Source organism: Aristolochia californica, unplaced genomic scaffold, assembly GCF_029961685.1.
Source record: "Aristolochia californica isolate CCGP_79_NKW_82.1479 unplaced genomic scaffold, dmAriCali1.0.hap1 SCAF_1, whole genome shotgun sequence".
NCBI lineage: Eukaryota > Viridiplantae > Streptophyta > Magnoliopsida > Piperales > Aristolochiaceae > Aristolochia > Aristolochia californica.
This window is the reverse complement of record NW_027181770.1, coordinates 52,282,017-52,426,195: the sequence shown is the minus strand read 5'-3', so window position 1 is coordinate 52,426,195 and position 144,179 is coordinate 52,282,017. Positions and strand designations below refer to the sequence as shown.

General features: G+C 38.4%; 4 protein-coding genes across 10 annotated transcripts in view; 3 read left to right on the top strand and 1 right to left on the bottom strand.

Moving 5' to 3' along the window:
* The window catches only part of LOC137950591 (ethylene-insensitive protein 2.1-like), an 8,376-nt gene extending 7,006 nt beyond the window's left edge, over nucleotides 1-1,370 (top strand). For all 3 annotated transcript variants that reach the window (XM_068797155.1, XM_068797165.1, XM_068797151.1), the window contains 2 exons: nucleotides 1-428; nucleotides 504-1,370. The exon at nucleotides 1-428 is cut by the window's left edge. In XM_068797155.1, the coding sequence (XP_068653256.1) occupies nucleotides 1-428; nucleotides 504-887 (812 nt within the window). In that variant the 3' untranslated portion in view covers nucleotides 888-1,370. The remainder of the gene's footprint in view (nucleotides 429-503) is intronic.
* Nucleotides 1,371-25,641: 24,271 nt separating this feature from the next.
* LOC137950583 (phenylalanine ammonia-lyase-like) lies at nucleotides 25,642-29,101 on the top strand. The gene is made up of 3 exons (XM_068797140.1): nucleotides 25,642-25,725; nucleotides 25,963-26,357; nucleotides 27,113-29,101. Exons 2-3 carry the CDS (start codon nucleotides 25,972-25,974, stop codon nucleotides 28,860-28,862), a joined length of 2,136 nt encoding a protein of 711 aa, XP_068653241.1. The 5' UTR covers nucleotides 25,642-25,725; nucleotides 25,963-25,971; the 3' UTR covers nucleotides 28,863-29,101.
* A 12,165-nt stretch (nucleotides 29,102-41,266) lies between these two features.
* On the top strand, nucleotides 41,267-44,525 carry LOC137950575 (phenylalanine ammonia-lyase-like). Its single transcript, XM_068797129.1, has 2 exons — nucleotides 41,267-41,789; nucleotides 42,588-44,525. The coding sequence occupies exons 1-2, from the start codon at nucleotides 41,377-41,379 to the stop codon at nucleotides 44,335-44,337; spliced, it is 2,163 nt and encodes a 720-aa protein (XP_068653230.1). The 5' UTR covers nucleotides 41,267-41,376; the 3' UTR covers nucleotides 44,338-44,525.
* A 5,084-nt stretch (nucleotides 44,526-49,609) lies between these two features.
* Nucleotides 49,610-126,140, bottom strand: LOC137950547 (helicase protein MOM1-like). Of its 5 annotated transcripts, none has more exons than XM_068797093.1 (22): nucleotides 126,074-126,140; nucleotides 125,893-125,992; nucleotides 124,306-124,413; nucleotides 123,409-124,140; nucleotides 122,439-123,132; nucleotides 122,142-122,226; nucleotides 113,476-113,603; nucleotides 101,322-101,497; nucleotides 98,383-98,510; nucleotides 98,002-98,286; nucleotides 89,303-89,449; nucleotides 75,870-76,124; nucleotides 75,560-75,697; nucleotides 75,137-75,475; nucleotides 74,741-74,911; nucleotides 73,567-74,569; nucleotides 73,079-73,287; nucleotides 72,391-72,495; nucleotides 70,446-71,672; nucleotides 68,453-68,929; nucleotides 68,151-68,355; nucleotides 49,610-50,470 (listed from the first exon to the last, which is right to left on the bottom strand). In XM_068797093.1, exons 4-22 carry the CDS (start codon nucleotides 124,034-124,036, stop codon nucleotides 49,842-49,844), a joined length of 7,029 nt encoding a protein of 2,342 aa, XP_068653194.1. In that variant the 5' UTR covers nucleotides 124,037-124,140; nucleotides 124,306-124,413; nucleotides 125,893-125,992; nucleotides 126,074-126,140; the 3' UTR covers nucleotides 49,610-49,841. The 5 variants fall into 5 exon arrangements, with proteins under 5 accessions (XP_068653194.1, XP_068653202.1, XP_068653184.1 ...); XM_068797101.1 differs by having other exon boundaries at nucleotides 123,409-124,007; XM_068797083.1 differs by having other exon boundaries at nucleotides 123,409-124,413.
* Nucleotides 126,141-144,179: the final 18,039 nt, after the last annotated feature.

Below are 144,179 nucleotides of genomic sequence, written 5' to 3'. Positions count from 1 at the left end.
ATCGTGATTCAGAAGCTGCGTTACTCCAGTCTCTCAGATATTGTATAGGGAGACTCTTGAGATTAGAGGGGTCTGAGTGGTTATTCCAACAGAATGGTGGGTTTGATGAAGAGCTAATTGATCGTGTGGCTGCAAGGGAGAAGTACATTTTTGAAGCTGAACTGAGAGAGGATAACCGGTTAAAAATGGGTGAATTACCTTTTGTACCATCTGATCGTAAATTTGGTTCAGGCTCAAGAAACGATGAGAGATCACTTGCAAAGTTACTTGTATCTCCAGTGCCTTTTTGTGGAGAAGGCTGTATATGGAAAATTGATATCGTAGTCTGTTTTGGTGTGTGGTGCATCCATCGGATATTGGAGATGTCACTTATGGAGAGCCGCCCTGAACTCTGGGGCAAATATACTTACGTTCTGAACCGCCTGCAGGTACCTCTGTTTGCCTCTCTTTGACAAAAATTGTAGATATAATGGCAAGTTTGATACTAATCTTGACGTCTACAGGGGATTCTTGATTTGGCGTTTTCCAAGGTCCGACCTGTATTATCTCCCTGCTTCTGCCTCCAGATTCCATCAATGCAAGTGAAGAGAATGAGCCCTCAAGTTCCTAATGGGCTCCCGCCTACAGGAGGGAAAGCAAGTTCAGGGCAGAGCACTAGTGCAGCTGTGCTCCTTGAACTCATCAAGGATGTGGAGAATGCTGTCTCTTCCCGCAAGGGCCGAACAGGTACTGCAGCTGGGGATGTTGCCTTCCCAAAAGGAAAAGAAAACTTGGCATCAGTTCTCAAGAGGTACAAGCGACGGCTATCAAACAAATCTGTTGGGGTCCATGATGGTCGGCCTGGGACTCGCAAGGCTCCTATGCCACCTGTTGTCTCTTTTACTTGATTGATACTGGTCATCTGGCCATTGGTTCTAGTAGTTTGGGTTCCTAGCAACGTTGACTTAGGACACCTCTCCCTCCCTCTCTCTCTCTCTCTCTCTCTCTCTCTCTCTCTCTCTGTTGCCGTATATAGATCTGTGTTGCAGATTTAATTTTCATGTATATTGTTATATAATTTACAGTTACCGGGTTACTTGAAACGCAATTGCAGCAGAAAGAAGAAAAAAGGGGGGGACAAAATGTGAATGGAGGCCGGTGCTTTTGTTAGTGTTTTTGATAAAAAAAAAATGACTTCAATGTATTTATATAAAAAAACTTAGTTGGAATATAGTTGTGTCATCCCAAAAATAACTATTATAAATAAATAATTTTACCCATAAAAATATGTTAGATAAATTTTTTAGAAGATCAAAGTTTATTATAAGAAAGATTGGTGTGTAACTATTTCCTTCTACCCACTAGAACATGTAAACAAAGACAAAAAAACAGGAAGACATCTAGAGTGTGTCCCTCAATGTTACTTCGATATTGATTGCCCAAAGTGACAAGTGTAGAGACCAACTAAGTCATATAAGCACATTGCTTAATGTAAAAGATCTATCATAGTGATGAACAAAGACTACTTATCTCCCTAAAATCACATCTTCCAAAGAAAAACAGGGTGGGCAGAATCATTGATGAGGTTTAGCTGCTCATGGAAAAGCAACAATTAGAATCGTAAGGAACTCAAAACTTCACTACTAAATGAAAAGTGAACTTAAAATTTCAAAAGAGGACAACTCTTTCTCTCCAGACTCAACGATTCTTATAAGGAATTGATTGATGCCTGTAACTCACACAAAAGAGACCTATTTATTGTAGTTAAGGCATAGACTTGCTTGCTTAAGTGCTTACATCATTTAAATGCTTTTGGAGAAAAGTCTCATATTAAATTATGGAAGAGGATTAATTCGGGTTCCCTCTACTCACCTTTTTATAACATAAAACACTGATAAAAGACAGTAATACTCCTACTCCTTTTATGCCTTTAGATATACTTTTCTGTCAGAAAATATTTTCTTAAAAGTTCATGTAAATATAAATTACATCTTCTAACACTCTCCCTCAAATTAGAGTTTTTTTTTTTTTTTATTTCAACTTGTTACACAGCATATCAAAATAAGAAAAATCATTAAAATTTTTTGTACTTACGTCTTCAATGACTTCAATGTCTTTAATGAGGCAATGAACTTATTTTCAGCTCGATCTTCCAGTTCAGCTTGTTCTTGACCACTTCTCAAAATCTACTTCTACTCTCCCCCTCGGATGTCTTTGGGGTGGGGGGGTGTTAGTCAACTTGAAGGACGAGATGATCTTCAACCACATAATGCCCTTCAACACTTGAAGTCGTTAGTGGAGCGCATATGAAGCTTCATCTCGATGCAAGGGATGAAGGGGTCCTTCATCTCCACGGTTTAATTTCAATCATGTGGAAGAAGGCCCTTTTTTATCTTCTTCGAATTGAAGGACGGGCGACGCTCAAATTTTTCCCTCTCTCTCCTCGCACCCCCCATCGCGCGTCGTCATTTTTCTTTTTTCTTCCTCTCTCCTGCACTCCCTTCCCTCTCTCGTCTCCCTACGCCCCCGACGTTGATCTCGTCCTTCGTCTTCGACCACCATCTCAGTTCCCTTTCGTCTCCGGCCACCAAAAGCTGACGGACCAACGAGGCCGTACCCTAGCGGGTTTGTAAGCTCTCTTTTCTGCTCGAAAACTACTGGGAAGTGGAAACTATTGCTCTGTCTTAGGCTCTGCAGCTCGTGAATCGAATCCGATTTGGTCACGGGAAGGAAGAAAACCCGCAAATTCCAAAACATGACAGGTAATGTATTCTTTGTTTTGGTTCTGTGGGTGTAGAATTAAAAGCTAAGTTGATCAGAACATGCTGAATCACGAATGCCGTGGACTGATTGTGGTCAGCTCTTGTTGAAGAGAGTGAAGGCGTATTATACGAGATGAGAATGTTAAGGTGGATAATATTCAAGCAATGCTTCATTGTTTGGGGATTTATAAAGATCATTTCAACATGCCTTTATTTGTTGAAGGAGATTCTAAATTGGTTATAGGCTGGATGAAGGAGACACTAAATCCATTTTGGAGACCATAGGATACGTTTCTAGTTGCTTTGGAGTTGGATGCATTGACTTTGTTTTCCATTTGTTTGTTTCATCAACAAAATTCACCGTTAAAAACAACATATTTTAAGATGGATATCAGACAAAAACTGGGAAGGCAAAATCAGAAATAAATGTGGTAGAGAGTGTTTAAGAGAAATGATGATAAGGACACTTAAGAGAGTCATCTTAAGATGGTGGGAAGGACATGTTGACAGAGAGGGATATATTTATGATTTTTAAGACAATATATATTATAAACTTTACTTGTAAAAACGATTTTCTTTTTCTTGAAATCATTTTATAAACCACCAAAAAGTTGAGGAAAGCACACAATGACACTTATGGAAGTGGGGTGAGTAGGTCAGCTAATCTAATAAAGGAATGATATATCAAAATGGATGAGATGACTCAAATAGCTGAACTTGGCATAATTGGGACAATGCATTGATGATGATGGTTTTTGTATTTGCCATTAACAGTGCAACACTTGTTTGTTTCCAATTCTTACAATACTTTCCTTAACAAATCGTAAAGGCTTGATCATTTCTTTAAGAAAATTATTGAAGCATCATTCTTTAACAGATTGTGTTTGGCAAGATTCAACTTTTAATTTGACATGCACTTTTGACAAAAATGTCATTGCAGTTCAGCTCGCTCTGATTTTCTCAAACACAAAAAACTATCCAGATGAGGGACCACTTCTCCATGTGAAAAGGTCACTTTAACAGATGTTGCTGGTGGAACCTAACTCTGAGAATTCCATTTGTGTAACTATTGGTTTACATTCATTTATTAAAACTTAAAATTGATCTATGCAGTATACGAGGAATAAAACCAGAAGATCTACAAATTTTGAAAGAAAAGCTTGAGCAGGAGGTAGTTTGATATGCTTTATTTGTTCATAATTCTCTGGCTTGATTCTATTTTGGTCCTGTATGTATTTTCTGTTCTTACAAAGGAGATAATTAGACCTAGCCACCAAGCCAATTGCAATGGCACATAGATAAAAAGAATTCCTTAGGAAACCATTTCTGAAGGTCTTTTTTCCATTCAGTGACCAAAAGACTGGCCTTCATCTACGAAGTAATCAAGGTGTTAGGTGATCTCAAAAATCTCCCTGGTCGTCCTACATGAAAACCAGTTAGGAGTTAACTTCTTTCAAAAAGGTTATGAAATTCTTGAAAGAGAGGCATACCTAAAAGCTCAAAGACCTGTAAAAGCTGACTCTCTGAATATTGATCTTCCTACCTTCAATCTGAGATACAGTTAGGAGTAAACAAAGACCACGCATGTGTACTCGCTAGAGAGAACATCAGATAATTATCTTCTTGAATGGCCATAAGTAATGAGTTCTGTGCAAGAACTCATTCCATACCTCTCGAATAGATAAAGTCTTAGTACAGTACATGCTTTCAAAAGACTTTTGGAGTTAGATATAGACCACTGAAGGTAAAGACAACTCCCCACAGGTACCTAACAGAATCAAGTGAAGAATGCAACTATGAAGGTTCTTCACTGAACATAAGACATTCATCTTTACGGAATATTATTGAACGAACTTTTGTTGCTTTAAAAGCTCGATTTCAAATATTAAAAGGCACTTTTCCATTTTATTTTAAGATCCAGGTGAAAATTGTACATGCTTGTTGCATATTGCACAATTATATACGTGCAGAAGATTATGATGATATATTTGAAGATGAAGATGATGATTCGGGTGGCGAGCTTGGTGGAGGAGGTGATGCGGTCCAATTAGGTGCAATGGATGATACATACAGTGACGATTGCGGTGATCTTGAGGATGTGGGTAGCCAAGTAACAAACATTCGGAGGCAGAGTGCATTAGAATCCACAAGAGCCGCACAATTTCGAGATGCCATATCGACATCCATGTGGAATGATAAATGATGGTTTACTCTTATTACTTTTAAACATGCATAATTTATATGTACTAAACTTGTAACTCGTTGATTGTAATATTAAAGGCACGAACTTGTTATTTGAATAATTTTTTTAGGTTATTTTAAAAGTTGTATATGTATTTATTTATTATTTTATTTTATTTTATTACTATATTAAACTTCATATTTAAGTCTCTGGTAAATAAAATATAATTAAAGTATGCATTTGATTAATATATCTTCATTAATTATGTCAAAATATATTATTAATTAATACAATGCAAATCTATCTTATGTTATTAATATAATACTTTTTATTCATTAATCATAATTTTTTTTATTTACTCTATTGTATTAGTGATTTAATAGTGGTAATTAAAATATTGTTAACTCAAACACTTTGGTTTAATTAGTTCATTTTTATAATTATTAAAATCAATGATTTTAAATTTCTAAGATGAAGATGAAGATGAAGTTGTTCACACTAACACCCTATTTCAAAGATTTCGAAGATGAGGTTGTCCACACTAACACCCATTTCGAAGATGAAGATCATGTAGATACATAAGATGAAGATGAAGATGAAGATCAAATTTTCATTTTGTTGACTAACCCCCCCTAGGAAACTCGACTTTGGTCACCAACTTTGATAAAAAAAATCACCTTTTAGAATACTTCATTGTAGGTTTTTTCAAAGGCTTCTTTCCTCTGTACTTTTCCTTCTACTTCTCCCTCTCAAGTCCGGAGTCTATAATACCAAGTGACTAGCCAATAACATATATGTGACAAGATACATTACTCCTAGCTACTCGAGAAAATTATAAACACCAACACCTCTAAGTCAAAGCTGAGTTAAGAGACACTAGACTATCCATGTTTAAGGGTAGCACCACATGTTGGCCCACGTGACTTATCAAGATGGGGTGAATTGAGTTTTTCAAATGAAACGCTTAACTTAGGCGTGTAATAGAAATCATACAATATATCGAATTACATTCACACACCATAGGAGACAAAAAAAAAATTTGTTATCAATGTTCTCCTATTGGTATTCACTGCCCAAGAACCTTTGCTTGGGAAATTCCACCATTCAAAGCTCTAATAGATGGAATTTACACAAAGATTTTGACTCTCTTTAAGCCACGTATAGCTCAATACACGCCTTTTATAAATTCAATCTACCCAAGATTTTGGCTAGATTCTAGCTCTAGTTGCCCCTTTCTATCTAGATTAGATATGTTCTAGATGAACCTTCCAAAAATAAAATCAAAGAAAGGAAAAATCATTTACAGCCAATACTTGGAGAGTACCTTCTCCTTCAGAGATTTAAACATCCACTTCTTTTCAGAACAACGAGAACTATGTGAAATGCGAGGGATAGGTGAAGGAAATAGTAACTGATATGCAAGGTTGTGACTCACTTTCACTCAAAAGCACTTTAGAGAAGAATTTCAAAATTTTGAGTATAAAGGCTTTTGAATTTGCAAATAACTGCTCATTAACTTTTTTATGTGAGGTTTGGTAGGGTATTTATAACTTTCCCAAGCCAAAGTTGTCGTTATTTACCTAATTGAAAAAATTAGTACATTGATTGATCGATTACTTTAAAGTGATCGATTGATCAATCGTGCATAATAGCTCTTTTTTGTCAAGATATGACTTATTGATCGATGGACTAATCAATCAATATGTTATCATTAGTCCTGAAAAGTTAAGTTGATTGATCATTACCAGGGGATGATCAATCAATCAATTAAAATTCCCTTTGGTAGTGCAAAACAAGTATGATTGATCATGCTTTACGTACCTGACTGGAAAAATTATGTTTAATAGATCAATCATGTGGGATATTCTATGATTCCTTGTAATTTTTGCTTGCCTGAACATTATTGATCGATCAATCCAAATGGGATGATCGATCATGCTTTATAGCATGGAATGACCGTGTTCTGGATAATCGATCAATCGACTTAGGTTGATCGATCATACTTTATAAGTTTAGCCTATGCCCTCTTGGATGATCGATCATTGGAAGATGTTGATCAATCAATCTTGTGTCAGTTCAACTAAGTTGACTTTTAAAGCATGGGAATGATTTAATCTATGTACTCTAATATATTTGAAATTTTTTTCATAATGTTTCAAAACATGTGTAAATGCAATGTATGTTAAGAATTAGTCGCCCTAATTCCAAATTAATGAGAGAAATAATAATAAAGGCGAAAGAAGGGAAAAACAAGAACGAAAAAACACAACAAGATTTATACAGGTTTGCCTCAGGTGAGACTACATCCAGTCTTCTGCCGGTGCAGTAATCCACTATGAAGATGAAATAGTTTATAAGAGAAATCACACACTTACAAGTGTTTCTCTCTAACTTCTCGGGCTACAACTTGAGATGCTTCTCAAATCAAGATCATAAAACCCTAGTAGCGGCACATCCCAATTTAAAGAGAAAGCTAGGGCAACCACATTTCAAGAGTGAAATTCTAAAATTGCCCTTAATGAAACAACAATCAATATATCGTGGATTCACGACCAACTCAACGTAAGGCATTAATTAGGCTCCACAACTTAAAAATCTCCCACTTTGAGACTAATCCATCATCAATATCTCCTTTGTAGTGGCTATAACTTCTCAATCCTTAGAGAGAAGTCCAACTAAAGTTGCACACAACTTCAGTTTCTCTATCGTAACAGTCTTTGTCAACATATCAGCTGGATTCTGACTCCCTTGAATCTTCTCAAGTGTTAAGACTCCATCCTCTAGAGCCGATCTGATGAAGTGATAACACACCTGTATGTGCTTTGTTCTGGTATGATAAACAAGATTTTTTTCTAAATGAATAGCACTCTAACTGTCACAATACAACACATTCTTCCCATTGCTTGAGACTTAATTCTTCCCAGAAAGACTGCAGCCATACCATCTCTTTGTTGGATTTGGTCATGATGAAATATTCTGCCTCAGTGGTGGAAAAAGCAACTATCTTTTGCAACTTAGAGACCCAACTAACTGTTGTACCACCCAATGTGTATTCATATCCAGTGGTACTCTTCTTGCCATCAATGTCTCCAGCCATGTGAATATCTACATAACCTTGTAATCCCAAGTTTGACTTTCTGAAACATAAGGTTGAGTCTGTAGTGCTTCTCAAATACCTAAGAATCCACTTCACTGCTTTCCAATGTTGTTTACCCGGATTACTCATATATCTACTCACAACTCCTACTGCATAAGCTATGTTTGGTCTAGTGTACACCAAGGCATACATGAGACTGCCAATAGCAGAAGTATAAGACACACTGGCCATGCTGGCTCGCTCCTTCTCTGTAGAAGGTGAATGCTCCTTAGATAGCCTAAAGAGACTAGCTAAATGAGTACTTTTTGGTTTTGCACCATTCATGTTGAATCTGGTCAGCACCTTCTTCACATATTCTTCTTGTGATAATTTCAAGACATCAATGTCCCTAGTAATCCTCATCCCAAGGATTTGTTTTGCAGCACCCAAATCCTTCATTGCAAACTTCTTGGACAACTCCCTTTTCAACTTTTCTATTTTTCTGTTTGCATTCACCTGCTATCAACATGTCATTAACATACAATAGTAAAATGATATATGAATCATCAAACTTCTTCACATAACAACAATGATCTACCTAACACCTCAAGAAACCATTACTACTCGTATCAAATTTATTATACCAATGTCTTGGAGTTTGTTTAAGACCATACAAACTCTTTTGAAGTTTGCATACCATTTTCTCCTTTCCTTGTGCTTTGTAACCCTGTGGCTGCATCATGTAAATTTCTTCCTCCAAATCACCATTAAGAAAGGTTGTCTTTACATCCAAATGCTCTAAGTGCAAGTCTTCATTTTCCACTAGTCCAAACATTGTTCTAATAATAGTCAATTTCACTACTGGAGAAAAAATCTTAGTGTAGTCAATGTCTTCTTTTTGGTGAAAGCCCTTTACCATCAGTCTTGCCTCGTACTTCTTGAAATCATCATCTATGTATTCTCCCCTATTATCTGAATGCAAACACTTCACGTTCAAATCTGTCTCATTCTCGACCATTGCCCTCCATCTTTTGAAGGTATCAAAGACATCAGATTTCTTTTTCAAGAAATAAACCCATAACTTTTTGCTTGCATCATCAATAAATATCACATAGTAGTTCAAACCACCAAGGGAGGTAATAGTTGAAGCCCCCTACACATCTGTATGAAACAACTCCAATTTTGCTATCTTTTGCTCATTTCAAGCCGTAGAAAAACTAACCCTTGTCTGCTTGCTGAAAATACAGCTTTCACATAAACTGTTATTACAATTTTGAACCCTGGTAGCTTCCATTTGGACCGAAGCACTTTCATTCCCTTCTCACTCATGTGAGCGAGCCTATAATACCACAAGTCAAAATCAGTAACAACATCAGCAACTACTACCGTGTCTCTGCAACTGGAAGTGATGTAAAAAATTCCAGTTTTAACTTCTCATGCAGCAACCATGGCTCCCTTAGTGATTTTCCAGGAAATACCATTAAAAATTCCACTATGGTCTTCATCATCAAGTTGCCCTACTGAGATCAGATTACACATTGGTTTTGGTACATGTCTCACCTTGTAAATTTTCCACACTCAAACTGACATTACCAATACCAACAATATCCAAAGGTTCTCCATTAGCAAGATACACCTTCCCATGATCTACAACAACATAATTCTTCATGATTTCATGATGTGCGGGGTGTGAAAAGAAGCTCCTGATTCTAACACCCAAGAGTCAATAGGGCTATTAACCTACAAGAGTAAAGCATCTTGTACTTCTTCAGTTATCGCATTGGCAACATCACTTTTCTTTTCATCCTTCTTCGATGCTCTATCGTTCTTCTTTGTGTGACCTGCTGACTTGCCATAATTCTAGCATTCCACATTCCTTCTGAATTTGGACTTGCTTCTACCATTCATTGACTTCCTTCTATCATTGACCTTATTAGAATTCCTCTCAAGGTTCTTGCCCCTAGTATCGACACTTAGGGCAGATTAGGTGTCAACGATTCTTCAGAGTCCTTTTTACAAACTTTCTCCGCAAGAATGGTATCCCGAACATCATTAAAGATCGACTTCCCTTTGCCTACAGAGTTGTTGACCACATCCCTCATAGGTTCCCAACAATTTGGCAGAGACGCTAAAAGAATTAAAGCACGAACCTCATCATCAAATTTAATTTGAACGGATGTCAATTGATTGACAATCGTGCTGAACTCATTCAAATGCGATGCTACTGATGTATTTTCCATTATCTTTAAATTGAAGAGTTTTTTCATGAGATGTACCTTATTATTTACAGAAGGTTTCTCATACATGTCGGACAAAATCTTCATCATCCCTATTGTGGTTTTCTCTGATGCTACATTGTGAACAACGTTCTTTGACAGTGTTAATCAGACTACTCCCAACACCTGTCTATCGAGGAGATTCCACTCATCATCTTTCATACCTTCTGGTTTCATATCAAGAAGTGATGCGTGCAACTTTTTACTGTACAGATAGTTTTCAATCTACATCCTCCAGAATGCAAAATCCATACCATCAAACTTGTTGATCCCTAGTGCTGATCCTTCTCCGCTAGCTATTTCTATCAATCACGAACCAAAGCTCTAATACTACTTGTTAGGAATTAGACGCCCTGATTCCAAACGAACAAGAACAATAATAATAAACGCGGAAGAAGGAAAAAGCAAGACAAAAAAGCACAACAAGATTTATACAGGTTCGCATCAAGGTGAGACTATGTCCTGTCTTCCACTGCTGCAGTAATCCACTATGAAGATGAAATAATTTATAAGAGAAATCACATACTTACAGGTGTTTCTCTCTAACCTCTCAGGCTGCAACTCGAGATTCCCCTTGTATTAAGATCATAAAACTCTAATAGCAGTGCCCCCCAATTTAAAGAGAAAACTAGGGCAACCGCATTAGAAGAGTGAAATTTCCAAATTGTCCTTAATAAAACAACATTCAATATATCATAGAGTTTCAAATACTCCCCCCTAATAACGCCCTCCTCTCTCCACAACTTAATAATGTATGCCCTAAAGCTCCATTTTTAACATTGTACCTTAAGAAAAGGAGTTTGGAATGCTCTCTTACATAGTAATTGAGTTTTGATATACATCAATGACTCCTAAACTCTAGTCACATTGTCTTCTTTTTCAATGGTGCTTCTTCAAGAGTTGTCTTTCAATGATGTTTGAGGTCTTGAGTAAGCTTGTTCGTTTTGAGGCTTTAGACTTTGAGATGCATGTCTCTTGAAGGTAAAGTATATGAAATACTTAGTTTGCAAATTGTTAGCTCTATTAAGTTTTTTTTTTTTTTTTTTTTTTTATCATCAAAAGCAATAAGGGAGTCCACCTATAGTAAAAAATCTCTCTCTGGCTTTGTCGTAGTTCAATCTACCCAACCTTCAATTGTTCTTGCATAGCAAGAATCACTACCCGAGTAGCCCAGATATCGTCCATTGGGTCCTCAAGAGCAGATAGTCGGTTAGTGGAGGAAGCAAGGGAGTAAAACACAAGATGGTCCTAAGGATTAGAGAGAAGTAGCTAGGCAGGAGGCAATAAACGGCTTAGGATGCTCTCGGGTAGATTCTCAATCTTTTGTTGACTCTGTCGTAGCTCAATTTGTCCTACCTTCAACTATTCTATCATAACCAGAATCGCTACTGAGTAGCATGGATATTGTCCACTAAGTCCTCAAGAGCAGATAGTCGGTCAGTGGAGGAAGATGTGCCTTCTTTAGTTCTCCTCCTCTTTGCAAACTCATATTGCTTGGCCTGACGCTCTGGACTCATCTCGTTTTTGGATCTGACTCGTTGTGGGGCTGCTTTTCTCTAGATTGTGTCCTTTTGAACCTATTGTCCCTGCCATTTGGTAAAGCCAAAATTCCCAAATTTGGAGTCCCCAGTGGAGATCTTCTTGGTCATATCCACCGATTCCTCATTCGATAAATCTACTCCACAATGGTGTAGGATAGTAGTGATCTCTTGAGCAAATGGGAGGTTGTCAGCGCATGAGCTGGTAGCTATATCCATCATATGGTTCACCATGAATTAATCGTAATCCAAGTCTACCTTCTTGATGATCGCCCATACCCAAAAGATTTATGCAGTGGTGAGGCAGAAGAATTTTCCTTTCCTTGGATTGAGGATATGAGTAATAATCTCTATGAAGACTCGGTGATCCATACTGAGGTCTTTTATCTTTACTTCATAAGAGCTTTCAACATTCTGACCAAAGATTAATTGGATGGCGTCTAGGATATTTTGAGGGCAGTCGCTATGGAGGTCCATAGGCCAACTCTCCTTGACAAATCTGGCGAATCCAAAAGACGTCATCCCAAGTATCGTATTGAGATCACTAGTCCCAAGAGAGATAGTTTTCTTCTTTACATTACTCATGAGTCTCAAATTACATGGGGTGACTTCCACAATCTCAAGGTTAGTATAGAAGATCTTTACCAAGAGTGGGTAAACGCCTTCATCACTTGCCAAGAGGCCCATGAATGACCTAAATAATCTTTCAAAATCATGAATTTCTCTTTTGCAAAAAGTAAGATCAATAATACTAGGCTCTATGATGCTCTTGGAGACAAAGCTTGTAAAGTACTTACCTCATTGTTGTCTTGTCTGGAAATACTCCCTTCAATTGGGCATTTTCTCACAGATTTCTGGTTGCATAGAAGGCTCCCTTGCCATAACCTTGGTCCTCACCATTCTAGAAATTAGTTTTTGAGAGAGAGGAGGCTAAAAAGAGGTTTTAACCTCAGAATTGATTGAGAATAACATAAAGATCGTAACAGAAGAGAGGATTAGGGTGTTGGAGTTCTTAAGATACATTGGACTAGTGTTTTGGAATGATTTGAAGTGAAGAGATTTGGTTGAAAATTGTTTGAGACTCTTCAACTTCACACTTCGCATCGTGAATGATCGATCATTCTATTTTGATTGATCGATCAATCATTTAAGTTGATCGATCAACTAATAGGTATTGATTGATCAAGGAACTATGCAAAATGATAGAAATGTTACCTTTTGATTCTATTTCGTCACTACTAAGGTGGAAAGTGTTCATTAAGCTCATTTGTTTTAGCCAAAGTTGTTGAAGAGCATGTATGGAAGAGTCTTACATGAGTCTCAAAGTAAGAAGTCTCACAAAGCCAAAATTAATATGGTGGAGTCTAAGAAGAGTCTCTTGGAAGGAGGTCTCATAAAAGAATCTTAGTTAAAGGTGTTTTAGTTATGATAGTCTTCCATTTATGTTCAGTCGTTTAATTATTCTTGTTGAAAGATGTAACCCATGTATAGTGGCAATGATATAATTTTTTTTTATTTCTAGTCCCTTTTCCTCTCATCTTAGGGTAAAGGGCATTGATATAATTTATAAGATGTACAATGTTATAAATACATGTTGAGGGGGAGGATTAGGAATCACTTAACCTAATCCACCTTCCCTCCTCTCACACAATCTCTTGGCCGACCCTTCTCTTTTTCACTCTCTCCTTCTCCTTCCACTTGTGTACCTCTTCCTTCTCTCTCCCTCTTGCTCTCTCTTCTCTCTTAACCTAGTCCGTTTACTACAAACCTCATGGAATCCTAAATCTAACAGTTCTAAGACTTATCTTTAAGTATTTGATTTTGGGTGTGTTGGAAGATAGCCCATACGTCCAAATGTGTGGAAGATGGGCTCCAACCCACTGACCAACGAGAAGGCCCACAAGCCAACTAAGTGGTGACATAATGGTAAATAAAAAGTCATCTCATAAATATGACACTGATGTAATTAGTTTATGATTTATGTCTCTTATTCACTCTTACTAGGGTGAAGGGTATTCTGGTAATATTAGTACTTTTGATATCTATAAATACAACTTAAGGGGGAGGGTTTGGACAAGTCTATTACCCTAATCTTCCTTCTCTTTTCTCCAAATTCGTCATTCTTCCTCTTCTCTTCCTTAAACCCTCTCTCCACAACTCTTCTTATAACCCCTTAATCCTCTTCTACTGTAATTATACATCATGGAATCCTAAGTTTCTACATGGTATCTGTTAGAAGGTGGACACCTCCAAGAGGTGAAATATTGGTAAATAAGAAGACTTCTCATAAAGATGACATGAAGATGTAATTACTTTTCTATTTATGTTTCTTCTCTTGTAATGTTGTAGCCCTAAGGGCATTGTAAAAAATATAAATAGAGGCCCTTGGCTAAGAGGTAGAGCATTTAGTTCTCTCCTCTCATCTCAATTCGTCCAAACTCTCCTCTCCTTTCTCTTGGAAGTTGATCTCTAAACTCTCTCTTTTCTCTCTTCTTCTCTTCTTCTTCTCCTCCTTCTTCTCCTCTCCCTCTTTGGCTCAAGATCATTATGAAGGACTCCCACATTGAAGTGATGCTTAAGCACCTTTGAAGGTTTCATGCAAGGTGCTCTTGAAGGAAGAGATTCAACCATGGAAAGATAATTGATTTCTGGTTTTATTTTTCCTTATATTCATACTATGTACCAAGCCCTTAATCTCTATATTACATCAAGAAACAAATGGCTTTCATATGAGAAGTTGTGGATACTTGATGAAGACCACAATCAAGTATCCACGAGCTGCAATTAGTCCCTCCAGTAGATCCGAGGAAAGAATTACCTAGGTCCTCATCTATCTGAGGAGGATCACCATTCAAATACTCCAACTTGTCTCTACATGAGATACACATCTCGACAACTTGTTATAGGTTCGAGTTTGGTCCAACTTGAGTCCGGTCCGAATCTGGTCTAAGTCTGGCCTGAGTCGAGTATGATCTAAATCTGGTTGGGTCGAGTCTAGTCTGATCTGGTTTGGTCTGAGTCGAGTCTGGTCCGAATTTGGTCCAGGTCGAGTTGGTCTAGTCCTGTCCAGGCCATTGGGTTGATTAATTCAGCCTCAAGTCTAGTTAATCCGGTCTATCTTCGCTCAGTCTGGTCCTGTCCCAGTCGGTCCTCCCGATTAAATTTGCCAAGTTAGAAAGCGAATTTAATTGGAAGGTCGTCATTGTCCCCGGTGACGGCCTTTGAGCAGCGTCGGGCGAGAGTTCCCCTACGCAAGAGATCCTCTGAACTTCATGGGACAGAAAGGCTTCCCGTCTCTGGAAAGTCATTCCGCATGTCGAAGGTTCAGCCAGAGTCGGCGATCGTCGTGACCGTTACTATGTTTTCTGCCATTTTTGGAGAGGATGACTTCTCGCTTTTTTCGATTCAGGAGATGGGTTGGTAGCCGAGGAACATAGTCCTCCCTCCGTCAAGTGACTGGAGCCCATCGATGTCGTCGACAAAAGAGCTAACCCACTCTGATACCATGATATATGTCACCGAGAAAAAAAACTTCTTTCATATATTCAAAACTCAACTTCACACACTTCGATGTAATATATGTTAAACTTCAAGGATGCGAAGAATTGTTAAGCTCAAGAAGACAAAGAGATGAAGAGCCGTTGAGCTCAAGCAGTCGAAGAGGCAGAGCCGAGAAGCAAAAAAGGGTTTTGTTTCTTTCTTTCTGTTTCGATTTTACAAAAGCTGATATTAATATCACAAAAGTAAAAAAAAACATGTTACAGTTGTACATGACACGTGTACAAAATTAATAAACTTAATACATTTTTAACACTCTAATACTCCCCCTCAAGGTGGCTTGTAAATGTCCTTGACAACCATCTTGGACAACAAAGAAAAAAGCTGAATAGAAGGAAGAGGTTTAGTGAACATGTCTGCTAACTGGTATTGAGATCGAATGGGAAGCAACTTGAGGACTCCCGAAGTAACTCTTTCACGAAAAAAATGACAATCTATCTCAATATGTTTAGTACGTTCATGAAATGTGGGATTAGAAGCAATATGTATCGCAACTTCATTATCACAATATAGCAACGCATGAGATTCAACCTTGACTTGAAAATCTTGAAGAAGTTGTTGCAACCAAATAAGCTCACTGGCAGTAGAAGAAAGAGCTCTATACTCTGCCTCTGCTGAGGAGCGAGAGACGGTGGTCTGCTTTTTGGCCTTCCATGAGACTAAATAATCTCCAATAAAGATGCAAAAACTTGTAGTAGATCGGTGAAAATCAAGGCATGATCCCCAATCAGCATCAGAAAAAGCCTTCAAACGAACTGGAGCACATGCATCTGAGTAAACTCTTAGCTGCAAGGAAGAAGTAGAAGAAAACAACAACCCTTGACCAGGACTGTTCTTGAGATAACAAAGCAAGTGATGCATTGCCTTGAGATGAGGAAGTCGGGGTTGAGCCAAGAATTGAGTGAGCTTGTGAACTGCAAAAGTAATATATGGGCGAAATAAAGTGAGATAGAAGTTTCCCAACAAGCCGCCGATAATGTGTTATATCAGGAAGCAGGTCACCTTCAGTGGCAGTTAAACGAAATTTTGGATCCATTAGAACAGTAGTTGGTTTATAAGCTAAGTAACCTGTGTCTTCAAGTAATTGTAAGGTGTAATGGCGTTGAGAAAGCACAATACCTTGCTTGGACTGAGCAATCTCAAGACCAAGGAAGTGCTTGAGACAACCAAGATCCTTTAGCTAAACTGAGTATGTAGAAACTATTTGAGCTCAGCAATAGCATGAGATGAAAGACTAGTAAGGATGATATCATCCACATAAACCAGTAGTGCAACAAAAGAGGATCCATGAATTTTTGTGAAGAGAGAGTAATCAGATTTCGATTGAAGAAAGCCAAAATTGATCAAAACTTGAGAAAATTTTGAATACCATTGTTGCGAAGCTTGTTTGAGACCATAAATTGACTTGTGAAGCATGTATACTAGTTTGCTGTGAGATAAAGAGGACTCCCCCTGTCTAAGATAGCTAAGAGGGAGATCCATATAGATTTCCACAAAAAGATCACCGTTTAAAAAGAAGTTGTTGACATTAAGTTGAGCTAGATGTCAAGTATGTGAGGCAGCATGAGCAAAAAGTACCTTCACAATTACTAATTTTACCACTGGAGAAAAAGTGTCAACAAAGTCCAAACCTTCTTGTTGTGTATAGCTTTTAGCTACCAAACGAGCCTTATGTCGCTCAATAGAACCATCTAATTTAAGCTTGATTTTATAAATCCATTTGCAACCAATGATATGCTTATCAGGAGGCAGAGAAGTGACGGTCCAGGTGTTGTTTGCTCCATAGCTTTCAACTCTTATGCATAGCCAACCTCCATTCAGGACAATTTACTGCTAGGTGATAGTATTGAGGCTCAACCTGAGAGGATACACTAAGCACAAATTGTTTGTGTGAATCAGAAAGGGCATGATAAGATATGTAGTTAGAGATTGGATAAGATGTAGATGGTGAAACAAATGTAGAAGAACCAACAAGTATATAGCAGTGATAATCCTTCAAGTAATAAGGTTGATGAGTCTTTCTGGTAGATTTTTGAAGAATAACACCACCAGATGTGGAAGGAACAATAGCTGGAATATCATTAATTGGAATATCATCAACTAGAACATCAGAAGTAACAGGTGAATTGTGAATATGTGAAGAATCAATTTCTGGAATAAAATGAGCTTGTATTGAGGAATGGGGCAGAACCAAATTTGGAAATGGATCAGTAACTTGATCTGAACTTGTAATAGTATGAAAAGGAAAAACTTCTCCATGGAACATTGCATCTCTTGAAAGAAAAACCTGTTTTGTCTCCACATCATAGAACTTATAACCTTTCACACCAGTCGAATAACTAAGAAACACACAAACTCGAGCACGAGGGTGAAACTTGGTTCGATGAGCAACTAAGGTGGAAACAAAAGCTAAACAACCAAAAACTTGAAAAAGAGTATAATTAGGAGTTGTGTTGTATAGAAAATGAAAAGGAATGTTGTGTCGCAAAAGAGGAGAAGGAGTTCTGTTAATCAAGAAAGTCGCAAAAAGAACACAATCTGTCCAAAAAGAGACTGAAATTCTGGATTGAAAAAACAATGATCGAGCCACATTCAAGAGGTGTTGATGTTTTCTTTCCACAACTAAGTTTTTTTGAGGCCTTTCAACACATGAAAATTAATGCAAAACTCCTTTATCTTGAAAAAAACTCAACAAAAGATAACTCAGGGGCATTATCAGATCGAAAAACCTTGATTTTGGCATTAAACTGAGTAAAAACCATATTAAAAAACTTTGGTATCTCAGAAACAACATCAGATTTATTCTTCAACAGATTAATCCAAGTAACTCTAGTACAATCATCAACAAGAGTTAAGAAAAAATGATGACCATTATAAGAAACAGTTTGATATGGCCCCCAAATATCACAGTGCACAAGATCAAAAGGAAATTTTGACAAATGATTATTGGATTCAAAAGACAGCCTACGTTGTTTAGCAAGAGGACAAATATAACAAGGATCTGACTTAAGTAATCTAGTTACATCACATTTCAACTGATCTTTCAAGGAATCCAGTGTCTTAAAAGAAATGTGTCCTAGCCTATTATGCCAAACATGAGCAAAAACATTGTTAACAAAAGCATTGGAAACAGAATTCAAACATTGAACATTAAGAACATAGAGATCTTGGACTTTGTCACCCTTGCCAATCATCCTCTTGGTGGACAGATCTTGGATAACAAAACAATCAGGAAGGAAATTTACTGTAAGGCCAGATTCAGTAACTAAAACACTGACAAAGATCAAGTTGAATTTGAATTGTGGGACAACAGTACGTTTTTAAGTACAAGGTTTGAATGCAGTTTAACATCACCAGCAAAATAGACCAAAATTTGAGAATGATTGGGTAAAGTAACTGTAGTGTGAGGAACTGAATGCAAGGAAACAAAAACATGAGTTTGAGAACAAATATGTCGAGTAGCTCCTGAGTCTACAATCCAGAACTGATGTGAAGAAATTAGAGGATTTAAAGACACAAAAAAACAAATATCTGCAAGGCAATTGGTTGTAGAAGATTCAGGAGCAGTGGTGACCTTTGTTGAGCTTCTCAAATGTGCAGAAAGTATTGACATTAGCTATTGATATGGATTTGAGTTCAGATTCTGAACAAAACTCCCAATAGAATTAGAAACTTGACTATCATCAGCAGTAGAAATTTGATGAGCAGCAACATTAGAATTGTTGTTGTTTCTGAATTTATATCCAGGTGGATAGCCATGGTGCTTGTAGAAATGATCTATAATATGTCCAGGAATCTTGCAATGAGTACAATAAGGCCTGTCCCTTTTCTGATTTTTTGGAAGCACTAGAATTGGAATTAAATTTCTGTGAGTTTTGAGAACCAGATTTAGCAACTTCTGTTTTAATAGCAAATGTCATTATACAAGTAGGAGTGCTCGAATCAGAGGCATGAGTAGTCTTCTTTTGCTGTTCCTCTTGAACAATTAAAGAAAAAACACGATTAATAAGAGGCATCGGATCCATGAGAAGCAACTGACCACAAACTTGGGAGAAAGAATAATCAAGTCCCATTAAGAAGGACATTATATACTCTATATGATGATAATCAGTAAGATTTTTAACTCCACCACAAGAGCAATTAGGACGGTAATTATTCAGTTCTTCCCATATAGTTTTCGGCTTTGTGAAATAAATGCTAACAGAATTCTGGTCTTGACGCATGTTCATCAATTCTCATTTAAGCTGAAAAATACGAGGTCCATTCCTCTGTTGAAAACTATCCCAAAGGTCTAGCCAAATCTCTCGGGCAGAAGCAACAAAAATAATGCTTGCAGAAAATTCTTTGGAAACCGAATTCAAGATCCAAGAGATAACCATATTATTATTTCAAATCCAGGAGTTAAACAAATTAGAATCAGTACTTTGAGGTTCAGGAGTGGAACCATCGACAAATCCCACTTTGTTCTTCACAGATAAGGCGATTAACATCGCACGACTCCAATGGATGTAATTTTTACCGGTAAGCTGCTGCGAGACAAGAACTTGCCCTGGGCTATCGGAATGATGAATATAATAGGGATTCGAAGGTTCTTCAATGGCGGAACGAGTCGAACTAGTACAAACACCAGAATCGGAAGCACTTGTCAATGAATGAGTCGCCATTAATTGATGAAATAACAACGAATGGAGAGAAAGCGAGAAATGTCCGTTGCTAGCAAGGATGAACAATGGCGAGCATAATAGAGCACGTCGTCGTCGTCACAGACCTTGCGCATGTCTCGTAAGAAGAAATGCGCAAAGAAGGAGGAGAAGCGTCAGAGAAGCTTCTGATCTGATACCATGTTAAACTTCAGGGATGCGAAGAGTCGTTGAGCTCGAGAAGACGAAGAGGCGAAGAGCCGTTGAGCTCAAGCAGTCAAAGAGGCAGAGCCGAGAAGCAGAAAAGGGTTTTGTTTGTTTCTTTCTATTTCGATTTTACAAAAGCTGATATTAATATTAGAAAAGTAAAAAAAACATATTACAGCTATACATGACACGTGTACAAAATTAATAAACCTTAATACATTGTTTACACTCTAATAATATACAATCAACAAAGACAATCTATAGATTACAGGATTCTATCCTTTAATCTCTCGCAAGATAAATCAAAGAAATCTTTGTTTGATTTCTCTCAGATGATAAATCAAAAACTCTCACTAACAAAAACCTAGTATTTTCTTTGCATCTTTCAATGAAAGCTAGCAGAACTTGGAGAGGAGCTATCTTCAATTCTTTCTTGCAATCAGCTCAAACACTTGATGTGTGTGATACATGGTGGTGACAATATGCTTGAGCTCATTGTGGAGATTCTGGATTTTTGTTTTGAGCTCTTGTATATTATCTTAGAGAGTCATATATTAGTGTTTGAGCTTCTTGTTAAGGTCCTTTTGTTTGGTTGAGATCTTCATCAAGGTAGCGTTCTAATGTATAACATTTTTTTGCCTTGTAGTCAATAGGGAGACTGGTTTATCTTCTAGGTATGTTTTATTTTATGTTGAGGTAAGTCGAAATCTTTGGAGGAGGCAAGCCATTAGGGTAGGAAAGAGAGGAAGGGCAGAGTATGAAGATGTTTGTGGTTCAAATGGTTTAGCTTTTGGAGGAGGTTCGAAATTTTGGGAGGTTAAGACGGGTTTTAATTTGTGTGTTGTGCTCATGAAGACATGAATTTTAGGTTTCTAGAGCTTTCTTTTGAAGATTGTTGGGCTTTGGGTTGAGTCTGATTTTATCCCAAAATGACTAACCACTTAGGATGCCCAGCCTTACAACCCATTAACTTTTCTTCTAATTTTCTAATGTGGGACTTTTTTTTCACTCAAAACTCCCCCTCACATCCAATCTTTCACATAACGGTTATAAGACATGGCACAAACCCTCTAACAAGGCACACAAACTCCTACTTCATGGAGCCCACAACACTTGAATAATTTGGAAAGCATAAACTAGGCTTCGACCCACATACACAACCTGCTTTGTATTCTTGGTCTTCAACTTGAGACCGATTCTATCCAAAAAATGATTTGGCACTTAGGAAGCCTATTGCTCAACCTATAACTTATTTTTTTTCTCTCGACAAAGACAAAGGTTTCAGGTTTAATTGAAGGCTTTGGTAGTCAAGACATAGAGTTAGAGTTCACCTCAGGTTTAACCTTTGGATAAAGGACATAGTAGCCATATTTATCCAAAAGTTCACCGAGTAATCCGACCTTTGGGTCTCCAACTTCATATATTTCTTTAAGGACCTCATTTGGACACTTTTGTTAGCCTTTTTCCTCCTGTTGTATCTGAGTGTTTGTTCATACAAATCTTCGTTCGTGAACGTACCAACAAGAGTCATTGGCAAGAGAACATTCGGAGAATATCAATATCTTGTTCCGTTCCTAAACCCCTTATGATTTGTTTTTCTTGGTCGCCTATTTTTATAGAAATCGAAAACAACCTGACCTATTTGAAGCACTAATGTTATGTGACCATGTCAACATGAGGTATATCAATTTAAAAAACAAGAAGAAACACAAAGTGCTTATTTTTATAGAAATCAAAACAAATCGTGACCATCACAAAATTTGTATTTCTCAAATTGAATTATAATAAAAGGTATACAAATACTATATCTAATTTTTAATGATACAATATTAAAGTGTACTTGGGACCATAAGTGGATGAATCGGAGTTATGGGAGGAATGGGTGCAAAAGGGAAGAACATAGAACATAACCATTACAAAAAGGAACAATAGAGGTCAATTTAGAAAAAGAAAATTTCATTTTTTTTTAATATTTACTAGATATAGGGGTACCATATAATAATGAGCATCGGTATAGACCTTGAAATTTTGTACCCTTACGTCCATATGGTTCCCCCAAGGACATGGCCTACCCAATGGTTATAGATAGTTAATGTCTCTTACATGAACCCCACAAACTCCACAACAATCTTCTACTTTGGAGGCCTAGGACGGACCACGTCCTCTCTTAAGCGAGCCTGTGGACGGAGAAACATCTATATACACAAGTTAGTTAGCCTTCCTATTCTCTCAGCTTCCCCTCCCTCTTTCATCTAATGACTTTTCACTTCATGTGATTGGAAGGGCCCAGTCAAAAAAGCTTAGCATACATGTACAAAATAAATGTGACCCCTCTCGGTCGGTTAGCCTTCCTATTCTCATCTTCCTCACTATGTTCTTCCCACCACTTCCTATGTAATGGGAAGAGACCTGCCAAAAGCATGGCACATATGTAACAAAGCAAATCTGACCCCTTTGGTTAGCTTTTCTATTCTCGTCTTCCCCCACTTGTTTCCTCCCACAATTTTACATGTAATTGGAAGAGGCCAGCCAAAAGCTTAACACATATTTACAAAACAAATTTGATTCCTCGTTATCTCTCAGTTAGCCTTCTCTTTTCCTCTCGTTATTGTTCAGGTAATTGGAAGAAGCCAGCCAAAGCCAAAAGCTTAGCGCACATGTACAAAGCAGATTTGATCCCTTGTAACCACTCAATTAGCCTTCTTCCTTCCTCACTCTTTTTCCTCTCTCGACTTTTAAAAACCTGCCAGAGAGCTGACACGTTTGTACAAAGCGTATTTGACCCTTCACTGTCACTCGGTTAGCCTTCCTATTCTTGTCTCCGCACTCTGTTACCTCCCACAAATATTAAAAAGCAGTCATCTAGTTTTCAATGACTGTTCGTGGGTGGACAGGTCGTTTGGTCGACAACCAAGAGCGATTGGGAATCTTCGAGTTAGAAGCCAACAACCTCAGATAGACCAGTTGGATTGGTAGATGGAATGCGCAAAAGTACCGGTCAAGTTCATCCATTCTCAGTACTTAAAACTTTTAATTTGTGATTTGCAGCGAGTAATTAATCTATGAAACTTTTAAACGCTTATGCCATCTGACCTGGATGTTAACCATCTTCTTCTTCTTCTTCTTCTTCTTCTTCTTCTTCTCTTTGTTTTTTTTCTCTAATTCAACTGCTCTGAATAAATTTTAGCCAGAACTACTCGAACAAGTTGGTGTAACAGAGAGTAACAATCTAACGAGAAGTAGGTATCAGCTGAGAAAGAGCCCAATGCTCAGTTTGATCCTATCAACGGCCGTCTGCTGCAGAAACAGTGGATATGAAAGTGAGTCAGAGGAAGAATCCATGGGCGATTACATGGGTTCCTGAAAGGAAGCCAAGCCCTCCACTCATTCCCGGGTGGGTGGGTAGCACAGAAGCTGTTTGATAGAATGTGCAGTAGACGTTCCCGGGTCTATTCTCTGGTGGGTTAGGAGTTGGGACAGGATGATTGAGTAGCAGGGTAAGAACCAAGTTGACATGAATATACAGCAACCAAAAACGAAAGAACATAAAAGAATTCCATCTTTTCTTATTCTGAGTGGGGACCTCTGCGTCATTTCATTGTCGGAGTGAGTTGGTGCAGAGCTACTCGGTATTCTGATTCTCCCCATTGTTTCAGGAAATAAAATTTCCGGTCCCAAACTCCCAACCACCCTGCGTTTGAACGTGTCTTGAACCGCTGGATAGACAGAGTCGGTGTGCTTCTCTACTCTTCAAATTCAATTTCACTGTACCTCTACTCGTCTCTGTTGGGGAGATTTCAGGGGTTTTCAGTTTTCAAGCCGGAGGCATTCCTTTTATGGATTTATACCTTCCATGTCTCGGTCCCCCACCTTGCATTAACAAATTTTGCTATCCAATTGACAGCTTCGATTATTGAATTTCCTGCGAGTTCTCGGATTCAGCTATTTATCACCAACCTTTCGTGGGTGGGAGTTGGTGGAGACCGTGACTTGTGTTAGCTGAGCAGCATTTGGACTTTTTAATTTTATAAATTTCTTTCACATTTTCTTATTGATTGATGAGAGGGATCTCGTTTGGGTTATCGTCACCACCAACCTCATACTAACGTAGTAAAAACAGAACTAACAGCAGATACATTTTGTTTTAACACAATTCCGGCCGGCCTCTCCTCCACCGTATGGGGCCGCTTCCAAATAAGAAAACTGAACGATTCAACTAATGGCCCATTCGATCGACGGCGGTGATTCTGCATGTTGGGTGGAGTCTCTTCGTCGTCTCCGATCTACCCCCGCGGGTCTCACCTTCCAGTTGCAGGATGAGTCATGGAAGCACACAACTCCATTGTAAGGTAATAATAGGATTAAAGAAAAGAAAGGATAATCATGACGGTAGGAAAAAGTCATATTTTTGTGCACGCGAACGCTTAAATATTTTTCACCTATGCCATCGAAAATGATTCCATGCAACCATTCCCCCACCAAATAAAAAGAAATTTTAAAACTTCACGAGCAGATTAGTCTCTAAGAACAGAACAATTATACATGAACGTGCACCTTGTATCTCAAAACGTTCAGAGTACGACTCCATTAGAATCCAGCACACTCGGTCGGCAAACAGGAGATGGAGGAATAATTTGTCTCTCAGATTTTCTTTAATGGAGAAAACATGAAGGGAGAAGTTCTGGTAGCAGTTTAAGGCATCCCAATATGTCGCCTTTGGCTTCACCGCCGTCGTCACCGGAAAAAGAGAAGGAGCTGCCCACAGTGATTCGAAGTAAAACGTCATTTTATTCGCAGGTTTTTTTCATCCTTCTCTTAAATGATGCCCTGAAATGAAGATTTTGTTTTTGGTAAATCCCAGTAGAAGATGTCCTATATATGATCCCTGAATTCATATCGAGTTTCAGAAGCGTTACCTACCTTATTAATAAATAATTATTTTAATCTACATTATCTACAGGTTTAACAAATAAATAACATTAAATAAAACTAAATTATAAATAATTTTTTAAATATAATTACTGATAATTATTTTTAATAAATTATTAGCAATAGTAATAAATTAGAATTAATATAAGTAAATTAAATGTAAAATTAATAATATAAACTTAAATATAATAATTTTTAATATAAAATAGTGGTGCTGAAATAAAAAAATAAAAAAACTCTGTTAAATGTTCTACTTTAAATTGTTTAAGAGGTGAGGCAGGAGAATGAATACGACTACGTCAGAATGACGTGCCTCCCACAAATTGAATCAGTGTTAGGGGGCCGATCAAAGACACGTGTCAATAGAAAGACCGTTTGATGAAACGGAGATCAGACGGTCGTGGGAGCTTTTCAACTAACTCGTTGCTCAAAGTTTAAGCGACGCAACTATAAAACGAGCGAGGAGGAGTTAACCGGCTCAGGAATTCAATCATATAGTTGATTCGATATTCCCTCTCTCCAAATCCATTCTTCATCTGTACCTATTACTTGCACGAAGCGGTTCCTTCCCTCCTCAGGTGATTTCATCTTCTCTCTCTTCTCTCCATCACAACTGTTTGACCTTCTTCTTCTTGCTTCTTAGGACAATTCTTTTCGATACTCTGTTATAAGCTAGAAATAATTTGGTTCTGCTTTCTTTCATTCAGTCTTCACTAGATCGATCGAAATTGGGTTCATTTCATAATTAGGATCATCTGTTTCATATATAGTTCGTTCATTTCCTGAATCTCTTTGGCGGTGAATTAATTTTGCAGAAGATTAGAATGGAAGCCTGCGTCGACTACAGCAATGCCAACAACACCACCGGAGGTTTCTCCCCTAAAGACCCATTGAATTGGGGAGTGGCGGCAGAGGCTCTGAAGGGGTCCCATTTCGATGAAGTGAAGCACATGGTGGAGGAGTTCCGGAACCCATCAGTGAAACTCGGCGGCGCCACCTTGACGGTCTCCCAGGTGGCGGCCGTGGCACACAATCCGGCATCCAAGGTTCAGTTGTGGGATAGCACAAGGACCCGCATTAAGGCGAGCAGCGACTGGGTGTGCGAGAGCATTGGCAAAGGCATCGACAGCTATGGCATCACCACTGGTTTCGGAGGCACTTCCCACAGGAGAACCAAGCAAGGAGGAGCCCTCCAAAAGGAGCTCTTACGGTGATCATCTCTAAATCCCGTCTTTATCATGATTGGCGACCCCTGATCTTCCCCTAAAAGTTTTTCTTTTAAAATTTATTTATTTATTTTTTTGACGAGGAGAGCGATCGTTAGGTATTTCGTGACAAACCCACCAAACTCTAACTGGCAATTGAATGTTTAGTGCATTTTAAAACTTCTTTATAGTTTAAAAAGATAATATATCTTGTAAAAAATTTCTAGAAGATCCAAAAAGGTTTTTGCAAAGAAAAAAAAAAAAGAAGTTTCCAAAGGTGACGATTAGATTCTTTGATGTAATATCAGGCGAGCCATTAATCTAATTTAATCTGTCAAGAAAGTGTTTTGACTGGAGACCCACTTTTTTCTTGAAAAAAGCCACACTTGACGTAAAAAGAGAAGAAAAGCCAATATAATTTCAATTGTGATGTGAGACATCCCAGCTGCTTTCTAAGATAAATGTTTTTCTCTGAGTGTATTCTAGTCCTCCTCCAACGATTAAAACAAGAACTTCAGAAATCATTAATCAGATTAGAACTTTTAGCCCCTCTCAAATATTAGTCATCATGAAAAGTTTCCGTGAGGATGTAATATTTCTGACCGAAACACAGATCCACTTTCTACGAAAGCTGATCTCTTGCAGAACACAGAACTGTTGAAAATGGCGATTCTTGAGACTTATGCGTGTGCTGTGTCAGTCTACTGTCGATCATATGTCTGAATTCTGACTTGTTTGAAGATTTTATAACCGATGACAGGCACCTTAACGCTGGAATATTTGGGAAAGGGCCGGAGAGTGCTCACACTCTGCCGTCATATGCAACTCGAGCAGCCATGGTGGTAAGAATCAACTCCCTGCTGCAGGGCTTTTCGGGCATCCGAATTGACCTTATGGAAGCCATGGCCTCCCTTCTCAACCACAACATCACACCCTGCCTCCCGCTTAGGGGCTCCATTACGGCTTCAGGGGATCTCATGCCACTGTCATACATTGCGGGACTTCTGACCGGAAGGCCAAATGCCAAGGCCGTCACCGGCGACGGGAAGGTGGTTGACGCTCCTGAGGCATTCCGCCTTGCAGAGCTCAACAACGGGTTCTTCGAGTTGCAGCCCAAGGAGGGTCTGGCTATCGTTAACGGTACCGCCGTGGGTTCTGGTTTGGCATCCCTGGTGTTGTTTGAGGCCAACATTCTAGCGGTACTCTCCGAGGCCCTCTCCGCAATATTCTGCGAGGTGATGATCGGAAAGCCGGAATTCACCGACCATTTGACCCACAAACTGAAGCACCACCCGGGGCAAATCGAGGCTGCGGCCATCATGGAATACATTTTGGACGGAAGCTCTTACATGAAGATGGCTCAGAAAATCCACGAGATGGACCCGCTGCAGAAGCCCAAGCAAGATCGTTATGCACTCCGCACTTCTCCCCAGTGGTTGGGACCCCTGATCGAGGTGATCCGCTCCTCGACCAAGTCGATCGAACGTGAAATTAATTCAGTCAATGACAACCCCATCATCGACGTGTCCAGGAACAAGGCTCTTCATGGAGGCAACTTCCAGGGAACACCTATTGGCAATTCCATGGACAATGCTAGATTGGCCATCGCCTCCATTGGGAAGCTTTTGTTTGCTCAATTCACCGAGCTCGTCAATGACTTCTCCAACAACGGGCTAACTGCCAATCTCGCTGGAAGCAGGAACCCGAGCTTGGATTACGGATTCAAGGGAGCAGAGATCGCAATGGCTGCATACTGCTCAGAGCTCCAGTTTTTGGGTAATCCCGTCACCAACCATGTACAGAGCGCCGAACAGCACAACCAGGACGTCAACTCCTTGGGTCTGGTCTCGGCAAGGAAGACAGCCGAGGCCGTGGATATCTTGAAGCTCATGTCTACAACATACTTGGTTGCTCTCTGCCAAGCCATCGATTTGAGGCACTTGGAGGAGAACCTGAGAGCCACCGTGAAGAACACCGTGAGTCAGGTGGCTAAGAAGGTTCTCACCACCGGATTCAATGGAGAACTCCACCCCTCGAGGTTCTCCGAGAAGGACTTGCTGAAGATTGTTGACAGGGAGCACGTCTTCTCGTACATTGATGACCCTTGCAGCTCCACCTACCCTCTGATGCAGAAGCTGAGAAACTGCCTCGTTGAGCATGCTCTGACCAACGGCGAGAAAGAGAAGGACCCCAACACCTCCATCTTCCAAAAAATCAGCGCCTTCGAAGAGGAGATCAAGGCCCAGCTGCCCAAAGACGTGGAGAGTGCAAGAGTGGAATTCGAGACCGGGAAATCAGCAATTCCCAACAGGATCAAGGAGTGCAGGTCCTACCCATTGTACAAGTTTGTGAGGGAAGATGTCAAGGCAGTGTTCCTAACCGGAGAGAAGGTCCGATCACCGGGAGAGGAGTTCGACAAAGTGTTTGTGGCCATTGACGACATGAAGGTGATCGATCCTATCCTCGAATGCCTAAAGGGCTGGAACGGTACTCCCCTTCCCATCTGTTAATCTAAGACATACTACGGCTACTACAGAAGGCGTTTCTTCTTCCTCCCCGTCGATCGTTTATCTTTCGATCCCTTCCAAAATTCGTGTTTAATGTTCTTTCTTCCCCATCGAAATCCGGCAACGGTCAATGCCAGGCAAATTTGGATTTCAAGATTTATATATCTGTAATTTTCGTTTTTTTTTTTTTTTGGTTTGATTGTCTGAAGAAGTGAAGAATAATATCTATACCTAGCCCCCTATCTCCTTTTTGTCTCTCTGTGATTTTATGCTTCTCCTGCAACCAAAGTTGGTCGTTACACGATGGCTCCAACAATTTATCTCAGCCATCGATACAACATATAAAATGTGAAAGAAGAAACTAATAATTGGGTATAATAAGTATGAGCTAACTCAGAAAAAGAACCCATTCCACAGCAGAAAGCTCCTTAAATCTTCCCGCCTGCAATAGATAAGAAGCTTTCTCAATAAGCCCTCCTCAACAGATGCCACTTTCGTCTCCTCTATCGATCCACCTTTCCTCCGGTCACCCCCACCAACCAAATCCCAAATTCAGACACCATAATAGGCTCCGAATTCAGCCAGCCAGTCCAAAGGAAAAAAACTTCAAACGGGTAGGAATCTACTTTCAAAGTTTGCTCGATCAAGCGATTGTCGACAACCAGTTTATGTGAAATAGTGGCTGCTCATGTTAAAAAAAGAAAATTGTACTTGTGGTCTCATATATATATTGAAACAGTAGGAATATTTATTAACATCCGATAATTACGTTCATTAATTAATCAGTGACCACAACACGATATCGCAAAGATAGGCTTTGTTAGTTTAACAGTCTGGGATTTGTCTAAGAACACAAAATAAATAAAATTTGATTTTTTACTATTTTTCTTTCATTGTTACTTTTGGATTTTATTGTGCTGTCTTAGAAAACAAAAGGGCAAGGAGAAAACCGAAGAGACAGAAAGGGAATGCTGCCAAAATGGCCATGGTTGGCATCGATGAACTGCGGGTAAGGGGATCGATGAACTGGATTTCTTTCTCTTTCGACTCAGACAATCCCTTCTTCTGTACTTTTTGTTTTCTGTTCGTTTTTAAAGCTTTGAAAAAGATGAAAGATAGGACGCATTGCACCTTACAAGGACGACAAATCCAAGGACGACATTTAATAGTTGGCCACTTTCAAAGTTTGCTTTATCAAGCGATTGTCCACAATCAGTTTCTGTGAAATAGTGTCAAAAAAGAAATTTTGTTTTTTTACAAGATTTGCCTTTAATTGTTTCTTTTCCATGCCTTGATGATCAATTTGATCGGGATCATGCCTTGGATGATCAATTTGATCGGAATCTTGATTTTTCTTCTCTCTTGGTTAGAACAAAAGTTTTCCTAAGTTAGCTAGTCATTTTAGGATGGGCCTTGGGCCGAATTTCACATGGTATCAAAACAGGTACCCTTATGTGGGCCTCCACCCAAATTATCCACATGTAGAACTACAAAAAATGGCCTACACGTGAGAGGGAGTGCAAATGAATAGTTTCTACATGGTTTAGTGAGTACAAAGATCTTGAATTTATTAGTTAAGAAATAGACTTCCTAAATTGGCTCATGGTTTAGTGACCCAACTTTACAACGTGCATGCATGCCTCCCTCCTTTCCCCGTGTGCAAAAAAAAAAAAATGGGAGCAGCATCCCAGTCATCGACAGCATTGTACAGCATACTCCAACAACATCGTGTGGTTAGTTCCAATGGGTTCGTGTGGTGCTATCCTGTGGCATCATGCAACGTTTTTCACTGGTCTTGGGCGGGGTTGCCCAGTCGCGGTAGCATGGAGCAAAGAGGAGAAGAGGAAGAGAAGAAGAGAAGGGGGGATCACCTCGAACAAGCTACCATAGGCGAGGGTGGGGGAAAAATTGAAGCACGGACACCGAAGAGAGAAAAGGAATGAGAACAAGAAGAAGGGGGAAAAGAAATATAAGAAAAAAATAAAAAAGAGAACAAGAAGAAGGGGGAAAGGAAAAAAATAAAGAGAAAACTATTAATGGCAAAAACTAAAAAATAAAAAAATAAAAAATGGAAAAATAAAAAGTGAAAATTAGGAAATGAAAAAAGAAAAAGGAAATAATAAAAATGAAAAATAATTAAAAATAAAAAATTAAAATAAGGAACAAATGAAAAAAAAAGCAAAAGAAAAGATATGGAACAAATGGAGAATAAAAAAAGAATATATAAACTAAAAAACAGGAAAAAATAAAAAAAGTGGGAAGCAAAGAAAAATATTAAAAATATGAATAAAGAAAGGCAAGGAAAAAACAAAATGAAAAACAAAAAAGGATGGAAGAATAACAAAAGAAAGAATAAGAAAAGGGGGAAAAGGGAAAAAATAAGAAAAGACAAGAGAAAAGGATGAAAACTGGGAAGAAAGAAAAAGCAAAAATAAGGATCCATTGTTCAATTAGTTAATGGATTGATTGCTAATTAATTAACCAGTATTTGTTATGATCAAACATTATATCATCTTGGTTACTCGCATGGACTCCATTAATCCTACTAAACCAATTAATTGAATCAATTAATTAGTTGTATAATTAAAATATGTTCAATTAATTAGTTAATTAAGTAATTATTACTTGTTTTATTAAATAAATATTTATTTATTAAATTAAATAGGTTAATTGGCTGTCAATTAACACAATTAATTGGGTAATAAATTATTTTCTTACCTAATTATTAATTATTAAATTAGTTAATATATTAATTACTAATTAATTAACAGGTATTAGCTGCAATCAAGTAGTATATCATTCTGGTTGTTCGCACTAAGTCTATTAATCCTACTACGAAAATTAATTGAATAAATACATTAATTATATAATTAGATTGTGTTCAATTAACTAGTTAGTTAATTAATTATTATTTGTTTGATTAAATAATTGATTAGTAGTTAAATTAAATACGTTAATAGGCCGGTTAATTTGCACAAATGATTGGCTAATAAATTATTTTATTACCTAATTAATTAATATATTAATCACTTATTAATTAACTAGTAGTAGTTACAATCAAATAGTATGTCATTTTTGTTGTTCGCATCAATTCCATTAATCCTACTAAGTAAATTAATTAAATAAATTATTTAGTTAATTATATAATTAGAATGTGTACAAATAATTAGTTAATTAAGTAATTACTAATTTTCAATTAAATAACTGATCAGTTATTACATTAAATAGGCTAATTGGTCAGTTAATTATCACAAATGATTGGGTAAGTAATTATTTGTTACCTAATTAATTGTTATTCAATTAGGTAATGCATTGATGCTATTATTCAACTAGTATTAGTTGGGATCAAATTGTTTTTGTTTTTTTTGTTCATGTGGACTCCACTAATCCTAATAAGAAAATTAATAAATTTAAGTTAATTATATATTTAAAATAATATCAATTATTTAGTTAATTAATTAATTACTAATTGTTCTGTTACGATATGTTAAAATGTATATTAAATATAATTTATGTTCATAATTGTTGTATAATTTGGATTATGTACATAGGGTTATTTGATTAGGCTTAATGGGATGGGTGGTATTGTATTGGGCCCATGGGCCATTTTGTAACAGAAAAACCTAAAGCTTAAATACCTAATGAGAGGGGGAAAATCTCCAACGGAAACATTTTTATTCTTCGTTCATCTGCTTCGTCTTCACCGTGAAACCAAAGAGCTCAACGCTCTCTCATGTTGGTGTTTGGACTGTTCCATCAGTCCCGTGAGTTTCGTTGGATCGTTAGTTCCCGTCAGATCCTTGATTTGTCATGGTATCAGAGCTAGATTCGTCTGAAGATTAACCGTCTGAAGCATCTTTGTCCGAAGACCTACGCTGTCTGACGAGTTTATTTTAGGCATTGATTTCAGGGGTTGTCGAAAATTTTTGTCAGGCGGTTCCGTTGCCGAAAAAGCTACAGGGGTTCCATTGCTAGGAAGAGGGTTTTCGCCAACAAAGAGTCCTCACCGGAAGGGGAAACGAAAGGGGTGTTTTTCGGGGGTTGTCGGAAAATATTGTCCGAGCTTGGGAAAGCTGTCGGAAATGCTCCACCGACGGTTCCATTGTCGGGAAAGCTCCATCGGCGATTTCGCTGCCGGAGAAGACAAGAAGGGGGTTCTTGCCGAAAAACTCGCCAGAAGGGGTAACAAAGATACGAGTTTTTTTTAAGCCGCGCGTTCGATTAATTATTTGGCATAAGGTCGTTCTGTAATTTGAGAAACTTTGGGGGCCGATTTGCAATTTCTAAAGGTTTTGGGGGCCAATCTGGAATTTCTGTTCAGTGCTTCCACTGCAAGGCTTATGGTCACTTTGTTCGGGACTGCCCCAAGAGGTCGGTTATGTTCTGTAGCTACTGTAAGAAGTCGGGTCATCACATCGTTGTTTGCCCTACATGACCTGAAAGGAGGAAGCTTACAGCTTATCATGCATCCACCGGTACTTCTAGTTCTGTCGCATTGCCGCCTACCGTTTCAATCCCTATCATTCTTGTTCCACCAGCACCTGCCAGTTCAACCAACCTCACTCCTGAAATGGTCCAACAGATGATCATTTCTGCCTTTTCTACTTTTGGTATCTCAGGTAAACATAACCTTTCTACTCAACCATGGTATTTTGATTTTGGTGCCTCTAACCACATGACCAACAATATGGTATCTCTTTCGAATGTCAAAAAGTATGATGGCAACCTGCACATCAACACTACTGATGGCAACACTCTGTCTATCAGTGCTGTTGGTGATCTCTCTCCATCTTTAGCTAATGTTTTGTGTCTACTGACCTCTCGACAAACCTTTTGTCTGTTAGTCAATTGGTTAATAAAAACTATAATGTTCAATTTTCTCGCTTTGGCTGTGTTGTACAGGATCAAGCGTCAGGGAAGGTGATTGCAAAGGGGCCTAAAGTGGGCAGGCTATTTCTACTTAAAGTCTTTCTATCCACTGTTATTCCACGTTCTCCTGTAATTTCTTTTGCTTGTAATGTTGTTGGATTTGGCACTAAGTTGTGGCATAGACGTCTAGGCCACCCAAACTCAGTTGTACTTCATACATTATTTAAATCGTGTTTATTAGGCAATCAAGATTGTACTTCTCGTGATACGTATTTTGACTGTTCATAGTGTAAACTTGGCAAAAAGTAAAACTCTATCATTTCCGCATCATACCTCCCACTACTTTGACCTTATTCATAGTGATGTTTGGGGAATTGCACCTGTTGTCTCGCACACACAAAAAAGTACTTTGTCACCTTTATCGATGACTTTAGTTGATTTACTTGGGTCTACTTCTTACGGGATAAGTTTGAAGTTTTTGTCATTTTTAAGAGGTTTTTTGCACTCATTGAAACACAGTTTTTCGCTCACCTTAAAGTACTCCGTTCTGACTCAGGAGGCGCGTACATGTCGGCAGAATTCCAAGAATTTCTTCAAAGCAAAGACATTATCTCTCAACGTTTTTGTCCCTCGACACCCCAACAAAATGGTGTTGCTGAGCGTAAAAATCGTCACCTTCTTGATATGGTCCACACCCTTCTCATTGAATCATCAGTTCCTCCTAGGTTTTGATGTGAAGCTCTCTCTACCTCTGTCCATTTAATCAGCCGCCTGTCCTCGCCTGTCTTGCATCATGTCTCTCCCTTTGTTAAATTATTAGGCTATTCTCCGTCCTACATAGATCTTCGGACGTTCGGTTGTGTTTGTTTCGTGCATTTACCTAATCGTGAACGACATAAACTTATAGCTCAATCCGTTATGTGTGCATTTCTTGGGTATGCCGGTTCTCAAAAGGGCTATGTTTGTTATGATCCTCAGGCGTGTCGAGTCCATGTTTCTCGGAATGTGGTCTTCTTTGAAAACCAATATTTATTTCCATCTCAAATTACACTACCGTCTACCTCTTTGTCTAGTTTGTCGAGCTTTGATGAGCCTCAACCCACTGCCTCGCTGCCCTCCTCATCCCGACCTAGCACTTGCTATTGATCCTCCCTCTGCTCTTGCTCCCCTCAATCTTCGCAGATCCACACGTAGTTCTTACCCCCCTGACTGGTATGGTTTTCCCTCCCTTGTACCTCTGGTAGCTACTTTGTCTTCTGTACAAAGCCCGCCTTGTGGCCTTGGGGAATAGGCAGGAATATGGGATTGATTATGAGGAAACTTTTGCCCTAGTTGCCAAGATGACCATAGTCCGTACTATCTTAGCCATTGCAGCCTCTCAATCTTGGCCATTGCATCAGATGGATGTGAAGAATGCCTTTCTCAATGGTGATCTGCAGGAAGACGTTTATATGAAGCTTCCCTCGGGTATGTCTACATCCTCTCCTGATCATGTCTGCAAGTTACGACGTCCTTTGTATGGACTTAAACAAGCCCCTCGGGCTTGGTTTGAGAAATTTTGCAGCACACTTATCCTCCACTGGTTTACCTAGAGTCAGTATGATTCATCTCTCTTTTATCATAACTTTGTTGCGGGCATGGTCATTCTCTTGGTTTATGTGGATAACATCATTATTACCGACACTGACTCTAAACTGATTACCAAGCTTCAGAAGGTGTTGCATGTCACTTTTCATATGAAGGAACTTGGACACCTCACATACTTCTTAAGGTTGGAGGTACATCACACACCCAAAGGTATTTTCTTAAACCAACATAAGTATATTCAAGATTTTATCACACTCGCTAGGTTGGAGGACACATCTTCGGTGGCTACCCCTATGGAGGTCAATGTCAAATATCGGAAAGATGAAGGGACTCTCCTTGATGATCCGACTATCTATCAACGACTGGTCGGGAGTCTCATATACTTGACTACTACTCGCCCGGACATTTCCTATGTTGTTCATAAGGTCAGTCAGTTTATGACATCTCTTCAACACCTTCATCTTGCGACAGTTTAGCGCATCATCCGCTATCTGCGCGGCTCCCCTGCTCATGACTTATTCTTTCCTACCGGCTCCGCACTACATCTAGTTGCCTACAGTGATGCTGATTGGGTAGGGTGCCCCGATACCCGTTGTTCTACTATAGGTTGGTGTATGTTTTTAGGCGATGCACTGATTTCTTGGAAATGTAAGAAACAAGACCGGGTGTCCAAGTCATCTACCGAGGCCGAGTATCGTGCTATGTCTACTGCATGTTTTGAAGTTATTTGGCTCCGCGGTCTTCTTGCTGAGCCCCAGTTTCCTCAACCCTCATCGGGTAATATCTCTTCCGTACATTTCTTCGGATCTTCAAGTGGCCGATGTTTTCACCAAAGCATTGTCTCAATCCCGACATAATTTTTTGGTTGGCAAATTGTTGCTGGTTGACTCACCATTATCAATTTGAGGGGGGATGTTACGATATGTTAAAATGTATATTAAATGTAATTTATGTTTATAATTGTTGTATAATTTGGGTTATGTACATAGGGTTATTTTATTAGGCTTAATGTGATGGGTGGTATTGTATTGGGCCCATGGGCCATTTTGTAACAGGAAAACCTAAAGCTTAAATACCTAATGAAAGGGGGAAAATCCCCAACAGATACATTTTTATTCGTCGTTCGTCTGCTTCGTCTTCGCCGTGAACCCAGAGAGCTCAACGCTCTCTCTTGTTGGTGTTTGAACTGTTCTGTCAGTCCCGTGAGTTTCATTGGATCGTTAGTTCCCGTCAGATCCTTGATTTGTCATCGTTCAATTAAATCATTTATTAGTTATTATATTAAATAGGTTAACTGGCCAGTTAATTTGCACAAATGATCGAGAAAGTAATTATTTAATTATTTAATTCATTAATTACTAAATAGTTAACTAGTATTAGCTGCGAGCAAATACAATGTGTTGTTCGCATCAATCCTACAAAATAAATTAATCGAATAACTTAATTAGTTAATTATATAATTAGAATGTGTTCAATTATTAGTTTTAGGAAATTACTATTTATTCAATTAAATGATTGATTAGTTATTTCATTAAATAGGTTAAAATGCAGGTTAATTAGCACAAATGATCGGGTAGATAATTATTTATATACCTAATTAGTAATTGTTCAATTAGTTAATGCATTAATTACTAATTAATTAACTAGTATTAGTTGTTGTATATTACATTAAATGGTTTATTTGGTTTCTTAATACAAGAGTTTGTTAATTACTATTAAGTTACATAGTTAGTCTTTATTAAGTTTATTGAGTAATTATCCAATTAATATTTCCATTAAATTGTAGTTTTTTTATTTAAATAAAGGTTCATGCACATGTAATGAGATTTTCATTTGTTCTATATTCATCCTAATGAGATTATGACAATTATGATAATATAGTGGCAATTTTTAAAAGGAAGATTGGAAAGGAAGAAGAAAGAAAATGAATAGATGTTTAAAGGGAGACTTTAAAAAACTTTACCCACCAAAATTAAGAAATTTACTGGAAGAAGGAAACCTTTTCCAACAAATTTTTTAATTTTCCTGAGAGAAATATAAATTAATAATCTTTACCAAATTTGTTCTCCTCTAGAGGAATTCAAGCCAACAATTTAGTAGAATGAATTTAGTTTTTTTGACATGTAAGAAAAAGAAGGAGCAATTTGACTTGAAACAGACATTGATCAAGCATCTTGGCTTCACCAAAGCTGGCAATAGATAAATTTTACTTAATCTCACTCTCTCGTCTACATTAAGGAAAATAAATTTTAATTGAAAGAGGATGTTTTCCTAATTAAACTATAAGGGGGGTATTTTTATCCTAGTCGACCTGGCTCAGTCACGGGTCAACCGTTTGGGTTGGAAAACCATGCCCAAGACCCTTAGCTTTCTCTACAAGCTAGTGTAGGGTTTGTAAAACTTAATTCGGTCACCAACACGAAAAGGTGACTAGGTATGATTGAACTTGGGTCAACTAATTTTAACAGCTGGTTGATTTGATATTGATGTCATCAAATATCATTTAAAAATCAAGAGAGAGATTGAGATAAAGGAAAATCGCTGCTCCAGAAGTCATGGCGCACCATTACTGAAGCAGAAGGTGAGTTAATTATCTGCGTCTGAAAATTCGAAAAAAGGGTCATAAACTTATTTGTATTGGCGGAGAAATGCCCACATCAGTTGTCTGCCAGGAATTGAAATCCATGGCCAGTCCAGCAAGCACCAGCAGCGCAGGGTTGCAGAGAAATAAATGGGTGACATGAGTGAATGGTGGCAGCCCACTCACATGGGATCGGGTCCCGGCAATTCTTCTTCACTGGAGTGAAAACTGAATCTGTCACCGAAAAGGATATTAATTCTCTCTTTGCTTCTTCTGGAACTTCGAGTAGGTTCAGTTGGGACAAGGGGAAAAGCTACAAATACGCTTTAACAAATTAATTATTAACCTCCTCAAGTAGAAACAACAACACTTGCCTGCAGATGAAAGACAGGTTCGTTATTCCCACCCCATTGATGCATAAGATTTGTTCTTGCTTCCAGTCCTTCGTCAGTTTCCTTGTCGATCTTCTTCCTTCAATGATCATTTCAAAAGAACTTGGTTATAAATAGGAAAAAACCCAGTAGGAAATTGGGATTCGTAGATGGTGCCGGCGGCTTGCCCCGTTTTTTCACTTGCAGGTATGTCACCGAGCGAGCAAATGAAGAACGCCCTAGAAAACCCAATATAGATGAATCCCAATCAAGGACCCGCCATAACCATCTGAAAGAACCCTCTGAGACTTTCTCCAGAAGTATATTCCTCTCCAGAACTTGGACCAAGACAAGAAGCAGAAAAAGACACGTCTTCTTCCACCTAAACCCAGGTTGGTAGAAGAAGAGGACATGACATAAAATAAAATAATTTCAGGTGAGTAGGTCTACGTTCATGCGTTCTTGCAGATGGGTTGGTGCAGAGAAACTGTAACCTTCAACAAGTCTCATCTCCGCCGGGAGTAGCCGCCTACCAGCCTCCTCTCTTTTCCATTTGCCCTTATCATCTCATCTAAGAAACGGGGTTCATTCCAGGAAAAAACAAACCTCTCTGGAGCATTTTACCATACATCTATCAAGCTCTCCAATTTAAGACGTTCCTTTGAATGGTGGGGGTTGGTGAAGTCCTGCCAACGACCTTTTAAAGTGATTTTCTAATGATCTAATAAACTCGACCTCTTCGGATTTCCGTGTCCTCCACCAACCCCAACTTGCTCAGTCAAGAACAAACAGGGAAAGATTTTAATATCTAATCCTAGTTAGATTAATGCTATGGTGAGACATTACCTTGGAGGCTTCGCGAAAGTAGTAGGAGATCATTGGTTGGAGAATAATGCAGCATGCCTCAACTTGCATGTATCATGGGAATAGCAACCAAGAATTAAGATGCCTTACAATTATAACTGAGTTAACCCACTACAACGACAGGTTGAATCACATTGGACCTAGCTGGGGTCCAATTTTGTTGTTGGGAAGTCAATAAGTTTGAATTTTTAAAGTCAAAGGTTGATCTTCAAATCCATGGAGATTGATACAAGTCAATAAGACATCCAATTTTATACTATGAGGTTAGAGAAAATAAAATTTAATTAATTCAAAGATTTCAACAACATGAGAGACAAAGGATTTATTAATTATAATATTGTTCTTGTTATTATTTTTGTTCTTATTTAAATGCATGAAATGAATAAAAAAATTGGAAATGATTTTGGCGATATTTTTACATGCACAAAGGAAATTTAGAAGAAATAATTTTTCATGATCATTTTGTGTTTATATAAGTGATACGAAATGGTTGAATTTGAGTTTTATTTATGTTATGAAATATATTAAAATATTTAAAAAATAAATTCCCTCTCATTGAATTGTACGAACTAATTAGAAAGTTTATCAGGGTCCAAGATTTTTTAGTAGACGGTTACCCTTTTTCTCGATATATATCAATTACACTTTGGATAGACTAGACTTTTTTTTTTTTGACAATTCCTAGAATTTGTCTGCCGTGGCTAGAGGTAATGTATCTTGGCTTCCGTTTTCAGGTTTATTAGAGTTGGGTTTGAAAAATCATTCACGAGTTTGGACCCACTAACCTCTCACTTATTAAAATCTGTTTTCAAATACAAAAGAAATTATTCAATTATCCCCCTAATAATCCAAGCTTTTCATAAATGTAGTTGACCACATTTTGGCTGGAGTGGTTTAACCAAGCCATGAGCGCGATAAATTTAGGCTTTTGGTACTCAACTGAATGTAATTTAAGAACAGAATATGGCGAGTAGTAAGAAATAAAAGACACTGAACCAAATTGAATGCGTCAATGTCTTTTGAGACCGGAAGCAGAAACGGCTTAATATCTTGACAATTGAGATGATCCAGTGTCAGGACAGAAACTATTCCCCATAACGATAAAGGGCCAAAGGCCAAAGAAAGAAAATGAATGTGAATTCATTTGTCCGATCTTTCTGGACAAAAACAAGGGCAGTCAAAGCCAGAACTGTAATGTGAACTGGATCATCTTCTCCAGATAACTTATATGAACCCACACGGGGAACGTAGCCAAAAAAGTGGAAAGAGGGGGAGTTTCATTGTTTCAAATTCTGACCGGTTCGATAGAGGGAAATCGTGAAAAGTGAGAAGAATTTGGCTACAGAGACTGACGACCGATGCCGACTCCATTTTTCAACGCCTCCACCGATCGTGGGGTTGGTGAGGATTTCCAGTTTGGACTTTCGCCGTGTCTATACAGAGAAAACTCATAAAAGAGATTCATTTCGCCCCATGCAGAGTGCAGTGGGTGAGAAAAGTTAGATAACGAAAAACCAGCAAAACGAAATGAGGAGATAGGGAAGAAGCCACGTTTTGTCTGTATTAATTGTGGGAGGCATTATTAAGTAAAAAAAGGGAAAAAAGGTTTTAATGTCGTGAATCAGACCTGAACGCGCAAGGGGGGCAGCCGAGCAGGAAAAGGTCTTCCTAATTGTCTTGTATGAAAAGACACAAATGCCCTTTATTTATTGGTGGGTTCTACCTCCTAACATTAAATGAGAGGGCTTTAAATGTCTTTTCGTCCGGATTGGGTGATCCCAGTTATTTATGAATTCCGCTTTTAGCCCCTGACTCTGGCATTCAGTTTTTTTTTCCATGTAATTAGCTAGGAGAAAATTGTAAAACGCTATCCAACTTGTTGCTATGACGTGGCCGCCCACCTCCACCAACTCTTCCCCACCTTTGACGAGTAAAAACGCCGCGTCTAGACCTCATGCGTCTGTCGTGTACGCCGACGAAGACACGTGTCAAATGATCTGCCGTTCATGTACATGAAGATCGGACGGCGGGATGCTCCTTTCAACTAACCCGTCGCACTGTGGGAGTAGGTGAGGCTTCTATTTAAGGAGCGAAAGAACGGAAGATCAACTCCAGGAAGTTAAATCATAATTTGTTCTGACATTTCCTCTCTCGCCTCTCCATCTCCCGGCCGTTCGTAGTTCTCTCTTGTAGACACTACCTTCTTCGACCTCTAGCTAATTCTCAACAGAGTACGTCGTCTGAGATGGACACCGCGCAAGCTATCAACCATGTCTACGAGAACGGCAACGGCAACGGCAACGGCAGGGTCGAGAGCTTGTGCTTGAAAGAGGACCCACTGCACTGGGGAAAGGCCGCCGAGTCTCTAAAAGGAAGCCATCTCGACCAAGTTAAACAGATGGTGGAGGAGTTCCGGAACCCGTTGGTTAAGCTGGGAGGTTCCACCTTGACCATCTCCCAGGTGGCGGCGGTGGCCTACGACTCCGCCGTGAAGGTGGAGCTCTCCGAGTCGTCGAGGGATGGTGTAAAGGCCAGCAGCGACTGGGTTATGGACAGCATGAGCAAAGGCACAGACAGCTATGGAGTCACAACCGGATTCGGTGCAACTTCACACAGGAGAACCAAACAGGGGGGAGCGCTTCAGAAGGAGCTCATACGGTAATACCCCTTTCATCCAAATTTAGTCATCACCATTAGTAAAAACTTAAAACTTAATCAGTTGTTAGGTGATTTGTAGTTGGAGCTCACAAAACTCTTGGGAAGGAGAGTAGTGGTTTTTGGTGATTGTGGCACTTAATCACTCCAATTACAAGTATAAATTTTTAATGAATTAAATCTTCTTTACTTCCCTAGACAGCATTAATATTGGAAATTAGTTTAGTAGAACAACTTTCCACCAACTTGAGAATAGTACTGTTGAAATGCAGATCAGTCACACCTACCTTCTTCGTAGTTCTAGTTCTTAGTTCTTAGATCTTACGTACGTGCACTCCACGTAAGGTAAAAAATCCCGAGACTAAGATGAAGTAACTTTGCAGCAAAATCTTAATTACCGTATATTAATGACTATAAGGCCACGAAGAAAACGAGTTCTGACGGTGACTTGTGATTACGGCCATGCAAATATTAAGTTTTTCCTCTACTGGGTAGCTACTTTCGTGTCTTCTCCTTGAAGAAAGATTAAAAAAGTCCTGTCAGCTTGCAGGGGCATTCATGGGTGCCTTCTTGTAGATTGATTAATTAGATAAGTCAAAAAAGGTCAACTCGGGCGTCAAGCCGACAGCTGGAAAATTCTTCTTGGTCAAAATTGTAAACTGTTCTAAGTGGAAAATTTATTGAGTAATCAAACGCCCAATTAATGATGGAAGCAGCTGTTATCAGTACTGTACTGCATATAAAGATGGGGATTAATTATGATGAATGATCCGATTTGCAATGATGTTTTTTTTATTACAGATTCCTTAATGCCGGCGTATTCGGACCGGGGCCAGAATCCGGCTTCACATTGCCGCCTGCTGCAACTCGGGCGGCCATGCTTGTTAGAATCAACACACTACTCCAAGGCTACTCGGGCATCCGATTCGAGATCATGGAAGCTATTGCCAGCCTTCTCAATCATCAGATTACTCCTTGCCTGCCACTCAGGGGCACAATTACGGCTTCGGGCGATCTGGTCCCTTTGTCATATATCGCCGGAATTCTCACCGGCCGACCCAACTCCAAGGCAGTTACCGCCGATGGCAAGCACGTCGCTGCCGCTGAGGCTTTCCGGCTGGCTGGCCTTCATAATGGGTTCTTCGAGTTGCAACCAAAGGAAGGTCTTGCGCTCGTCAACGGAACCGCCGTGGGGTCCGGCCTGGCGTCCATGGTGTTGTTCGAGGCGAACCTTCTGGCAGTGCTCTCCGAAGTCTTCTCTGCGATTTTCTGTGAGGTGATGATTGGAAAGCCGGAGTTCACCGACCATTTGACCCACAAGTTGAAGCACCACCCCGGTCAGATTGAGGCGGCGGCGATCATGGAATACATTTTGGATGGAAGCTCCTACATGAAAATGGCTCAGAAGATCCACGAGATGGACCCTCTGCAGAAGCCGAAGCAAGATCGCTATGCACTCCGTACTTCTCCCCAGTGGTTGGGTCCCCTGATCGAGGTGATCCGAACCTCGACAAAATCGATCGAGCGGGAGATTAACTCTGTCAACGACAACCCCTTGATTGATGTGTCCAGGAACAAGGCCATTCATGGAGGCAATTTCCAAGGAACCCCAATAGGTGTATCCATGGACAACACGAGATTGGCTATTGGTTCCATTGGCAAGCTCATGTTCGCCCAATTCTCCGAGCTAGTCAATGACTTCTACAATAATGGGTTACCGTCCAACCTTTCAGGCGGACGGAATCCAAGCTTAGACTACGGATTCAAGGGGGCGGAGATTGCCATGGCTTCCTACTGCTCAGAGCTCCAATTTCTGGCTAATCCAGTCACTAACCACGTACAGAGCGCTGAGCAGCACAATCAAGACGTCAACTCCTTGGGTTTGATCTCGTCAAGGAAGACGGCCGAGGCGGTAGAGATACTGAAGATCATGTCCGCAACGTATTTGGTTGCTCTTTGCCAAGCAATCGATTTGAGGCACTTGGAGGAGAACATGAAGGTCACAGTGAAGAACACGGTGAGTCAGGTGGCTAAGAGGGTTCTCACGATTGGCACCAATGGAGAGCTCCATCCGTCGAGGTTCTCCGAGAAGGACCTGATGAAGGTGGTGGACCGCGAAGACGTTTTCACCTATATCGATGACCCTTGCAGCTCCACCTACCCTCTGATGGAAAAACTGCGGAGCGTTCTCGTCGAGCACGCTCTACAGAATGGTGAGAAAGAGAAGGAAGCAAACACTTCGATTTTCCAAAAGATCAGTGCGTTCGAAGCAGAGCTCACGACCCAGTTGCCCAAGGAAGTCGAGAATGCGAGGGCGGAATTCGAGAACGGAAGTTCGGCAAGCCCGAACAGGATCAAGGAGTGCAGATCCTACCCACTGTACAGGTTTGTAAGGGAAGAGCTGAAGACAGGGTTTTTAACCGGCGAGAAGATCCGATCACCCGGAGAGGAGTTTGATAAGGTGTTCACAGCTATAACTAAGTTGAAGATTATCGATCCTCTCCTCGACTGCCTAGAAGGCTGGAACGGAGCACCTCTGCCAATCTGTTAGTATCTTCCAATCTGTCTTTGTTCTTTGTTTCGTGTCTTCCAATTTCAGGGGTAGGAATTGCCAAAAAGAAACGGTTTGTATCGAGATTGAATAAGGGAATTCGTTTTTTTTTTTTTTTTTTTTTCCCACATCTGTTTTGATATGTAATTGCCAGGAGAAGTTCAACATGTATATATGAACTTTTTCAACTTCTGTGTCTTTATGAAATTTTCTTTCTTGAAGAGCTGATCCAGTTCCCAACAAAAACCCAACGACAGACGAAGACGGATAGTAACTTCGTGCAGTGAATTCATGTCAAAGGGTTTGAACGGATTAAACTCTTGAATCGTCACTCTTTGCAGTCTTTATTTGTATGAAGTCTGTAAAAGAAACAAAAACGGTGGTGGTCTATGGCATCCTTCTTTGGCCCTTAAACCTAATCCAATCCTCTCTGTTTTTTTTTATCTAAACATGGAATTCTTAATGAAAGCACTGTGTTGACGGGGATTGGGTCACATGAAAGGGATCCCAGTGAGAGAAGTTTTTCATCAATTTAAACATATCTTCCTCAATGTTCATGGTTGCCTCACTCTCTACTACCTCTGTATATTTGATTGGCTCCAAGTTTATTCCAACATATGTCCGATCACTATGACTCCCCTCCTCCATCAGAGCTCAGTTTCTGACTCTCTTTCCTCCACCTCATCATCTAAAGGCCTAACCGGAAGTAGTATTCACCTCATCAAGAGGATGATTTGCAGAAGTTCTATGGATCAGAGGGTTATGTACAGGTTTGAAAATAGGAACTTTATGACCAGATCTAAGGAGGAAGACCAACCATCAAGTCTAGAGTTAACTCTGAGTTCGCTGAGTTTTGATTCAAATTCCACCCGTGAGATTATGTTCTTGACCCACCCTGCCTGGAAAAGACTCTACATCTACCAGAGCAAAATGTAAATTGTGCAGCAGCATCAAGTCCAGTCGACCATGCCTAGAGTTGAATTGACACCTGAGAGCAAAATGGATTAAATTATGTAGCATTATTGAGTCAACTCAACCCATCTAGCAAACACAAGTTGTGCAAAAGCCTCGAGTTGACTCAAGTACCTTACCTAGAGTCAACTCGAACACCTTATTGGAATCGATCTAGTAGTCAAAACGATAAAAATGGTCTCGTCTTGAACTTTCAGAAATCTTAAAGTTGTAAGAGAGGCAATAATCAAGACATAGGCAATAGGACAAGAGGTAATGGTTGTGGTGTTTGAAACACTAGTCAAGGTGATAATTGTCGATCAAGGAACACAATGTTAATTTATATGCATATATTGTACAACAAGATCTCATTTTATTCATGTCTCCCATAAGGTTTTCTTCACACAACTAGAGATTCATACCTTTAAAACTCTAATTTTTTTTGTTTTATCTTATTACTTGCCCAAAATCAGTTTTTTTTTTTTTGGCTTGTAAAAATTTTAAAACTTCCCTAAATTTTTGTCTTGAAAATCTTAATGGCTTGCTAAAAAACCTACGAAAGTTCTCTTTATGATTAGAAGTTGAGTGCTTGATTGGTTCTTTGTTTTTTTTTTTTTGGCTCATGAACAGAACTTGTGATATTGAGGATGTTGAAATTTTTTAGAAAAATAAATTCATAGTCTAAACAAGTATAAAGAAAAATGCAATGCTAAAAAAAATGAGATTGCAAAGCTCAAGAGTGAGTTTGTTGTATTGAGGCAGCAAATTAAAGCCATGTGGCTAATGCTTCAATGCTAAGTGGTGTGATTGATAAACTCTCTTGTGATATGCTATCTTTTAAAAATGTTGAATTCTAGGAATTAATCCATGGATAACTTGGTTTGAGAAGAAGAAAGAAGGAAGAGGAGAAGAGAATGTGAGAAAGAGAAGGTCAGAGCACGAGTTGAGGAAAGAAACTTTAGGGGTTAAAAGAGAGCACGTGAATGAGCTCCTCCCCCCTCTTTCTTATTTATATAGGTTGGGCATGGATGCCTTAATACATAACAATAAAAAAAATACTTAAACTAATTATTAGTTACAACTTATGTCATTCACTCTCATAATTACATAGAATACCACTCAATCTACTTCAACACTCCCCCTCAAGTTAGGGAGAAAGCATCGAATATTTTCAGCTTGGAGTAGATATCTATGAGTGACTTTATAGCAATAGCCTTCGTGAAGATGTTTGCCAATTGATTCTTTGAAGGGATATATGTTAAATTGTGGAGCTTGATCAATGCCCTACGTTGAGTTGGTACACGAATCTCCTAACAAATATCAAAAATATTTTGTACATTGTCAAGAGTAGAATATAACTCAAAACATGTGTCTTAGATTGCTTGAGCTATCTCTAGGTGTACCATATTGTTTGCCACATGTTCCTCCATACTATTAATTAACCGGTTAATAACTAGTGTGTCTTCCCTCAACCACTTACGGTAAGAGGGATAATCCACATGCATAGGTGGCTTAGTTATATGCTCGATAAGGTCTTTAGTAATCAGAAAGTGTTTCACACATTGGGACCAAGACAAGTAATTACTCAAGCATTTAAGTGGAATTATAATAATCCTCAATGGATCACTTTTTTTTGAAATCAACATATGTAGAGGAAGAGGAAGTATTTGATAATTCAAACATTATGACTTACATATTAAACTTTTTTTTTTTAGAAAACAACATCTTTAGGTTAACTTGGGAGGAAAAAGGACAAGACTTTATTAAAACTAACAAATATTTAAACTATGGAAAGTAAAACTATGTAATGTCAAGTAATCAAATTTAGCAAGTAACAAGCAAAAAACCAACCTACACAAGCATGACCCCCTTTTTCAGTTTTTTGTTGTGTTGTTGTTTGAGATTTTAAGCCAGAATTCTAATCACTCAATAACCAATGGAGATTAAAAAAGAAAAAAAAATGAACTAGGTGTTGGTAAGAAAGCAATAAAAACATACTACAACTAGTGATTACTTTCCAAAATTATTTTTCAAGCCTTAACTCAAGGTTTTAACAACTTAATTGAGCAATCACACCTTCAACAAACCAAAACTTAAGAGAGCTTCAAGAGGAATTTTATAATTCCTCGGGAGGAATTTTTGGTATAAAAATTAAATTAAAAAACAAGGAATGAAGGAAACTCATGAGCATGACAAAAAAGGTGATTTCAGCCATTCAATATGAAGAAAAAAATGAATTTTGAGGGAGATAATTAGGTTTGAGTAAAAACAACCTTGTGACTATAAAAAATATGAATTGAATCGCTCATAATGTGAAACTTATTTGATTAAGGAGAGAACTTGTTGAATTGATTTAAGCCTTTTGCTCCTCATCAAAATTAGTCGAACCCTTTGTTGCTTGAAAGCTGAATTGAGTTTCTTTTCCCCTAAATTTTCATAAATTGATCATGTTGAAAAACAGGTGTGGAAGAGTCTTTCATGACTGTCACAGTAAGAAGCCTCACAAAGCTTGAATTAATATGATGGAGTTTAATAAGTCTCATGGAAGGAGGTCTCATAGAAGAGTCTCAACTAAAGGTTTTTTAGTTATGTTAGTCTTCTATTTATGTCCAGTTATTCAATTGTTCTAGGACTTATTTTTTAGTGTTTAACTTTGGGTGTAACTGGGATAATGGTACTTTAATTGTAGTTGGATTCTACTTATTTTCTCTATTAGAGGATCATTGTACTCAAATTACATCAAGTTAGTAAAAATTTTCTCTTTTCCATAAATTCAACAAACTTCACTTGAAACTCTAGAATTCCAACCCTGATACCATGTTGAATTCTACGGTATAATCCATGGATAACTTAGTTTTGAGAAGAAGAAGAAAGAAGGAAGAAGAGAATAGAAGAAGAGAAGGAGAAGGCAAGAGCATGAGTTTAGGAGATAAACTGTGAATGAGCTCTTCCCCCTCACTTTCTTATTTATATAGGTGGAGCATGGTTGCCCTAATATATAAGAATAAAAAGAATATTTAAAATAATCACTAATTATAGTTTATGTCATTCACTCTCATAATTGCATAGAATACCACTCAAACTACTTCAACACTCCCCCTCAAGTTGGAGAGAAAATATCAAATATTTCCAGCTTGGAGCAAGTATTCGTAAGTGACTTTGTAGCAATAGCCTTCGTGAAAATGTCCGCTAATTGATTTTTTGAAGGGATATATTGCATAGATATTATTCCAAGTTGAAGTTTTTCTTGTATGAAATAATAGTCTATCTCAATGTACTTGGTTCTCTCTTGAAAAGCTGGATTGGTCGCAATATGGATAGTTGCTTGATTGTCATAGTAAAACTGTATAGGGTTGGTTATCCAGAACCCAAGCTCAATCAAGAATGATTTTAACCATAACAATTTACTTATTGTAAGTGCTATAGGTTGATATTCCAATTCCACACTCAATCTAGCCGCTACATTTTATTTTTTTCTTCTCCAAGTGACTAAATTGCCGCCAATAATTGTGCACTAACCAGAGGTGGATTTTTTTGTCATCAAGGGATCTAGCCCAGTCAGCATCAACAAAACCTGTAATTTCTGTATGACCATGATATTTATATAATAACCTTTGACCTGGATGATTTTTTCCAACACTTCTCAATGTAATTGTTGTGGTTGATGTTCAGCCACTTGTATTCAAGATGGCCCAATCATCTTCTTCTGGTATGTCACATCTGGAGGATAAGTTGTATCAGACCTGGACAACTTTTGAGTAAGACTCAGGAAGAGCGGAGGGATGTACACCGTCAGACTCAGAAGTTTAAGCATGACTCTTTTGTGAGGATCAAAACGGTTTGCTCCAAGCAATTTGTAGATCCCTTTATAACACCAAAATGAAGGCGTAGGGGACATAATGGTGATATATTTAATGAACCATGACAACCCAATTTACCATGATGATTGAAGCTAGTATAAATAATTGAGAGGTAAAGTGGCAAATCAATTTATCAATGTAACTCGTTTTCCATCGTATTTCCGTGTTTTGTTTCATTTCCCATTTCCTATTCTAGTGACTATGCTTTAGTCATAACAACATACTATTGCGCATAGACAAGGATAATGTCCCTAACTGCTAACATTTATTCCAAGTACGGTGTGATTCAGGACATGTTTACAAGTTTCGAATGTTTAATATTTATTCGTGGCGCGAGCATTTTGACCATACATTATAACGGAAGTGATTTCAATCTGGAGAGCAAGACCACACAGCTTGCTGCTCACTTTTTTCTGCACTATTTTTCAGCTCAATTCCATTCCTTCGCAGCAAATCCTATCACTTTTCATTTTTAAATTTTGAATATCCCCATCACCATAAAAAGGGGATGTAATTCGCTGTACAACTGGCAAATGAGAGAAGTAAATTTAGAACAAAGCAGAGATTCCCCGCGAACCAATTTTTCATAGGTAAATAGCCCAGCCTGAAAATAAGAAACAGAAAGCAGAACAAAACAAACATATATGCATCATAATTTTTTACAGCCACAAGCTCAAGTGTTACCTGATCAGGTCAGTCGTCATCAGATAAGCAGACGAGATTGCCTGCTGCAGTAGCATCATTAGCATCAGCTACTGCAGGAGAGGACCTTCGATCTTGTGATAGCTCAGGTGCATCCAAAGTAGCACCAGCATTTGGTGCAAGCGGTGGTGGGAAGACGAGGTTCAATCTGATGCGGCTGTCAATATCCTTGAGAAGCTCAAGGGCAGAATTACAGTTAGGTTGAAACATCACTGGGTTGTCAGCTAAATGCATCACAGCAGGTCCTGATGACGGATAAGAGGTAGGTGATTGAGAAGAACAGGCCGACGTGGGAGGTACATTAGCAGAGGATTGTTGATTTGGTATCACACTTGACAAAGGCAAGTGACCCTGTATTGGAGAAGGAAAGGTGGCAGACCTATGTGGATGGAGGTGTGGAGGTGGGGCCCGTACTTCTGCACTACCTTGCGGAAATGCATGAGGGACTACAGAAGGGTATTGGGTTGACACTGGATTGCCTGAGAAAAGTGCAGATGTGGGCCGAACTTGGAATGGTGGGGCTGACCCTGGTACCCTTGGGGGCATTTGAGCAGTTTGAGACACAAGAGGCTGTGAAAATGGCCGGGGGTACTGCTGCACAGAAGCAGAAGACAATGTTCCTGTAACAGGAAGGCCAACAAACACATGAATAATAATCCACATTCACTTGCAATAAGAAATGCAGATCCGCAATTATTTAATAATCGAAATTCAATCCACCAGGAGAAAATAGAAACAGTCCGTGCTTTAGAATAAAGTTAATAGGTTGCATGAGGACAGCAACATTGACTTTGAAAAAATCACTTACGCACAAAGCATATTGCCTACCAAAACAGATCATAACATTAACCTACTTTTCAGAAAAAAATCAATAAGACATCTACAACCCAAAAAAAAAAAACACTTGCTTACTGAAAAAATAGGAGCATTAATGAGGAGAAATAATAAAGGTGAACCATTAGGGACTATACAAAATGGAGTCTGACATAAGCACAATCTAATTTAAATCTCATTCCTTTTCATTTTTTGAAGTATTAGATATTTCATGAAGAGCGGAGTCTTTTTTTTACTAAGCCAAACGGCAAACAAGCAATTGCAGTCTTTTAGAATATATATTATATTGAATAAGAGGGCAATCACATTGTTCGAGTCTAAATTTGTTTCTCAACCAGAATTTTATTCTCTTCAACCATCCTTTTTCTAGTCTTTTTCTCAGGTTCCTATTTCCACTGATTTTTCCATGTTATCAAGGTATCATAGTGTTGATCTTGAGAAGGAGAAAGAAAAGGAAAAGAGGAACAAAAAGAAAAAGAAGATGAGGAAAAGAAGATATGGAGGGTTTCCAAGTTCTCCTATTTTTCTGGTTGTTTCTTATTTCTACTCTGTTTCCATTTTTTTGTTTTGTTTTGAACAAGTGAATGATGAATTTTATTGCAAAAGAATGAGAAAAATACAAATAGAGAGAGAGAGAGAGAGAGAGAGAGAGAGGGAGGAAGATCCCAAGCCTCGAGGTGGAAGGGGATAACAATTCCTGACTATTACATGACTCCTAGAAACACCTTCTTTGGTCAGACTATCTGAAATACGGTCGGCAGATCTAAGAATGTGATGCCACTTGACATATAACGAAGAGCTAATGCAGAGGATATCATCATAAAAATGGTGGAGCTTCCATGGGGGAGCAAGCCATCCAATAAAAATGGAGTCTCCCTCAGTGATCATTGAAGAGGAAAAGCGCTGGTAGTAGAGTCTGATTCCAGTGAAGAGAGCTGATATTTTTTCATGGACAGCATTGCGAAAACCAGCTGTACCAGAGATAACCAAATAGAAATACTAATTCACGATCATCAACAAAGCATTACAGGGCCACTGGACCAGGGATCCCAATAGAAATGCCATTGAAGTTCAATTTCATCCAACTGCGATCAAGGGGAATTCAGAAGAAGGCGGAAGGTGTTCTATGCAATTTACACACTTTTGCCAGCTTTTTTGGATGACTGTACTAGGAATGTGAGGAACAGTGCTGAATGATGCACCCATGAAAGAAAACACTGAATCATAGTTTCAATGACTACCCCAATTTTTCTTCTTTCACTATTGAACTATTGACTACCGTTACCAAAGAAAACTTCCAGAGAAAGCTGCCCACTTTGGAGAAGGGGCTGCTAATGCACTGAGAGAAGAAGTTGGCTAAAGGGGCTGGAATACTTGTTTGCTCAACTCTTTTACGATAGGTGCCCAAACTTGAAAGGGGAGAGGGCAGTTAAGAAAAAGATGATTGGCAGTTTCCTTAGTGTTTGTTAAAAAGCTTGCATAGATAGTTGAAGTGCCCTCTTTCGGATAGCTAATTGCAAGTTAAAAACATTTTCATGGATTACTGTCCAAATGAAGTGCATGACCTGGCAGGATGCCTTAGCTTTCAGGCTAATGCCCAGAGCAAGAAAAAGAGCAGAAGAAGAAAAGAAAAGAAAAGGAAGAAGAAGAAAGAGAAGACAAGAAGAACAAGCAAAGGACAAGAAGTGTGTCTGGTTCTCCTTTGTTTCTTGGTTTTCCGCTAATCGTGAAAGCGCTGAAAATTTCCTCATTGATTCTCGTGCATGGGTGTTGAAATTGTGTCTAGATCCATTGAAGCCTTAATTTTCTGATAAAAGACCAGCTTTTTTTCTGCTTTGATTTGGTTGGATTGGTTTAGAATCTCTCTGAAAGTCGAATCTTGGTTTTCAATCAACCTTGATCTGCAATAATTAAAATTGTTCAATGGATACTCTTTATTTATTTTGTTGTTTACCCTTTCTGGTATTACATTATTGTAAGGAGGGTATAATTTCTTCTGACTTCTCATTAACATATATATGTGTGTGTGTGTGGATCACATTTGTAACAGGGATATATATTATAATAGATTCCAAAAAGAGAGATTGGGGGAAGACTCATTGTAAAAAGTAAGAAGAAGAGAGGTAGAAGAGAGAGAATGAGAAGGAGAGAGCTTGGAGAAGAGAAAATGAGAAAATAAAACTAAAAATTCATGGCTGGCTTCCTCCAGCTTCTATTTATAGATTTAGGGTTGAGTAGGTGAGGCCAATTTACAACATTGCTCCTACGTGAAATCCTAATTCTCTATATCTCCTATTCTACGTGTCCCGTTTACATAAAATATGCTCCGTAGACATAGTTTGACTTGTAGAATAAGATTACATCAAGAAATATAAATAACGATAAGGTAAAATGACCAAAATGCCCCTGTTCTTGTTTTTCAACACTCCCCTCAAGCTGAAGAGTATATGTCGACCAATCCCAACTTGCCTAAAAAATTCAGGAATTCACGCTTTCCCAGTGCTTTAGTTAGGATTTCGTCGAGTTGATCACCAAACTGAACATACGGAGTAATTACTTCTTTCCTCATTATTACATCTCGGATGAAGGACAATCTACCTCTATATGTTTTGTTCTTTCATGAAAAATTGGATTATTTGCAATGAAGATTACTGACTAGTTATCACAATACATAGTTATAGGATCCTGCTGATCGAGGCCAAACTCTTGAACAACAGATTTTAACCACATTAGCTCACTGACAGTTTGGGCCATTCCTCTATATTCTACTTCTACACTGGACCGAGCAACAACATTCTGTTTTTTTACTTTTCCAGCTGACTAAATTTCCTCCGAAAAATATAGTATCCAGTGGCTGATTTCTTGTCAATTTTGGAGCCTGCTTAATTAGCATCAGAGTAAGCTTCATATGAGTGCATGCATGCTACCGTACCTTCTCTCAGCTCTCTTCTCTTTTCTGTCTTCTTTCTCTCTCTCCCTACTTCTTAATCTCTCAATAGAACAAAGATAATACAGATCACCATATTCATGGCTTTGAGGAGAAGCAAAACATGAAAGAAGAAAATACATACCTGAAGCAGCAAGAGTGGTAGAAGGTGAAGGTGAGACTAACTTACTCTCTAAGTTCCCTAAGGGTCTCATAATCTTTACTAGTAAACATAGGCTTCCTTTGGGGTGTGTGCAGAATAGGACCTGCTTCTTATCTGTCTGCACCTATCACTGATTGATTTGCCTTTGTCTAGTTTTGCTTGCCATGTAACTTCCAACATTCATTGACTATGTGATTAGTTCCGCCCCAAAAGTCATATAATTTGTTCAGACCCTCAACTGATTTGGACCATCAACACAACCACTGCAGCCTCAAGAGCCATGTCAACCACTCTACCTTGAGAAAGCAGAGCCAGGTTCTCTACCTCTGGTACTTGTGAGTCAGACCCTCTAACTAAAATCCTTAGCGTTGTAGCACAAACATCATTAGACGCAAGCTTCACTCACATGCCACAAAGATAGCACCTGACCTGCTTGAAGAGAATTCCATTGTGCTGGAGAAGAATAAGAAATGGATAGACTGACCACATTCAGGTTTCTTAAATTCACTGCTTTGATAACATGATAATTCTAAGATTGTTAGTTCTATGTTAGTGAAGAATCTAATAGTGAGATGGATTAAAGAAGGTAGTCAGGTAGAAGGAAAGGAGTTGCCACGTGGTGAGAGAAAGGGAGAGGAAGAAAAACGCATGAGGAAGAATGGGGAAGAACTCAACATGAGTGTTGAAAAACAAGAACAGGGATATTTTGGTTATTTTACCTTTTCATTATTTATATTTTTTAATGTTATCTTATTCTACATGTCAAACTATGTCTACGGACCAAATTTCATGTAAAGGGGACACGTAAAATAGGAGATATAGAGAATAAGGGTTTTCACTTAAAGTAGGGGCAATGTTGTAAATTGACCTCAACTACTCAACCCTAAATCTATAAATAGAAGTTGGAGGAAGTCCAACCATGAATTTTCAGTTTTATTTTCTCAATTTCTCTTCTCCAAGCTCTCTCCTTCTCATTTTCTCTCTTCAACCTTTCTTCTTCTTACTTTTTACATGGTATCAAAGCAGTAGCTCGCATTTAGGAAGCATCTTTGTGAGTTTTTTCTTTTGTTTGAAGCAGAAATCTATATAAAAGGAAGATTGTTTTCCGGTTTTTTGGTTAGTGGTTAATAAAAATCCAAAATTTTCTCCTTTTTTCTCTGCCTTAACCCTAGAGTTACTAGTCCTACTATTCTAAGAAAATATTCTGATCTTATTAGGCCTATCTCCAGCTGGTTGTATACAAGAAAGGAATCTGCCTTTCTATCGGGTGTTTCCCTTCATGAAAATTGGAGCTTGATCGCTTATATGGCGGGCCCTCATAGAACTCCGGTTATGGCTACCTGGGATCCTCTCCCAAGCGACTGAATCAAACTCAATTTTGATGGCAGTGCTTTAGCCTATCCTGGGCCAGTAGGAGCAGGTGGTGTTTTCAGAGACAACTATGGAGTTTCTATTCTCTCCTACACTGGGCCGGTGGGCATTGCCGACTCAAACACTGCTGAAGTGAATGCTCTTCTTTTTGGCCTTCAAATCGTCAAGGACCATCATCATGGTAAGCTGCTTATTGAAGGAGAGACCAAAGTTGTCATCAGCCGGTGCTGTAAAGAAAGTTAACCCCCCCCCCCCCCTCCCCCCTTGGCGCCATTGGCCTATCACTGATTGTATTACTGACATTGTGTCTTCAATTCATTGTAATTGGAATCTCATTCCTAGATCAGCCAATTCCTTGGCTGATAAATTGGCTAAATTCGGAACCTCCCAACAATCTCTCATTGTTTGGGAAGGCTTGCTCCCTTGTAATCTTGCTCGTTTGAGCTTTTGATTTAAAACAATTCAGCATCATTTCAAAAAAAAACAAAAAAAAAAAGAACATATTTTGTTGTTCTAAAGTGCCAAAAGAGGCTCTTTTTTATGCTGATCTGGAGGTGTCCGCCAAAATTCCAGAACTGTAACTGCTGACATCACCTACGCACTTGCTGACATCAGCCCTAGTGCAGGTTCCAGTGCACTTTCTTCTGAATTTAATCCCCTTGTTGGATTTTCTGGACTGTTTGATCTGAGCACATCTTATAACTGTCCTGATTGTTTTTTTACGTGGTGGAGCCCACTTGAACAGGTAGATTTGGAATTTTTTGAAGGGATTATTTGATCTTCTATATGTGATATGGCTGACTCTTGTGATGTCTACACTTCAGAAAAGGGGTCATATAATCCTGATGGTAAAGATATTATCATATTACCTCTGATTGGTTGAATGACGATAACTACCTTACTTGGTCCAGATCTATTAGAATGTACTTGAAAGGCAGAAAAAGTTGAAATTTATTAGATATGACCCTCTTGTTCCTCAGGATGATGATTGGGAGGCTGAAGACAGTCAAGTGATGACTTGGCTTGTCAACAACATGGAATCTAATATCAGGAGCCAAGTTATGAATTTTGAAACTACCAAGGCTATGTGGCTGTCCTTTCCAGAGAGCAATCTTTATGGACTTTATGGACAAGAGAGTGATCTTTCCAAGGTTTATGAATTATATACAGAATGTTTTGGCTTGAAAATGGGTTACAGAACTGTGACAGACTACTATAGTTCTTTTTTGAATATCTGGAAGGAAATTAATGTCTTTCATCCTTTTACTACGGATGAAAGGGAACTTCAAAAACAGCAGGGTCAACTCCTTGTGGCTAAATTTCTAGATGGATTGGGTGCTGAATTTGATAGCATAAAGGCACAAATTTTGGCCTCAGACAAAATACCTAACCTTTTTACTACATTTAATAGGGTACAGAGAGCTGAAAAGATTGTTGTGCCTAGTGTTGGAAAAGATACTAAAACGGGTGAAGTTACTGCCCTTAATACATCGGCTACAACATCTAATTCTATTGACACGTCCAATGGACGTACAAGGGCTGGTAGAGGCAGATGTAGAAATAATTCTAGCAGAGGATGAGGCCGAGGAGATGGTAAATTTGAGCGCAAGTCTGTTCACTATGGACGCACCAATCATTACTCAGATAGATGTTGGGAAAATTTTGGGAAGCCTGTGTGGGCAAATGCAAGTACACATGAAGGTACAACACCAGGGTCTAAAACTACAATCCCACTTGGCACTCCAGATGAATTACAAAAGCTGATCCAACAACAACAACAGATCTCACAGCAGCAGCAACAAATTTCCCAGCGTATGGCACAACTTTCTATTCCCTCTGAATCCTTAGCACACACGACTCCTAGTACTGGTATGTTTGCACCCTCAGGTTTTTGACTCCGGTGCTATAAAATACATGTCAGGTATGTCCTCACTATTTTCTGATTTAAAAGAGTCTGTTTACATTAAGCATTTATTCTTAATGATGGGTCAGTTTCACCAGTACAAGCAATGGGAAATGTTACCCCTGCACTTTTCTTTCACATCAATCTGCACTATTAGTTCCAAATTTTCATTTAAATCTGTTGTTTGTCAGTCAAGTGGTTAAGTCTATGAATTGTTCTCTCACATTTTACCCTACTCATTGTGTGTTTCAGGATCTTGCGAGGAGGAAGATGATTGGTTTCGCTTGTGAGAGAGGGAGACTATACTATCTAGACAACCACAATTCAGACAATACTTTACATGCCTACACATAGCTGATTCACCTCTTCAGTGGCATCTCAGACTTGGTCATCCATCCCCAGCGAAACTGATTCAAGTAGTTCTAGATCTTCCTTCTAGTATTACTTTCCAATGCGAGTCATGTCAACTGGGCAAGCATCACCAAAGTTCATTTTTTGTTTCATCTCATAAAACTAGTAAACCTTTTGAGCTTGTCCACTCAGATGTCTGTGGTCCTTGTCCTGTGACTAGTTAGTTTAGTCTTCTGTATTTTATTTCCTTTATTGACAATTTCAATAGATGTACTTGGATTTTTCTCATGAGAAAAAATTCTGAAGTTTTTTATGTCTTTCAGCTATTTTTTAATGAAATAAAGAATCAATTTGCAACTTGTATCCATATATTTTGTACAGACAATGGTCTTGAGTTTATGAATTGTAAATTTGGCTCTTTCTGTCAGTCACAAGGAACCATTCATCAGACTTCTCTGTGTTTACTCCACAACAAAATGGAGTTGCAACACGCAAGAATCGTCATTAACTTGAGGTAGCTCATACTATGCTGATTCACATGAATGTACCTAAGACTTACTGGAGTGATGCTGTTCTTATTGTCTACTTTCTGATAAATAGAATGTCGTCTTCTTTTCTTGATGGCAAGATCCTTATTCAGATTGTTTTACCTACTCAGTGACACCTCGGGTCTTTGGGTGTGTATGTTTTGCACATGTTTTTTTATCAGTCAAAGGATAAGTTGTCTCCATGGACTATCAAGTGTCTTTCTGGGGTATTCTCGAACACAGAAAGGCTACAAATGTTATTGTCTATCTATGAGAAAAACATTTGTTTTTGCTGATGTTACTTTTGTGAGGATGTTTCCTTCTATTGAATCTTCTACATCTGAATCGGTTCCACCTGAACCATCTATACCTACTCCGGTTATTCCTCTTCCAGTTGATGAATGTGCTCTAGCTTCATTAGATGCTCCTACTGAAAAACCATTGCAGGTATACCAGTGCCGACAACAACCTTCTCATTCTGATCTAGACTCCCTCCTCACATCCAACCATGACTCTTCATTGTCTCCTGATCCTGAGGTAAGTGATCTGCATCTTCCTATTGCCGTTCAGAAAGGTGTTCGTAAAGGTACCTGCCATCCTTTAGCTCATTTTGTCTCCTTCAATTCCGTGTCTGATAACTATAGTAAGTTTGCTTTGTCCATCTCCACTAGCACTATTCCTTCTTCAATGCGGGAAGCCTTATTGTAACCTCATTGAAAGAATGCCATGGATGTTGAGATGGAAGCATTAACAGATAGAAGGACTTGACTTATGTGACTTACCTCCAGGTGTTGCTGTAGTTGGATGTCGATGGGTCTATACTATTAAATATAACTCAGATGGATCGGTTGAACGGTATAAGGCTCGTCTTGTTGCAAAAGGGTATACACAAACATTTGGGGTGGATTTTTTGGGACTTTTTCTCCAGTTGTTTGCATGTCCTCCGTTCGTATACTTACTTCTGTTGCAGTCCATCATAGTTGGTCTCTATTCTAGCTAGATATTAAAAATGCCTTCTTATATGGTGACCTTGAGGAAGAAGTCTATATGGAGCAACCTCCAGGGTATGTTGCTCAGGGGGAGACACATAAGGTATGTCGACTAAAGAAGACTCTTTATGGCTTAAAACAGAGTCCACGAGGTTGGTTTGAAAATTTTAGCCAAGTGGTTATATCCATGGGATTTCGTAGAAGCCATTGTGATCACTCATTATTTATTCTGAAATGATCATTTGGAATTATTATATTATAGGTATATGAAGATGATATCATTCTGCCTGGGATTGACAAAGCAGGTATTGAAACAGTTAAATCCCAGTCGGTGAATCAATTTCAGACTAAGGATCTGATCAAATATTGCTGTGATTGATCTATTTTAAGATTTCCTATATTGGATTATTCGCTGGAATTTTGTTCTTAAATCATTTAGGGAAAAAAGCAAGTCAAAGATTGTGGTATTATCTTGCTAGTTGGCATAGGTGACATAGAAGGAAAATTTCCTTCTTTAATAAGATCTTCTAAGTTGTCCAACATCTCTTGAGTTTTGACTTGCTGGTATAATTCTTTATTAATTGAGAAAGATTGGAATCAATTTTACATGATGAAGATTAGCATGATCTCAGATATTACGTGCATAATCAAGGCTTGGTTTGGTTTGATTAGGGGATTGACTCGATTTAGATTGCTTCCTCTTTCTCTTTTTGGTTGGGTCAATTGTTTGAGTGGTTGCTTTGGTTCAAGTTGATAAAACAAGTGTCTTGAATATTTACTAGTGATGGGTGAAGATTATGTGAATATGAATGGTAAAAAGTGATTTGCTAAAGATTACCACAATACCCTTCAGAGGGTTATCAAATTACTTAAGTTGGGCTCAATCAGTTAAGAGATTCTTTATCACTAGAGATCTCTTAGGACATTTGTCTAAACCATCTCCACCCAATGATGAAGACGATCATTCCTATGTCAAATGGCTTAAGAATGACACACTTGTCATTAGTTGTTTCATTAACAGCATGGAGGAACATGTGGCAAACAATGTTGTCCACCTTGAGAGTGCAAGGTAGATATGGAATACTTGCTTCAAGTTGTATTCTCACACTGAAAGTTTACAGAAACTATATGATGTGTTTCAGAATAAGTTCACTACTAAACAAGGAGAGAACCTGCATGAGTTCTTGGCAAGATTTAGAGGGCTGATTCAGGAGTGGAAACTTGCTCCACCCCTATCAACCAATATATTTGTTCAAGAAAAACAAAGGGAGGCCTTAGCAGCTGCTATCTTATTGTCCAATATTAAGCCATATCTTGAAGTGGCCAAAATCCAACTACTTAGCTCCTCCGCACTTCCATCGTTCGATGAAATCAATGCAATTTTGCTTCGAATACCAGATTCTTCCTCCACCTCTCATATTGAAGTATCATCCGCTATGTATTCAGGAAAAAGGGGTGCATTTTCTACCACCCGAGGGCGTGGTAGAAATTACAGAGGTCGAGCAAGAGGTGGGAGGAACGGCTCTGGTCCTTCAAGATTAGACAATCGGGTATGCACTCACTGTGGTGGACTAAACCATCTCGTGGATACCTATTGAAAGCTTCATGGCAAACCAGACTAGGTCACTACCAACCAAGCCTTGGTTTAGAATGAGAAGAATGTTGCCTAATCCAAGTCACAACGAGGGAAGCAGACTCTCAGAGATGATGATTATGATCTCTTCTAAAAGATGAAAACTCTGATGGTAAACCAGACTAGGTCACTACCAACCAAGCCTTGGTTTAGAATGAGAAGAATGTTGCCTAATCCAAGTCACAACGAGGAAAGCAGACTCTCAGAGATGATGATTATGATCTCTTCTAAAAGATGAAAACTCTGATGGTATCTCATCCATCTTTTCCAACACCTTCAACTACTGTTGCTGCCACCACTACTTCAGGTATGCTTTCAACCACTTTCTCCTCTTCATCCTAGATTATCGACTCAGGGGCCTCCAAGCATCTTATAGGTAATAAAAATTTGTCACATTCTCTATCTCCATGTCTACCAAGTAAATTTGTTACCATTGCCGACAGATCCCAAATCAAAGTTCTTGGGAAGGGATCCTCGTTACACCATCTCTTCCACTTACTGACGTTTTATTTGTCCCTTAATTTCCTTTAAATATGTTATTTGTTAGCCAGTTAACCAAACATTTTAATTGCTCCATCACCTTCTCACCTTCATCTTGTGTCTTCTAGAATCAAACAACGAAGCAAGTGATTGGTGGTGGCCATGAACAAGGGGGTCTATATTACTTGAACCTACCTCTAGTCATTGCGATTGCCACTTCTCAAACAGAGGCAATGTTATGGCACGACCAACTTGGTCATCCATCCACCGCATCACTTAAGCACTTATTTTCATCCTTAAAAGCTTTAAAAAATTTCAATTGTGGAGCCTGTCAGTTAAGCAAACACAAGAGGACATCATATTCTCCTCGAACTGAACTTAAATGTGTTGCCTATTTTTCATTAATTCTTTCCGATGTATGGGAACCCTTAAGTGTCTCGAACATATCTCTAGTATTTTGTCACCTTTCTTTCTAAAGAGCAATATGAAATTTTCTCCATATTAAATCTTTTCATGCTATGGTGCCTACTCAGTTTGGAAAAAAAATACGTGTTTCGATCAGATAATGCTAAAGCGTATCTAACTAGTGATTTTCAATCCTTTGATGGCAATAATTGCATTATTTATCAAACATCATGTGCCTACACCCCTCAATAAAATGGTGTAGCTAAAAGCAAAAACCGATACCTCCTTGAAGTAGCTCGTGGCCTCCTCTACTCTATGAAGGTACCCTACTTTTATTGGCCACATGCCATTCTTACAGCTTGCTATCTTATTAATAGGCTACCTTCGTCATTTCTTAGCCATAAATCCCCAAAGTCATTATTATTTCTAAATGAAGACTTCTTTTCCCTTCCTTTAAAATTTTTGGTTGCACATCCTTTGTTCATATCACATCTCCTCAAAAGAGTAAACTTGAGCCGAAATCACTTGTGTATTTATTTTATTTTTTTGGTTACTCTCGTACCAAAAAATACTATGTTTGTTATAATCCCTCTCTTCGGAGGATAATTGTCTCGAGGGATGTCACCTTTTTTTAGGATACACCCTTTTATTCCTCAAAAGATGCACCCCCAGGTCTTTCATCAATGCCACCATCTCTGAAGTCAGTTGTGCCCCTTGATGTAGATCTATTTCAGCCCCCTGAAAACTCGGCCAACACCACACTAGTGGACTTTATGGATCCATCTAAGGTAAGTCCATATTCCCCTGTTGTATTTGGCCCACAATTTGATACTCGGCCCATAGACCTCCGAAAGGAGCCTCAGACTTACACTAGGCCTTCAACTTCTCATCCTATTTCAAACTTTGTTTCTCACCATCAATTGTCTTCTTCATGCTATCAGTTTCTTGCATCTATTTCTTCCATCTTTGTCCCACAGTTCTATCAAGAGGCTTTGAGACATCCAATATAGAAGGCTGCCATGGAAGAAGAAATGCATGCCTTATATAAGAATCAAACTCGGGCCCTTGTTCCTCTTCCTCCCAGCAAGAAACCCATGGGCTGCAAATGAGTTTTTACTATTAAACATAATCCAGATGGTTATGTTGCTCACCTCAAAGCCTGACTCGTTGCCAAGGGATACACTCGGTGTAATGGAGTGGATTATGAGGCAACTTCTTTCCTAGTGGCTAAATTAAACTCGGTATGCATCCTATTATCTCTAGTTGCTAATTCCTCTTGGCCGGTATTTCATTTGGATGTCAAAAATGCCGGACATAAAAGAGTAGATATATATGCATCACCCACCTGGTTTTGTGGTTGAGGGGGAGTTTGTATGCAAATTGAAAAAGTCTCTATATGGACTTAAACAATCTCCTCGGGCTTGGTTTGACAAATTTAGCAAAGCAATGTTATGATTTGGATTCAGTCGGTGCTCAGTAGATCATTTTGTCTTCATCAAGAATACCTTAAAAGGGAAAGTATTACAAGCAGTTTATGTGGATGATATCTTAACTAGTAGTGAAGCAGACAACATAAAAGAAGTCAAAGAAAAGATACACGAAGAATTTATAACAAAAAATTTGGACTTCTAAAATATTTTATGAGAACTGAGGTATTTCATTCCAAGCATGGAATTGTATTATCTCAGAGAAAGTATGTTTTAGATCTACTAGAAGACACATGGATGATGGGGAGTCGACCTGCAGATACTCCTATGGATGCTAATGTAGAGCTATGTGCAAATTGTAGAGAAGATGTGGTAGATATCAGAGGCTTGTGGGAAAGTTTATCTACCTCACGTTGACCAGACCAGATATGCACAAACCACAACTTACCCATTGGCAAGCCTTGGAGAGGATATTAAGATATTTAAAAGGAGCTCTGGGAAAAGGGTTTCTCTATGAGTATCATGGTCACTACAACATAAAAGGTTTCTCAGATGTACATTGGGCTAGATCACTCGATGATAGGAAGTCTACTTCAAGGTGTTGTACCTTAGTTGGAGGTAACCTAGTTACATGGAAAAGTAAAAAGAAGAATATGGTTGCAAGGTCCAGTACAGAGGTAGAGTACAGAGTTATGGCCAACACAGTCAGTGAACTCCTATGGATCAGATCCCTTCTTACTGAATTGGGATCCTATAAAGGAACTTCTATGGAATTATATGGTAACAACCAGGCAGCCATTCATATCACTTCAAATCCTGACTTCCATGAGAGGACAAAACACATTGAGGTAGACTGCCATTTTATACGGGAGAAATTTCAGGCTGGTATCTTATTTCTTAGTCATGCTTCATCACAAGGGCAAGTAGCAAAACCAGTCACATTCAAGATCTTAACTACTATATATGACAAGCTAGGTATCTATGATATTTTCTCCCCACCTGCTTGAGGGAGAGCGTTGGAAGACACCTCAAGTCGCATTAAGGTAATATGCATGCCCCCGTCAATGAGGTGGCATAAAGGGTAAATAAGTATTCTTCTCATAAGGACGGCACAAAGGTGTAATTATGTAAGATAATGTATGTCTACTTATGTTTTTTCTTTTCGAAAGCTTGTAGCCCTAAGGGCATTGTAGCCAATGTAACACTCTCTCATAAACTATAAATAGAGGCTCAAGGTGGGGTAGATCATTCAAGCCTTCCCCTCTTCTCTCAAATTCGTCCCTAGCCTTTCTCCCTTCTCCCAAACACTCACGAGCTCCATCTATCTCTACCCTTCTCTTCTTTCTTCCTCTCCTTTCTTCTCCTCTTTTTCTTCTTCCTCTCCTCTCTCACCACTTTGGTTGAGGACCTTATCATGGGATCCTAAATCAAACACACCTAAAAAAGGGTTGTTGTATAAGGCTGTTGTATAAGTCAATGGGCAATTAGAAATTCCAAGGTTTGCAGATGTTGATTGTGCGGATCAAAGTTGAATTGAACGTCTATGACTGGCTAATGTAAGTTTGTTGGAGGATTCCTCGTAACATGGAAAAGGACTATTGAAATATATCCAGAATCATTGTTTGTTGATAAAGTCCAGAGTCATTCTTTAATTGTCAAGATATGCCTAGATTCATTATATGTTGAAATATGTCAAGATTCATTATATGTTAAAATATGTCAAGATTCATTGTATGTTGAAATATGCCCAGATTCATTCTCTTATGTTATATATATTGTAGTTATTGTAGTTGTGATTAAATGAACGAAAATTGAAAAAGAAGCTTTTATTCTTCATTGTCTTCATGCTATCAGAACCTAGGCTCCAAATTCTTCTTTTTCACCAGCCTTCATTGCAATTAACCACCATTGTTTTTAGTCTTCATTTACCGGTCTTTATTTGCCGAAATCCTTTCCAAAGCCTTCATCACGGAACTTGTCTGTGTGAAAAGGTGCAACGACACTTTCTCTTGCCTATCAAGCTTTGCTACCACTGTGTCTGAAACTTTCAAGCCCTCAAGTGTTACAAACTACTATAACAAATTGAGAGGGTTACTTATAAAGATAGAATGTTTCAGCATGTGGAAATAGAATTTGCTGCAAACATGAAAAAAATAAAAGACATTGTTGAAGAGGGGCTCTTCTTGGGACTCAAATCCTAAATTCGACCAGGTATGTGACTGCGTTCTTGGTAAAGAACTTTCACTCATGTTCAAGGGCTTGAAAGTCAGAAAGATGAAAGGTGGCGAGACTATTGCAATAAGCCCAAAAATACTAGGGAATCATGCTAGAAGTTACATGGTAAACCTCCCAACTAGAACAACAAAGGTGGTAGAGGTATGCGCACTGTTACACAAGTTCAGAGGGCAATTCATCCTAGTAGTTCCAAGACATCTTTATCAATAACAAAAAACTAGAGCATCAATATGGACTATTGAATCAGTTTACATCTAATCCCAATACCTCTGTTACTAGTTCACTTGCTCAAATATGTAGTTTTCTTGTTGCCCTTAACTCCTTCTGATTACAGACGACCCTAATACACAGTTCTCAATAATCTCTCTCCCAAGGTGTTTGTTTGTGTTGTATTTGTTCATGTTCAAAATCATACCCTTAGTAAATTTGATCAAAGAGCTCGTAAAACGTATCTTTCTTAGATACTTACCAACTCAAAAGAGATATAAGTGTTTCGATCCTACAACCAACCAAGTCTAAGAAGAATATAAACTTATCGCTTATAGCTATTATGGACTGGCCATTGCAACAACTGGATGTGAAGAATGTTTTCCTTAATGATAAATTGAAAGAGGAAGTTTTTATCCATCTATGGTTCTACCTCCAAGATTTGAGGGCTAACTTGGCGCAAATAAATCTGTGAACTCAAAAGGTCACTCTATGGTTTTAAACAATCTCCTAGAGCATGGTTTGATCAGTTCATTAAGACTATAAAGAACTTTGGGGACCTTAGAAGCCAAGTAGATCACACTATGTTTTTTAAACACACTAATAGCGAGAATATTGTTAAACTTATTGTGTATGTGCATGATATTATCCTTCCAAGTGATGATCTTGTTGAATAGGAAAGCCTAAAGACCTTCTAGCCAAAGAATTTGAAATCAAAGATCTTGGATCGTTGAGGTATTTCTTAGGCATGGAAGTGGCAAGAAGTAAGGAATCTTGTCTCCAAGAAAATATATCTTAAATTTTCTCAATGTAGCTGGTATGCTAGGGTGCAAGCTAGTTGAAACACCTATGGATGCAAATTGCAAGCTATGTGCAAATGCCAATGCTGAGGTTGATAAGTGACAATATCAACCATTAGACATGAAATTGATTTATTTATCCTATACTTGACCTAGCATTGATTTTTGCAGTGAGTGTTGTGAGTCAATTCATGCACTTCCCTCATGAGGAGCACTTAAATGCAGTTTATAGGATTCTCAGATATCTTAAACAAACTCCAAGAAAAGGGATTATTCTTCAACAAGAGTGATAATGTAAGTGTTGAAGTATTCATTGATGTTGATTGGGTTGGAAGTATAAATGATAGGAGGTCTACATCTAGATATTGCACCTTTGTGAAAAAATCTAGTGACTTGGAGAAACAAAAAGCAGAATGTGGTGTATCGCACAAGTGATATGTCAACTTCTGTGAATAAAATGGCTTCTAAGTGAGTTGAAGATTGTGTTCAACCAGCCTATGAAGTTATACTCAGATAGAAAGGCAGCTATTAGTATTTCCCATAATCCAGTACAACAAGACAAAACAAAGCACATGAGATCAGTAGTCATTTTATCAAAGAACAGGTGGCAAATATCTTCCACCAAGAGTCTTCAATCATAGCAATTTGACTTCCTAATTGGCAAACTGGAAATGCTCAATATTTATAAACCAATTTGAGAAGTGCCAGATTCATTGTCTGTTGAAATATGCCCAAATTCATTATTTGTTGGAATATGTCCAAATTTATTCTTATTGTACAGATTCATAGTATGTTGAAATATGTCCAAAATCATTCTCCATTGTTGTATGTAATGAAGCCATTGTAGTTGTGGTTAAAATGAATGAAAATAGAAAAAGAAGTTTTTATTCTTCATTTTCTTCAAGTACAAAATAAATAGTTGCAACAAGATCAAGTACTAAAGCTAAGTGTAGAGCCATGGAGCAAACAACTTGTGAGTTGATGTACGTTAGTCTCTTGCGACCAAATTTGGATTTACTATGAAGAAGCCCATGGTGATGAGGTGTATTAACCAAGTTGTGATTTTCATTGCAAGCAATCCAATTTTCATGAATGTAAAGCATGTTAAAGTCGATTTTCACTTCATCAAAGATGTGGCTGTAAGTGGCAAGATCACAACTCTGTATGTCAAGTCTTTAGATCAACTCAATCATATCGTCACCAAAGCTCTTGGGAAGAAAGAACTTGTTTCATTTTGTAACAAGTTGGGAAAATTTAACGTCTACACACCAACTTGGGGAAGAGTGTTAAATCAGATACAGCAAGGTGTATTTAATTAACCAAAAGGATAGTTTAGATGTTTTAAACTACTTTATTACTCTGTCCTAAGAACACTTGTTAATATCTTTATTACCAGAATTTTTATGTTTCTAGAGCTGTCATATGTGTAGTTGAGGAGAGGGGCTTTTCAATAATTTCCATCTCAGCTAAGTTAATAACATATAAGACTGCTGGGGATCGAACTAGACCTCACCAAGAACCTCTCTATCGCTTGCAGAAACTCTCTTTCCTGTTCCTTTCTTCACAATTTCTCTCCTTTCTTGTCTCTCAAACACTAATAATCTACATCTCTACACTATTTTAAACTTTTAAAGATACTATATTTCACTCTATCCTGAGAATCATCTCATTGTGAAGAGAATAGACCACCACCACACCAACAAGCCACACAGGATTTTCAGTTATTTGAAGAAAGGATCAGGTAGCCATATCCTCGTAATTATGTTTCTTCCTCTTACCAGATTCAATCAAATAGATAGGATTACACCAGGATCTCCTTGTAGAAGGTCAGAAAATACAGAAATAAAAAGTCGAAAGCAAGGCATTTCATTAGCTTCATGGGAAGCATAGTGTAAAAGAAACAATTTTGTTGGAAGGACTAACATGTCCAAAACCTTGTCCCAACTGTTAAGAAAATAATTCAACTTAAGATTTGCAAGCTTCCACTAATATTTATACTTAAGTAAATAAAAGGAACCGGAATCCAACGACTATAATGTGTCCAGATACCTTGTTTTAAATGCACAGGCAGTCTGAGCTCATATTTGAACTTGCAAACCTCCGCCAATATTCTGTTCATATAAACCTTGTTGTAATGTGAATCAAGCACCAGCAGCCTCTGGTTGAGTCTCATCTCCACTTCCTGAATTAACCCATTATATTTCCTACGGATCTCTTCAATTTCCTTCTCACATTGTGACATGAGCTGGATTTTCTGTCAAATTGGAACAAACAAGGAACAAAAACTAAGACAGAAGCACATAAAAAACAAAAAAGGAACAGCAAACACCAAGAGAACTCAAAAGACACACCTCTTCCTCATGTGTCCTGGTAGCAACATCCTTTTCTCTACCTATTTTTGCCAATTCATTATGAAGTGGGTCTGGGTGGTGTAGCCGAGGCCGGCCAGCTGCTGAAGGGTGAATTGGGGGGGAACGAAAACTAGGTCCAGGAAGAACACTGGGATCAGGCAAAGTACCTGCTCTCCTAGAATTTGCAGACGCTAATAGTCTTTCTGAATGATTTAATTGCTTAGCAGGTAAAGTTGGACAAGTATTTGGTTCTCGTCTCTGAACTACAATTTGCTCAGAAGAACAGGATACCTCATTATTCTGCTGAAGTTCATTAATCATCATTAGGGAGTCATCCACTTCAGAAGATTCAATGGGCTGTGGGATTGAAACACTAGAGCCACACATTTGAAATGATGTTACATTAGGAATTTGAACCTCCACATTCTCCACTACTGCAACAGATGCAGGTGGTTGATTAGGTTCAACAGAAGGTACCTGATAAGAACAAAATTTATAAAACATTCCATTTAATGGATTATCCGGTCAGTAAATGTTCAAGCAAGTGTCACATATATGTTTGCGTAAGCATACAACCCTATTATGTAGAACACAATGTCTAAATGTTGAAGCATTAGGCAGTGTTATAGCTCTTCCACTGATTTGAAAAAGAACTTGTACGGAGAAACACCTCTATGGAAAAGGGACATTGCCTAAGTCTCGAGAAGTTACCAATAGGAAAGGTTGAATCACAAGTCTCGAGAAAGAAAGTAATACTGCTGCTTCCCCTTCCCAAGCTATGGTTACCAGTGGCATGGGGTAAAAAGAACCCCCTTTAAAACCAAGGAATGGGGAACACCCAAAAAGGGACAGGTATGGAATGGATTTTTCAAAACACGCTCCACAATAACAAGTTTCAAATAACTAATCAATATAAAAATGTGTTACTTTCTGGATATAAAACGTTTATTTCTTATGAACTGGTAAGAACATACTCTATATAGACCTTAAATACCAAAAAGTTATCCTAAAAAGCACAATAGTTTTTTTTAGAAAATGATGAAATCCATTCAGAGATAAGAAGAAAACTACAAATAAGGACAGCAACAAAATGAGCCTTACAGGACAGAAAATATAAACAGTTCAATCTGTATCTAGTGGAAAGAAATGAGACACAACAATATTCTGAAGCAAAACTCCATGCATAGCAAGAGAATCTGCTATGGAATTTGCATTTCCAACTACATGCTTCCATACAATCGAAGAACCTAGAAATAGAAAAGAAATCTTGTCAAAAAAAGAAAAATCACGAAGGAAGACTCCCCAAGGACATGAACCAGCGGATGACAACCAGCAAATCTCCTTGTACAATGATTAAAAAAAAGGACAAGTGATTGTATTAAATAGAGAAAACAGGATATTAGATTGAAATCAAGGCAGGTCTGTGTCCCACTGAGCATGGAGGCAAAAGGGTAAAATTTTAAAACATCATTGCAGGCAAGGGCAGGCACAGATTTTGCAAAGCTGATCCAATAACAACTCCCTCCCCCACAACTGATTTTCTCAAGCAACCAGAGCACCAAAAGTACTTAATAAGATTTTCAATATCTAAACAGACATTTGATGGTAAATAATTTTAAGAAAGACATTTGAAAAGCACCAAGCAGGCAAAGGGCAAGCACAGATTTGAAAAACTGATCCAATAACAATTCCTTCCCCTCAACTGATCCACCCGTGCAAACATAGCACCAAAGATACTTAAGATGGAATTTAAATACCTAACAACTCATTTAAAGGCTAAACAATGTAAGAAAGACAGTCGAAACACTGTAGTTCGGAACTTTGTGAACCCTAGTTCCATTAGGCATGGAGAAAAAAAGATAATTGACATTCAAAACACTGTAGGAGGGCAAAGCAGGTACAGGTTATGAAACCTGATACAGTTAAGACTTGCCCCTAACATACCTGAAAATTTATAGATTATCAACTGTTTAAAAGAGGACAGAGTTCATACCTCATGAGATAAAACAGGATCATCATGGCAAGAATCTGTTGATGACTTAGCCTTAGAGGAAGGAGGGACATTGTCTGCCCGAGAGGAATGAGGGATATTGTCCACCTGAGAGGAAGATCCCAAACTTGCACCCTCCAAGTTTTCTTGATTAAGAGGCCCTACTGCAGTGGCAGTAATGCTTTCTGAGTGCCCCATATTCATTCCATCATTCTCATCCTGAGGTGGTGCAGAAGTTGTGGTTGGTAATGCAGTAGGCACTAGAAGTTCTGCAGATCTAGAATCAACTTTAACAACAACCTGTGATTCTGGTACAGAGTCAAGGGTTGACAGCATACTTTCCAAATTACGGACTTCACTTTGTTCAGTAGTTTTCATGCACTCAATATCGAACCCAGTTTCTGACAGAGGAATGCTTTCTAATGACACTGGTAACCTTCCTGAATTCGCTTTCACCAAGTAAATAGCCTTCATGCTGTCCTCTTTTTGCCTTGCTTTGTACTGCATAAGCACAAGCTCTTTGTAGTAAGTATCAATGTGCTTGTCAAGTTCTTTCATCTTCTTAGAAAATTTCTCAATCAACAACTTCAGGTTATCTAATCGTTGCGAATAGTTTGCATAAGTAGCCCGAATAGAATCCACCTCCAACCTATGATCCCTTCTCATTTTCTCCTTTACCTCATCTTTATGTTTCTTGAATTCCAGAATTTCCTTCTTTTGCCTTTCAAGGATCTCTTTTTTTCTGCAGCTAAACGTTTTTTCAACTTGTCTACATAATTGTTCAATGGAGGTCTTATTTTCAGAACCTCCTCCAAAAGAAGATGTTACAGACCGCATATGATTACATCCTTGCCTTTCAAGGTCAGGTTTAACTAGTTCAAGTGGAGGGATATCATGCTCCAAAGGGACAGTATGGACAAAGTGGCTATAGCTTGATGGGCTTCCCCTGGCCTCCCCAGCAAGACACTGCGGATCAGATGCCACTGGTTCCAAATTCATTGCTTGTGAGGGATTTGATGGTGAAGTTGCTTGATTCTCCAGAGAATTCAACTTAGTAGAACTTCTCACCAAATTCATCTGGTGAGAGAACTTTTTCTTCAGCTGTCGCAACTTCTCATAAACTGATTCTGCTTCTTCCTCTTTGCACTCAAACTCCATGATTTGTTTCGCTCGCAGTAATGATTCTTTGTGATTCACTTTGTAATTCATTAAAGAAGCTGCTCTCCAACACTGAAAAGGTTGCATAACATTAAAGCCTGACTCAAATAGTAACAGCAACCAAACGCCACAAGCATGCAAGGCACTGTGGCTATAAATGCACAAAGGATAACGTTCATATCCGCATATTTCCCTATTAGGGAATGCACCACATATTTGTTGATCAAATAGCTCAGAATTTTTGCAGGAAGGATATAGAAATACTGCACAAAGAGAGAAAAGAAGGTACAACAAGAGCAGATTTCCATAGATTTTGGCATTATAATACAAATGAGCACAGCTCTTACCCCATACTTCCCTTCATTACTAGACAAGCCTTAGGCCATCTCTCATGACATTCTTGTCCTACAATATAAGGGTCTACAGCAGCGTCCATGTAGCAGGACTTCTCCTTGGTGAAATTATACTTCTTCCAAAAAACACAGTCAAAAAGAGCAAAATATGGATAAAACTAAAACCTGAGCAACAAAGATTTCTCTGCAGCACTATCCAGGCACAATCTATGGATAGTCTGCTTGTGAGATACCCATCTGGAATACAATCTTTAACTTTGGACAGGAAGCACAATTACGTCTGTTTCTTGTTAAAGTAAATCAAGAAGTTTGATGAAGGAATTGTTAATGAAACAGAACAGATTAATAGCATCCAATGTCGACAATGAAAAAACTATAAATACACAAAAGATGCATACAGATGCACTAGTTATGCATCATCAAAGATAGGTACTAACCAAAGAAATCATAAAAGCCTGTAGTATAGTCTTTGGTTCTTTATTGACATGATGGTTGTTCATAATGTATTCAAGAAACTTTGCCGCCATGTGCATGACCTCCTCCTGCAATTAGATTAAAAGATGCAACCAAGTCAAACATCTCTATGACAAACAGGAGTTTGGTGTAACATCATCCTCGTTAAAAACATTAATGACTGAAATGATCACTCAAAAACAATAAGAAGATCTTCTAGCACATAATGTCACAAAAACATTCAGGAGGGACACAAGAATTACATATAACAAGAAAATTAACAGACTCAGAATAACGAAGGACCCGTCAGACAAAAATTCTAGTACAGATCAAATCCAACTACCAGACAGGAATAGCTCAGTTGCTCAAGATGATCAGATTTTCAGAATTTTTTGAGATTGTGCACCTAGGGACAAAAGAAAAACTGAAGTAACCAACTTGGGAAACTGATACTCAAGATCCAGATAAACAGTCCAAAGTGTTTTTTTTCAAAAGAACAGTCCAATAAGAAGTATACCCAAAAAAAAAAAAACAGAAGAACAAGAAGAAAGACAGAGGGAGTACACTCATTTATGTTTTGAAAAGCGAGTACACTCATTTATTACAACCTGATTTGTTGTTAGTAAGGATAAAATCATCATCATGAAATGATAAGAAGTTAAGGATCCATACAGGGAGTTCCAGGGTTTCACAGAGTTTAGATATCTCTGGTTTCAACAAACTATGGAGGCTTTTTTGTGCATCACGCAATTTTCTGCAGCTCTCAGACTCAACCATGTGAAGTTCACCTACTTCCAAAGTGTCACGGCTTAAGTCATTTGATAAATTCAAAGGTTTTGGCAGAGGATGTTCTGCATTCTCAGCTCTAGCTCCCAGTATTCCTGTCAAGATAGAAGAAAATTTCAATTTGTTTCAAGGAGAGGATCATGTGTGAAAAAAAAAAACATTATGAATGAGTGAAATTTAAGGGGTATAAAAAAAACACTTGAAGAAAGCCCGATGCCAGATACCTAGCAACTTATTCTACTCAATTTTTGGAAAGGTAGCTACTTATTTGAAATTAGCACTTCATTATTTAGTAGGAAATTCTTTGAATAACAAATAAAGAAATATAAACAACTCATAGTAAATAGCAGACTCATTTGATCAGATACCATTACCTGGTTTCTCTTCAGCTGTGCATGAATCTGACTGGGGTTTTGTAAGCGAAGAAAAGGCAACATCAGAAATTTTAGCTTCCTTGCCTCCAGAAACTGCTTTCCGTTTTTGTTCTTCTATCCATGGCTGGAGAGTGATCGGATCCACAATGGTGCTGTTAACTACCTTATGGCATTTCCTTGTAAGTTCATCATTATCAGCTTCTACTTTCTCTGATAAACTATCTGCATATTTTGCTTTTTTCCGAGGCCTCTGAGATGCCTCAGGCAAATATTTCCACGAAGGAAACCTCTTCTTAAGTAATTTAGTCCAAAACACTGATGGTGGTCCATCATCGGCAACTAGCATTTCCCGTTCACCGAGTAAGAAACTGGTAGGAGACCACATTGCTCCACTGTGATGAACTTTTGACATGAGAGAGCAGATGTTAGATGGCTTGTCAGTTTTGCCTTCGTTTTGAAGTGCAGCAAGAATGTCCCGCACCATATCATCATAAGAAAACTTTTTTGTGTCTGTACTGGAGCTTTTATAAAAATGGAATTCATCAAGCTTATCAAACAGATACGATGCACCCCACATGAGCAACATGTGACTAGTGGTGTGGGTGATATTCTGTACATTGCTCTCAAGACTTGTGTCCTTGTTTGCAAGAATTAGAGCTTTTTCTTCCACTGTAAAAGGTGAATATAAACGGAAAACTTTTAGCTGATCGGTCCGTGAATCAATGTGGATCTTCTGTAATGCCCTCAAGTCATTCACTGGATTCCAGTCACTATCAAAAATGATAACAGCATCAACAGATGAGAGTTTGATACTGGAGCGGCATGCACGGTTCTCTAGTAGAAACACGAAACTCCCTCTCTCCAGGTTGTTGAAGATGTTCAAGGCATGTTGCCTCTTTGATGGAACCAACCCACTATCAACACGTTCATAAGAATCTTGACCAAATCTCTGCCGCACATAATCATCTAATATATCCCCAATCCCTCCAGATCCACTGATTGTCTGCATGAAATAAATTTTAGTAAGAATACCAATGAATTTTTTTCTAAAATAGTCTATAATTATTATTAAAGGAGGACAATTCAAAAGCCATCCACAAGATCAGAATTTTTGTTTATGAACTGCAAATTCACCAGAAAAAACAAGAGATCTAGGTATAGTGACCAAACTTGCCTGAAACAGGATCACTACTCTCAGCATTTTTTTTTTCACCTCAGAAAGAATCTTGTCAATAAGTTGAAGCTTGCCACTTGCATTAATCCCAACATCCAAAAGTATCTCCGGAACACCCTTCGCAAGTGTGGTTTGCAGTGATGGCTCAACAAGATAGGGATGGTCACAGCACTGCAATAATTACTTATTTAAGCTAACTAGAATTGCTATGGACTAGGCCAGACACACACTAAAGAATGAAATGCTTTTTTTGCAGAAGTGAAGAATGTGAAATATGAAAGCAGGAACAAGCATAAAATCAGGGATGTGTAAAAAAGAAAAACTTACAGGCCAGGGAATCTTGTATATCCAAGACACATATAAATGCAGTTTCTATAAAATAGATGGAAAACCAACCTTCCTAAGAGAAATTAGCATATCTCTAAGAGCTCCAACAGAATCATACTTTAAGCATGATTGAAGGGGCATGGAATTGTCAACAAGAGTACGACAGTATTGCTCCAACTGGATATCTGAAAGCAGGGAAGGCACCAAGTATTCAACAAAATTTGAGCTATCAGACTTCTTCTCAGACACAAGATACTGTGTAATGTTCTCAGACACAAGATACCGAGTGACTTTCTCTTTTAACATGAGAAGATTAGCAGCATCATTATTAATCAATTTGGCATTCAAATCACTCCCATGATCTGGCTCGAGGTGTGAGAGAAGGCTGAGGTATTCAGACATGTTATCCTTGACAAACAAAAACCGAAAAATAATGAGTCAGCTATAGATCACATCAGAATCAGGTATAGATAATATGAAGAAAGAAATAACCTTTATTTGAGAACTGGCAAGGAGAAGCTTAAAACCAGCTGTGAGCTTTCTTAGGTTTAAGTGTTTTAACAACCTTGGTCGTTGACATTCATCGACAATTATTGCTTCCCATCCAAAGCTCTCAAATGTATTTATGTCCTGCATACCACCACAATTAAAATTTATCCAGTGCTTACAATAATGAGTGTAAAAGTATTTATGGATTTAACATTTTTTAAATGGAAGTACTCTTGAGTACATGAGACAACTATAATCCATCGGATATTCCAAGGTTATGCCAAGTGCACAAGAAGTAGAACACACATGCTACCTCAATAATGACATCGGGGATAGTTAGAAGTATTTCAAACAGTACCCGACCACCCTCATCGTAAAACTCCAATGCTTGTATATTCTTCCTTATGCTTTCATCCCCATTATATACAACAACATTGAGAGATGGTGCCAAATGCATGAATTCAGATTCCCAATGAGGAAGAGCAGACAAGCTTGATATAACAAGAAATGGGTGTGATACATAAGACCGTAATGACAAGATGAACAAAATTGAAGTGGTAATTCTTCCCTGCAAACATGAGAACCATCAGTCGAGAAAGGTACTGAAGATGATATTTTATATTCAAGAACATTGAAACAACGAGACAATCAGTGACAGTCAGCAAAAAGGAAATATCAAACCTCTTCAAAATTAGACAAAAAAAGAAAAGAAAAAGGGGAAAGATATTAAGGGATAAAACTAAAAGAAAGACAGATCGCATCAGATCCATGAGTCAAGAACAAAGACAGGTCACATCAGATCTATGAGTTAAGTACTCAACACATTCAAGTTAAAAATTTAAAGAAACAAAGACAGAGGACATTCCCCTAACTTCAGTCCTCTTGAGGAGAAAAAGAGAGGAGAGAGAGAGAGAGAGAGAAAGGATAAAACCTACAAAACTGTCAAACAAGATGACAACATTTTGGATTTCACACAGTCAAACTTCAATTTGAACCTGTAGATGTACTAAACCTCTCAAGATATTTTGTTCATACCAATTTAATGTGCTTGTTTCTACACATTTGAACCCGTAGACATAATTATCTCTTAGGAACTTGGCCACATCATTTAAAGGTGTAGATTTTTAGTAGCTGAAAAGGGCCTCCCTAGTCTTTTAACTTTACATGAGGAAATAAAGGTAGTTGACCCTTTTATGGGCCTCACTAATTATCTTTCAAGGTTACCTATCAAAAGATTTCTAATTACAAGTCACCTATTTTTATTTTATTTTAAATGATGCTGATTTTTATTAAGACAAAAGCTCAAAAGAGTAATTTACAAAGGAGGGAAGCATTCCCAAACAATGAGAGATTGCTGGGAAGTTCCGAATTTTGCCAATTTATCAGCCAAATAGTTGGTTGATCTAGGAATGAGATTCCAATTACAATGAGTAGAAGATACAATGTCAACAATACTATCAGTGATGGGCCAGTGGCGCCAAGGGGGGAAGCTAAGCATCTTACTAATCCACTTCTAAAAAGTAAAAAAAAGGATGAATAATGAGAAAGGTGTCTCAAAGAAGACATATTGATTATCAATTGGATGATAAATAGTCAAGAAGGAACAATTAAAAAGAATGTGTTTCACTTAGAAACTGCTAATCCACATGAAAAACATGTCAGAAGCTTTTTCTAATTTATGAAAACTTGCAACATCTGTATAGTTCAAAAGATGTATATAAGTAAACAAGTGGATAATCTGCATGCCTATCGTGCTCATTTAGAAGCCTTTGCAAAAAATAAAAGCTTGTCCAGCCTGAGCTTAGTTCAGAGCAATCCAAATCCTTTTGATCCAAGCTGAGCTTTTCCTTCTTTTGTATTTTTTTTACGAGTTCTTTTGCAATTTTTTGAATTTTCTCCATTTCTTGCTTAGGAATTTTTTTGCTTTTTCCAGCTGCTCTCTTCAGCTAGTTTTTGAAATGTGTATCCCTTTCTCTATCGAATAAAATTTCTCACTGTCTTCAAAAAAACAAAAGACAATGAAAAACCTTGTGGTAACTTTATTTTTATCTTGTCCTAAACCTTTTCTTGAGACAGAAAAATCTCATACTTAAAGTCAATGATGCATTGTACAGTGCTTATTTCTATGAAAGTTTCAGAATCCACTCAGCCTACTTCCAAAAATTCAAAATGATATGCTTCTACACTATCCGACCTCCGTTTGCTACAAGATTGACGTCATCCATCGGCGTTTTCTCTAGAGAAGATCAGAGGACACCTTTAGGTATCATTTGGTGAGTTGGAAGAATATTTGCATGCCCCGCAATCGGGTTGGTTTAGGCATCCGGCCTACAAGGAGATGGACAATGCCCTTATGCTCAAATGGATTTGGAACTTCAACGTCAAGCATAACGGCTTATGGAGAGATATGGTCAGGTTCTACGTTCAATTTTCAGGTGCCTGGTGGAGGGAGGGTGGTGTTACTCGCCTCATATCGCCGATATGGAAATCAATTCAAAAGTTCCACCCAGTATTCACAGATGCAACTTCTTTTCACACAGGCAATGGAAGAACCCTCATCTTTTGGTCGGATGAATGGTGCGGCCTCCACCCCCTCTCTGAGGACTCTCGGGGCTCTCTAGGGTGGCGAGAGACCTCTCTTGCTCAGTGGCTGATTCTTGGAGAGATCGCTCATGGAGTCTCACGTTTCGTCAGGGATTAAATGATAAGGAAACTTCTGTTCTTTGCTCTCTCCTCTCTAGACTCGGCAGCATTACTATTTGTGAGCATGCAGTTGATAAACTGACATAGAAGCCCAGCATTAATGGCCGATTCACAGTTGCATCCACCTACTCTCATATTAGAAAGCAAGATTACAACATGCATGAGGATAAGGTAAACCTAGCATGGAAGCTCTCAGTGCTTAGTAAAATCAAAATTTTCGTGTGGATGGCCATTAGGGAATAGATCCTCACCTCTGACAACCTCCATAAAAGAGGCTACATAGCCCCCGATCGTACTTGTCCCCTTTGTGGTGTGAGCGACGAGACAGTCCAACACTCTTACATTGTGATTTTTCTTGGCAAGTCTGGATGAAGATCTTTCAGAAGATTGGACTCCAAATGGGGCTACATCAAGACCTCTTTGGCACCTATGAGATGGTTATGGGGATCCGCCTTCCTAGGTTGGGCAAGCTAATTCTCTTCGCATGCCTTGCGCATGTCCCATGGTGCCTATAGCTCGAGCGATAACCGGGGATTCAACTCCAAGGCTAGCACCTCGGATAATATGACTTTTCTTCTTTCTCTTTGCTCTTTCTCCTTCTATCTCTCCTTGTTTCTCAAATTTTACATGGTATTAGAGCAATCAATCTAATTGTTGTGGTATTTTAAGCAAGAATCTTCTCCTGCTCAAGTCAACAAACTCTCCACGAAGAGGGATTTCACGAAATTGCTGCTAATTGAAAATAAATGTTAAGAGTTTTTTTCTTTTATTTGCATCATATTATAATCCTAGATTGATGGCTTCTACAGTCAATTGAATAGCTTTATGAAGTTTTTGTACCCTAGAGGGTTGTTTGTGTTCCCCCATCCCAATTTTGTGCTTGTGCAAGTCTTCCAGACTTGCATCCTGCATGCATCATCATCCTTAGGGCTGATGTCAAACCCTAATTGACCTCTTTTGAAGTTGTTTCTCTAAAATTATGGCATAGTTGACGTATATTCATATCAATTGTGATTCGGTACCCTAGTTTTATGTGCTTTGTGGAGCCCACTTCATTTGAGCATGCTTCTATGGCGCTCCATTAGTGCTCTTTTTATGCTAGTTGACTTGGTAGTATATTCCAACATCTGTTTGTGAAAATTTTGATGGTTGTCGTTAGTGAATGATAGCTGATTCAGGAGAAGTTATTACACTAGCCAAAGTTCTGAGAATGTTAATTGTAAGGATACCATTGAGATCACCACAGAGAGATTAAATGGACAATTATTTGGTTGGTCCAAATCTGTCAAGATTTATTTGAAGACTAAGAGAAGTCAAGGTACTTGAGGTATGATCCACATAACCCAATAACTAATGACCGGGAGGCAGAGGATAGTCAAGTCATGACTTGGCTCCTAAATAGCATGGAGTCAAATTTCAAGAAACAGGTAAAGAATTATGAGACCTCCAAAGAAATTTGGAAGTCACTAGAGGCTATGTATAATTACGAGAGCAAATAATTTAAATTCTACTAAGTTGTATTGGAGATTTTTTGGATTAAAGAGGAAAGATCGTTCAATGAGCTGCAGAGTATTTTACAGGATATTGAGAGATTTTTTTATGGAATCTATTTATAATATTCACACATTCCATACAAAAAAAGGATATTGAGAAATATCATCCCTTTACTGTTAAGGAACCTAAGGTTTGAGCACAGCATGGACAACTTCATGTAGCCAAATTCCTTTATGATTTGGGGTCAAAATATGCAGTTTGAGCCCAAATAGTTGTGAATGATACGATTCTTTCACTAAAAAAACCCTATAATCGAATATTGCATACAAAAGCAGCTATAGTTCCACAGGGCAGCAACGATCACAAGAGAACAGAATCTCCTACCCTCCATATCCAACCAATTCAGGATCCCACAAAGACACCTTGTAGACGTGGTTGAGGTGGTTGAGGACAGGGCAAAGATACATTTGAGTAAGGTCAAGGTCATAGTGATGGAAATGATGTCCACTGTGGGTGTACTAACCATTTTCATACAAATGTTGGGGCAAGTTTGGCAAGCTAGCTGGTCCACTGTGTTTCGGGACTCCTGCAGCAATCGACCCATGTCCTACTTCGGTCCCATGGGCTTCTTCGTCTCCACCTATGCTGAGCTCCAAGCCCTTCTCAATGGCCTCACCATTTCCAGGATCATCTCTCTGGCCCTCTTCACATCGAGAGAGACTTCACAGTGATTATTGGATGGTTATCCTCCCCCTCAACCCCGCCATGGTGACATTGGGATGTTTTTTATTCTATCATAGACATTATCTCCACATTACCTATATTTGATTCCATGTTCGCGGATCTGCTAATTCTGTGGCTGATGCCTTTGCTAAGCAAGGCGCCTCCCTCCAAACCCTTGTTGTAAGAGGTGTGCCTCCCTTTCAAGGTATGTAATTTTTTTCTTCAGTAATACATTCACACCTCTTCTCAAAAAAAAAAAAAAAAAAAAAGATGTGCCTCCCTAGTTTATTAGTTCGATCTCTTTGTTCAATAAATTATCAATTCTTCAAAAAAAAAAAAAAAAAAATTCAGGAAGCTAGCTTAGGCTTACTCAATTTTTGCTGAGTGAGGTCCTTCAATAGTGTAGTTGGCACTGTTCTTGGTTCACCTAATGAACTTCAACATTTGGTCCAACACAAGGAACAGTTGGATGCATCCTCTTCTTCCATGGCCCAAAATGTTTTCTCCACCACAATTACCATGGCATAGTCAGGTATGTCTACATGTGTCTACAGTCGCTTCATGGTTTATTGACTCTAGTGCGTTTACACATATCAGGTATGTCCAGGTATAATATTTTCATCCCTCAACCAGTCTTCTTCATTCAAACATGTTACTCTTGCCAATGGTTTTATCTCACCAGTGAGCAGAGTTTGGACAGTTCAGCCCACTCCATTCTTGTCAAATTTTGTTTTTTTTTTGTACCTAAAGTTTCCTATTAACTTATTATCAATAAGTCAACTTACTAATGTTACGATATCTTGGGATGTATATTAGATAGAATTTATGTTAATACTTGTTGTATAATTTGTGTTATGTGCATAGGGTAATTAGATAGGGCTTAATGGGCTGGGTGGCATTGTATTGGGCCCATGGGCCGTTATGTAATAATCCTCCTAAGACCTAAGTTTAAATAGAAAATGAAGGAGGGAAGGAAGGCACGAGATTCATTCCCGAAACCTCTTCATCTCCCTCGTCAAGAAACCAAAGAGAGTGAAGCTCTCTGTCTGGACTACGCTGTCAGTCCCTGGAGGTCATGGTGGTTCTGTCCACCACCATAAGAGTTGAGAGCTCTCTATTGGGTTGTGTCGTCACCCTCCGTCCGATGTGTTCCATCCCCGGGAAAACCAGAGTGTGAACTCTGGTCTTGGCTGATCCGTCAACCTTGGTTCACCGTCGTAGACCTCTTTTGTCATGGTATCAGAGCTTAGTGGTTCAGCTTAGTGGTCAAGCTATCTCCGTCCGAAGAGTTTCCGTCCGACGAGCTGCTGTCCGACGACTCAGAGTTCGGTTAGAGCTCTCAGGAGTGATCAGAAACCTCTGTCCGAGCTCAGAGGAGTGAGGCGACGGATTCTTGCCGGGAATGTGAATGGCCAGGTGGGTGTTTCACTCCAAGCTCGGCTGACATTATTTGCATAAGGTGGATGGGATGATATTATTTGCATCGGATGGTTTCTGAAAATTTCCGAAAGTGTGGGGACAGATCTGGAATTTCCGAAAGTGTGGGGGCAGATCTAGAATTTCTGAAAGTGTGGGGGCAGATCTGGAATTTCTGACATCGTGGGGGCAGATCTGGCATTTCTGAAAGCGTGGGAGCAGAACTGGAATTTTTTAAATTGCGGGGGTAGATCTGGAATTTTTGGCAGCCGTAGGGGTAAATCTGGAATTTTCAGCCGGGTGGTATTTCTGAAAATCTCAGCAAACTTTCGCTCTTATCATGTCAACGGACAAGTTAGATTTCTCTCCTATTCAGTTCACGGGTAAGAACTACAGTGCCTGGGCATTTCAGTTCCGGTTATTTGTGATGGGAAAAGATTTATGGGGTCATATTGATGGATGTGATCCGGCACATCGCGAAGCTGAAGCGTTGTCAAAATGGACCACCATGGATGCAAGAGTCATGATCTGGATACTTGGATCCATTGAGCTTCATCTAGTCCTTAATCTGAGGCCCTACAAAACTGCAGCGGATATGTGGAATTACCTCCACAAGGTTTATCATCAAAACAGCACGGCCCGGCGGTTTCAAGTCGAATATGAAATGACAAATTTCACGCAAGGAAGCCGTTCCATTGAAGAATATTTCTCGAGCTTTCAAAATCTATGGTCTTACTACACTGATATTGTTTATGAGAACGTCCCAGTTGCTGCTCTCTCTGCAATGCAAGCCATACACGAAACCAGTAAAAGGGATCAATTCTTGATGAAGCTCCATCCAGAATTTGAGATTGCTTGTTCACATCTGATGAATCGTCATCCAGTGCCGTCTCTGGATGCCTGTTTGAGTGAACTTCTTAGGGAGGAGCAGCACATTGCTATTCAGGCTGGCATGGAACATCGAGTCCAGGCTGATACCTTGGCTCTTGTGGCCTATGCAGCACAAGGAAAAAATAAGGGTCGGGACATGAATCCTGTTCAATGTTTCCACTGCAAGGCATATGGTCACTTTGCTCGGGAATGCCCCAAGAAGTCCTATAACTACTGCAAGAAGTCGGGTCATCTCGCAGCTTGCCCTACTCACACTGAAAAGAAGAAGAATACAGCTTATCAGGCCTCCACTGGTACTTCTAGTTCTGCAGCATTAACGACTGCCATCCTAGTTACTACAATTCATGTTCTTCCAACACTTGCAAGTTCGAACACACTCACCCTTGAAATGGTACAATAGATAATCATATCTGCTTTTTCAACTTTTGGTCTCTCAGGTAAGCAAAAAATCTCTACTCAACCATGGCATTTTGATTCCGGTGCTTCTAACCATATGACCAACAATGTAGTGTCTCTTTCTAACGTAAGAAAGTATGATCGAAACCTGCACATCAACATTGCTGATGGTAGTGTTGTTGGTGATCTCTCCCCCTCCTTAGCTGATGTCTGTGTCTCCTGACCTATCGACAAACCTTCTGTCTGCTGGTCAACTGGTTGATAAATATTGTAATGTTCAGTTCTCTGGCACTGGTTGTGTTGTGCAGGATCAAGCGTCGAAGAAGGTGATCGCGAAGGGCCTAAAGTGGGAAGGCTATTTCTACTTAAAGTCTTTCTATCCACCATTATTCCGCGCACTCCTGTACTTTCTTTTACATGTAATGTTGTTGGCTCTGGCACTAAGATGTGGCATAGACGTCTAGGCCACCCAAACTCGGATGTTCTTCATACAATGTTTAAATCTGGTTTATTAAGTAGTCAAGAATACACCTCTCTTGATACTTCTTTTGACTGTTCATGCAAACTTGGCAAAAGTAAAGTTTAATCGTTTCCTCATCATGCCTCCCACAGCATTGACCTTTTTCATAGTGATGTCTGGGGAATTGCCCTTGTTGTCTCGCATGCACAATATAAGTACTTTGTCACCTTTATTGATGATTTTAGTCGATTTACCTGGGTCAACTTCTTACAGGCTACATCTGAAGTTGTTGTTATCTTTAAGAGGTTTCTTGCGCTTCTTGAAACACAATTCTCTGCAGACATTAAAGTACTGAGCTCTGACTCTAGAGGCAAGTACATGTCTGCTGAATTCTAGGATTTCCTTCAAAGCAAAGGCATTATCTCTCAGCGTTCTTGTCCCTCGACACCACAACAAAATGGGGTTGCTAAGCAGAAAAATCGCCACCTTCTTGATATGGTCCGCACCCTTCTCCTTCAATCATCCGTTCCTCCCCGGTTTTGGTGTGAAACACTCTCTACCTCAGTTCATTTAATCAACCGCCTGCCCTCACCTACCTTCCATCATGTCTCTCCATTCGTTAAGTTATTTGGTTATTCTCCGTCATACACTGATCTTCGGACGTTCGGTTGTGTTTGTTTTGTGCATCTACCTGATCATGAACGACATAAACTTACAGGCCAATCAGTTATGTGTGCATTTCTTGGGTATGCCCTTTCTAAAAAAAATTATGTTTGCTATGATCACCAGGCGTGTCGAGTCTGTGTTTTTCGAAATGTGATCTTCTTTGAAAATCAATATTTCTTTTCATCTCAAGTTACACTACCATCTGCATCTCTACCTAGTCTGTCGAGCTTTGATGAGACTTGCCCCACTACATCGTTGTCCCCCTCCCTAATCCCGACCTGGCGCTTGCTCCTGATCATCCCTCTACTCTTGCCCGCCATCACTCTTCGCAAATCTACTCATCCCTCTCGCCCTCCTGATAGGCATGGTTTCCTCTCACATGTATCACTTGTGGCTACTTTATCTTTTATTTCCATTCCCTCTTGCTACAAACAGGCTATGGCACCTGAGTGTTGGCAAAAGGCAATGCAAACAGAACTACAAGTGCTAGAGGAGAATCACACTTGGGACATTGTAACTTGCCCCCCCTGCTATTTGGGGTTTTGGGAGTAAGTGGGTATTCTCTGTCAAACTGCGTGCAAATGGATCGGTACAAAGCCCGCCTTGAGGCCCTAGGGAACAAGCAGGAATATGGGATATATTATGAGGAAACATTTGCTCCAGTTGCAAAGATGACCACAGTCCGTACTATATTAGCCATTGTAGCCTCTCAGTCTTGGCCACTGCATCAAATGGATGTGAAGAATGTCTTTCTACATGGTGACCTACAGGAAGATGACTACATGAAGCTCCCCTCAGGTATGACTACCTCCTCTCCTAATAATGTCTGCAAGCTACGTCGTCTTCTATATGGGCTTAAGCAAGCCCCCCGGGCTTGGTTTGAGAAGTTTCGCGGCACGCTTATTCTCCACAAGTTTACACAAAGTTAGTATGATTCATCTCTCTTGTATCATAAGTCTGTTGCAGGTATGGTCATTCTCTTGGTTTATGTGGATGACATCATCATTACTGGCACTAACTCTAGCCTGATTACCAAGCTTTAACATGTGTTACATGCCACCTTTCATATGAAGGACTTAGACAGCTCACGTACTTCTTAGGGCTGGAGGTACATCACCGACCCAACGGTATTTTCTTAATCCAGCATAAGTATATTCAAGATCTTATTACTCTAGCTGGGTTGGAGGACACATCTTCAGTTACTACCCCAATGGAGGTTAATGTCAAATATAGGAAAGATGAAGGGACTCTTCTTGATGATCTTACTATCTATCGACGACTAGTAGAGAGTCTCATATACTTGACCACTACTCACTCGGACATCTCCTATGCTGTTCATCAGGTCAATAAGTTTATGTCATCTCCTAGACACCTTCATCTTGCGGCAGTTTGGTGCATCATCCGCTATCTACACAGTTCTCCTACTCGTGGATTATTCTTTCCTACAGGCTCCGCGCTACGACTGGTTGCTTACAGTGATGCTGATTGGGTAGGGTGCCCCGATACTCGTCGCTCTACTTCAGGTTGGTGTATGTTTTTAGGGGATGCATTGATTTCTTGGAAATGTAAGAAATAGGACCGGGTGTCCAAGTCATCCATCAAGGACGAGTATCGAGTCATGTCTACTGCGTGTTCTGAAGTTATTTGGCTTCGCGGTCTTCCTGCTGAGCTCCAGTTTCCTCAGACCTCACCTACACTACTTCATGCGGATAATACGAGTGCTATTCAGATTGCGGCCAACCCTGTTTTCCATGAGCGCACCAAACACATTGAGGTTGACTGTCACTCTATCCGCCAACACTTTTGAGTGCCGGGTAATATCTCTTCCGTACATTTCTTCGGATCTTCAAGTGGTCGATGTCTTCACCAAAGCATTGTCTCAACAACAGCATAATTTTCTGGTTGGCAAATTGTTGTTGGTTGACTCACTAGCATCAATTTGAGGGGGAATGTTACGATATCTTGGGATGTATATTAGATAGAATTTATGTTAATACTTGTTGTATAATTTGTGTTATGTACATAGGGTAATTAGATAGGGCTTAATGGGCTAGGTGGCATTGTATTGGGCCCATGGGCCGTTATGTAATAATCCTCCCAAGACCTAGGTTTAAATAGAAAATGAAGGAGGGAAGGAAGGCACGAGATTCATTCCCAAAACCTCTTCGTCTCCCTCGCCGAGAAACCAGAGAGCGTGAAGCTCTCTGTCTGAACTGTGCCGTCAGTCCCTAGAGGTTGTGGTGGTTCCGTCCACCGCCATAAGAGTTGAGAGCTCTCTGTTGGGTTGTGCCGTCAACCTCCATCCTCGGGAAAACCAGAGCGTGAACTCTGGTCTTGGCTGATCCGTCAACCTTAGTTCACCGTCGTAGACCTCTTTTGTCAACTACATCATTACAATGTTCAATAATGTTTTATCTTTATTATGTCTTTCAAGACCTACAAACATGGAGGACAATCGGTGGGAGGCGTGAGAAAGAGGGCCTCTATCAATTTGAAGGTTCAATACAGCCATCTTCTTTAGTGTTCAATGCAATTGTTTCTCCTTTCCAATAGCACTTGTGGCTAGGATATCTCTCTCTAGCTAAATTATTTCAATTATTTCCAAATCTACCTTCTACTTTGCCCTTTTCAGTATGAATCTTGTCAACTCAGGAAACACCATAGAGCATCTTTTCCACCCAATACAAGTCATAGTAATAACTTATTTGAAATTGTTTATTCATATGTATGGGATTCATGTCAAGTACCCATTATATTTGACTTCCAGTTCTTTATTTTGTTTATTGATGACGATAGTTGGACTACTTAGGTGTACCTCCTATAGGAGAAACCCAAGGTTTTTAATATATTCTTGAATTTTTATAGTGAAATAAAGAATCAATTTGATGCTTCATTCTGTATCTATACTGATAATGGGTTTGAATTCATGAATCATAAATTTCATACATTTTTTAGTGTAAATGGCATTGTATATTAGTGGTAAGATCCCTTCACAAATCTGCAAGCCTACAATAGAATTGTTTCCTCTTTGTCCTCATGTGTTTGGATTTGTATATTATGTCCATATACATGGTCAATCTTCTGATAAACTATCTCCTCTATCAGTCAAATGTAGTACAATTGTACAAGTGGTACTAGCATATTTCTAGCATTGTACAAGTGGTATAAGAAAAACCTGTGTCCGTAAATGATACATTTTTTTAAGATGCCCCATATTTTTCACAATCTAGTGAGTCTGCTACTTCTCCTACCCGAAGTAGATGGTTGCGTACCTCAACCTACGGAGTATGTTTCTAGCATTGTGTCAGTTGTTGATCCGCCAACTCCAAAGGCATTGCAGGTCTATAGACAACGAAAACCTTCCAAAGCCATCACATAGAGACCCTCTCCTCTACCCGCACCTATGCCTTCCTCATCTGCTAATCCAAATGTAAATGATTTTTCGTAACAGTGTTCACACTTGTACTCAATGTGAAACACGATATACTATTTCCAAGTTTGTTTGATTTTGATTCATTGTCTAGTTCCTTAAAACACTTTGCATTATCCTTGTCTTTCAGTTCTATTCCTTCCACCCTACGGGAAGCCTTGTCTTCTCCTCCTTGGAAACAAGCCAAAGACATAGAGACAGAAGCTTTAATTAATAAGGAAACACACAAATTATTTTGACGGTTCTACAAAGAGATAAAAAGCCCAACTTGTTGCCAAGGGTACACGCAAACCTCTGGGGTCAATGTCTTGAGACTTTTTCACCAGTTACACGCCCATCATCACTTTGAATATTGATTTTTGTAGTTGCTAACAAGGATTAGTCATTGTTCAATTTGGATCTTAAAAAAAAAAATTGTATGGTGTGTCAAACGCCTAGCCAATACAACCTAAAAGACCGGTCTGTTAAGTGCGGAAAGCAAAGTACCTAACCTAGGTGGACCAGGAATGGACGGAACCTAACCCAGGTGGACCGGAACTACCTAACTCTAACACCCACCGTTCCCATTCTCTATCGCTTCCACCAGGATTCGAACGCGGAACGTGGTGCCCAGCTCTGAAACCATCTCAAACGCCTAGCCAATACAACCCAAAAGACCGGTCTGTTAAGTGCGGAAAGCCAAGTACCTAACCCAGGTGGACCGGAACCACCTAGCTCTGACATGGGGACCTAGCAGAGGAGGTTATATAGAGCTACCTCTTGGGTTACTAGTATATCCCAACGTCAACACATTGTAATTTGTGCATGACTGTGCCAGAATTACTTGATTATATATAATGAAAGAACATTTTAGCTCTATTTAGTAAAAGAAGATTGGGGTTATATTTAATGAAGAACATTGTGGATCATTTCCACTTTCACTTCCTTTTGTACAGCAGAATAAATCGGCATAACATGTACATTACAATCTTTCAATTAGAGTAATAGTTCTCTGCCTTGTTCTATTTCTTTTCTGCAGACCAGCATTTTTCATCAAACCTGTTGGTGCTGATACACCACAACAGAAATGGTGTGGCTGTGAAATACAAATAGCCTTTTTTAGTAACAGCAAGAATCAATGCAAAAAGAAATAGCAATACCAATGGGGGCCCTTCAAGGACACAGAGAAAGAGAGAGAGAGAGAGACTTAATTAACAGCCACTAAAACCTCAAATTTTTTTATCCTCTGCTGCCCAAAATACTTAAATCATTACCATACCTAAATTTTGTAATTAAAAAGCCATGTAATGAAAGAGGAAAACCCAATAACTAAATTGAAGTTAAAGGGGAATCACAAATTCATCAAGTAAATTAATTCAGAGAAGAAAGATCTTACATTTTCTATTCATCCAAGCTGTATCAAACCAGAAAACCCTACTCAAACCTAAACCTGCAATCAGGTCAAGGCCCACACTACTTACGAGGCTCAAGTTGAGGTTTAGTTCTACTGCAACCAACTTGGCTCAATGGCATAAGAGATAAAAAAAAGCTGTCAAATATCAAATAGCACTATCACAGAAACATCTACCTGTTCATCAATGACCACAGCATTTTGGCCTTTGTGCCAATTTTCACGAAGTATGTTTACAGAACTTAGATGATGATCGAGTCCGGATAGCCCAACAACAGGCAACTTTGACAGCTTAGTCAAAGAAGCATCTTTACCCCGCATTAACTGCAATATTTCATCACCAAATGTGAAATAAAGTCAAATTCACACTCTAGATTCCCTATTTGACTAGGTTGTATCTATACAGATGAAAACTAAAATCACATAACCATATTTTTCCATCCACTGTCGCTAAAAAAATACATATATGTGGACAACAATATGCCATCAGCAGCATCACAAAGGCTAGATCATGTATGGTCAAACACTTTACTGAAAAACATGGCATCTCCACACAAAAACAAGTTACTAGATAGAAGCAAAACATAGACCCAACAAAAGAAAATAAAAAACAACTGAATAAGGGCTGTCAACAAAATTATAGATAGAGACTTGAACAGTAAATCAATGGTTTCATGAGGGGGGGTTTCCAAGATACAGGTCTCTTGAATTTTATGAAAAAGGGTATTTTGGTCATTTCTCCCTTATCACATTGCCTCCAAAGTAGAGTATGCTCATAGTATACGGTTCAAGTTTTAGTCTAGTCTGAGCTATAATTAGGAAGTTGTGGAGAGTTTAGAGTAGACGGACATTTATGTGTTTTTGTCTTATCGTCACTTAAGTGACTATTCAATACAAGAGATCAATTTCAGACCTCCTAACAAGTGCCAAATTGCTGCACTCTTTCTTTCTTTCTTGTGCCTTCTTCATCTTCTTCTCTCTCTCTCTTTCTCCTCCCTCTCTTTTCTTAATTTTACACTTTTACATGGTATCAGTGTAATAACATCTTACTCCAGAGACGTTATTAGTTGGTGTTCCAAAGACTTCCCCCCTTGGTGCCACTTTTTTTATAAAGATGTATTGTATTAACAAAGCGGAAATTTACAAAGGAAGAGGGAGCATATCCCAAACAACAAGATGTTGAAGGGAAGCTCCCTGCTTGACAAGCACATCTGCTGCCGAATTTGCAGATCTCAGAATGCGAGACCAAATACAAGAAAATAATGAGGTAATCTCTAAAATCTCCTGAAAGATTTCCCAATGCCTCCATGGTGGAAGAGAGGTGCCCCGGCACCAACCAATGACTACTTTGGAGTCCCCTTCAATGTGGATTGGACTACTGCATTTATCTCTGAACACCCGGAGTCCATTGAGAAGGCGCTCTGCAAACGTTGAGTCGGAGATACCTAATGGACCCCCGCATAAGAAATACACTAATTTCCAGATGGATGCGAAATCACACCTCGAAAACCAGCATTCCAAGGATTGCCAAAAGAAGAGCCATCAAAATTCAATTTTAAGTACCCAACCTCCGGTGGAGCCCACTCTTTCATAACTTGAACCTTGGTCCCAAAATGCATTCTTGCATGGTTGCTCCAGCTATCACGAATAGAGGTGCCCTTGAAAGAGTAGAAAGGCTTCTTCATCAGAAGCCAGGTGGAAATTTGACACATCACTTTTTCCACTACTCTTGCCTCAATTTCAAATTTTGCATCAAACCGCCTTCTATTATGTTCGTTCCAAAGCCCCCACGGCACAAAACTAGCACAGACTGAGAGCATCATTTTACCGAGCCCAAGAAGGGGCTAGCCAATGATTGACTTGCTAAAACAGATCAGATCCGCAGATATACAAAATTGCAGCCCCAACTTACATAAGTCAGCGGTTCACACATTCCAAGAAAACTAGCACAATACCAGGGTCTGGCTGGTGGATTCGGCTTCAATGTTGCAAAAAGGACATAGTGGGTCTATAGAAGGGTGACCCCTTCTTCACAGCACATCCGCCTTGCTCTGGCAAGCGCTCCACATGAAGAATTTTATCTTTGGAGGGCACAGAGACGCCAAACAAAGTAGATATCATGCTCATTCTGCGTTGAGTCCCAACCATTAATGTGTCTATATGCAGATGAAACTAAGAATTTACCACTTTCGTCAGGCCACAAAATGATCTTATCTGCATTAGAAGGCCTCATCCTAACATGATTCAAAGAATCCAATAAATAGCTTGCTTCCATAGCCTCCATATCAGAAAGACCTTTTCGGGGGTGAAGGCTCAAACCACCCCCCTCAAATGCTTCGGCCACTAATATCTCCCTTTGTGTGGAAAGGAGAAAGAGATTTCTGATATCCCCCCTTGGCGCCACTAGCCCATCACTGATAGTATTGCTGACATTGTATCTTTTGCTCATTGTAATTGGAATCTCATTCCTAGATCAGCCAACTCTTTGGCTGATAAATTGGCAAAATTCGGAACTTCCCAACAATCTCTCATTGTTTGGGAAGGTTTCCCTTCTTTGTAAATTGCTCTTTTGAGCTTTTTTCGTTATAAAAATCAACATCATTTCAAAAAAAAAAAAAAAAAAGTTCTTTCTCCAGAGAAGTTTCAGCCACTCAGCCACACTACTGGTTTGCAATTTTTCAAGGGCCTTTTTCAATTTTCTCTGTTGATCGGAGTTAAAAGTCTGATTTTTCCTTTACTTATTGTGCTATAACCCTAGAGTTTTTTTTTTTTTTTTTTTTTTTTTTGAGAAGAAAGATTACAAACCTTGAAGCTATAAAGACATTTCCTCCACAACAAGATGTTGGAGGGAAACGCCCTTTTTCGGTTGAGCATCGGCTAAATGATTAGCCGATCTTGGAACATGTTTCCACGTACATTGTAAAGCAGAAATTAACTTACAGATTTCATCAAATAACTCCCAATGACGCCAAGGTGGTTTGGATGGCTTTGTGCACCAGCTGATAATGACTTGAGAATCTCCTTCAACTAAGAGAACACCTTCCTTTTTTTTCCTTGAAAAGTTTCAGACCGTTGTACAGCCCATATAACTCCGCACAAGTAGAGTCAGAAATACCAATTGGGCCCGCATATGTGAAGAAAAGATTAGCGTTTTCATCGTGAATTACACTGCCATATCCAGCAGGACCCGGACATCCAAGAGCACTTCCATCAAAATTTAACTTAAAATGCCCAGGAGGAGGTTTAGACCATTCAACCATTTCAGGGGCTTTTGCCGGATAAGACATACCTGCAATATTTCGCCAGTTTCCTCGTATGTTTGTCTCCTTTAAATTGCAGAATTCTTTTCGAAGGAGAACCCAAGAGGTTACTTGACCGATAATTTGATCACAAAGAATTTTCTGAGGGAGAGCTTTCTGATTGAATTTTCGATTATTCCTTTTTTTCCATAAATTTCACGCAATGTGCCCAACACAACAAGAGATTAAAATTTTTCCCAACTTCAGGAGACGAGCGCTGACCAAAGTGAAGATTGTGTTATGTAAATCTTGTGATGGGCAATATAAGATTCCGATTTTATCCATCAGTTCGGTCCAGGTCTTATGAGCATATTCACAATGCAGAAGGGTGTGGTCTGTTGTTTCAGGAAACGTATTGCAAAACGGGCATTCTGGATTAGGAACATTAGTGTCACATCTTTGTAACGCGACAGCGGTTAAGATTTTCATGCGGCATATCGTCCAGATAAAGAGCTTTATTCGAGGAGGGATAGGCAGCGACCATGCAAAGACAGCAGGATGTGCTGTATGGGGAGTCGGGTACGAGATTATATAGTGGTACGCAGAAGCTATAGAGAACATACCTTGTTTGTTCGGCATCCAGATGAGTGAATCGGGAGAGCTTTTTAGTGTCACATCAGAGAGGAGTTTGACCAGGTTAGTGGCTTCCAGAGCTTCAGAATCATTCAACGCTCTCCTGAGATGTAGATTCCAATCACCCGAAGACTGCCAATGGTCGGAAACCATCGTGTTTCGAGATCTTGATAGTTGATATAGCCGTTGATGACTATCCTTTAAACAGCTTGAGCCAATCCACCAGTCCGTTCAAAATAGAGTTTCGTTTCCGCACCCGATGTAGCATTTGACGGCAGACTTGAAGGTAGGTAAGAATTTGTCGATTTTCTTCCAAACAAGAGATAACTTATAAAGTCTTCCCCCATCCATCCACCAGCCATTGATTGTTCCGGATTTTATTTTCACCATTTGGCACCACAGCAGAGTGGGTTGCATGTTGAATTTCCAAATCCATTTCAAGAGCAAGGCCTTGTTTGTCGTAGCTATGTCCCGAATCCCTAGGCCCCCCCATTATAATTGGTTTACAAATATCTCCCCATTTTACAAGATTAAACTTTCTTTCCCCATTTGGCCCGTCCCATAAGAATCTTCTTTTTAAAAGCTCTATTCGATCCCGAATAGACGCAGGACAATGATACAGAGATAAAAAATAGGATGGAATACCATGTAGGCAGGATTTGATAAGAACCAACTTACCAGCTTTGGATAAAAATTTCCCTTTCCATGAGGCGACACGCTTCTCGAGACGCTCAACAACGGGGGACCAAGAGTTCTTTGAAGGCAATAGCGGAGTCATAGGCAGGCCCAGATATGTGCTTGGAAAAGATGCAACCTTACACCCCAGATAAGTTGCCATCGAATTGAGAATAGAGGATTCAATATTAAATCCACAAATTGAAGTTTTCTCACAGCTAATCTTTTGACCAGTGGTCAATTCAAAGATATTCAATATTGCTTTCATGTGTGTGACTTGTCTCATGGACCCTTCTCCAAAAAGGATAGTATCATCAGCATATTGTAAAATGGGAATGTCTTGGTTCGGGTCTACAAAAACAGGATTTAGCCATCCCGAGCGTTTTGCACAGCGGATCATGGAGGTAAGGTATTCTCCTACGAGAGTAGAAATGGATGGAGATAGAGGGTCTCCTTGTCTTATCCCCCTAGAAGCTTTGAAATAACCTCAAGGTTTACCATTTACTAGGACAGAATAAGAAGAAGAGGAAATACAACTCCTCATCCAAAATTTCCATCTTGTGCCAAAACTCATATGATCAAAAAGATAGTCAACGAGTTTCCAGTCAACCCGGTCAAAAGCTTTCTCAAAATCAATTTTCAAAACAAACCTTGGAAGGGATGATTTTTTGAAAGAATCAAGGAGTTCATGAGCAGTAAGAGAAGAGTCCAGGATGTTTCTGTCTAGAAGAAAAGCACTTTAACAAGGATTAATTACCTTGGAAAGGACTGCTTTCAACCGATTAGCCAAGAGACGCCCAATAATTTTATATGAACTGGAAGTGAGGCTTATGGGACGAAAATCTTTGGGTAACTCTGAATTTGTTTTTTTGGGAATAAGAGCAATAAAAGATGCGCTGATCCTAGAATGGGTTATTCCCACTTGGTGAAAATTGTGAATGAAGGCACATACATCGTTTTTTAACAAGTCCCAAAATAGTGGTAAAACTCACCATTAAACCATCTGGTCCGGGGGATTTATCTTTAGGTAGACCAAGGACAGCCCGTTCAATTTCTTCTGATGAGAATGGTTTTTCAAGATCTGCAGCTTCTTCAGATGAGATACGCTCGAAATCGAGCTGATGGAGTTTTGGTCTTCCGAAACAGACTTTTGAGTATAGTTTTGTGAAATACTTCACCAAAAGGTTAGAAATGGAGGCACTATCCGTAATCACTCGTTCTCCATTACAAAGAGCAGTGATACGGTTAGTCCTCCTCTGGCCGGGGCAATGGAATGAAAAAACTTTGTATTTCCATCTCCCTCGGCCATTCATCGAAATCTTGAACGTTGTTTTCAACGAACAAACTCAGAACAAAGAAACTTCAGATATTCGAAATTTAAATTATTTCTAACCAATAAATCAGAAGGAGAGATTAACCTTTGTTCCTCCAGTAGATCCAACTCAGAGATGCGGCTGCGAATCGATTCTTTCTGGGAAGTAGCAGAAATTCGGTGATTTTTTTCCCCCAGTCTGATCTTTGTCTTAAGGGCTTTGAGTTTCAGAGGGAGGGCCCAGCCCGGGTTCGGATGATTTTCCTGCTCGAGCCACCATCTTTTGAAGGAAGGAAAGAAGGCCTCGATTAATAGCCAGGCGTTCTCAAACCGAAAAGGAGATCTTTCCCATGTAACTGGACGAGTATTGAGTTGGATAGGCCAATGGTCAGATCCGATTTTATTCAGGACTTGGCCAAAGACGTTGGGGAAGAGGAGGTTTTATTCATTGTTGACAAAGAATCGGTCCAGTTTAGACAAAATAGGGGGGTTCTGGCAATTTGTCCAGGTGAATTTTTTTCCCGAGATGGGCCTTTCGGAGAGAGAAAGACTGTTAATAAAATCAAAAAAAACTCTCATGGTTGAAGAGGTTCGGGAGGCAGGAAGGCTTTTGTCTGAGCAAAGGAGGGTCGCATTGAAATCTCCTCCAAGAAGCCAAGGGAGGTCCCATAACTGGACAGGTTGGAAGATTTCCTCCCGAAAAGCCGCCCGGTCACGGTAACGAGTAGGTCCATAGATGCCGGCTAGCGCCCAAGATGTTCCAAGGTTGTGATCGAGAAGTTGGAGACCGATTGAGTATTGTCCCGGTACTACGGATATAGCATCAAAAGCAATTGGATCCCAGATGACAATTATGCCTCCGAAATGTCCAATTGCATCCACATTGACCCATGCAAGATTGGTGTCATACCATAAATCACATACAATTGAATAATAAAAAAACCGCAGCTTAGTTTCAAGAAGAATAGCAATTTTAGGTTTAACATCAAAAAGCGTTGCTTTGATGAGGGCTCGCTTAGACAGAGAGCCGAGTCTTCTGACATTCCAAAATAGAACAATCATGTAGATCGGGAGGTATTGATATTCTGCACCGCCAAGCCAGCTTCAAGGTAGCTCGAACAGAAGATGTTAGCAAGCTCCGTCATTTTCGAAAATTCCTCTCGTGGGAAGTCTTGTTCTTGCTCCAACAGAAACAAGAGAAGATCATCCCGCGGAGTGGGAGTTAACAGCTTGTGCTACCAATTGAACAATTTTATATGGTCTTAGTGCCCCTAGAGGTTGTTTTGGATCTTTTCCCTAATCCTGTGCATGGACAAGTTTTCAAACCTGCCTTTTGTGCCTGTGCCATTAGCCTATTTGCTGATGTTAGCAAATCTACGACAACAATAGCCTTTTCTAGGTTGCCTCAGCCTACAACGCCCTTAATGGTTGGACTAGAAATTCCGTACCACGTGGAGCTGCTACTGCCTAGAGTCTTTTTGGCCCTTTAAAGTTCCGTTTCTTACTTAGGTTTGCTCTTCTCAACAAAATTCTAATGGTGGATAATCTAAGGAAGAGGGGTAATCTCACCCCCTATCTACTTTGCCCTCTCTGCAATGGCATTGATGAAACCATCCCCCATCTCCTGCTCCACTTCCCCTATTCTTAGAGAATTTGGACCCACCTGCTCAACCAAATTGGCCTCCAGTTCTGCTTGCCAAATGATCTCCTTGGAAAATGCAGGATGATTCTTGGCACTCACATTCCAAAGCTAGGAAAAATCATTCTCTCGAGCTGCTTAGCTATACCCCATGGGGCATTTGGAAGGAGAGGAAAAATAGAAGATTCAACTATAAATTAAGAATTGTGGAAGAAGTCTCCAACTACATCATTTGTCATGTATCCTCATGGCTCCCTACGCTAACGGAGTTTGCCAGCATGAGAGATTTCCCCCCTTCAGATCAACTAGCATATTATGGCTTGCATGTCCGCCTTCCCGCGTCCTCATTCTGTTGAAGCATGGAAACCACCTATTGTTGGAACTCTTAAGCTCAATTTTGATGGCAGCACACACAACAACCCGGGTATTGCTGGCTTTGGGAGTCATCCAGGACTCTATTATCACTGCTCTCATCACCTATTCCACACAACAGGGATGTCCAACTCCACCTCAGCTGAGTTGTTCGCCCTTCTCCAAGGGCTCATTGTTCTTCTTGACCACCTCAATGGCCCTCTTGTAATTGAAGGAGACTCCAAAGTCGTATGGTGCTCCAACCTTGTTGACCCTCCTTGACGACATTGGCCCATCTTTCATGAAATTGTTGACATTCTATCTTTTCTTAATTTTGACTGGTCCCATACTCCAAGATTAGCAAATGATTTTGCTAACTCTCTAGCACAACAACGAGCCTCCCTCCAATCTCTTGTTGCTAGGGGAGCTCATTTAGCTTGACTTCTTGTTTTTTGTTGTTTGCTGAAATAAAATTTCACTTCATTCAAAATAAATAAATAAATAATAGTGTCACCTTTATGTCTTCTACAGACACAAAATGAAAGCTTTGGCCCAAGAATCAACCTAGTGGGGCAATAGTTCACACATGTGATGAAACATAATGTCCATAAGGTAATACCTATACAATCATCTTTTCCATGCAAAGATTCATTACTATCAAGGACCATATATAAAAGGAGGCCAACAACAAGAAAAAGAGTACCCAAAATAGCAAGTGGTGTACCAAAAGTCTAGTGATACAAATCCAAAAAGCACTTTTTGTCCTCACATCAACAAAGCAATGCAACAAAAAGACCACTCTATTAATATATAAAGCTGGACATAGCTAAACCACGTTGAAGATTTTTTTTTTTTTTGAAAATGTGTATATAGACTATAAAAAAGAAGAGAGAAGTACAATCAAACCTAGGATAGGAGGCCTTACTATATTAAACAGTGTTGAAGTTGCCAAGGATAGATTAAATGAGGGGATAGATGCTTGGAAACTGTAAAAAACTGACAAGTCTTATTGAAGATTAAGACGCACCTCATCTACTGTCGAAGGATCTGACTGTTTTCTTGCCTTTTCATGCCAGTTTTCATAATTTTTCATCAGCTTCAGAGCATCAGCTGTGCTTAAAAAGGACTCATTCTCCAACTCCCATGTAGCTTCCTCATAACCAAGACCTTTCCACTTCACAAGCCACTCCTGAAGGCAACTTGATGAGTCACTATGTTCTGTACCAAAGTCCACATTCCCATCCTTTTGAGAAATGACTAGTCTTCTCCTCAACAGCCGCTGAGGCTCAGTCCACTCTTTTTTCCATATGAACTGCTAAGACGAACTTGAAATCATTAGAAATAATAAAATAGAAAAAAATAAATACCATACATATAGGTTACACTAATATGTTCAGCAGTAAAAGACCTTCTCTTTAGAGAGCTTCTTCAAAAGCATCGGAGCTTCTTGTAGAAGTTGGCTTTCTGTTATCCAATGGTTATGAACATGGGAAAGACCCCAGTACTTTACGAAATATTCCTTTTCTTCCTGCATACCTAACATCACCAAAATAACAAAGCCATCACTAGCAAATGAAGTCCAAATATTAGGTAGATAATCAAACAGAATAAGAAGTAATGTTTTATTTTTAAACGGTGATGATTTTATTTCAAAAGAAAGCAAGAAAATACATCAAGGGAGGCCTCCCCTTACAACAAGAGATTGAAGGGAGGGACCCAATTTAGCACAAGAGTCCGCAGCCGTAATGGCTGGAATAAGAGGTAATGTTGATGTCCTTGTATGATTAGCAGACAAAGGAAAATGAAAAAACAAAAGACAAAAATGAGATGGAAAAGAGTTCAAGAAAGAAGATGAAAGATAAGAGTAAGAAAATTAGACAAAAACACATCAGGGTCAACCCCCGTGGACCCTTTTATTTATTTTAGTGGGAAATGATAAAAGGTCTACCTCTCACTTCAAGGGGATGCTTACAGAAAAGGGGGGGAAATACACAAACGCTTAAGAGATTCCTATTCAAACTGGAATATAAGTATCTGTTTTCTCAATGAATTGCTTAGAAACTGCAAGTGAACCCTAGAATAGCTCCAGTAAATATATAATCCACTTGTTCCTCGAACATACCTGAGTATTTGTCCTTTCAACACCGCATCTCAAACAATGAGGCCACCATCTATATGTTAAGTCTGATCATTAAGTACTGAATTACAGGTAACCTAAGTGGCTATCTGACGGTCAGAGTACATCCCACAGGGCTATGAATTTGAAAACAAAATCCGACATCAAACTCTTCAACTGCATCAACTCACATGCTGTACAAATCATGACTGTTTTCTCCACCTCTGCACTGGAATGAGTAAACTGCAGCTTGCATTTACTTTCCCATACAACCAAATCACATCCAATAAAGGTATAGCATCCCATCGTCCCCACCTATGTGATCCACATCATTCCCACGGCAGCATCAAAATATGAGAAATATCTAACCTTGCTCCTATACACCTGGAGATCCCTTCAAATACCTCAGAATCCTATGGTGTTGATAATTCTTTAACCACCCCTCTTGTAACATTTTTTACTATGTTCAACTCCTTATTGCTGCTGTTTTACATGATGACTGGTCTTCTTACTAGGTTGATGTAGAAAACACTCTTACGGTGATTTACTAAATAATAGAAAAACTTTCAAGATTTGCTAATCAAAACAATTTGTGGTATATAGGCCAGTTTTGGAAATAGTGGGTAAAGGCTATCTACAAATATGCATGAGGACAGGACTTGATGATAGCTTGGTACCCGCCTCCAAAGAACTAGTTAAAACTCAATTTTGATGACAGCTCTAGAGGAAATCTTGGGCCCGCAGATGGAGAGGGGTGGTCAAGGACACAATGGGGACAATACTATTACCTGCTCTACGCCTTTTGGGCAAAGTGAGTAGTCCACTGTGGCCGAGCCCAGAGCTCTTCTACTGGGGCTTAGACTATACTTTAAGAGGTTCTCAACCCCTTTGGTTGTTGAGGGTGATTCTTTAGTGGTGATATCATGGGCCGCGAGGGATTGCCCCCTGCAGGTCAATTCTTGAAGTACTTTGATGAGACTGAGGACATTAGATGTTCTCAACACATTTGCTGGTAGCATGTTTGTTACAGTGCAAAAAGAGTGGCAAATAGCTTGGTTATGGAAGGCATCAGCAGCCAGCCCCTCATTTTTAGCATTTCCTTCCCTTTATGATTTCCTTATGACTTGTGTTTTGTGTATTCTATTTGCTTTACTTTCATTGTTTCAGTGGTTTCATCCCTCTTAAAAGAATCCCCCTTTCTCATTGCTCTCAAAAAAGGGCAAATTTAACAGGAAGCAGGCCCAAGCTATGCCACTTAAAAAAAGGGACAGTGTAATGATTTCAACCAATGGGGCAGTTTTTGTTTACCAAGCCAAACTCGTACAAGAGGATGGCAGGACGGTTTTTGGTAGGCCCAGCCTATGGGGTTATAGGACCTTCTTGCCTAGATTATAGAGGTCATACTTAGTTCTTATATGTTAATGGGTAAAAATGTAAATAAAATAGTTATATTTTTTTTTGGAAATAGTGAGAAATTGATAAAAAAAAATAAGATAGGATATACAAAGACGTATACAAACTAGCTAAAAAAAATACATTCAGAGTGATCAACTACCGAATCCAACTAACTCAAACACAAGCAAGATCGTCTGCCATGGAGTTAGCAGTCCAGGGGACATTTTTTGTGTAAAACAGTTGTAATTGGTCCAATTATCTTTTCACCAGAAAAGGCAGTTATCTTCAATTTCCCTTCATGTACTTGCTGCAAATATCTTTTTCATTTCAATGTCATAATTATTTGTACCTGCTGCTGGCAAGTAATGCCAAACTTCTTTTAAAATTCACCCTCCTCATCCATAGCACCTATTCCACCTAACTAATTAACAATCCTCATCCATGGCACCTCTTCCAGCCATTCACGGCAATAGAAGGAAACAACCAGCTTCTCACATAGTGGGGACATTTCCACCTAATTCATTCACAGCAATGGAAGAAAACAAGCAGCTTCTCACTCTCATTGGCGGGGGAGGGGGGGCGGGGTCGACAGAAATAAAAATAGCTTGAGATAGACCAAGGAAGATAGTCTCTTCTTGAATACCATACTCAATATTCTTCCAAGAAAAAAAAATGAAAATGAAAGATGAAAGAAGAGATTGGAAGAATTCATTTGATTGATCTCTACACAACCTCTCTTTCACACCTTTGAGAGAAAAGGGCCATATGAGACTCATACATAAGACAAAAGATATAGAAAAACAATACCCTACCACTTAACACCAAGAATGTCTTACCTTCATCATTAATGATGCAAATGGTCTCCACTCCATCAGATATTGAATGTACCCCAAACTTCACCTTCTTTTTCACACAAGAGAGACAGTGCCAAGAACCAAAAGGGACATCTTTCAAAGGGGGGTCAAGACAAGAAAGGTGATAGTTCCTTCCACAGCTTTTTCCATCACAGCACCTACATTAATAGAAGATTACCAAATTAATCTCATACACACCTTCAGAAGTCCCTTGCATGCTTCACACAACAAGCAAAGCTTCTTGCATATTTGGTTAGAGAACATTGACCGGTAGTCAAGCAGCATAAGCCCTTCGCACTATCCAGTTATGACCTTAAGACCATTATCTTTCATACCCTATTATGAAGGATAGAAGATTCAATTACACTAAGATGAAAACATGCGAAGTAAATTTTTACTAGTTTTCACCAGGTAGAATTTATCAGAAAGGGTCAAAGGAAACCAGTAAATTCTAATAGACAATAAAAAAGGAGCACAATTTCCTATTAAGCAATCAACATATGCAACAGACATGACTTATATAGACCCATTTCAAGCAAACATTACCAGTATGGTATTCATGGGTTCATACAAATCATAGGCTATACACAAAATAACTCAATCTGATCTTCCACTGTTATAAATCAAAAAATAAAAAATAAATTCCAATAAGCACCAACCTCCCGAAAGGCATAGTCCAAACTATGCATAAGTCACAAAATAAATGAGTTTAAATACAGCTACATGCATCAAATCTACTTATGATCCTCAAACAAAATAAAACCAACTTAACCTCAAGTAATTAAGTGGAAGATTTTTTCCCATACTCTTTACGTCTAGAAGGGTAAGCCAGGTACAAACATATCTTTCTTTTTTTAATGAAAGTGAATTTCATTCAAGCGGAAGCAAGAAAGAAAGAAAGGAAAGCCTAAACAGAGGAGTCTCCCGTAACAACGAAGGACTGGAGAGAAACTCCTTGCTTAGCTAAAGAATTAGTTGATCTTGGAACAAGAGACCAAGCACAATTCAAGGTTTCCACAACATCGGTTATTTCAAAGAAGGTATACCAATGCCACCAGGGGGGTGAGAAAATGAGGATCTTTGGAGTTGCCTTCAATAATCAACTTGACATCCCAATTCGGCAAATGATTGTAGAAGAAGAGGACATCATGGATGGGGGCATGGAGCTTGGCTGAGGTTGAATCTATAATTCCAAGAGCACCCGAGTAAGACAACAAGATGGAGCCTTCCCAATCTCTAAAGACCACACCAAACCCAGCACTGCCAGGGTTTCCAAGGGCAAAGCCATCAAAATTTTATTTTGATAGAATCATGAACAGGAGGCGTCCACTCTTCCCATGGAGATTGGCCTAGAGAAGCCAAACATTTGAGCAATGAGACGCCAGTTTTCCCTATTCAGAATTCGACCAGCATCAGCGAATTCAGGTCTTGTATGAATCCAAGCAGTCATCATTCCGGTTACCCAAGATTGAACATCTTCTAGAGCAGAGAATTTTCCATTCAAATGCCTGTGGTTCCTTTCAATCTAAAGCCCCCATGAGAAGTGAATAATGCACACTGAGAGGAGGCCACCCCATGAAGTTGAGAGTTGATGTAGCCCATCAGACGAGACCACACTTCCTCCATAGGCTAATTTCCAACCCATTTATCTCTCTAGAACTCTAAATTCCCAATTCTGCAAGTAATTTGGTTTGCAGGCTTCAGGGCAAGCTGACAAGGTGGTATTCAAACCCATTCGCTGACCCTTTACACAGAAAATTTCTTTGCAGCCTCTCGATTCTGCTATAGACATAGCTGGGGCAAGGAAAGACAAGTAATATGCTGGTAAACCAGCAATGCAGTAATTAAGGACAGTTAATCTCCCTGCTTTAGAGAGCAACCGACCATAACAAGTAGAAAGCCTAGTTTCCATCTTCTCGTGGACTGGCTCCCATAAGTTTTTATATGGTCATATATCAAGGTCGAGAAGAGCATTTACTCTACTCACTTGTTCTAAGGTTCCTTGGCAAAAACGGATTGTGTTATCTGCAAGTTGTGAGGGGAATGTCAATATCATCCTCTTCAGCAATGGGCCAGATCCAACCCTTCTCTTTAACTGCATAGAACATTGAAGACAGGTATTCGCCAATCAACTTGAATAACAGGGGAGAGAGGGTGTCTCCTTGTCTTACTCCTCTCAACCCCTTAAAGAAACCACAGGCTGTTTCATTAACAAGTAGCGAATATGTTTCTAAGGTGATGCAACTATGAATGGAGAACACCCATCTCGAGACAAATCCCGTGAGCCTTAGGATATCATCCAAAAGATTCCAATTTGCTCAGTCAAAGGCTTTTTTTAGGTCTAACTTGAAGATAACTCGAAGAGTCCTACCTATCTTGAAATAATGAGTTATTTCATGCATTGTCATCGTCAAGTCTAATATGTGCCTTCCTTTGATGAATGCATTGCCAATTGTGAATTATAGAAGGGAGGATGACAATTAAGCCCATGGGCAAGAAGCCTAGCAATGATCTTGTAAGGGCTCGAAATAAGACTTATAGGTGAAAAGCCATTGGGATGCTCCACATTTCTTCTTCGGTACAAGAACAATAACGGACGGACCCATAGCACAACACACAAGACCTTTTATGATAGAAGCTTTGAACCATTCCAAGGACGTCGTCACAGATAACTGGTCAACAATGATTTTAGAACTCTCCATTAAAACAGTCTTGTCCCGAGCCTTTACCCTGCCATGCCCTCTACTACCTGCTCAATCTCCTTCTTAGAGAAAGGAAGCTCAATAAATTCAGCAACAATTGGGGTGATTTGCCATGAATCTTCGATCATATGGGTGTTTCCTCCATATAAAAATCTACAAAGAAGCTCAAAAAAGCACCAAAGATTTCCCAAGTCTCGATCAACAAGCTTTAGCCCAATAGAAAAGTACTATCCCAAAGGGCAAAGATGCCCCTGGAATGCCCAACAGCATTGACAGCCCTCTTTCCAAATTAGAACAGTTCAAGGTCTTGAACAATGTAGTCTTGCATGACTTGCATTTTGGTTTCTTGAAGTAGGACAATGGAGGATGAAGAAAATGAAGAAAAAAACCTACTTTTTTCATTTTCATTCATTTAATCACAACTACAATGGCTACAATATATACAACAAAGGAGAATGAATTTGGACATATTTCAACATATAAAGAATTTGAACATATTTCAACATACAATGAGTTTGGACAATAAGAGAATAAACCTGGACATATTTCAATAAACAATGAATCTGGACATATTTTAACACTCCCACTCAAGCTGGTTTATAAATGTTGAGCGTTCCCAACTTGCCTATTAGGAAGTCAAACTGTTGTGATTGAACACTCTCTGTGAAGATATTTGCCACCCATTGTTTGGTAGGAATAAACAGAATCCACAATACTCTTTCATCTACCTTCCCTTTTAATAAAATGTTGATCAATCTCAATGTGTTTTGTTCTATAGTGCTGTACTGAATTATGGGAAATACTAATACTTGTCTCGCTACCTAAGTATAACTTCATAGACTGGTTGAACACAATCTTCAACTCACTTAGAAGTTGTTTTATCCAGAAAAGCTCAAATATCCCTTGTCAATGGCCTAGAACTCAGCTTCAGCACTGCTTCTAGCCACCACATTGCTTTTTGCTTCTCCAAGTCACTAGATTCCCTCCTACAAATGTGCAATATCCAGATGTAGACCTCCTATCAATTATACTTCAAGCCCAGTTAACATCGGCGAATGCTTCACACATACATTATCACTCCTCTTGAACAATAATTCCTTTCGTGGAGTCCTTTTAAAATATTTGAGAATCCTATAAACTGCATTTTAAGTGCTCTTCACGAGGGGAGCGTATGAATTGACTGACAAACTCATTGTAAAAGCAATATAAGGTCGAGTGTGGGATAAGAAAATCAATTTCCCAACTAATCGATGATATTGTCCCTTAATCAACCTCAACACCAGCATTTGCACTCAGCTTGCACTTTGCATCCATGAGTGTTTCAACTGACTTGCACCCTAGCATATCAGTTTCATTGAAAAGATCTAAAATATATTTTCTTTGAGACACCCAGCCATTAGAGTGTTTAAAAAACATGTGTGATCTACTTGGCTTCGAAGGTACCCATAGTTCTTTAGAGCTTTAGTGAACTGATCAAACCATTCCCTAGGAGGTTGTTCAAGACCATGAGTTGAGTTTACAGACTTTTTTGCACCTAGTAAGCTTGCAAATCCTAGACGTATTTGCCAATACACTTCCTCAAATTTACAATTGAGGAAAGCATTCTTCACATCCAACCGTTGCAATGACTAGTCCATAATAGCTGCAAGAGACAACAAGATTCTAACATTTATTTTTGCAATAGGAGCAAAGGTCTCCTGATATCTAATCCCCATGTATGAATATATCCATTTTCTACCAGCCTTGCTTTATACTTATTGACCCATCAACCTTATATTTCACTGTCAATACCCACTTACAACCAACTAGACTTTTTCCTTCAGAAAAAACCAATTCCCAAATCTACTTTTTCTCTAACACCTTCATCTCCTCAACAAACAATGGGGAATTTCTGCTTTTGACAAGTTAGAAAAAAAGACCCTAAAGCTTGAGGACAAACTGTGATAGGACACAAAGTGAAATATACGTTCACGGCCTTATGCCTTTTCTATGAGCATGGGGACATTAAAGTCTTGAAAATTAAAAGATTTTGGACACAAGGAAGATTCTACATTACCTAATGTGCTTGGAATTGAATCTTGATGGTCTATTTGAGACTATTGCTCCACACCTAGTTAGTTATGCCTCCTCGTATAGAAACGCAGCTCTGTGTTTTTCTCAAGTAGTATTTCTCCCCCATGCATTAGATTTTTCAGTTTCTTCTGCAATAGACTCCTGTTTAGGAAGGGAATCTACGATAGGAAAAATCTATGGTTGAGGAGACAACGTGATTATTACTAGACAAGAGGTAAATGAAGAGATACGCAAGTGAAGAATTGTTTCCCAAAACGTTTCTTCATCCAAATGATTCTCCCCCTGAAGAGAAAATTGGGGGAAAAACTGAGATCTTTAAAGAAAGTGACATCCATACTCACATAGACCTTGTTGGTGGTAGGATAAAAACACTTATATCCCTTTTGAGTTGGTGAGTAACCAAGAAAGACACATTTACAAGCTATGTTTACTACAAGTATGACTATGAACATAAACAAACACAACACAACCAAACACCTTGGTAGATATATTATTGAAGAATTGTACATGACGGTAGGTCTCCAACTGAATATTGAGAGGTTTTTGAAACTGACATACCCAAAACGGCATTCAATAAATGAGGTAACATGTAGTAAGAACGGCTTCTCCCTTGAAGTGTTTAGGAACCCCAATGGTTAACATTTTTTTTTTGAAATAGTGATGATTTTATTTCAAGAAAAAAGAAGGTAAATCAAGGGAGACCTCCCCTTACAACAAGAGATTGGAGAGACCCAATTTAGTAAAAGAATCCATAGCCGAATTGGCTAATCTAAGAAAATGGGACCAAGTACAAGGAATAGAGGTTACAAGATCCATAAAGTCAAGATAGAGTTGCCAATGATGCCAGAGCGGAAATGTCGAGGAGAAGCACCATCCGATGACCACCCGAGAGTCCCCTTCAACAATGAGTGGACCAAAGAAATGATCATGGAAGATACGAAGTTCGTGAAGAAGACCAAAGAGCTCTACCGTAGGCAAATCAGCAATGCCGAGAGGACCCGAGTAAGAGATAATAGCATTCCCACAAAGGTCGAAAATCACCCTGCCATCGATGTTAAACTTGAAGAGACCAGCTTGGGGAGGGGGGAAGTCCAAGCAACCATCTGAGGAGGCAGAGAGGGAATGGACATCTGAGAAATCATCTTCCAGTTGGTGCGGAGAGGGGTACAAGAGAGACACTCGAACTCCCTTCTGGAGCACATCCAAGCGAAGATGAGACCCGTGGTAGTGCAAGAGACCTCTGCAACCGTGCGGGAGATATGATCAAACCTGAGAATTCCTCTCCTTCTAGAGGCACCAAGGGATGTGGGAGACGCAAGCCGATACAAGGAGCTTACCCAGTCTAGGGAGGCGAATCCAAGAGGGGTAGAGACACAGTGTGCTCAAGTCCTGAGGTAGAGACCCAAGTTGTTGAGGAGAGAGGACCAAACCTACCAGGCAAAGGAGAAGTGCAGGAGGACGTGACAAGTAGATTCCTCAACCCCATAAAAAGGGCAAAGAGAATCTAGCGATGAGTTATTGCGCCGAAGAAGATTGTCAGTTGTGTGAATTCCGTTGTGGCAAGCACCCCAAAGGAAGAATTTGACACAAGGGGAGGGGGGGCGCATGAGGTGCCAGGCAGTAGTGGCTAGGTGAGTGATAAGGGTCTGGTCCAACCCATGAGGAGCTAATAAGTTGAGGAAACTGAAAAACGACCACTGTCATCAGTGAACCAAATTATTCGGTCAGCCACATGAGCCCGAATAATAACATAACCAAGATCATCAATCAAACTCCAGATGGCAATAGCCTCCTCATCAGTGAGATCACATCTCAAATGGAAGTCCCAAGGGCCATTTAACCAAGAATCAACAACAAAGAGATCACAGCATGTGGTGAGTCGGAGAAGCGGGGGGAAGGAGGAAGCAAGTGGGCCAACACCTACCCACTAGCCAATCCAAAAATTGAGACTGGATCCCTTACCAACAAAAAATGGGACAACAGACAATAAGACCAAGAACAAATGGTGAAATGTTTTCCTAAGGGCAGAGAGGTTGTGTCTGCTGCTGTCAATGATCCATCTAGACCCAAGAAGACGGAGTTGGAGGCCACCATCGATTTCCAATAGACCGCCGAGCTAGAATTGAGTTTCCAGAACTTCTTGAGGAGAGCAGCTCCCATTTCCTTGTTGCATTTGACCCCCATACCACCCATCATTTTCGGCATACAAACATCATCCCAATTGACAAGATGATAATGAAACTCATTGTTGGTTCCGCCCCACAGGAATCGCCTTTTAATCGTGTCAGTGCACCGACAAATGAAGGCCGCATAAAGAACAAATGAGAGGAAGTAGTTAGGTATACCAACAAGACAAGAGTTGAGAAGCGTCAATTTACCAACTTTAGAGAGGAACCACCCTTTCCAAGTACACAATCGTCACTCAAGCCTTTCAATCACCAAGGCCCCAAGCTCCTTCCAGGGACTACTATCAATATAAGGGGGAGCCAAAGATAAGAGGAGGGGAGATCAAGCAACCCAAAGTGTCTACCATAAGCTGGAGAAAAGGGGGATCAATGTGAATTCCCATAATAGTCATCTTCCTCTAGTTGATCTTCTGGCCGGATGTGATCTCAAAAAGACCAAGGAGAGCCTTGATATTGCGAACTTGGTCAAGTGTGCCAATACCAAAATAAATAGTGTCGTTTGCAAACTGGAGGAGCGAAATATAAAAGATGCTCTAATCCGAGATAGCATCAAGCCAACCAAGGTTGCGGGCCAAGTAGAACATGGAGTACAGGTACTCAACATTAAGTTTGAAAAGGAGCGAGGAGAGGGGGGTCTCCTTGACAACTGCCACGGGAGCCGTGAAAGTAGCAACAGGCGGTATCGTTGAGAAGCAAAGAGTAAGAGGCCGACAAGATGCAACTCCAAATCCAAGATCTCCATCTATCCCCAAAGCCCATACACTACGTGACATCATCCAAGAGTGTCCAACTCACACGGACAAAGGCTTTCTCAAGGTCAAGCTTGAGGATGAAGTAGGAGAGGTGGTCGATAATCTCGTGTGCAGCCATGGCAGAGTCTAGGATGTCTCTACTAGAGAGAAAAAAGCTCTAGACCTCTATGGATGATAGTGAGGAGAATAACCTTGTGACAACGGACCAAGATGTGCTCAATTATCTTGTATGGCCTAGTGGAAAGATTAATTGGTCAGAAGTAACGCGGGTGCTCAACATTAGCTTTCTTGGGAACCAATGCGATTAGGGAAGCTTTGATACTTTTGAAGGTAATGCCCCAATCATAGAAGTTGTGAACCATAGAGAGAATGTCCGTCTTCAAAGTAGGCCAACAGAATCTATAGAACTCGCCATTATAGTCATCAGGACCCGAGGCCCTGTCACGGGGAAGGCCCATAACGACGTCTTCAATCTCAAGATCCAACAAGGGGAGCTCAATGAAGGCAGCCAATGTGAAAGAGATCGAAGAGAACTAGAGGTCCAAGAGCCGAGGATGGTGATTGCATTCTTCCCTATACAAATCTTATAAAAAATTAAGAAATGTGTCAGTAATGGAGGCCCTATCCGAGATAACTTCATCCAGCCATATCTGAAATAGACAGAGAATTAACCTGGTTAGTCCTTCGACTAGCTGAGGCGATGGCATGAAAGAATCTTGTGTTGGCATCACCCTCGGCCAGCAATCAGTCTTGGAGTCTTCTCTTCCGTCAGGGTTTGAATGATGAGGAAGCCAGTGCGTTTCGCTTGCTCTTACTCAGCCCTAGAAGTGTTATCCTTCGTGAGCAGGTTCATGATAAGTTGATTTGGAAGCCAAGTGTTAATGGTATCTTCTCAGTTGCCTCCGCTTACTCCCAGATCAGTGGAGAGGACCCCAACGCGCAAGAGCACAAGGCCTACATAGCTCTCGGCCCCAAGCAAGATAAAGTTCTTCTAATGGACTGCCATTCCGGAATAAATCCTCACTGCCGATAACCTTCACAAGTGCGGATTTACCACTCCCGCTAGTACCTGCCCCTCTACGGCTTTTGTGGGGAGTCAGTTCAACACGTTCTCCTCCACTGCAGCTACTCTTGGAGTGTTTGGATGGCTATTTTCCAAAATATTATCCAACTGGACCTTCGTCAGGACCTAGAATTGGCAAATTGCTTCTCTCCACTTTCCTCGCTCACATTCCTTGGTGTCTATGATTGGAGCGCAACAACCATCGTTTCAACCTCGAGTTCAGCAATTTGGAAAGCATTGTCTCTTGCACTATGGGTCTAATCTCTAGTTGACTGCACACCAGGAAGAAATTTGCCCCCCAGGCAGGCATCTCCCTTCGTTGGAACTAGTGTCTTCTGACGGGACCCCAAAAGCCGCCTACTACGGTAGAATGGATTCCTCTTCCCAGTGACTGCATCAAGTTAAATTTTGTCGATAGCGCTTTGGCGTGCCCGGGACCAGTGGGTGCGGGGGGGGTGTTTTCAAAAACCACAAACGCTCCCTTTTCAAAAAAGAAAAAAAAACACATAGGCGAGATCATCCTATCCTATGCTGGGTCAATTGGTATTGCGGGCTCCAACACCGCTGAGGTGACTGCAATTCACCATGGAGTTAAAATCTTCAAAGACCGACTGCATGGAAAGTTGCTCATTGAAGAGGACTCCAGAGTTGTTATTAGTTGGTGTTTGAGCTCTGCCTCTCCCCTTTGGCGTCATTGGCCGACCATCTCTTCTATATCAGACATTGTATCTACCATCTCTTCTACATGGTATCAGGTCTCTAGGTCGGTCAACTCCTCGGCCAATAGATTAGCTAAACTTGGGACCTCCCTACAATCTCTCATTGTTTGGGATTGTCCCCCCACCATGTAATTCAGCTCTTTGTAGCTCTTTAATATAATTCAGCATTATTTTTTTAAAAAAAAAAAAAAAAAAGGTTACCAACTGGACCTACCAGCATACTCCAGAATCCACTCGGTCTTCCACGTGAGCCAGCTAAAAAAATCAGCAAGTGCCCCAGTTTCCTGCCAGCCATTGCCAGCATGTTTAACAGCATGCAAATCTTCAATACTCGACAACTCCCTGATGGGGACTTCAAGGTATTGGTCTAGTGGAAGGACCTTCCAGATTTTGATGTAACATGGAAAACTTACGACACTATCCAATCCCAATTTCCTTTCTTCCACCTTGAGGACAAGGTGGCACTGAAAGAGAGAGAGGGAAGGGGAGGGTTGTCAACAGGAGGGTAAAAGTGGAAAAGAAGTTGAACAAAGCATGAAAGGGGCTCAAGAGTACATTGAGGAAGCACCACCTGCTAACACCAGTACTGTCCTTTAAGAGACAGTTATGGACAGAGAATAGAGGGAATAAGAGACGAAAGGGATGGAGAGGAAGAGGGGGAGGACATCTGGGAGGCTCTAAACCCTCAATGTCTAGTGAGGCACTGAAGATTGGAAGATTGTGGGAAGAAAGAGGCCCTCTGGAGTTCTAGGTGCTATCAGCCAACAGAAATTTTCTTCAAGGTTCCAACAAGTTTCCACTCAAACCTAAGGATTAAAAAAAAATGTTTAGTTCATTGGTGTAGCAAACTTGTCGAACAACACATGGGTTACAAAAGACAGAACTCCAAAAGCTAAATCCAAACATTAATGAGAACTACAAGAGTTTTATTTCACTGAAGGTGAATTTCCCCAAGCTAAGGAGAACTATGGATGATCAAGAGTTCCAAGCAACTTCAAGGAAGAAATATGTTTTAATCTGGATGGTTAAATTTTAGGGTTATGGCTATTTAAAGCCACTAGAATCTTGCAATTGGCATTTAATAAATGAAATTCCAGAATTTTGTTGATTTGGGTGTGAAGTTCTTTATCTCTCTCACATGGAAGTGAATTCCAGATCAGGTGTGACAACTCCTTTCTCCCATTTTTACTTTTTTTTTACTTTTCCTTTCCAAAATCTCTTCTTTCTCTATTCTTTAATTGTCATATTTATTTCAGTAAGAAAAGAAGTAAACTTTTGGTTTTACCCCAACTTTAGTCATTTTTCTTCAATTTCAGGGCTATTTCTTCTATTTCAGCACTGTTTTCTGCAATCTCCACACTTCCCCTACCTTCCCTTCACCTATTCATTTTCATTTATAGTTCTTTCATCAAAATCTGTTTTTTTCATCATTTGAATTGAATAAATCAAAGCAGGACAGACCAGGGAAATTCACCTTTTTATTTCCTTAACCAGTTTTGAGCTCTCTTGAACCTTAGTTTTTCCAACTACCCAGATTTGTCAAAAGTTTCCATCCCAAAAGTATTTCTCCTCTCTCTAATACTTTCATTTTGAATCTTGTAAAAAGCTTCTCTATCCTATTTTGGGCCAGTGGGCATTGTTGATTCTAATACTGCTAAAGTGAGTACTGTTTTATTCAGATTCTGAATTTTCAAAGAGTGTCTCCATAGCAAGCTGCTTATTGAAGGAGACTCAAAGACTGTCATCAGCTGGTGTTCAAAAGATAGTTACCCCCCCCCCCCCCCCCCCCTTAGCGTCACTGGCCTATTACTGATTATCACTGATTGTATTGCTGACATTGTGTCATCCATTCATTATAATTGGAACCTAGTTCCTAGATCAGCCAATTCTTTAGCTGATAAATTGGCAAAATTCGGAACCTCCCAACAATCTCTCATTGTTTGGGAAGGTCCCCTCCCCCCCTTGTAATCTGCTCGTTTGAGCTTTCTCTTAATAAAATTCAGCATTATTTTTAAAAAAAAAAAAACTCTTGTAAAAGCTTCATTGCACAAAAGAAAAATTAATTACATATAAATAAAGATAAAACAAAAAATGATAAGATAAAACACAAATACAATCAATTAGCATGACTGAAATTTGCAACCAATTGTTGTAATGATACACTCCTCTATTTTTTCCTCTCTAATAATTTCATTTTGAATGTTGTAAAAGCTTCATTGCACAAAACAAAAACTAATTATATGAAAATAAAAATAAAACAAAAAAATGATAAGATAAAACACAAATACAATCAATTAGCATGACTGAAAATTACAACCGACTGTTGCAATGATACACCCTCCTTTGTGCTTTCTCTAATACTTGTTATGCAAGTCTGTGGTAATTTTAATATATTTTCAAGGTTTACATTAATTTATCTATGGTGTTAGTATGCACTTAATACTCTTAATCAGCTGATTGTTTGTCACTCCATTTGTAAATTAATTCAGCCTCTATTAGAATCCTAGTACTTGAAGTCCTTGCTGTCCTACATCATTTTCTCTGATGATTACAAAAGCAATAATCAGGTAACTGTTAACCATAGGAAGCCTTAAAAGTATCATTTCTAATCAGGTAAAACAAATGAAGCAAAAGCACCTACAAAAGCTTTCCACCAAGTTTACATTCAACGCAAACATTATTGCCACCATCTGATGGATCATGCTGAATGCTATTATCACTTTCTTTAACAATTCCTGCAGCATCGCCAACTCCATGGTTCCTTCTATCCTAATGCAGAACATTGAAGAATCTATTTCAGAATCAATTTTCAATTTGAAACATTCTTCAATGGGAAAACATATAAAAGATTCATATATGATCAATCATGAACATCAAATAGAACAAACTACCAAAAAGACAACCTTTTTGAGAGGATGTGACATGTCTACTATAACACACGGAGGTGATAGGGCTGGCTCAAAAAGACTGGATAAAGCTCATAACAAGTCCAGGGGTATTTTTGTCATTTTTCATATTTTCCAAATTACATTTTTCTCTTATAGTATGGCTATTAGATAGAGAATGAGTTATTTTATCTCTAGTTAAATTTTCATTCAATTTAGACATAAATTTTAGGAGATATGTAATATTGAGTATTGAGGAGCATTTTAGTCCTTTTGTAAATTTTCACTCAAACCCTGATTATAAAGAAGTTGGACAAGCCTTTCTGGTTCGGATTCCAAGGCAGCAAAGTTGCTCCTCTTCCAAAACTCTTTTTCCTCTTCTATTTTCTATCCAAATCACATATTTTTCATGGTATCAGAGTAGTAACGCAATTCTTGGGCAGGTTTCTCTTGATTTTATGGATCTTCTCTCTATTTTCAGCAATCTCCGTAAAGGTTTTTTCCAGATTTCTGAATTGGTAGGGTAAAAATTCCAATTTTTTCCCTTTTTCTGCCTATCTTAGCCTATTGGCTAATGATTACTGCTTCTATTTGATTGATTGTTGGGATTAAAAAGTGTTTAATGATTTCAATTTGAGGAAATTTTTCAAATTTGCCTGCATCATCATCCATATAGCTTGCATCATCCTGGTTTCTTGCAATTTGGTCATTCTTTCATTAATTGATGGCCTCAATTGCTGAAATTGATCACTATTGGTTCGGAATTGAGTGAATTGGGTATTGAATTGCCCCAATTGAATTCGGAGTGGGGCCCACTCGACTGCACAAGCATAGAAATTTGGGGAAAGTGTTTCCCTTAGGTTAATTGACACTCTAGTGTACTGAGTTGTGGTGTTTGGTGATATTTAATGTCTGATTCCAGCACACGTCCAAAGGACTGCTAAGAGCTCAGATGTGAAATTCTCTCAGTCTATTCAGATAACTACGATCCAGTTGAATGGATCAAATTATGTAAACTAGTCCAGATTAGTTTTGATGTATTTGAGGGCCAAAAGAATGGCAAAATATATAACCAATGATCCCTCGATACATGTTACTGAAGATAGGGTGACAAAAGATAACTTAGTAATGACCTAGTTGATAACTAGTATGGAATCCAGATTTAATTACCAGATTTTGAGTTGCAATACTACTAAGGCAATGTGGACTACCTTGGTTTCCATGTTGTCTCAATAAAGTAATTTATCAAGGACTTATGAGTTATATGTGAAGTTCTTTAATATTAAGCGTGGAGGTAGATCAGTGACAAATTATTTCACTGAGATGAGGGGAGTACTACAGGAGATTAGTATGTTTCATCCTTTTAATACGAATGTTGAAGACATTTGTAATAAAGAAGATCATATTCAAGTAGCTCAGTTTTTGGATGGTTTGGAGCCAGAGTATGATGCTATTAGAGCCCAATTGTTGGTCAATGAGGATGTGACCACCCTTGAGCAAGCCTTTAACAGAGTTCTTCGAGTTGAAGGTGCAGTTGTAAATAATAATTGAGTTAGGTGGAGCACTCTCAAAAATAGTTGCTCTTTTTTTTTAAATGATGCTGAATTTTATTAAGAGCTCAAACGAGCAGATTACAAGAGGGGAAGCCTTCCCAAACAATGAGAGATTGCTGGGAGGTTCCGAATTTTGCCAATTTATCTGCCAAAGAATTGGTTGATCTTAGAACGAGGTTCCAATTACAATGAATGGATGACACAATGTCAGCAATACAATCAATGATTGGCCAATGGCGCCAAGGGGGAAGCTACCTTTTGAACACCAGCTGATGACAGTCTTTAAGTCTTCTTCAATAAGCAGCTTGCCATGAAGCCGCTCTTTAAAGATTTGGAGGCCGAATAGAAGAGCACTCACTTCAGCAATATTTAAATCAGCAATACCCACCAACCCAACATAGGGTCGCCACTACTGTCTCTAAAAACACCACCAGCTTCAGCCGGCCCAGGACAACCTAAAGCACTACCATCAAAATTGAGTTTGATGCAATCGTAAGGGGGAGGATCCCAGGTGGCCATAACCGGATTCCTGCAGGGGTCCGCCATATGCACAATCAAACCCCAATTTTCTCGAAGAGAAACGCCCAATAGAGAGGCAAACTCCTTCCTAATATGTAACCAACTCGAGATAAGGTGCTTGAGAAGTTGTATTATCCGAGGTGCTAGCCTTGGAGTTGAATCTCCGATTATTTTACTCGAGCCATAGGCACCATGGGACATGTGCAAGGCATGCCAAGAAAATTATCTTGCCCAACCTGGGAAGGCGGATCCCCATAACCATCTCATAGGTACCGAAAAGGTCCTGATGTAGCCCCATTTGGAGTTCAATCTTCTAAAATATCTTCATCCAGACTTGCCAAGAAAAATCACAATGTAAGAGAACATGCTGGACTGTCTCGTCGCACACACCACAAAGGGGACAAGTACGATCGGGGCTGTATAACCTCTTTTATGGAGGTTCTCAAAGGTGAGAATCTACTCTTTGATGGTTGTCCACACGAAGAATTTGACTTTACTAGGCGCTGAGAGCTTCCATGCCAGGTTTGCCTTATGCTCATGCATGTTGTAATCTTGCTTTCTAATGTGAGAGTAGGCGGATGGAACTGTGAATCGGCCATTAACGCTGGACTTCCATGTCAGTTTATCAATTGCATGTTCACGAATAGTAATGCTACTGAGTCTGGAGAGGAGAGAGCAAAAAGCCGAAGTTTCCTCATCATTTAATCCTCGACGAAATGTGAGACTCCATGAGTGATTTCTCCAATAATCAGCCACTGAGCAAAAGAGGTCCCTCGCCAACCTAGAGAGCCCCGGGAAGTCCTCGGAGAGGGGGTGGGGGCCGCACCATTCATCCAACTAAAAGATGAGGGTCCTTCCATTACCTGTGTGAAAGGAAGTTGCATCTCTGAATATTGGGAGAAGCTTTTGAATTGATTTCCATATCAGGGATAGGAGGCAAATAGCGCCATCCTTCCTCCACTAGGCACCCGAAGGTTGAAGATAGAACCTGACCATATCTCCCCATAGGTCGTTATGCTTGATGTTGAAGTTCCAAATCCATTTGAGCATAAGGGCATTGTTCATCTCCTTCATAGGCCGGATGCCTAAACCACCCCGATTGCGGGGCATGCAAATATCCTTTCAACTCACCAAATAATATCTGAAGGTGTCCTCTGATCCTCTCCAGAGAAAACGCCAACAGATGGCATCAATCCTAGTGCAAACAGAGGCCAGACAATGCATGAAGGATAATAAATAGTTTAGCAATCCTGCCAAACAAGACTTGAGGAGAGTGAGTCGCCCTGCAGTAGATAAAAGTTTGCCCCTCCAAGTAACTAGTCTCTTCTCAAATTTCTCAATAAGGGAGGACCAAAGCATCGTTGAAGGCCGAGAGTCAAAGAGTGGGAGTCCAAGATATGTTCAAAAGCAGTTGTTCTTAACCTTCGGTCTTCTACTGGTAAGTCTAATGTCCGGTTTTATGGTGGTAATAATAGAGGTAGAGGTCGCTCTTACTCTACCCGTGGTCGTGGCCGAAATGATCGAGAGGATCGGGAATGTGTTCATTGTGGTAAGACTAATCATAATTCTGAGAAATGGTAGGAAAATTTTGGTAAGCCTACCTGGGCCAACTCTATAGTCACAGCTCCTCACACACTGGATCCTATGAGGAAATTCAGCAATTATTACAGTGACTGGGTCAAGTGACTGTTTCATCTATTGCTTCTCAGACTACCAAGACTCCTTCTTCCTCAACGAGTGCCACAATGACTAGTACAGGTATGAATGCACTGAAGGTGTCTCATTTCCCCTTTTGAATCATTAATTTAGGAGCCTCTACAAACATGTCAAGTATGCCCTCCCTATTTCAGTCCATTAGCCCATCTCATTCATATCGTCAAGTTACTTTAGGTGATGGATCCAGCTCTCCCATTCAGGGGGAAGGTATAGTTCACACTATTCTACAAATATCCTTAGATTATGTTTTATTTTTACCAAAGATTTTAGTTAATCTCTTGTCTGTGAATCATATAACTAAATCCTTAAATTGTTCAGTAACCTTTTTATCCTTCTTCTTGTGTTTTCCAAGACTTTCAGATGAAGAGGACGATAAGTTCAAGACATGAGAAGGGAAGGTTCTACATGTTGGACGATGTATCCGTTTCTCGAGTTGTAGCTCTCACTAGTACAGATTCTTCTTACTTGTGGCATCTACGCTTGGGACATCCCTCACCAGCTAAGTTGTGTCAGTCTTTTCCTTCTTTGTCATCGGATATTTATTTTGATTGTGAATCCTGTCAACTGGGAAAGCATCGTCACTTCACTTTCCGAGTTAGTTCTAGTCAAAGCAACAAGTTGCTTGAATTAGTCCACTCTGATGTATGGGGTCCATGTCGGGTTTCTAGCCCATTTGGTTTTAAGCATTTTGTGTCGTTCATTGATGATTTCAGTAGAGTCACTTAGGTGTATCACATACGAGAGAAGTCCGAAGTATTTGATGTATTCCTCAATTTTTTCAATGAAATAAAAAATCAATTTGGTACCTGTGTTGTGCTTCGTACTGACAATGGTTTGGAATATCTTAACCATAAATTTTCAGTATTTTGTGTTTCTCATGGCATTACCCATCAAACGTCATGCCCTTATACACCACAACAAAATGGGGTGGTTGAACGTAAAAATAGACATCTCCTTGAGGTTACAAGGACATTGTACTGCATATAAATGTTCCTAGATCTTTTTGGGGAGATGCATTTTTAGCTTCGTGCTACTTGGTTAATCGTGTGCCCTCATCTGTTTTGAGTGGTCAAGTTCTTCTTTAGGTTTTAAAGCCCAATTGTAAATTGTTTGACGTGGTTTATCGCATTTTTGGATGTACTTGTTTTATCCATATGTTTGGAACTTTGGTTGATAAGTTGTCACCTCAGTCTGTCAAATGTGTTTTTTTGGGATATTCTCGTCAACAAAAAATGGTACAAATGTTATAATCCTATTCGACGGAAGATATATGTATCAGTCGATGTGACCTTCTTTGAATATACACCATATTTTTCATCATCTACGGAGCTTCCTGTATCACCTAAATCTCTTTCAAACAGTCTTGTTCCTATTGCACTTTTGAATGTACCAATTTCATCGAGTTCTTCATTGCCTCTTCACGTTTATAGACGTTGCTCTCATGCTCCTGTAGTGCCTCCAACAGTTACCTCTACAAAGCTCTCTTCTCATGATCCACCAGTTTCCTCATCGCCTACAAATCCTATTGTCTTTAATTTGGACCTACCTATTAGTCTACAAAAACGTAAATAATCTTGTGCTTCTCATCCGATATCCAAATATGTGTCTCTTGAGTTTTTGTCATCATCCTTCAAGTCCTTTGCTATGTTATTGTGTACTTCCCATATACCTCGTTCAGTGCAGGAAGCCTTGTGCTCTCCAAAATGGAAACAAGCTATGGATGATGAGATGAGTGTTTTGGTGTCTCGGTGAACATGGCATCTATGTGATCCACCTGCAGGAGTAGCTATTGTGGGGTATCGTTGGGTTTATACTATCAAATATCATGTTGATGATTAAACGGTACAAAACTCGATTGGTAGCGAAGGGGTATAGGCAGAATTTTGGAGTTAATGTCTTTGAGACATTCTCTCCTGTGGCCAACTTACTTCGGTATGTATCTTAATATTTGTGGATATTAATAAGGGTTGGCCTCTCTTTCAGCTCGATGTGAAGAATACCTTTATATATGGTGATCTACATGAGGAAGTGTATATGGAGCAGCCTCCTGGGTATGTTACTCAGAGGGAAACAGGAAAGGTGTGTAAGTTGCAGAAAGCTATTTATGGACTTAAACAAGGTCCATAGGACTGAATAATACAAATTTAAGTAACATGGGGTAGGTTCGATATAGCCTACTCCATGAACAAAAAAAAAAAAAAAACTTACCCATCAACAAAAGAAACAACAGAAGACACACTCAAATCAATGAATAAGGATGGCATGCCTAACATATGGGATAAAGCTCCTGAGTCGATAATGCAGGAAGATAGGAAGCACGTGCAAAGCTATTGTATCTATACTACCAAGGTAGTTATAGGAAGTGTAGCTTGAGCTACAGATAGCGAGGAGGAAGTTGAAGTCAACTAAGTAATGCATTGGGCAAGCTGCTACAACTTGTCAGGAGCACCTGGTAGTATACCTACAATTGGACTGGTAAAGGACTCAGAGTTGTCGTGAATAGAAGAGTTAGCCCATGTTGGCTACCAAACTTGTTCCAACAATTACCAAAAAAATGATTTGTGCATCCATAGTGAACACACTTTAGTCGCCTTTACCATCACTTTGACCACTTCCTCGAACCATCCCGGCCTCTGCCTCTACCACTTCCACCACTGCCTCTAACAGATTCTGATCGACCCTAAGAGTTAAGTGCAACTGCATCAACACCTTTGATTTCTTTACTATCCTTGCATGTAACTATTGTCTCTACATGCATAAAGGCTTTCGAGAGTGATGGGATGTCATCCAAGGCAAGTAATTGAGCCCGGACTATCAATTTCTGGTCCCAAGCCATCTAAAAATTTAGCAACATGAATTTGCCCCTGTTGTTTCGGAAACCATTTTACATTTGAAGTCAAATGGTGAAAGATACTTATTTCCTGCAAAATGCTTTGCAACTCACTATAATAGTCAATAACTATTCTTTCACCTCGCTTAAGGCTGAATAATTTAGCATTTAACTCATAAACTTGAGGCAAATTGCTCTCCTATGTATATAACGCTTCCAAAGACATCGACATTTCCTTAATTGTCTCACAATTCATGATCTGACTCCTCAATTTTGAATCCATGCTATTGAGTAATCAAGTCATGACCTAGCTATCCTCTGCCCCAATCATCTGTAACTTGGCCTAGTAGATCATCTCTAACGAATTTTGACTTCCTTTTGACCTTAAGATACAAATTTTGACTTCCTTTTGACCTTAAGATATATAAATACTAACTTTAGATCAACTGAGATAATTTTGTTCCATTCAACTTTTCTGTAGTAATCAAAATAGTATATTTCCCTTCAGAACCTCCAAATTATCTAGTCCAAGTGATAATCTCACTAGAATCAACCATGAATAACAAAAAAAGTCAACACAACCAAAACTATGTGGCCCCACTTCCAATATTAGGGTTTGTCAGAAATTTAAATATGAACTAGTAATATCCATAACACCATGATCAAGGGTAAGTTGAGCCATAAACCACCAAACATTGTAAGATATAGGCCGATGTCAGCCTCCTTGAAGGAGACACAAACACCAGGTATAGGGATAGTTCCCTACACACTGTAAATGGGATAATCCCAAGCCAAAAACCCTCTTAAGGCACTATTAGACATAGAGCTGCTCAACTGGCAGCAGAAGCCATCAACCTTAGGTTATGGCATAGAAAGAAACAAGAAAAATCAAACCTTGAATCTTAGTCAGTAGAAAACCACGAAATGTCTTTTTCTGACAAGATGTTGCTTCAAAGAAGGAAGAAGAAGTGCATCATGGGCTTTAAATCAAGACCTTATGGCTTTGATACCATGTGAGAAATTAATAAATAAAAGAATAACAAGAGAGAAGAAGAAGAAATGGAGAAAAGAGTGGCTGAAAGAGAGCATTGGAGTCAGCTCTTGTTGAAGGCTGTGCATGAACCCTCTTCCGTCTTATTAATTTAATTGGTTTTAAGGGACAATTATATATTTACCCCTCATACACATAACTCCTTATACAAAGTATACAATAAAATGACCAAAACTGCCCCTTACACTCAATTTAACATAAATGTTCACACATTACCCACGTTCAGTTTTGTTGAAGTTGGGTACATGTCCATGCCTAAATGACTAGCCAAAGTTTAAGGCCCAACAAGACATAGTCCTGTTCTAATACCATATTCAAGTTAGGTCTACATCCATTCCAAAATGAGTGGCCAAAATTAGTTGTTTTCTGACCTAATAACCGTACAACTTTTCCTGATATTAACCTATGTGAGATTGTTCCCACTAACAAGTTTACTAAAAAGAATGGATATGGTCTAAAATAATATTCCACATCCAATTATCTTCCCCACTAAGACAGGTTCAATGTGAAACTCTCTCAATGAGTATTTAGTAATTGGACAAAAAAAAAAAGGTTGACAGAATTAATCACACCTTCTATAACAAATAAAATTCCCCCACAAATTATAAATCTATCATTTAGCTCAGTAGCTATATGAGGTGGGGTTATTGGTTTCTAATGTGATCTTAGGTTCAAGTCTCACCAACATATGGGGTTCAACATTCAACAAAAATTATACAAAGATTAATAGAAGCAGACGCAGGTAGCACAAACCTTGAAGTCAGAAACCTCATATCCTTCACAATTTTTCTTCACATTGCATGAGCAAACCTCCTGAATTTGTGAATCATTGACAACCCTGCCAATATTAAGCCAAAATGAAACAGTTTCCAGAAACAAACTATCAAAAAAAAAAAAATGCAGATCATCACCACTCTAAAGATAAGGCTGTTCAACAAATTTCCTTTCATTAACAGACAAAATATTCATGACTAAATTGCAGCTCAAATGATAGTTATGGTCAACTAAAAGCAGAGCAAACTGAAAAACTCAGTAGCAAAGGAAATATACCCTTCAGGTTTTGTGCATGCCAAACACACATCTGACAATCTACCAGAATTTCTGCTAGAAGTTGACAAGGAAAAGCCATCACTGGAATTCTTGCTGCTCCAAGCTGCTAAAGTTGCTACTGTACCAGAAGTGTCTGAATCCAAATTTGGAGCACTCATCTTTTTTGAGTGTCCAACTGTGGGGCCTTCATCCACTACATATTCAGCAGTTAGGGGCTTTCCGTCAGAAGAAGTAATCATGATCACTTGAGGAGTTGCTGGGCATTCTTGCATGGGACAAACCATTTTAGCTCTCTCCACGCTGTCCACAGACTTTTCCAAGTTCTTCTTTTCCATCACCATATATTCAGCTGGAGACACTTGCAGTATCCTATCACTATCTTCAGATTGGCTCTCTTTGAAATCAGGCCCATGAACTTTGTTAGAACAAAATTTGCGTTTTCTGCTAAAACTGGTGACTTCCACTCTATCACCATCATTTCTTGAGGTCCCATCAACAAGTTTTCTTGGAGTACTACTAGATGCTTCTATTGTTTCTTCACCACCTTCCTCTGAATGCTTCTTTTTCAACAGCCCCTCCTTTCTACCACTCCATTCATCTACCCCTTCCTCCTCTTCTTCCAAAAGGCATGTGCCCAAATTTTCAGTATCTCTTTTTGACACACTACCATTTCCTCTTGAACTGTTATGAAGAGCTAAAAGACAATAAAGAAACAAAAGCGAATTAGATAGATTATTTTTTTAATGTTGAATATGCACGGAAACATACTACAGCCAACATCCTGGTGAGATGGAACCAATGACCTCACACTAACCACCCTCCCCAATTTGGAGATTGAGCCAAAGGCTTGAAAAATTCTAAGGTTTTATCCCATACCCAAACATCAAGCACAGATAGCATTCCGTTCAATAAATATATGAGAGAACAATAACAATAACCCGATGATCGAAGAATAAAAATGTTGACTCACCTGATTGCTTAAGCTTCTTTGGTTGAGGTCCCAAAGAAGCCCTGTAAGTACGTGCATCCAATCTCTTCTTTTTTAAAGGTGTACTAGCATTCCTGGTACCTACTTTCTCAATTTTGCTACAGTCATCAGCAGTAGTTGCTCTGTCTTCTCCATTTTCAACTCTCTCCTTTGACTTTTTTACAGCAGAAGTACTACAAGTCTTTTCAGATTTTTTTGTACCTGAGGAACTTGGGCTTTTGTCAGACTTTTTTGAAGAAGAAGAACAAGAACCCTTGTCAGAGTTTCGTAAACCAGACCCCTTTAGTACCTGACGCTTCTCCCATCTCTCATATCTTCTTGAAGTACTTTGCTTCTCAAGACACACCGATTTCCTTTTAGACAGAGGAGGTGATGGAGCTCGATTTTCCACTTTCTCTGGCTTTTTGCTATTCAATGATGGTCTCAACAACTGCTGTTTCTTAGAAGATGCTTCTCTTGCAGATCTTCTCGGAGTTGATGTGTCAGTTGCTGCAGAACCGGAGGCAGTTGAATTTTTCAAGTCTTTCAACCTTCCACCACTATTTGCAGTCTTTGGGCTTCTGTTGTCTCCATTCTTCACTCTTCGAGCAGATCGTGTGACACTTGTCATTGTACTTGGAAAATTAAATGAATAAGCAGCAGCTCTTTGCTAAATACATAGCTGATTTTTTCAAGCAAGGCAGGAATGTTCACAAACATCCATAGTTTTTAGAACTGTAGATACCGCAGATAAAAGAGTGATTTCAACTTTCTGAACAAATATTAGAGGCACAGTAACCACTTGGAAGCAACACAAAGTAAAAAGCTGAAAAATTAATAACAATAACCCAAGAAAAATATCTAAAGTTTGTGTTCACAGATTTAATTAGGTTGCTTAACTGCATACTATGATATCTCAGCCCCTTCATCCTTTGGTTAAAATCTTGAAAATAAACAAAATAAACAAAATTCTTTTCGCCACATCACAGTCCATTCAATCGGCGAACACTGCACATAACAAAGCAACAAATAATCAAAACCTCTCACCGTTAACGTGAAGCTCTGCAGGCAAAAAAGAAAGTACAGTTAAAAAGTTAAATGAACATGTTAAAAAGACAAAACCAGAGAAGAGCACAATCAATAAGTGACTAAGTTTTAATTGTATTGATGCATGGTAACTTTCTCACAAATACATATATATATATATATACCAATTAGAAGAATAGAATGACATTCAGCACATTATGTTGAAATAAACAGAATTTTTTTTTCCGACAAATACATCTAAATAATCCTCTCTTCCCTTTTTCTAGAGAAAGCACTCCAATGCAAAATTTACTTGCAACTTTCTTGGATTTTTATTAATTTTCTTTAATTCTTAAACAGCCTCATTCAATATAAGCTCTAAAAGTTATCAACTTTAAAATTTCATTTTGACTTATTGGACCCATGTAAGGATGAGTATTTAGATCAATTGAATTTTTATTTTTTTTACCTTTTATTTAATTCTACCTCATTTCCATGTAATTTCTCAAAATTCTTCTTATCATGTCAGGTGGACTCATGGAGGCCCCAGGTAAATGAAATTTTTATTATTTACTCCATTTGCAGTAATATGTGTATTAAATATAATTGTACTTAGACAAGTTTTTTTGTTTATTTTAAACCAAAATTTCATGTGAAATTGTATAAGTCCATTAGACGGGTCCAGTCGCTAGTGTAATAAAAAATATATATATACTTAAGTAAAATGCCGGTATCCATCATGGGAACGTAAATACATTCCATTTGCAACATCTTTGAGTGGAGAAGAGAAAATGAAGAAGAGAAAAAAAAATACAGGGAGGGCTATCTAAACAAGGTTTTTCCCACGAGTAAAAGCACAACTCGAAGCTTCAAAAAAAAAAAACAACTGACACACAAAAAAAGAGGAGTCTGGTATCTCAATCATCGAAATGCTGGATCCTGTGACAAAACCCCCGGTTGAAAAGAATTGCTTTCGATCAATACATCCTTCCTCACTGAGAAAACTAAAAAAAACCAGACAAAAAAAAAATGCAAAGCAATGGAAGAAATGGTTTCCCAAGCAAATTGCTTACTATTAAAGAATGATAATAACGATGACCATTCGAAATCTCAAGGGCAGTCATGCTCGACCAGCATGAAAAACCGCGCCGAAATAGTTGTCACCGCCACCTACTTTTACTACCCAGAAGAAAGAAAAAAAAAAAATCGCATAAGAAACGTAAAAGGAGAAATGTAGAATAAATTCGGATTAAAAACAATGAAGACGGTCACATAAATTCGAAATTTGAAGAGAAAACTGAAACCCTAGATCTCAGGAACAATGCAACAGGTTACGTTATTCAAAAACGGGAAACAATTAATTGAAAAAAAAATCAAAGGAACCAGATGATAAAGGAAGCCAATAAAAGTTTTTGAGTAATGACAGAACAGGAGAATTGTTGAGGAGTTGAGACACCTTACTTCAAGATCAACTTCAGGCTTCGCTTCCAGTGCGGCGAGGTTCCGTCAAGCGCCTGCTATTGCCGTCTCGAGCAGTTCCTCTCTAGAGTCTAATACCTGACTGGAAAAGGGTACGCAGTGGAAAAAACAATACATAATATATATTAAACATAAGTGCTTATATTACAAAGCCTGTAATTACTTCTTTTCTCTGTCCTACGAGTCTGAAAGCAGAAATCCGGGCAGTATTCGCTAGTCCCTACGGTTCGCCACTGCTTGCTACGATTCGCTTGGCTACGATTCGCTAACCTAATGTTGACGTCTATGTCGAGGGTTGAAACCGTTAATTCAATATGCTCCTTTATCTGACAAAAAGGCAAGTCAGATCACTGACGACAAATCAACCGACTTCCGACGGGTAACCCTGTGCGGAAATCCGGGTGGCATCAAGCCGAGTCGAGCCTAAATTTACTTATGTTCTAATCGAATTTGATTTAAATATTTTAAGTCAGAGCTTCAAGTTGAGCTAAGTTTTGAGCCTAAAATTGTTATAGAGCTTGAGTCCAACGAGTTCGAGCCGAGTTTGACCCTCAACATACATTTAAAAATTTTCAAAAAATATGTATTCAATAAAATGTATATAAAATTATGCATACATTTTACATAAATTTGGGTATAACCTCTACATAAAATTGGGCATAACCTATATATATAATACGTGTATAAGATTGGGCATAACCTCTACTTAAAATTGAGCATAATCTATATATATATAATACTTGTATAAAATTCGACATGACCTCTACTTAAAATTGAGTATAACCAATATACATAATACATGCATAAACATTCCATAAACACTCCATAAAATTGTCTACACATTCCATAAACACTCCATGAAAGTGTTTATACACTCCATAAAATTATCTATACATTCCATAAACACTCAATGAAATTATTTATACACTTCATACACTGCATAACATTATCAATAAACTCCATACAATAATCAAACACAACAAAATTAAATGAAATATCACTATCAATTTACAATCACCCAAATAAAAACTATAAATCATTTAAATAAAATCTTATTACTATTAGAGACTTACTAGAAAATTACAAGAAATATTTTAAATTTTTCTTAGGAAAGTTAAAAGGACCTCTTATTGCCTTTTCTAAGGAACTAAATAAAAATTAATAATTAATCTAATATATTATTATACTTATCGATAAATTTTTAATCACATAAAATGTCAAACACAAAATTGTTATGAAAATTGCCTCATGCTCAAAGTACTATATCATCAACTGTCAAATACTTATTCAAAAATTTTCTATATGGTTTTCTACAACATCTTGGCAAGAAAATCTTATTTAGAAAATTATATGATTTTTTAAAAATAATTTATAATTAGAAAAATATTTTGAAAAAACATGAGTCACTAATGGTCCCTATATTTCTACTAAAAATGTATTTTCAACATTAATTGAAAAAACCACTAATAATCTCTAGAAATGTATTTCTACTAAAATATCTTTTCAATTTCTTTAAGAGCCTTGAGGAAGGGACAAAGAATTTTTTTTTTCCTTGTTTATGATCTCGCACATAAGGGTGGCTTTGAATAAATTATATATAAAATTAAGCATACATTTTAAAAAAAATATAATGATAGGGGAGGTTTAGGATTGAATTTCAATAATGGATTAAAATGCAACAATATTAATCTTTTTTATTCCAATTGTTGTCTAACTTGTTTTGTAATTTTTGAATCTGACCATAATTTATTATGACCTCCTTAGTGTCCCTAGAGGAAAATTTATATTCCAGGAAAAACTACAAATATTTTTCCTATGATACATATTCCCAAAAAAACCTTTAAATAAAATCTTATTACTATTAGTGAATTATTAGAAAATTACAAGAAATATTTTAAAATTTTCTTAGGAAAGTTAAATGGACCTTTTATTGTCTCTTCTAGGGAAATAAATAAAAATTAATAATCAAACTAATATATTATTATACTTATCGCTAAATTTTTAATTAAATAAAATATCAAACACAAAATTGCAATGAAAATTGTTTCATGCTAAAATTATTACAGCATCAACTGTTAAATACTTATTCAAAAATTTTCTATACAGTTTTCTACCCCATCTTGGTAAATCTTACTTAGAAAATTATATGATTTTTAATAAAAAAATTCAATTAGAAAAATATTTTAAAAAAATGAGACACTAATAGTTTATAGAAACTTATTTCTATAAAATTTATTTTTAATTTTTTCAAGAGGAAAAAGTTTTTTTTTGTTTACTTTATGATCTCGCATATGCGAGATCAACTTCGCGCGGGGGAGGGGGGCTATTATTTCTCCCCTGAACTTAGGTTCAGGTTTTTCTCCGAGACGACGTGGAGGGAAGGGGGTTACGACTCGGGGAGGGCTCGGGGATGACGGCTGCGACGGAGGCGATGGCGACGGAAGCGACGGTGACTGAAGTGACGACGACGAAAACAGAAGTGACGGCGAGAAGAGGAAGAAATCGAACGAACGGCCACAGAGGTGGCCGGAGAGCAACTTCGACAGCAGTAGAGACGGACGATGAGCAGCTGCGACGGCAGTAGAGGCAGCGACAACAGCCGACGGGAGGGGCTTGGTGGTGACGAGGGGAGGAAAAATCCCCCCCCCCCCCCCCCCCCCCCCCCCGCTCTCGATCCCGCTCCCGATCCGACCCACTTTGAGCCGACGAACCGAACCTGGCTTCGGTCAAGTTCGGCTCGTTAAGGTAAACGAGTCGATTTCGGTGTCCGAGCTCGCTCGAGCTCGATAGATAACGAATCAAACCGAGCCGACTCGATTCGAAGCCACCCCTACTCTTCGGTACGTGGCTAACTGGCTTGCTTGAACTGTATCTATTGGAAATCTGTTCGATATACGATCTAATGTTTTAACTAAATCTATATCCCCTCAAATATATGCTATATATTCCAGTATTCAATCTTCTTCATGTTTAATGTAACAGTACATGTTCCACATCTTGGTACTCTAAATCATGTTAATAAATATTTAACCGTATGTCTAAAAAATATTTACATTTGTGTCCAGCTACTTTATGTTAACTTTCATTAATGAGGTTAAATAACCATTGAATTATACTCCTTAATAAAATATGAGCTTATTCGTTTTTGTACTTCTATGGGAAAGTTATAATATATGTATCGATATTATTATTTACACTTGACTTTCATAAAATAGGTTTCTTGTTATATTCATGAAGCAAGATTTTCAACCAAAATATAACTTTTGGCCCTATTTAATGTTAAGACGGTAGGCTGGTTAATTTCTTATTCCAAATCATCCTTATTTTTTTCTTGATCTTATTCAAACTTGACATCATCCCCAATAACTTTCTGTTGTTTCTCTCCTTCAATCCCTTTATTAGTGTGATTTGATGTACGAATAAAATTGTCAATAATGCAACATGTAAAGACAATTTTCAACTGTCTTGTATGGGTATGGAAATGTTGGATTCAAATTTGCAAAAAGTTTTACTTTTAGATACCAAAAGTCCTCTCAATTGTGTTTCTTAATGATGAATATGATGGTTAAATCTCTTTTGCAGTCTAATGGTGACGATTTTCATCATATTCACTTAAATGGTATCCAGTTAAAAAATAAGATGCCAAAACTTCAGCTAGTTATCATACCCAACATCTAACAAGTGGTACTTTTCTACAATATCAAATAACAACAATTATTAATATGACTAAAGCTAACATTATAAAAAAATAAAAAAATAATACAAATATATTACCTTTTGGGACGACAAGCCTGATGCATGCATCAAAATGCGAGCATCAGTTGTCGATCTTTTTCACCCAGCTACTACAAAAGTGGACTTTATTTTAAAATTACAAATCGTCATCATATTTTTTTATAAATATTATTTCAAATTCCAAAATCTAATAGTATCCTTGCCAATAATATGGGCCTTTTACGTCTCATCAATTTCTCCAATGCAATTATAAAATTTACACATTGAAAGTCAATATAAGTATTTTTACATAAAAAAACATAAATAATAATTATTATAGTTGTATACCTTGAAATAAGGATAACACTTATTATTACCTACAATTTTTGAATGAATATTTCTAGTTGAAGGAGGAAGTATGTAACTATTCCCCCTTGTAAAATGTTTTATCTATCTTTTTACAAATGTTATCAATAAATCCAAATTGCCACTTTTTTTTTTTTTAAAAAAAAAAGAGTACCTATGAATGTAAGGGAACATCAAAATAACGGTACAACAGAAATTAGTACCTATACCCATCCTGTCTAATGTCTTACCAATCATATTAACCTGCACAAAATAGACAAACGTCTAAATATTTCATTTGCTTCCACAAATAAAATATTTGCCCAAGAAATTGTTGTCATGATAGAAAATTGTTTTGAGATAAATGAAGAGAAAAATTCATTTAGAGGGCTCAAGGAAGACCAAGAAGTACAAAGAGGACAAAATACAAGGTTAAAACAAAAAAGAAAGCAAAGACACAAAAGAGGAAGGATAAGAATTGTACTAAATTAGACAATTATAATTAGAGTATGGAATGATTGTACTGTTGACACCACAATTGGGAAGATGCTAACAAGTTTAGCGTGTTGAGACCCAAATTCATTTGTTATTGTAAGTAGCTATTAGCATTTAACTATACCCACTTAATGGGTTTCAGTAAGTGTGCTTAAATAGTTAGCTTCACGTGATGAGTTAGTTTTGATACTCTGCTTTTTACAATTGTGACAAGTGAATTTTGAGATTAAGCTTCATCTATCTCACTGATCATTTGATGATCTCTTGATACCTTTTTATAGAGATTGTAGCGATGGCATTGTTTGATTATTTTCTTTTTTTTTCTAAAATTTTGGTTATTTAAAAGCTTGTCTTTATCTCTAAGATATGGTAAAATTTGATCATGTGCAATTATGGTTAAGATTAGTTAGCAATGACATAAAAGTTAAATCATAGTCAAAGTTGTGCACTAAGATAAGGGCAAATAAGTATTCTAAAATTTAATGTTGTTGCTCTTCAACTTAAATGAGTGGTCATTGAGTCAAATGCTCAATCCAAGCCCAAAAGTTTAATTTGATCTTCTGCATTTTTTAATTACTTTTTGGGTTTTAGATACACACATGACACCCCTAGCCCCAATAAGATTTCAGGTCAAGACCTCAAACTAAGAAAAACTCAATGTAGCTAATGAGCCAAAAGCCCAATTGACAAAAGTTAAGGACCTTTTATTTTATTGTTGTCATGTAAAAGTATGTAATTCAATAAATCATAGTTTCCTAATTCAAGCACAAAACATATACAATCATTCAATGAAGCATTGTTGATGGAATTCAATCAAAATAGTATTTCCAAGTTAAATAAAAAAAACACAATGTACTCTTTATTGATACGTGTAGAGGATTTAGAATAAGTATAAGTGCAAGATGAGTTTTGCCACTAATAATACAACTATCATTCTTTAGCTATCAAATGGGTTCTCACAAGAAGCCATGTTGTGAAACATAAAAGTCATAGGTTCGATAAATTTAAATTACGTATGTCTATTAACTAGTTGTTGTGTTGGAAATTGAAAAACCAAAATTAGGTGCTATTTATGTCAATTCGGTTATAGAAGACTGAGACACTTGCAGCCAAATCAAGGAGAAAACCAATAAGAGAAGATGGAAAAGAACTCATACTATGAAAGCAACATATAAAAATAACCATAAAAATTAAGAGTAACAAAAAAAAAACAATGACAAGGAAAACAAACAACACAATGGTTTGAAGGAAAGCAACTGACATAACAATTTCAATGAGCAAGATGTCTATATAAAGAAGAAATAAATAGTATAAAAATGAAAGAATAATATTGCAAGACAACATTAGTAGTAACACATTAATATGTCAATTATGATGATTTGCTAAGAGTTCTCATCGATCATCAAAAGGATACTCCAATTTGAAGCCTAAAATAGATTCCATTCTATGCAAGGGGAAAAAATCAGTACTAGTTTTTTTGCTGAGATCAGTATGTCATCTATTACCTTACTCCATCTCTTCGTGCTTAGGAACAACAAGGGTAAAACATAAGCAAGCCTAATCAAATTTAAAAGCAAAAATTGACATCTACTAATCACATTACTTCATAATACCATGTCTTCCTTAGCAATTTAATATCCCTCTTATTAATCACTTTGTACACACTAATCTATAATACACCTTGACATTGATCTAGTGCTCTTCGTTTTCAAGACTATCCAACAACCTCAAAAAATCAGTTCGTAACACCTGTTGGTTCTTAAAGAAATCTAACTAAGCTAAAAAAGTAATAGAAGAATACTCAAATCTTTTAAGTAAAACTCTCATCTTGTCTCCTAGAAGAGGTTTTTCCCTTGTGAGTTATGCAAAGAATATTTTATGAGTAGTGGTTCAAAACCATCCAAAAAGGGAAAATAAACACCAAGGAAAAAAAAAACTAATTGCAAACATTAGGATAAATTGACGGATTTTGATACTAAGATGTTGATGGAGACCCTTCAAGCTTGTGACTCATGGGGCTAAAAAGACAAAGGATGATACGTATAACATGATTATCTTGTCATAAATCTAAAGGTGTGCCATGAAGGAGTCCTCTCCCCATATGTCTAAGTAATGACAACTACCAAGTCTCCCATTAAGACCTTAACTTTTGGGATTAAAATTTCTCGCATTCAGCATGTGCAAGTTGGACATCAATTGAATTATTATTTAACCATTTTAGCGCGAGGAATCCAAACTAATGCCTACTATGATAGAATAACCAAAAAAAAAAACAATAGTTCCCAAAGCTCAATAATTGAAAAACATTCATATGGAAATGTCCTATTGTCACACTTATCCATCACACCTATGATAGAAAACTAAATTGATGGTAGAAAGTCTCTATGTAGAGCCATCTTAATATGTTATACGTGATAATACCACAATCACACAAGTATCTAAAAGGACATGTTTTAGTTCTTTATGTACTATGTTTTATGAGATAAAACAAGTGGTTATAGTAATTTTTTCCTTCAAACAATGCACCACTATCGCTCTCAAAATTGTTCCAACTATCCAGAATGGATTTGACATCAAGATTATTATGGATTTTCTTTCCAATATTATTGAAGTCTCAAAAATTTGGCCTATAGAGAGAGTCTGGAACACGCATTAAACCCAAAAATAGAATCTACAAATGAAATTTCTATTTAAAGATGAAGATTTTATCACCTCCAAGTAAAATGGACTTTTTGTTAGAGAGTGAAAAACTTCAGGTCCCATAGGAAGGTTCAAGAAGAGAGGTTGTAAGTCTAGTTGAACCACCAATACCAATAAACTATTTATTGGATTCTAGCAAGTCTAGATACATAAACCACTCACCTCGGTCTTATGTTACTCATTGGACAAGGTAGAACAACAAAATGACAAGTAAAATATGAAAATAACATGGTGACTTGTTCATCTTTACAATGTAGAGAATTTTAATGGGTTAACAAGAATTTGTCATAATTTAATTCTAATTCAAACATCTCCAAAACCAAGCACTGGGGGTGCATCCACAGCAAATACACACTTGTCCCAAAATCCAATAGAGCATTGAAATGAAGAAGAAACTTCATTCCAAGAATTATTTCAATTAAGTAACAAAAAAGAAAACAACTACATGGGCAATCTTAAAGATAACTCCAACTAAACTTGATAGAGGTATAAGACAGGGAATATGTGAAGGCTATGTAACTTCACTAGAAGTTGAGTTCATTTGAAGAAGATGAGGCTCCTCCTAGAAAGGACATTTCTGGAATCAAGTAAAAGCCATGCTCGATAAAGTTTGTGAAGCTGATTGGAAGGAGACTCAATGGAAGCAAAATAAAAAGCTTTGTCTATAAGGATAAAGTTGTTCATATTGCAATTTTCTAGCTGAATGATTGTTGAAGGGAACCCAAACACTTATACAAAGGAAATTAATGATCTATGCGCTTCTTTAGAAATTGTATAGTAGCTCAACCCTTGTGGTTCTACTCCTACGATAGACAGGCTAGACAAGGATGGGGTCTCTTGACCCTCATTAATGTTTGGGGGATATCCTCCGCACATTTCGAAAGGTCGAGGCTCTCTCTCCTTCTTCTTATCTCATTCAAATTTTCTTTAATAAAAATCCATAAGCACCTCCCCATGCATCATATTCTAGACATTGGATACTACAATCCAATGCTTGCAATTCAAAGAGGTGAACATGAACCAAAAATGGAAAAGGAAAATGAGTTTCCCAACAAGGTATGACAGGAAAAGGCAACTCTGAAATGCTGCCACCTGATAATCCCTTCAACAAATAACTGAAAAATGTTGATTGACAAAGCAAAATTCTATAAACACGTTGAAACCCAAAGATCCAAGATTGAATGACTTGTAGTAGCAAAAAATTTGGGCAAAGTTGTCAAGAAGTGCTTCTTTGCAGACGACATAGATCCTATAATAGAGAGTGAGAGGAGAGAGATGAGGGAAGAAACCGGGAAGGAGAGATAGTTGTTAGCAGCAGTATGGAGCGAAGGCAACATAGGGAGAAACAATGTTGAGCAGATTAAGGGAAGAAGGAGGAGGAATAGGGTGACAAGAGGAGTGACAAGATGTTAAGGGAAGGCTTTTGATTAGGTCAAAGCCTGACATTTTTCCAGCATATGGTTTTTGAACTTGTATTGGCTATAAAATCATATATTTTTTCTAGTAAGAAATTTCAAGTAGATATGTGTTTCTAGGAAATATTAGGAGATTAATGGTCGCTAAAATCATATCTCTACCTAAAAATGTTTTTCCTGTGTTTCCTAGAAAATCCACTAACATGGCTTTCCAAACTGAGATCTTTCTCAAGTTATTGGCTCAAGTGCTTTCTCGGGGGGTGTTGAGGTGAATTGCTAATACGAAATAAAAATTAAGTACTTAAAGTGCAAAATAAATATATGAGATATAACACACAAACTTTTTGTTCTGGATGTCCCCCTAGTGGTAATAACCACCCAAGAACCCTTGTTCGGGACAATTTCACTAATAGGCTATATTAGCTTAAATTACATGCAAAAGAGATTTTGGCTCTCTTTAAGCCGAGTATAATGCCCAATTACACAAGACTAATTTCTCCCAAGAGACTTTGTACAACTAGATTATGGATATAGTAAGCTATTCCCTTCTAGATTGAAGTTTTAGAATACTTTTAAGATGAGAAAGTAAAAATACATGAAGTAAAAGAAAAACTTACACTTTTCTTAAGGAGAGACAACCTTCTCCTAGATAGATCAAAGTTTCCAATCCTTGAGTAAAGGAGAGAATGTAGAGGAGCTTGATTTAGTTAGGATTGCCAAGATATTTCAGAGAAGATAATTTTTTTTGGTGGAAATCAACCCTTTTCTCTCAAAGAGGGTATTTTTGAAATTTCAAGTGTAAAATCCTTTCTAAATATTTTGGATTTCCAAAAAATGCTCAATTATTTCTCCCCAACGAGTCTTCAAGCTTCCACTTCATGTAAGTTCTTCTTCAAAAAAACAATCTTCATTGAGTTTTTGTTTTAAGCCTTAACTTGTCACTTGATTGATCATTCTTTTGGCTTGAGGTTTTGCCATTGCCCTTATAAATTTATGCTAAATGCGATGTATCTAACATAGATCAATAACACCATTAGTAGCACACTTTCAAGCTACACTTTTTTTCTCATAAAAATCATAAAGACCAACATGATTTTACCATTGGTCTAACACAAATAAGTTAAGTTTTAGACATGGTCTTCATAGCTATAATAGAATACAACCAGTTGCATGTTTTACATATAAAAATGGCCCACAAATTTTTGTAGGATCTATTTGAAGGAGAAGTATAATAGTATGTGTTTAAAGTTTTATCTTAACTTTGTTGCATAAGACTATGCTCACTTAGTACATTAATTATCATGAGTCTTTTCCATGTTTGGTGATACTTGTAGGATTGTTGCTTGTTTCAAAAACAAGCTCAAAGTTATGTCTCCGTATACCTTCTATAATTGATGTATCTCCCCTCACAAACCTAATCATTTTTAATAATACTTTTTGGAAATATATGAGTGAAAATTGTGCTAACAAATGGATGGGTGAATAGCAATGGACATGGAAGTTATGCTAATAGTAGAGTAATAAATACCCCCTTTGATGGACGTGGCCTTCTAAATGCTCTTTGAGGGGAGCTCCTCCACTTAGATGTGGGACTTGGTTTTGGTTTGTGTTTGTAGGAAGACCGACCATATAAGGGTGTTTTGTAATTTTAATATATTAGAGAAATTTTGATAATTATGATTAAATAAAAATAGTAGAATTAGGTTACAAAAGGTGTTTATTCAATTAACATTAGCATGAAGTAAACAAACAAAATAATTTATTTCAGTTTTAGTGTATAGAAATATTATGATATTTGAAATAAAACCGAAAAAGGACCATATCAAGCATTATGTTGTAAAACTTGGATTAAACAGGCTAGTTGAACGAAACTCAATCAAACATTATCTCATTTGGGTCAATGAAGGAAGGAATTTAGGAAGAAAGAAAACCCTATAAATCCAACCAACCCTATTAAGGTGATGGTAGATGACTTTTCTAGGTTCACATGGGTTGATTTCTTAGCACACAAGGATGACGTTTTTTGGGCCTTGGCAAAGCTATGTGAAACAGTCCAAAAGTAGCAATGGCGTAGCATTATCAAAACTAAGAGTGACCATGGAGGAGAATTTGAAAATTCACAATTTGAGGAATATTGAGCAAAGTATAACTTAAACCATACTTTTTCAACTCCTCAAACTCCTCAACAAAAGAGTGTTATTGAGATAAGAAATCCTTAATAGAGATGGCAAGAACTATGCTACATGCATACAATTTGCCATATAAACTTTGGGCCTAAGCAGTAAGTACCACTTGCTATATCATAAACCAAACAAGCATAAGGCCCATTCTCAACAAAACTTCTATCTGTATACAAGCATCCTTCCTAACATAACTTATTTTTTAACCTTTGGATGTAAAAGTATTTGTATTAAAAAACGAAAAGAAAGTTTAGGGAAGTTTGACTCCAAGGTTGATATAGGATTTTTTTTGGGTTATTCATCTCATAGCAAGGCATATAGAATTTATAATAAGACATCTATGAGAGTTGAGGAGTCGGTGCATGTTGAGTTTGATGAATGTGATTCGCAAAATCCAAACCCAACTCTAATTTATGATGAGAAAGAGGGAAACCCCTTTGGCTCATCCCTGGAATCTCAACCTCAAGACCAAAATCTTGAAGATAACTCAAATGACCCGAATAACTAAGAAGAACCACTTATGGAGCTAAATAACTTTAGGTTCATGACTGAATACCCCTTAGAACAAATAACTTTAGGTTCATGACTGAATACCCCTTAGAACAAATAACTAGTGACATTTCAAGGCAAAATTGTAACTAGAAGAATAAATCATGTAGCTATGGCAAATAGCACCTTGAAGCTCACATCAGGTACCTTGAAGCTTTCATCATACGTGAAGAAAACTACCATCTCGATTCACTCTAGTGATGTGAAAAAAATACTTGGGACAATCACCATGGGGATCAAAAGATATGTGAAGGAGAATTGGTTGATGAACCTGCATGATGACTACCTCCAAAATCTTCAAGAAGCTATCCAACTTATTTTTGGCCAAACAACAAGCAGCTCGTGTGAAGTGAAGATCAAAGACCTATGGAACAACGGATCATCACGGAGATAGTCACCCACGTCCTCGACCTAAGGAAAGATATTTTTTCACAAATGACATCTTTTTTATGTGGGCCATCACTCAAGGGATTCGTTTGAATTTTAGATACTTCATGGCCCACCGAACGATGGATATTGCCTCAAGTTCAAGAGCTGATGACTACCGTTTGCTCAATAGATCACTACCATCCTCCACCACTTCAGTGTTGACCTCACAGATGATAAAGAAAATGTCAATTCATTATACCAATGTAAGCAAATTTGGCTTCACCAAATGGAGAGGTCAATGGGTTCAGAACAAAACAATTGCCAAGGAGGCTCCTTAGCAAGTTGGTTCAGGAGATGAATTGAGCTCGAAACCATCTTAGCCGAAACAATATGAATTTTTAAAGAGAAAGCGGGCTGAAGGCACATCCTCATCATTAGAGAGGTTCCAACAACTTGAGGAGGCAATTGATGAATTGAAAGAGACCCAAGCCACCATAGTGGCTACACAAGAAGAGCACAATATGGGTAGGAATGAACTCAAAGAGGGACAACTGAGGATCTAGTCTATGCTTGAGATCCTACTTGGCTACTCTGCTCTATCGCCACCGTCTCAATCCTAGGATGCCACACCTTTATTTTGACTGAGACTATACTCCCTTATACATGTTTTGTATTTACATTTGAAAACATGTAAATTTGTTATGTAAATGTTTTAATCGTATATACAAGGCCACTGAGCCATCTTGTGTCTATCATTTTTCACTTGCAATTAAGGAACTATAACACTAAAATTTGAAAATTTTAATGTGCATAGATTAAGGGGGAGCTATTTCCCTAATTTGACAAATTTACTAAGCTCCTACTCATAGGGATGATTAACTTTTGGTTTTTTTAAATTAGGTTTTGTCATCACCAAAAAAAAAAAGATATTCTTGACCGAGCATTGACTCCCTTCTTGATTTTGATGATAAAAAAATTTAATTGTTCTGAAAATGGTAATTCTAGCATTTCATATGCATTTCCTTCTGGAGACACAAAAGTCGAAGGTTTATGCAATGAACTGTCAAAAGCTTCTCAAAGACCTTGAGCTACACAACCGTGTCAAAGTGTTCTTAAAGAAACTTCATCTGAAAGAATAAGCAATGAATTGAAGACAAGAGTTTACGAAATCATGAAAATCTCAAAACTCGGTCTATGTAAGAGAGCAGGCTCAAACTTTCCAAACTTGGGGTGCAATGGAATTGTTTTTAGCATTGGGACAAAATTGTATTTCTACATATTTGACGAATGCATACACTTATGTCAAACATGTTAGAGTCACTTAGGATCACTTTTATTCATTCTTTGAAAATCCCCTTAGTGAATTGACACTAGATTGATCAATCAACATCTGCTAATGATCGATCAACTAGAAGTGCACAAGAAAAAAAAATAAAGCATGATTGATCAATTAGAGTCGATTGATTGATCGAACATGGTCAAATTGTGCTATAAAGCATGATTGATCATTCCCAGTTGTGCTATAAAGCATGATTGATCATTCCCAGTGGATTGATCAATCAATGTTGTCTAGACAAGGTAAGATTATGTTGATTGATCGATCATACAAAATTTTGCCAACTAGGACATAAAACATGATTGATCACAGTAAACTCATTGATTGATCATACTTGTTATGCATTATTAGGAGGATTTCTAACTGATCGATCAACTTAAATTATCATACCCAATGGAAGGATATTGATCGATCATATCACCAATCAATAAGTCATTTTCTGAAGAAAAAAACATAGTCATTACATATGATTGATCGATACTTTGCACTGGTCAATCAATATAAAATCATCTTTTTGCAAATGGGCAAAAAATGGTTTGTTTGGCTTTAGGAATTTGTCAATACCCCACCAAAAGTTGTTTTAAGAAGTTAATGAGCTTTTATTGGTATACCACTGTATTCACTTCTCAAATACTTGAAATTTCTTCCTACATCCATTTGTCAGAAAGAAAAATCCTTTATTGCAAAAACAACTCAACCTTTCTCATTCTTACTCTTTGCATTCATATTGTCAAGCTTCCTAATCATCAGCATTGTGCATCAAAGACAAGAGACTGAGACATTTGAAGGAGAAAGTTGTCTTTCCTCAATTGTAAAGGGTGTGAGTTTTTCTTTGTTTAGTAATTTTTCAATTTCCTTATAGGTTTATCTAAAATTTTTTCAAATCTAGATACAAAGACTTGTTAAAGCTAGAATATAGGTAATCTCAGGAGAGATTGAATTGTAATCGTGTATTTGAGCATACATGTGGCTTGAGAGAGAGCTATAATTTTTTTCTTGTAAATTCCAAGCTAATAGAGCTGATATTAGTGGAATTTATCAAACACGAATTCTTAAGCGGTGAATACCAATATGGAAACATTGATTTAAAAAATTTTTGTGTTATTGTGGTGTACAGAATTTTCTCTTTTCTCATGCATTTTGCATTTTATTAAATTCTTGTATACCCAATTCTCCCCCCTCTTGAGAAGCTGCCTGGGCCAACTCAAGTTTTGAAGTTGATGTCAAGGTTGGGTTCGGGTTTTCAAAAATGGAAACCTGTCCTTGGGTAAAAACCCCAACTTGATACAACTTGTGCCGAACCTACTAGTGGCCCCCTCACTTCCAAAAGGAAGGGGAAGGATAGGTTTTTGCCTCTGCCCTGAGGAAGGAATTTTCCCCCCAAATAAACTTCTTTAAATTTTTTTAATTTAATATAATATTTTAAGACTCATTATGATGTCATTATCAAGTCAAATTGATTGTAAACCTAGGCCAGCCTATCTGCCTAGATCTGTGACAATATCGGTTCTACCTCCAAAATCTTAATTCACATGTCAATGAGAAGTAAAAGCCCAATTGGAAGGTAATCGATGCATAGTAAAATAAGGCCCACAACTCCAAGTAATGGTAGGTTCAATTATTGGAGATTACGTAGAGAATCCATTTCACACCATTGCATCACATGTTAACCAACATGGCCAAAATCGGAGACAACCAAGGGAAGCAACACTCTATTATGGTATTCCTCAAAAATAAAGACTAGAGGAGTTCTTGTGGGCTTCTGGCAAGGGAAGGATGAGAGAGAGAGACTAAGAACGAGGAGAGAATTCAGCTAAGAATCTTGGAGCCAGATCTTGGGTTGCAATGATGTCCTAAGAAGGTTCGTAGCACTCCTCCATGCCTCTTAACCCTAAGTATCTTGTAACTCATCACCACTTACAAGAGAAATAGATATAAAAGACACTTGTCTAAGTAAAAAAAAATTACAAGATGTCAAATATTGAGTTTGAGTTGAACTTAGGTTTATTACTAAGGTTTGTGCATATAAGTGTTCAACTGTGATAAATTTATCAAATTTGATCAAACAAAAGTAGATTTTTTTGTTACTTTAGTAAAATAATATACATATTATTTTAAATAACTATAAATTAAAATAGGAAATAAACTTTTTAGGAGCTTACATGAAGAAACTTTAGGGAGGGCTCACAAGCTCCATGGAGGGCAAGAGACGAAGAAGAGAAAAAGAGGCCAACACTGCATAATATTATGAATAAAATAAATAAAATAATCAAACACAAAAAAATTAAATAAAATATCAATATCAATTTACAATCACCCAAATAAAAACTATAAATCCAGTATAAATTTATAAACTATAGCTTTTTCTCTTCATGCTAGAAAACAATATACTAAGTCCCTGTATAAGCAAAATCTCCACTTATGACAAAAACAAAAAAATAAAATTTTTTATTATCAGATAAAAAAATACTCTTCCACTACTAGTTATTTAATGTAGTTAAAAATATTAAAATTACTATGATGAGAAAAACATGAAAAATCATGTAACTGGTAGGATTATCTCCACAATCTTCTTCTCAAGCTGTAATCATAAAATAAAATTTTAATAAATAAAACTAAAAATATACTAAAAAATATCATAATAAATAATCTTTCAAAAAAAAATCACCTTTTGATTTTTCTTGACTCTGTGAAGAACCCGAACCCAATCACTGCCACAAATCAAAACTTGAATTGTATTTGGTGCCAAGGAAGAACGATACGAGTCTATTACTCTACCACCGACTCTAAAGGTAGACTTTGAAGCGACTATGGATATGAGAATTATAAGGATGTTTGCTGCCATCTTAGATAATACCCAAAATATCATTTGATTTACTTTCTATCATTATAAAACATCAAAATCATATTGTGAAGTTTCCTTCCAAATATACACCCCTTCAAGATAATTTCCCAATTCTAACCTTGGTGAATTAACTATTTCCACTTGTTTCACATAAGTCATTAACTTTGACCAACCTGAACTTGATGAAGAATATGACCTACGACTTGTGGAAACACCCATAGAGGTAGTACATGAAGCAATCATTTCATTTATAATATCCACATTATATAAGGATATATATTCATCGTAAATCTCATATAAGGTGCGTTGAACTAAGTTTATATTCCTAGTTTCCTTCTTATAATATATATATGGAAAACAAATTTCGATCAACCATAATTTGACCCTTGGATCCAAAATTGAAGCAACAACCATCATCAAATTGCATTCACCCCAGTATTTCTCAAAATTCTCTTTCATTCTACTAACCATTGTCCTAATAAAAATATTTTTATTTGTAGAATGAGAATTCATAACTTCTTTTACTCTATATACCTCACTAAGGTATAAATTGGAAGTAGGGTAGTCATTCCCAAAAATTATATTAGTAACTACATTAAAAAACTTCTAGAATCTCACACATCATTTTAACCTTTTCCCATTCATCAAGACTTGGCAAACAATCATAAGTTGGTTCTCTAACTTGAAATCCAGGGAATGCATATTTGAATTTTAATGCAGAAGACAACATGTCATAAGTGGAGTTTTAACGAGTTGGACAATCAATAACCAACCTCTTTTCACCTAGTTCTAGTTGTTGTACAATTTCAGAAAAAATGCAAAGTCTAGCCTCAAACAGATTTATGAATTTGACACTCTCACGTATATTCTCAATGATATCCTTAATCTGAACAAGACCATCTTGGGCTAATAAGTTCAGAATATGAGCACAACAATGCACATGAAATAACTTCCCACGATAAACCAATATTTTTTTTTGAAAAAACTTCTTTCAAAACTTTCAAACAAACATCATTATATGCAACATTATCAACTGAGATACTAAATACTTTATTTTCGATTTCCCAATATTTTAAACACTTGTAAATAGCCTCTACTATGTTAACACCTCGACGAGGAGGAGGAACATGCACAAAACTCAACACTCGTCTTTGTAGCTTTTAATTACTATCAATAAAATACCTAGTAAAAGCCATGTATTCAATCTTTTGATTTTGGGACTTCCAAAGATTCGTGGTAAGACTAATCTTGTTAATCTCTTTTAATAAAATTTTCTATTTTTTTTCTCTGCCTCATGCACCTTCATGCACTCCTTCTTAATGGTCTGACGGGATATTTTCTCATAATTCATATTTTTCATCTTCATTACAAAATTAAATCCCTTCTCTTCTACTACATGAATGGATGCTCATGCATAAGAATCCAATGAGCAATGATTAATCTCATTTTAGCTTGATCATATTTGCTTCCAAAATCCATAAAAGGAAGTCCAGATGGACTTTGATCAACATTAGACCCCACTGGTTGAAAGTTTATGGTTTTTTGTTTTCTCCTTGCCACTTTTCTACCAAGACAACGTTTCAAATGTCGACTCATATGTGTAGTCACTCCACTACTAATAACACTCAAATTGGTTTCACAATGAACACATTGAGCCTTTTTTATACCATTAAGTGAGACTTCTTTGAATTCCAACCACATATAAAACCTTTTTTGTCTTTTTGAACTATGGGTAGAGTCACATTCATCCTCATTTAGGGTACCTTCATCTAGGCTCACTTATGTTACATTAATAGTTCTAGATATATCTTTGGTGGAGTTGAGTCACTATCTATGGTCACACTAGAAGTTGATGATGAGGAGGTGTTGACATTCTTACTTCTACACAAAAAAAAATTATAAATTAAAAAAATATAAAAAAATGAATCCAAACAACAAAGATCTTACACATAATCTAAGATACATATCAACAATAAGGAGAACAATGCCTACAAAGATTAACAATTCTAGGGAAAACACTTTAATGACATTGACAGGAAAAGACAAAGCAAAATTAAAGATGATCAAAACTGCTCAAGTAGGAACTTGTATTTACCTCCTGAGGGAGGTTTCTACATTAACAATAACTTCAGAACACAATATCCTAAAACCCAAATACCCCTAACTTTTAACATTCTTATATCTCTAAAAAAAACCATATTAGGTAGTCATTGTATGCAATTATTGATTGCTGAGTTTATCCATTATGGAGAAGTGTCTAGAACTCAATATCTTGCATTTATGTTTGAAACTTCATATTCCACTTGATTCTGGTATAAAAA

Bases quoted from the DNA above. Each gene is read 5' to 3' on its own strand.
- LOC137950547 (XM_068797083.1), bottom strand. From the start codon at position 124,036: ATGACAAGTGTCACACGATCTGCTCGAAGAGTGAAGAATGGAGACAAC. The intron at 122,227-122,438 runs GTATATTTCCTT...TAATATTGGCAG, and splicing joins GCATGCACAAAACCTGAAGG to GGTTGTCAATGATTCACAAA. The intron at 50,471-68,150 runs GTATCTGGACAC...TTCCTGTTACAG, and splicing joins GCCTGTGCATTTAAAACAAG to GAACATTGTCTTCTGCTTCT.
- LOC137950575 (XM_068797129.1), top strand. From the start codon at position 41,377: ATGGACACCGCGCAAGCTATCAACCATGTCTACGAGAACGGCAACGGC. The intron at 41,790-42,587 runs GTAATACCCCTT...TTTTTATTACAG, and splicing joins CTTCAGAAGGAGCTCATACG to ATTCCTTAATGCCGGCGTAT.
- LOC137950583 (XM_068797140.1), top strand. From the start codon at position 25,972: ATGGAAGCCTGCGTCGACTACAGCAATGCCAACAACACCACCGGAGGT. The intron at 26,358-27,112 runs GTGATCATCTCT...AACCGATGACAG, and splicing joins CTCCAAAAGGAGCTCTTACG to GCACCTTAACGCTGGAATAT.